Source organism: Hemiscyllium ocellatum, chromosome 15 (assembly GCF_020745735.1).
Source record: "Hemiscyllium ocellatum isolate sHemOce1 chromosome 15, sHemOce1.pat.X.cur, whole genome shotgun sequence".
Lineage (NCBI taxonomy): Eukaryota > Metazoa > Chordata > Chondrichthyes > Orectolobiformes > Hemiscylliidae > Hemiscyllium > Hemiscyllium ocellatum.
The window spans coordinates 56,756,367-56,900,545 of NC_083415.1; the positions used below are offsets into that span (position 1 = coordinate 56,756,367).

The 144,179-nt window shown below is 43.1% G+C and overlaps 1 protein-coding gene and 1 non-coding gene across 3 annotated transcripts; both read left to right on the forward strand.

Annotated features, from left to right (window-relative positions):
• The first annotated feature begins 29,607 nt into the window (after positions 1–29,607).
• hm13 (histocompatibility (minor) 13) lies at positions 29,608–105,021 on the forward strand. 2 transcript variants are annotated; one of them, XM_060836149.1, is made up of 13 exons: positions 29,608–29,876; positions 39,698–39,796; positions 39,918–40,000; positions 49,769–49,857; positions 54,373–54,458; positions 56,239–56,364; positions 57,837–57,894; positions 66,764–66,847; positions 74,994–75,030; positions 75,735–75,837; positions 77,213–77,298; positions 95,907–96,086; positions 103,125–103,198. In XM_060836149.1, exons 1-12 carry the CDS (start codon positions 29,682–29,684, stop codon positions 96,052–96,054), a joined length of 1,194 nt encoding a protein of 397 aa, XP_060692132.1. In that variant the 5' UTR covers positions 29,608–29,681; the 3' UTR covers positions 96,055–96,086; positions 103,125–103,198. The 2 variants fall into 2 exon arrangements, with proteins under 2 accessions (XP_060692132.1, XP_060692133.1); XM_060836150.1 differs by lacking the exon at positions 95,907–96,086 and having other exon boundaries at positions 103,125–105,021.
• A 37,104-nt stretch (positions 105,022–142,125) lies between these two features.
• Positions 142,126–142,198, forward strand: trnam-cau (transfer RNA methionine (anticodon CAU)). Its single transcript has one exon. It is a non-coding gene; the product is annotated as a tRNA-Met (tRNA).
• Positions 142,199–144,179: the final 1,981 nt, after the last annotated feature.

A 144,179-nucleotide genomic window follows, 5' to 3' on the forward strand; every position in this document is an offset into this window, starting at 1 on the left:
CCATCCCAGCTACCTTCCCCCCAGCTCCAACCCACCCTCCTACTTACCTCTCAGCCTCCTTCCCCCCTCCACATTGCTGATGAAGGGCTTATGCCGAAAACATTGATTCTCCTGCTTCTCAGGTGCTGCCTGCCCTGTTGTGCTTTTCCAGCACCACACTCTTTGACTCTAATAAATACTGGCACAGTCAAACCAATCTTTGTTCATAGAATTAGATTACATTCCCTATAGTATGGAAACAAGCCCTTCGGCCCAACAAGTCCAACCTCCAAAGAGTAACCCACCCAGACCCATTCCCCTACCCTACATTTACTCCTGACTAATACATCTTACACCATGGGCAATTTACCCGACCTGCACATCTTTGGATTGTGGGAGGAAACCGGAGCAACCCCACACAGACATGGGGAGAATGTGCAAACTCCACACAGAGAGTCACCCAAGGTGGAACTTGAACTTGGGTCTCTGGCGCTGTGAGGCAGCAGTGCTAGCTACTGAGCCATCATGTTGATATTCCTGCCCTTCCCAGTATCAGCTGAGTGAACTTCCACTGCACTCTCTCAATGGAAAGTATGTTTTTTCTTAGATAGGGCAATCAAACCTGCAAGAGAAAGTGAGGACTGCAGATGCTAGAGAACAGAGTTGAAGATGTGGCGCTGAAAAAGCACAGCCAACCAGGCAGCATCTAAGGAGCAGGAGAATCGATGTTTTGATCAGGAATTCCTGATGAGGGGCTTATGCTCGAAATGTCAATTGTCCTGATCCTCGGATTCTGCCTGACCAGCTGTGCTTTTCCAGCACCACACTTTTCAATCAAAACTGCTTACGATAATCCAGATCAGGTCTCACCAAACCCCTGTATAACTGTGATAAGATGTTCCGACTTCAGAACTCAAATCCACTTCTAATGAAGGCTAACATACCATTTGCCTCCTAAATGCTTCCTGCATCTGCCTGTCGACTTTCATTGACTGGTGTACAAAAATTCCAGATTCCCTTTGTGTATCCACATTTCCCAATATATCAGCATTTAAATAATACTCCTCCTTTCTGTTCACATTTAACCATGTTGTACTGCATCTGCCGTGATCTTGTCTATTCACTCTAAGTGTGTCAATCACTTTGAAGCCTCCTTGCATTCTCCTCAGAACTCAATCCCACCCAATTTCATGTAAGCAACAAAGGTTGACATGTTACATTTGGTTCCCTCATCCAGGTAATTTATATAACATGAATTATGTAGAGTGAATAGCTAGAGCTCAAGCACTGATTCTTGTGGTACCCTGCAAGTTACTGCCTGCCATTCAGTAAAAAACATTAATCCCCAATCTGTTTCCTGCCTGTCAACCAATTCTCGATCTGTGCTAATATATAACTCTCTATCCTGTGCATCCTTTTACGAGGAAACTTATCAAAAGTTTTCTGAAAATTAGATATGCCATAGCCACTGCTTCTATCCTACTAGTTATATTCTCAGAATACACCACTAGACTTTCTAAGCATGCTTTGCCTTCCAAAAACTGATGTTGGCTTTGTCCAATCCCATTAATGCTTTCCAGATATTCTGTCATCACATCTTCTGTGATAGACTCCAGCATTTCCCCATGACTGATGTTAGGCCAACAGGTCTATAATTCTCTGTTTCCTCTATCCCACCCATTTTAAATTTTGGGTTTATATCTTCCACCTTCCAATTTGTAGGAACTGCTCCTGAGCCTGTTCAAGTTTGGAAGATGACCATCAAAGGATCCAATATTACTAGGGTCTCTTCTTTCTTGTATCCTGGGATGTAGATTATTAGATCATGGTGTTTTGTCCACCCCATTAATGTCCCCAGCAAAACTTTCATCCTAATACTGACTTCCTTCAAGTCTGCCTCTCACTAGATCTTTGGTTGCCTGAAACGTTTGGAAGTTTATTTGTGCCCTTTTAAGTGAAGACAGAAGCAAAGTCAGAGATGGCCCCAAAGGCTGGGATAAATTCAGAATCCAGCAAGGAGGATTATAAAGGTAATAAAAAGAGAGAAAGTAAAGCTACAAAGACAAACTAACGAGAAATATGAAAACTGACAATATGAGCTTCTTCAAACATAGAAAAAGAAAGAAAGAGGTCAAATTGAACAAAGGCTGCTTAGAAAATGAATCTAGGGAGATAGTTATGGGGACCAAGGAAACATGCATCCGAGCATTGTAAAACTTTACAAATATTGCAAATATACACTCCATTTGGCCCTTCTGACCTATCAACCCATAACTTTAAAATCTAATTGGTATCCTCTGAATTTGTAGGATGTTATAATGGAAACTTAGAAAAAGTGTGAGAAAAAAAGAGTCCAGAACATTTAAGATCTGCAACTTTATCTTGAAAAATTAGAAATACAGACAAAACCTATGCACCTGTCTGCAGCTTTCCCTAAACTCATGATTAAAAATCCCATGACACCAGGTTATATTCCAACAAGTTTACTTGGATATACAAGCTTTCGGAGCTCTGTTCCTTTGTCAGGTAGCTAGCGGAGTAGGATCATACTCTTGATGTCACACCACCATTGCTGTCAGTGCTGGTAGGCCTCATGATCCACACCTTATTACTCTCCTAATTAGTGCGAGGCGTTGAGACTTAACTTCCTGCAGTAAGCTTAATTAAAGCTTGACTTTTCAATCTATGTCCCGAATTTCCCCTTACACTCAAATTCCCACTTACTCACTCTCTCTGTCTCCCTCCAATGAAGTCTCTCTTACTCTGACCATTACTTTCTCTCAGATGTCCATAAATGGTGCACAAAAAAGAAATTGCTCAGATTGTCTGTGTTGGCATAAGAAAAGTATTTCAAACTGACAACAGGAAGAAAATTATAGACTTTTACAGGACTTAAGGAAATATTTCCACTCCTATTTTTACTGCTGAGAGACAAGAAGACATACCACAGAATCATAGAGTTAGACAGCATAGAAACAGACCTTTCAATTCAACACCTCCATGCCAACTAGACATCCTAACCTAATCTAGTCCCATTTCCCAGCACTTGGCCCATATCCCTCTAATTCATTATACCCATCCAGATGCCTTTTAAATGTAGTAATTGTACCAGTCTTCCCCACTTCTTCTGGCAGTTCATTCCATACACGCACCATCCTCTGCATGAAAATGTTGCCACTTAGGTCCCTTTTAAACCTTTCCCTTCTCACTCTGAACCTATGCCTCTAGTTCTGGACTCACCCAGCACAGGGAAAAGACTTTGTCTATTTACCCTATCCATGCCCCGCATGATTTTAAAAATCTCTACAAGATCACCCCTCAGCCTCCAACACTCCAGGGAAAACAGCCCCAGCCTGTTCAACCTCTCCCTAAAATGCAAACCCTCCAACCCTGGAAACATCCTTGTAAATCTTTTCTTCACCCTTTCAAGTTTAAAACCATCTTTGTGATAGGAGGGAGACCAGAATTGATCGCAGTATTCTATAAGTGGCTTTACCAATGTTGTGTCCAGCTGCAACATGCACTGACCAATGAAGGCAAGCGTGCCAAACACCTTCTGTACAACCCTGTCCACCCGTGACTCCACTTTCAAGGAACTATGCAACCACACCCTGAGTTCGACAACAGTCCCCAGGGCCCTACCATTAACTATATAAGATCTGTTCTGATTTAAATGTAAAGTTTGCCAGGAAAACCAAATATTGCAAACAAGAATGAGCAATATAACTTACTTCACCTTGTTGATGAATCTCTAAATGAATTTGTTCATACAGCAAACAGCACAATGAACAAATTTTTACAGCAGATTTGACTTTGATATCAGATGGGGTAAAAACAATGACTGCAGATGCTGGAAACCAGATTCTGGATTAGTGGTGCTGGAAGACCACAGCAGTTCAGGCAGCATCCAAGGAGCAGCGAAATCGACGTTTTGGGCAAAAGGAATGATATCAGATGATCAACCAATGAAAGCTCAACAGCAACATTTCAATCCTTTTGCTTTCAAAGAAGAAGTTTCAGTTCCTGCGATAGAGGTAGAAATAAGAAAGCAGTAATCCTCCAGTTATTCGACTGATGTGATTTGACTTACTGTTGTCACGTGTATCTAAGTACAGTGAAAAGTTTAGTGTTGCGAGCAGTACAGGCAGGTCACAGCAAACAGGACATACAGACTGTAGGGTGCTTATACAGAGCGAGGCATATAAGGTTAGCACTGCACAGGCAGCATACAAAAGCAAGATTAGATTTGAAATTAGAGAGGTCCGTGCAGCAGTCTGATTAAAGCAAGGAGGAAACTGTTCTTGAACCTTTTGGTGCATGTGTTTGAGCTTCTGTATCTTCCACCTGATGGAAGAGGTTGGAAGAGAGTATTACCAGGGTGGGAGGGGTCTTTGATGATGTTGGTAGCCTTTCCGCAGCAACAAGAAATGTTGATGGAGTCCATGGATGGGAGATTGGCTTAGAATCATAGAGATGTACAGCATGGAAACAGACCCTTTGTTCCAACTTGTCCATGACAATCAGATATCCCAACCCAATCTAGTCCCTTTTGCCAGCATCTGGCCCATATCCCTCCAAACGCTTCCTATTCATATACCCATTCAGATGCCTTTTAAATGTCGCAATTGTACCAGCCTCCACCACTTCCTCCAGCAGCTCATTCCATACACGTACCATCCTCTGTGTGAAAAAGTTGCCCCTTAGATCTCTTTTATATCTTTCCCCTCTCACCCTAAACCTATGCCCTCTATTTCTGGACTCCTCCATCCCAGGGAAAAGACATTATCCTATCCATGCCCCTCATGTTTTTACAAACCTCTATAAGGTCACCCCTCAGCCTTTGATGCTCCAGGGAAAACAGCCCCAGCCTATTCAGCCTCTCCCTACAGCTCAAATCCTCCAACCCCGGCAACATCCTTGTAAAATTTTTCAGAACCCTTTCAAGTTTCACAATATCCTTCCGATATGAAGGAGACTAGAACTATTCCAAAAGTGGTCTAACCAATGTCCTGTACAGCCGCAACATGACCTTCCAACTCATGTACTAATGCTCTGACGAATAAAGGCCAGCATACCAACACCTTCTTCACTATCCTATCTACCTGTGACTCCACTTTCCAGGAGCTATGAACCTGCACTCCAAGGTCTCTTTGTTCAGCAACACTCCCCAGGACCTTATCATTAAGTATATAAGACCTGCTCTGATTTGCTTTTCCAAAATGCAGCACCTCACATTTATCTAAATTAAACTCCATCTGCCATTCCTCAGCCCATTGGCCCATCTGATCAAGATCGCATTGTTCTCTGAGGTAGCCTTCTTCACTATCCACTGCACCTCCAATTTTGGTGTTATCTGAAAACTTACTAACTATACCTCCTATGTTCACATCCAAATCATTTATATAAGTGACGAAAAGTAGTGGACCCAGCACCAATCCTTGTGGCACTCCAATGGTCACAGGCCTCCAGTCTGAAAAACAACCCTCCACCACCACCCTCTGCCTTCTACCTTTGAGCCAGTTCTGTATCCAAATGGCTGGTTATCCCTCTATTCCATGAGATCTAACCTTGCTAACCAGTCTCCCATGGGGAACCTTGTCGAACGCCTTACTGGAGTCCATATAGATTGCATTCCTCCGTGATAGTCTGAGCTGTGTTCACAACTTTCTGTAGTTAGTTCTGGTCCTCAGCAGAACAGTTACCACACCAAACCATTATGCATCCCAATAGAACGCTTTCTATGGTGCATCTGTAAAAGTCGGTGAATGTCCGTGTGGATACCCTGAATTTGCTAAGCCTCCTGAGGAAGAGGAGGCGTTGTTGTGCCTTCTTCACCGTCGCATCTACATGGGAGGAACAGGAAAGATTATTGTCGAGAGCACAGCCGGTCAGGCAGCATCCAAGGAGCAGGACAGTCACATTTCGGGCATAAGCTCTTCATCAGGAATGTTTATTGGTTATTGTCATTCCTTGGAACTTGACGCTTTCTAACCTCTCCACCTCAGCTCTGTTGATGCACGTAGGGGTGTTTTCCTCCTTTCCTCCTTTCTTCCTGAAGTTCTTTTGTTTCACTGACATTGAGGGAGTGGTTATCATTGCATCATGACACCAAGCACTTTATCTCCTTCCTGTACTCTGACATGTCATTGTTTGATGTCGGCCTACAAAGGTGGTGCCGTGAGCAAACATGTAGAAATTTGGCCACACTGTTGTGGGTGTACAGTAGGGGGTTGAGTACGTATCCTTGCAGTGTTGAGGATTACCATGAAGGAGATGCAGTTGTTTATCTTCACTGATTGCAATCTGTGGGTCAGGAAGTTGAGGATCCAGTTGCAGAGAGTGGAGCTGAGACCTAGTTTTCGGAGTTTTAAGATTAGTCTGGAGGGGATTATGGTGTTGAAAGTGTAGTTAATGAGTAGGAGCCTGATGCAGGTGTCCTTGTTATCCAGATGTTCCAGGGATGAGTGTACGGCTGGGGAAATGGTGTTCCGCTGTGGACTTGTTTCGCTGGTAGGCAAATTGCAGGAGATCGAGGCAGGCTGGGAGGCTAGAGTTGATGTGGGCCAAGACCAACCTCTCGAAGGGGTCTGAACCAGGAAGACTTTCACTGAGGGGAATTAAGACTATCAATCTTCTCAACAATCTTCTCAATCTTCAATACACGGGTATCAGCGGATTGCGATTAAAGACTTGCTTGAACAAAATGGAGACGTGATGCATGTGAATTACTGAAGCCAGAACAATGCCAATTTAATCAGGGCACAGTTAAGAATAAATTTCCTGGTCTGAAAGAACATTCCCTGTTGACCTCTCATCACCAACACACTGAAAGTTTCGCACTGTTTGAGTGACGTCAGGATATATGAAAAAACCTTTCGTATTGTGATTCATGACTGCACTGGTCAGAAATTGAAAGTCTGATCTCTTATGCCCAGGTACAGGGTCAAACACAGTCTCAGTTCACTGAAAGGAAGCATCCCGGATAGTCAGGACTGTTGCAGTGCTGCAATGGTCAGCCAGCATTGACTTTTATGCTGCACTCCTGGACTTGAACCCATTGAGTGAGCCACAAACAAACAGTGAGAATGCTGGAGAAACTCAGCAGGACTGGCAGCATCTGTGAAGCGAGAAACAGACTTTTATATTTGAGTTTGGTATGACTCTTCAGTGTCTGCTGTATTTTGCCTTGATGAAAGCGAGTCATAACCGACACTTAGGATGGAAGCTGCATCCACCAGTAAAAACAGGCAGGTTTGTTGGTTTTAATATCATTAAGCTGTTAAGAGTCATAGAGATGTACAGCACAGAAATAAAGCCTTCGGTCCAACCCGTCCATGCCGACCAGATATCCCAAAACAATCTAGTCCCACCTGCCAGCACCCGACCCCTATCCCTCCAAACCCTTCCTATTCATATACCCATCCAGATGCTTTTTAAATGTTGCAATTGTACCAGCCTCCATCACTTCCTCTGGCAGCTCATTCCATACATGAACCACCCTCTGCGTGAAAACGTTGCCCCTTAGGTCTGTTTTATATCTTTCCCCTCTCACCTTAAACCTATGCCCTCTAGTTGTATGACACTTGATGTCTTCACAGCTTTACCATATCTCAGCATGAGCCATTGCTTTCAAGAGAAGAAAGGCAATATCTGAGGGTTGGGAAGTTAATAAAGAAAGTTTCTATTTTATTCCAATTTTGCATCGACAAAGTGCATCTCATTTGTGTAAAATCTGATGGCCTGTCTCAATGCTTCAAGAACTAGAAAAGCAGTTGAGTTCTTTTTTCTGTGGTTGGAGATCAGAATTGAAGTTTACAGAAGGTAATGCTGCAGTGACCCTCTGAGTTCAGAGGCAGTACTGCACGTTATGAGTCGAAGTAAGTTTGGAGGAATGCCTCAGTGCAGCAGAAGTTTTGTTCTACTTCCAAACATATTACAGACAGTCCCTGGGTTGCAAACAGGTTCTGTTCTTAAGTCTGTTTGCAAGTTAATTTGTAGGGGCAAGTCAGAACACAACACCAGACAATGTAAAGGAGCAATTCTGAAGTACAAGATATATTTGTATATTGGATCTTTGGCATTATCAGTTCCTAAGTATGGGTGCTCGTAAATTGAATGTTTATAACTTGGGGACTCCCACATAGCTTTCATTTAAAACTGCTGGAGCCATTAGAATCCCAGTATTGGCTCATATGATGATTGGGATTTTTCCAGCAGAATTTTATTTTTTTTTCAGTCAGGTCATGTGAGAGAGGTGTGAAGACTCTCAGAGTGTGCACCATGAGCCCTGTTGAAAAGTATTGCAGAGTGTTTTCAAGAGAACTGTTGAAAAAGTATTAGAATCAAAATGAAAGCTAAGGGGGCTGTTTAATGTCAAAAAGGGTTTAAATAGATAATTAATATATTTAAAAAACTGTTTCCAAGTGTCAATCAACAGAAGACGCCACAGAACATGATGGGACCAGGAAGAGGTCACTTGGCCCCTTATATAGGATCATGGCTAATTTGATGGTTTCCTCAAATTCAATTTTTATCTGTCTCCCATCTCCCAAATTAATTTACCCTTGTATAAATAAATAATTTGCCTGTCACAGCCTTAAATGCATTCAATAATTCAGTCTCCCCTGCTTCAGGGGAGGTAGGGTGGGGGGCTGGAGGGGAAGGGGGGCTGGGGAAATGGGTGTGCACAATGTGGCAGTGTATTAAAGTTTCAAAGATTAACCATTTCCAAAGTAGAGTCATACTGGACTCAAAAACATTAACTCCTGTTTTTTTCTCCACAGATGCTACCAGATCTGCTGAGTTTCTCCAGTACTTTCTGCTTTATTTCAGATCAGCAGCATCCTCAGTATTTTAGTTTTTATGCAAACGAATGGTTCTGGTAATTGAAAGTCAGTCATCGCAGCTCCAGGACATAACAGCAGGATCTTCTCAGGGTAGTGTTCAAGGCGCAACCATCTTCAGCTGCTTTGTCAATGACTTTCCCTTGATCATAAGGTCAGAAGTAGATGTGTTAGCTGGTGATTGCACAATGCTCACCACCATTCACAACACCATTGATACTAAAGTAGTCCATTGGCAAGCTTGGGCTGGTAAGTGACAAGTAACTATCGCACTACACAAGTGCTAGTCCATGACCATACCCAACAATAGAGAATCTAAACATCACCTCTTGATGTTCGATGGTATTATCATCAATAAATCCCGCCCTATCACCATCCATTGGCCAGAAATGGTGCTGGATTAGACATATAAATACTGTAGGTCAGAGGCTAGGTCAAAGGCTAGGAATTCTATGTGTGTAACTCACCTTCCGCATTCCCAATCCCTCTACATCATCTACAAGGTGCAAGTCAGGAATGAAATACTCCCCAATTTCCTGGAGGGGTACAGTTCTAACAACACTCATGAAGCTTGATACCATCTAAGACAATGCAGACTGCTTAATTGGCACTCCATCCACTACCTTCAACATTCACTGCCTTCATCACTGACACAGTTTGGCAGAAGTGTGTATATCCTCACAAAGGTTCCTACAATAGCACCTTGCAAACCTGTAACCTCTTTTAGTTAGGACAAAAGCAGCTAATGCAAAGAAACACCACAACTTACAAGAGCCCCTCCAATCCCGCACCATCTTGACTTGGAACTACATTACTGTTCCTTCAATGTTGTTGCATTAAAAATCTGGAACACCTTTCCTGAAAGTACTGCAAGAGTCCCTACACCTCAAGGACATCAGCAGTTCAAGAAGGCAATTCATCACCACCTTCTCCAGGGCAATTAGGAACGGCCAACAAGTGCTGGCCTAGCCAGTGACACCCACATCCAATGAACAAGTTTCAATAAGTGCTGAGTGGTGCTAGGTGGTCTGAATCTTCTCAAAACAAGGTGGCACAAGGTTCTCGCCAGCTCTCCACACAGCACTGAGACTCCAAGATTCTGACCTTTGAACAATATAGTCCCCACCCTTTTAAAAAATATTCTTTCATAGGATACTGGTATTGACGGCCAGACCAGAATTTGTTGCCCATCCTCTAATTGATCTTGAGGTGGTGATGGTGAGCTGCCTGCATGAAATACCGATTGTAGGGACACCAACATTGATACAAGGAGAAAAGTTCCAAAATTTAGGCTCAAAATAAGTGAAAGATAACACGATGCATCATAACAAATATCAGGATTTTTGTGCAAAGTGAAAAGAGATAATAAATATAGCTTAAGTCGTGGAGCTTAATAATAATAAATTGAAGCGTTTCAATATCAGTATCAAAAGAAATAGAAGGTTCTGTTGGAAGGGATGGAGAATGCTCATGTGTGGTATAAGAGTTGTCATAGTGGATAACTTTAACTTCCTCAACATTGACTGGGACTTCCTTTGAGTAAGAGGTTTAGAAAGAGCAGGATTTGTAAAGTGCATCCATGAGGGTTTCTTGAAACAGTGAGTGGATAGTGCAACTAAAGGAGGGGCCATACTGGACCTTGTACTGGTTAATGGGCCTGGTCAGGTGACCGACCTTTTAGTGGGAGAGCACTTTGGAAACAGTGATCACAACTCCTTAAGTCTTAAGATAGCTATTACCAAGGATAAGTCAGGACCTTACAGGAAGGTACTAAATTGGGGGAAGGCAAATTATGTCATTATTGGGCAGGGAGTGTAAACTGGGAGGAGCTGTTATCAGGCAAGTTCACATTTGACATGTGGGAATAGTTTAAACACTTGCTGATGAGGGTTTTAGACCAGCATATTACAGTAAGAAGGAAGGACAAGGATGGCAAGGTAAGGGACCTTTGGATGATGAGGGAGGTTGTGAATTTAGTCAAAAGGAAAAAAAGAAGCATATGTGAGGTTTAGGAAGCTAAAGTCAGACAGGGCCCATGAGGAGAATAAGGAAAGCAGGAAATACTCAAGCAGGGAATTAGGATAACAAGAAGGAGCCATGAAATGACCTTGGCCAGTAGGGTTAAAGAGAATCCCAAGGCATTCTGTAGATACATTTAAAGCAAGAGGATGATTAGGGGAAGGGTAGGACCACTCAAGGATAAAGAAGGGACCTTATGCTTGGAGAGAGACAATATGGGGGAGATCCTAAATGAGTACTTTGTATCAATATCCACCCAGGAGAAGGATATGGAGGATAGTGAAATTACTGTGCAGCATGCTAATGTGCTAGGGCATTTTTGAGATCAAGAAAGAAGTGGTGTTGGATCTCTTGTAGAGCATTAAGGTAGATGAGTCCCCAGGTCTCAATGATATCTACCCCCGGTTATTGAGAGGAGAGGAGATTGTTGGGGCTTTGACCAAGGTCTTTGTATCCTTGCTAGCCACTGGAGAGATTCTGGAGGACTGGGGAGTAGCTAATGTTGTTCCTCTTTCGAGAAGGGAAATAGGGATAATCCAGGAAACTATAGACCGATGAGTCTCATATCGGTGATTGAGAAGCTATTAGAAAGAATTCATAGGGATAGAATTTATGCATATTTAGAAAAGCATGGCATAATTAGGGACAGTCAGCATAGCTTTGTGTAGGGAAGGTCATGTCTTATGAACTTGATTGAATTTTTTGAGGAGGTGGTGAAGGTGAACAATGAGGATAGAGCAGGGGTGTTCTTTAATGAATTTTAGTAAGACTTTTAACAATGTCCCTTATGGTAGGCTCATCCAAAAGATTAAGATGTGTGGGATCCGTGGAGACTTGGCAGCATGGATTCAGAATTGGCTTGCCCATAGAAGACAGAGGGTTCTGGTGGAAGGGTGTGTTTCAGGCTGGAGGTCCATGACTAGTGATGTTCCACAGGGATCCATACTGGGATCTCTGCTGTTTGTGATGTATATAGAAATGACTTGGATGAAATTGTAGACGAGTGGGTGAGTAAGTTTGCAGACGATACAAAGATTGGTGGAGTTGCGGATAGTGTAGAAGGTTGTCAAAGGATACAATGGGATACAAATCAGTTGCATAAATGGGTGGAGAAATGGGAGATGCTGTTTAGTCTGTGTGTGAGGTGCTGCACTTTGTGAGGTCAAATGTTAAGGAAGCGTATACAGTTAGTGGCAGGACTCTGAACAGCATTGGTATGCAGAGGGATCTTGGGGTTCAAGTCCATAGTTGCCTGAAAGTGGCCACAGAAGTAGATAAGGTGGTAAAAAAGGCATATGGCATGCTTGCCTTTATTGATCAGGGAATTGAGTACAAGAGTCAGGATGTCGTTTGCAGCTTTATAAGACTTTAGTTAGGCTGCACTTAAAATAGTGCATCCAATTCTGGTTGCCACATTACAGGAGGGAAGTTAGAGAGGGTGCTGAAGAGGTTTACCAGAATGCTGCTTGCATTAGAGGTTATGAGCTAGCAGGAGAGGTTAAAAAAAACCTCAGGTTGTTCTCTCTTGAGCGCTGGATATGAGGGGAGACTTGACAGAAGTCTATCAAATTATGAGATGCACAGATAGAGTTGACAGTTAGAATTTTTTTCCCAGAGTTGAGATGTCTAAAACTTGGGGAACATGCATTGAAGGTGAGAGGGGAGGAAGTTCTAAGGAGATGTGAAGGGTAAGTTTTTCTACATAGAGTGTGGTAGGAGTATGGAACGTGCTGTCTGGGGTGGTGGTGGTGGAGGCAGGTATGATAAGGGCATTTAAGGGATTTTTAGATAAGCATATGAATATGCAAGGAATGGAGGGATATGGACCAAAGGCAGGCAGAAGGGATTAGTTTCATTTGGTAAAAACAATGACTGCAGATGCTGGAAACCAGATTCTGGATTAGTGGTGCTGGAAGAGCACAGCAGTTCAGGCAGCATCCAAGGAGCAGCAAAATCGACGTTTCGGGCAAAAGCCCTTCATCAAAACAACAATGTGAGCTGAAGGGCCTGTTCCTGTGCACTACTGTTCTATGTTCTAAGTACTGGTATGGACTAAATGGTGTGTTTTGTTAATCCTACGTAACACTATGTAAACTCTTGCACTGGGACTTGACAAATGGTCTTCCACTGCAGAGGTAAGAGTGGTTAACCCAGGAGGCAACCTGACACAAAAAAACAGGTCTTGAGGTTTTCGATGAGTCTGATGTACCTCCCTGAAAGCATATAAACTGCATTTTGGTGTTATGATGTGGAGTTGCCGGTGTACAAAATTAAAAATCACACAACACCAGGTTATAGTCCAACAGGTTTATTTGGAAGCACTAGCTTTTGGACAGCTACCTGATGAAGGAGCTGTGCTCCGAAAGCTACTGCTTCGAAATAAACCTGTTAGACTATAGCCTGGTGTTGTGTGATTTTAATTTTGTTTTTTTACAGTATTTGTTATCTTTTATATTTCTAATTAATCCTATAATATTGTGAGAATTACTGCTGTGATGTGTACAGACTCCCTGCTGTAAACTTCAATTGATGATAAAGCATGATGATGACAGAACATAACTGCAGCAAATACATTCTACTAGCAATATGAAAGAAAACAGATGTAGTTATTTTACAACACTTGAGCTGAAGAATGTTTTTACTTGAGAACAGAATGTAAACACAAAACAGTGTTTCCAAATACTGTAAAATTACAAAACAAGTGATGACATAGGAATTGCTAAATGAATGAAGATCAGTATCCATTTTGTTTGCCTGCTGTTTTCATGGTAATTGAAGTACACAGAGTGAATGGAGCTATTGACATTGTCTGAGCAACTCTCACCACAGACCACTGCGGTACCTGAGGCTTTCTGTAATATTGCTCACCATGAATTATTTGCTGACATCTTTACCCATTTTTTGGGTAGAGATATGCTTGGCCCATTTGGTTCAGTGTGGTTGAAGAAATGAAAAGGGGTGTTTATCTTCAATAAGATGTAGATATTGACAGAGGGTCAGTTAGACTCGAAACGTCAGCTCTTTTCCCTCCTTACAGGTACAGCCAGACCTGCTGAGATTTTCCAGCATTTTCTCTTTTAGTTTCAGATTCCAGCATCCGCAGTAATTTGCTTTTATCCAGTATTTAACCCACTGCCACCTCTCTTCCAGGAATGCCTACCCTGAAGAAGTACTGCTCTTCTCTCCGACAGCTTTGACAAAGGGTCAGTTAGACTCGCAACGTCAGCTCTTTTCTCTCCTTACAGATGCTGCCAGACCTGCTGAGATTTTCCAGCATTTTCTCTTTGAGTGTAGGTATTGCATGTTCACAGCTAAATATAAATTACACTGATGATAGACAGTGTTACAGAGGCTATGAGGAGGACCTGGATGGTGGGTCTTACACTTGCGAGATTCTAAGATATTCTCCCACCAGGTCTACAAACATCATCAGATTAGATGGTGCTTAAGGCACTCTTCAGTACTAACCCATTCAGACACTTACACTCTTATATATCATCTCCCTCTTAGGACTTTTCTCTTAAAACTAATGTTATACATGTTTTTCTTTTTATTCATTCATGGAATGAGGGCATCATTAGCCATGCCAGTAATTATTGTCCATCCCTAATTGTCCAGAGAACAGTTAAGAGTCAATCACATTGATGTAGGCCAGACCAGATGAGGATGGCATTTTCCTTCTCTAAAAGACATTACTGAACCAGATGAGTTTTTCAACAATTGGCATAATTAGACTCTTAATTCCAAATTTTCTTTCATTGAATTCAAATCCCATCATCTGCTGTGGTGGGATCCAAACCCAGGTCCCCAACACATTACCTAGGTCTCTGGATTAATAGCCCAACAATAATACCACGAGACCATCACCTCCCCAATTATTTGAGTATATAATTACACTTTCCACTTCCCCATTACCTGCCCGCCACTATCCAAGTTTCTGACTTCAAATTTAGGTGGTCTGGAGGTTTCCCTAGTCTCCCAGAAAGTATTTTCTTTGAGGCTTGGAAGATTGGTTTACTCTGTGTTGGAAATTGTTGAGTTTGTTTTCTGTTCCTGGCAGTGTGAGGACTAAATTCCCTTGAGACTGGACAACCTTTAATCTCCTTTGTGAAAAATATTTTGTCCTGCTGAAACAGGAAATTACTCCAACATCTGGAGGACCTTTAATCTCATGTCTCTCTTTCATGGAGGATGATTGCCATGTTGAAACGGGTAATTTCTTTTATTCAGTATCCTAGATCTCCGAACCAGGCGATTCTTTCTTGACCATATCCTGAATCTCTGGGCGTCAGTCATTCCTTCTCAGTCGTGGCAGCACATCTTCAACATGTTGGCAGATTTTTGATCTTATTCTTATATTAAATCTGTCTTGACATGTGTGGACTCTTTACTTAAAGTTGCTGATTTGCTTGGACATTTTTATGCAGTCTCAGTGACTGTGGAATTCAGTCTCAGTGACTGAAACCACCATGTTTATCTCCTCCTTTCGGCTATTTGAAGATTGCCTCTTACTTGGCATGATCTCCATCACTGTTCCTGAGGGTTCTTCCAGGAAAACGAAATTCTATATTGAACTTGCATCTTCTGATACACATCAAACTTACAAACTATCGCAATAATTTGTTCCCCAAGCTGTTACCGCAGTTGAAGACGCATCAGTGAATTGAAGTGGGCTATCTGGTTGCTAGTGTTTCCTGACAAACCTTGCTAATCTTTACCATGTGAAATCACTTTTGTCTTGATTGCAGTGGCAAACATTTCTGCCAGTGCAATCGTGTTGCATATTTCCATCTTGCTGACAGTATAAAACAAAATTCTTACGCCAACAAAGCTAATCATTCTGTATTCATGGTTCTGACATGAGTATAGGGAACACGATGATATCTATTTCCATTTGTCCTTTGACGGGTTGTTCCTTTAGCAAATGTCCCTTGACCTGTTGTTCCATTACATGATGTTCCTGGTTTTTTTCACTGAAGCCAGTTTGACTCCTTCCACTATTTGAAGATTGAGTCAAGACATGTATTCATACTCAAGAGTGAGAATTCTTGATTGTGGAGTATGTATAAGTTTTATGTTATCTGATATCTTTGTACTGGAGAATTGTTTGTAGCATACCTTTAATCTTAAGTAGTGTATCTCCTGGACCATGGAATTATGTGTGAACTGATGCAGAAAAAACATAGTGACATTATATCAATGTTGAAATTAGTGAGATGCCCCATTGATATAAGTATTCTTTTGCCAAAACACTAGATCAGAATCACTTATTTATAGAGATGTACAGCATGGAAACAGACACTTCAGTCTAACCTGTCCATGCCGACCAGATATCCCAACCCAATCTAGTCCCACCCGCCAGCACCCAGTCCATATCCCTCCAAACCCTTCCTATTCATATACCCATCCAAATGCCTCTTAAATGTTGCAATTGTACCAGCCTCCACCACATCCTCTGGCAGCACATTCCATACATGTATCACCCTCTGTGTGAAAAAGTTGCCCCTTAGGTCTCTTTTATATCTTTCCCCTCTCACCCTACATCTATGCCCTCTAGTTCTGGACTCCCTGACCCCAGGGAAAAGACTTTGCCTATTTACTCTGTCTATGCCCCTCATAACTTTGTAAACCTCTGTAAGGTCTTCCCTCAGCCTCCGACACTCCTGGGAAAACAGCCCCAGCCTGTTCAGCCTCTCCCTATAGCTCAAATCCTCCAACCCTGGCAACATCCTTGTAAATCTTTTCTGAACCCTTTCAAGTTTCACAACATCTTTCCGATAGGGAGGAGACCAGAATTGCACGCAATATTCAAACAGTATTTCCCTGAGAAATCATTTAGACATTTCTATCATACACTCTTTGAGCTCATTAGCCTCTTTGTTTGAGTAGCTATATGACTTATTGCTTTACTGTGACTGTAAATTATGTTGGCAAAGTTTCTGAAAGTAATGTATTTTGTTAAAAATAAAGATTCTTTTTAATAGCTGGGCACTGCCCTTGCAATTTCCTTGCTCCACAGAGTTTACAAAGATAATTAGCATCTAGTTGTAGACATTTTCTAATCAATCTGTAACAGGTGGGATTTGAACCCAGATCTCCTGACTCAGAGCTAGGAACACAGTTACTGCACCACAAAGGTTCAACACAGCTGGTGTCTATTGCATGCACTGTGCTGATTTGTCACATGTATCACATCATCAACAGTGCTCTATGTTTTGGAGTCAGTTATCCAGTAAGAAAACAGACCCTCAGTTCAACTCATACAAACCGATCTGATATCCCAGTCTGGCCTAGTCCCACTTGCTAGCATTTGGCCCATACCCCTCTACCCCCTTCCTATTCATGTACATGTCCGAATGCTTTCTAAATCTTGTAGGTGTGCTAGCCTCCACCACTTCCTCTAGCAGCTCATTCTATACACGCACCACCTCTGCGTGATAAAATTACCTCTTAGGTCCCTTCTAAATCTTTCCCGTCTCACCTTAAACCTATGAAGTCTAGTGTTAAATTCCCCTATCTGAGAAAAAGACCTTGGCTATTCACCCTATCAGTGCCTCTCATCATTTTATAAACTCTATAAGGTAACCCCTCAGCCTGTATCTGTTGTGGTTTTGAATTTTAAGCACTCATTAGATTCTGGTGTCTCCTCTGATAAATTGATCTTCTTGATGATGATCAGTCTTTGCTGCCTCTGGACTTCAGCTGCACTCAGCAGCTGCGTGGCTTTCTTCAGAGTCAAATTTACCTTTGATTGTCATGAGTTGAAGAAGAATAATGAACAATTCCAAAATAATTCTGTTTCTTATGAACCCTGAATTTAAATCATCATTGACAAATTTCTCTACTAATATGTATTAATGAAATGATCAAGGTTTTCACTGGATACTGAACACTTTTGAAATCTCATTCTTCAAAGAATTTTATTTGTTCAGATGCTAAAGTAATTGTCAAAGTCTTTCAGTACTTCTTCAAAAGTATTTATTGTTTTTTTTTCCACCTTGGCAAACTACAACATAAAGATTCGCACTATCGATTGTATTTAGAAGTGCACTAGGAGAAAGTGAGGACTGCAGATGCTGGAAATCAGAGCTGAAAAATGTGGTGCTGGAAAAGCCCAGCAGGTCAGGCAGCATCAAAGGAGCAGGAGAATCAACATATGTCCTTCTTCAGGAATGAGGAGGGTGTGCCAAGCAGGCTAAGATAAAAGGTAGGGAGGAGGGACTTTGGGAGAGGTGTTGGGAATGCGATAGGTGGAAGGAGGTTAAGGTGAAGGTGATAGGCCGGAGAGGGAGTGGGGGGATGGAGAGGTCGGGAAGAAGATTGCAGGTCAAGAAGGCAGTGTTGAGTCCAAGGGTTGGGACTGAGATAAGGTGGGTGGAGGGGAAATGAGAAAGCTGGAGAAATCTGCATTCATCCCTTGTGGTTGGAAGGTTCCTAGGCAGAAGATGAGGCGCTCTTCCTCCAGGCATTGTGTTGCCATGATCTGGCGATGGAGGAGGCCAAGGACCTGCATGTCCTTGGGAGAGTGGGAAGGGGAGTTAAAACGTTTAGCCACGGGGCGGTTGGGTTAGTTTGTGCAAATGTCTCAGAGGTGTTCTCTGAAATGTTCCGCAAGGAGGCGGCCTGTTTCCCCGATGTAGAGGAGGCCACATCGGGTGCAGCGGATGCAATAGATGATGTGTGTGGAGGTACAGGTGAATTTGTGGCGGATTTGGAAGTGTCCCTTGGGGCCTTGGAGGGAAGTGAGGGGGGAGGTATGGGCGCAAGTTTTGCATTTCTTGCGGTTGCAGGGGAAGGTGCTGGTAATGGTGCCGGTTGGTGGGGGGTGTGGACCTAATGAGGGAGTCGAGGAGGGAGTGGTCTTTCCGGAACGCTGATAGGGGAGGGAGAGAAATATATCCTTGGTGGCGGGGTCTGTTTGGAGGTGGCGGAAATGACGGAGGATGATATGACGTATCTGGAGGTTGGTGGGATGTAGGTGGGGACCAGTGGGGTTCTGTCCTGGTGGCGATTGGAGGGGCGGGGTTCAAGGGCGGAGGAGCGGGAAGTACAGGAGATGCAGTGGAGAGCATCGTCGATCACGTCTGAGGGGAAATTGCAGCCTTTGAAGAAGGAGGCCAGCTGGGTTGTTTGGTATTGGAATTGGTCCTCCTGGGAGCAGATGCAGCGGGGGTGAAGGAATTGGGAATATGGGATGGCATTTTTACAGAGGGCAGGGTGGGAGCAGGTGTATTCTAGGTAGCTATGGGAGTCAGTCAGTTTATAGTAAACATCCGTGTTGAGTCGGTCATCCGAGGTAGAAATGGAGAGGTCTAGGAAGGGGAGGGAGGAGTCTGAGATGGTCCAGGTAAATTTGAGGTCGCAGTGAAGGTGACTGTTCCACATATCCGTTGAAGAGACAGGCATAGCTGGGGCCCATGCAGGTGCCCATGGCTACTCCTTTGGTTTGGAGGAACTGGGAGGATTGGATCCATCGATGACTGTATCGGCGCTACCTCTTGCTCCCACGAGGAGGTTGAACAGTTCATCCACTTTACTAACACCCCATCCCAACCTCAAATTTATCTGGACCATCTCAGACTCCTCCCTCCCCTTCCTAGACCTCTCCATTTCTACTTCCCACTACTCCTCTACTTCCCGCTCCTCCGCCCTTGAACCCCGCCCCTCCAATCGCCACCAGGACAGAACCCCACTGGTCCTCACCTACCACCCCACCAACCTCCAGATACATCGTATCATCCATCGTCATTTCCACCACCTCCAAACAGACCCCACCACCAAGGATATATTTCCCTCGCCTCCCCTATCAGCGTTCTGGAAAGACCACTCCCTCCTCGACTCCCTCGTCAGGTCCACACCCCCCTCCAACCCAACCTCCACTTCCAGCACCTTCCCCTGCAACCGCAAGAAATGCAAAACTTGCACCCATACCTCCCCCTCACCTCCATCCAAGGCCCCCAGGGATCCTTCCATATCCATCACAAATTCACCTGCACCTCCACACACATCATTTACTGCATCCGCTGCACCCGATGTGGTCTCCTCTACATTTGGGAGACGTGCTGCCTCTTTGCAGAACGTTTCAGAGAATATCTCTGGGACAAAACCAACCCAACCGCCCCGTAGCTGAACACTTTCAATCCCTCTCCCACTCTGCAAAGGACATGCAGGGCTTTGGCCTCCTTCATCGCCAGACCATGGCAATACGACACCTGGGGGAAAAGCACCTCATCTTCCACCTAGGAACCCTCTAACCACAAGGGGTGAATGCAGATTTCTCCAGCTTTCTCATTTCCCCTCCCCCACCTTATCTCAGTCCTAACCCTCGGACTCAGCACCGCCTTCTTGACCTGCAATCTTCTTCCTGACCTCTCCACCCCCACCCCCTCTCCGGCCTATCACTCTCACCTTAACCTCCTTCCACCTATTGCATTCCCAATGCCCCTCCCCCAAGTCCCTCCTCCCTACCTTTTATCTTAGCCTGCTTGGCACACCCTCCTCATTCCTGAAAAAGGGCTTATTCCTGAAACGTCGATTCTCCTGCTCCTTTGATGCTGCCTGACCTGCTGCACTTTTTCAGCAACACATTTTTCAGTTTAGAAGTTACCTTGTTCAGCTTCTGATTCAGCTATTCTGTATCTTAAGAATTGTTTTCTCCAAGATTTCTAACTCTGATTTATTTGGCCCATCTTTGAAATTAAAACTTCTTAGAAATATTATTTCTGATGCCATTTCTTCTTAATATGATTACTTATTTCCTTTGCTTAAAGAAATTTAGTTTTGCAGCAAAATTTTTGATTCTGCAGTTGCTGGAGGGTTTTCCTGTACTTTCCTTGTCAAAATGGTAGGGCTCTGTGCAGTGTAGCCAAACAAAGAGACCTAGGGTGCAGGTGCATTGTTCCTTGAAGGTGGAATCACAGGTGGACAGAGTGGTGAAGAAGGCTTTTGACATGCCTGCTTTCATTGGTTAGAACATTAAGTACGTGAGTTAAGACATTATGTTACGGCTGTACAGGACATTGGTGAGGCCACTTTTAAGAATACTATATTTAATTCTGGCCTCCCTTCTATAGGAAGGAAGTTGTTAAAATTGAGAGGGTGGAGAAAAGATTTATTAGGATATTGCCAGGTTAGACAGATAGGCTGAATAGGCTGTTATTTTCCCTTGAGCATCAGAGGCTTGGAGAGGTTTATAAAATCATGAGGAGCATGGATAGGATGAATAGACCAGCTTTTTTCTCGCCAGGGCAGGGGAGTCCAAAACTAGAGGCCGTAGGTTTAAGGTGAGAGGGGAAAGATTCAAAAAGGATCTGAAGAGTAACTTTTACATGCAGAGGATGGTGCATGTATGGAATGAGCTGCCAGAGGTAGTGGTAGGGGTGGGTACAGTTACAACATTTAAAAGTCACCTGGATGGTTATATGAATAGGAAGGGTTTAGAGGGATGTGGGCCAAGTGCTGGTAAGTGGGACTAGGTCAGATTGGAATGTCTGGTTGACATGGACAAGTTGGACTGAAGGGTCTGTTTTCATGCCATATGACTCTATGATTCTATAAAATGAATATCGCCTTTTGCGATATTACAGCTAATGGTAATAATGGAAAAGCTGGATTCCAGCAGGAACCCTGGCTTGCTGGACTTTTTTTTGCAGTTGGTTAACACAATCATTAATCACAGAAACATATGCACACACAGATTACCAGAAGAAATAAACAAACAAAGCAATTGAAGACTTATTAAGATCCTATCAGAAATAACAACACAAATTTTCAACTTGCTTCCCAACATCACCCATTACTGAGACTTAATCCCACAAAAACATACTTCCAATCTCAGCCTTTTAAAATATTTACGTTACTGATTTGCCCAAGTTTCTTTTTCTTGTGCTATGAGACAATTTTATGATTCCTTGCCAAGTCTGCTTGCATGAACCTTTCAAATTCTGACGGTCGAAGCCTTCTTAATTCTATCAACTCAGATCTTTCAATTTAAACTCTCCAGGCTTGAAAGTTTCACAGACTAGAAAACACTTCTGTAGAGGTGTGTGGTTACCTGAACGGATTTGATTCCACTGTAAGGGGTGTTGGGGATAATCTGCTATCGGGGTACCTACATTGGGGCTAGGGAGGGGAGCACCATTATTAAAGCAGACACTGTCAGGTACCAGCTAAAACACAGCCATGTAAAGTAAACCCAGCCACTGCAGGACTGACTGCCTGAGGCCACATTCCTTGGGGATTAGAACATGTCCGTCAGCTTCAGATCATCCTGTTACAATCTCATTATTAATAAAGGAAACCGGTAACTATCGGATAGTGTAAATCACACCGATACTACACTTGATTGATAAAGTACTTGCTAATGCCTCCGCTGACGTCAAACTCATTCGGGTCCTGTGTTAAATGATAATACCTGTATATTCAACTATGGAGAACTATTGTGAACGCCCAGACAGCCAGACGCATGGCAATGAGGAAACCCTTCCAAACAATAAACTTTTAAATCACAAGATCGGAAACTGCTGAACCCAGGATGTCTACCCATTGTTCAGCACAGCAGGAGCTGGACAGGTATCTCGGGGCAGCCAATAGAGACACTAATCCCTTCACAGACAGGTGAACCGACCAATGAGAGAACCGAACGAGGGGAACCTGACCGGGAACTCGAGGAAGCGCGAAGTATAACTGCTCCAGGTCCGTAGAGGAAGAGAGAACGCCTTCTCCAACGAATTGCATGCCTTTGAATTCGTTGTATAGTTTGCCAGTCTTGATTCTGTAATAAACGGTGTTTTTGCTCCAAACTCTAGCCGGTGTGATCTCTCCTTCCAAAGAACACGTGGAGACGAGACCCTACGGGTCCGTCCCAACAGGGGAAAGTATTCTACATTCTGAACTAAACTCTGAGTTTTTCTGAAGTAAATTATTGAACCTTCTGTTCTGAAGTCAAAACTAAACTCACAGTTCTGACAAAGGGTCACTGGACTTGAAACATTACTTGTGTTTCTTTCTCTACAGGTGCTACCTGACCTGTTGAGTTTCTCCAGCACTTTCTGCTTTTATTTCAGATTTCCACCAACCACAATTCTTTGTTTTGTAAAAACTAAATTAATTGTCTTAATGAGTTTACTTTGCTTGTCATAAAACCAACAGTAGAAACATTTTATCCATTAATATTCCAGGGGTTCTTCCAGGCACTTGCCTGCAATTACATACTTTCATGGAACAGATACATTTAGGTTACTGTCCTAATGACTTTCAGATCTGAAAACCCATCTGCCTCTATGTTTAAATCCAAATCAAAATATACAATACATTTTTAGTCCAAGCAAATAAAATGGAAGATTTCCATCTTTTCTTTTGATGAATCCCACTGTTTACAGCCTAACTCAATGATTCCAGTTTCGTTAATGGCTTTACTCAATGAATTGTGTTCCATGCAAAATTAAGAACTGTGCCCATTTTAATTAAGGATTCTTCTGACTGATTTTCACCTGGGGCTCCAACAGTCCTCTCCAAATGTTATAAATTTTGCATGTGCGATTCCCACCATCTGCAGTTTCAGTAAATGTTTTGGGGATTTGATGGCCTAATGGTATTATTGTCAGCTTATTAATCCAGTCACTCAGGAAATGTGCTGTGGAACCAGGTTCAATCAGAAATCTTGAATTAAGAGTCTAATGATGACCATGAAACACAGAAGATAGGAGCAGGAGTAGACCATTCACTTGCTCTGCATTCAAAATGATGATGACTGATCATTGAGCTCAATGTCCAAATTCCACCCTCCCCCCATATCCCTTCATCACTTTAGCCACAAGAGCAAATTCTACCACCTTCTTGAAAAGACATAATGCTTTGGCCTCAACTACTTTCTCTGACAGTGATTTCCACAAACTCTGGGTGAAAAAACTTCTTCTGATCACAGTCTGAAAAATTCACCCCTTATGCTTAAACTATGACCCCGGTTCTGCATTCCCCCACCAGCAGGGACATTCTTCCTGCATCTAACCTTTCTAGTGGTGTTGGTATTTTATAGATTTCCATGAGATTCCCCTCTCATTTGAGGCAGCACGGTGGCTCAGTGGTTACTACTGCTACATCACAGTGCCATGGATCTGGGTTTAACTCCACCCTCGGATAACTATTTGTGTGGAGGTTGCATGTTCTCCCCATGGCTGCATGGGTTTCCTCCGGGTGCTTCGGATTCCTCCCACAGTCCAAAGATGTGCAGGTTTGGTGGATTGGCCATTCTAAATTACCCATAGTATCCAGAGATATGTGCGTTAGGTGTGTTAGCCATGGGAAATGGAAAGTTACAGGGATGGTTGGGGTAGTGTGCTCTTTGGAGAGCTGGTGTGGAGTCAAATGGCCTATTTCTACACTGAGGGTTTCTATAAATACAATCCTCATCAATTTAATCTCTTCTCATACGCCAGTCAAGATGTTTCCAACTTTTCACCATTTAACTTGTTTTGTTGTTTCATGGGTCACAGGGATTGCTGGTGTTTGTTGTCATGACTGCCCTAGCACTGAGTGATTTACTTAGCCATTTCAAAAGTCACTTCGGTGTCAACCACATTGCTGTTCACCTAGAGTCACAGGTACGTAAGAAAGGCAGATTCCCTTCCTTAAAGAACATTAATGAACCAGATGGATTTTTATAACCATAATATATTTCAAAAAAACACTTTATTCATAAAATTATTTGGAACTCTATACAATTGGTCATGCCATTCCTGAAGAAGGGCTCATGCCCGAAACGTCAATTCTCCTGCTCCTTGAATGCTGCCTGACCTGCTGCGCTTTTCCAGCAACACATTTTCAGCTCATGCCATTCTTGTGCACACATTACATTGCTTTACATACAGACATCTAAGTTTATTTTTCCTATATACAGGTCTGTACATTTACCATCCAGCTCTTCTGCTGAGGCATCAGCAGAGTCCAAATGACTGGGTGGGCTCCCTGTTCTTCTTAGGCAGGCAGATGCTATACAGTTGTCTTTCCCCACTGCACCTTGGCGGCAGCTGCCCCAAGCTTCAGCGCATCCCTCAACACGTAGTCCTGGACCTTGGAAGGTGCCAGTCTGCAACACTCAGTCGGGGTCAACTCCTTCAGCTGGAAGATCAACAGGTTTCAGACCGCCCAAAGAGCATCTTTCACCGAGTTGATGATCCTCCAGGCACAGTTGCTGTTCGTCTCGGTGTGCGTCTCGGGGAATAGGCCGTAGAGCACGGAGTCCCGCGTCATAGCGCTGCTCGGGTGCTTGGGATGAACCTCAAACGAACATGACTGCAATTCTCTCTAGACTTCTTCTGCATAGGCACATTCTTATAATCATCTGTGATAACTGCCATGGTTATCATCACTTAGATTAACTTCTGAAATAACTACACGAAGGCTGGTATCCTGTCACTAAGTCACCCTTTATTTACTTGTGCACAGTACATGACACTGACCCAGCTAGCGCAGAGCCAGCTCCTACAGTGAGCAGACCCTGTGACACTCCTGCTTATATCTGTCAGCCAGGACTCCCTGCTTGGACCAGGGTAACAGCCCCAATCAGGGAACTCATATTCTAATGAGGTCCACCTGCTGACCTTTTACAATCACCACAGCTTCATATTCCAGATTTATTATCTGAATTCAAATTTCCCCAGCTGACAAGGTGGAATTTGTACGCATATACTCAGAACATTAGCCTGGGCCTCAAGATTACAAATCCAGTGATATTACTGCTATCCCATTAAATGAAATTTAAGATTTTATTGAATTTACCAACTACTCCAGTAAGAAATGGCTGTCGGTGAAAAAACCATTTGGTTCACTCATGTTCTACAGAAACGAATCTCTGCCGTTCTTATCTAGTCTGACCCACATGAGAGTCCAGACCCAGAGCAATCTAGTTGACTTTTAACTGCATTCTGGGCAATTAGGTATGGGCAATAAATGATTCCAACATTCTGTAAATGAATAAAAAAAACATATGCTGGTCCAGCTGGCAAATCCCAGATCCTCTGAATTAACAAAATAAATTATTTCCACCTTCACTGAAATTTTTTATAATGGATCTCGTAACTTGCACCTTCTGTTTGCTTACACTTTGAATATAACCCTTTATTACTATGATTCTGGCTTTGTAATGTGTCTAGGTCTGCAAACTTGGTTTGAATTACTTCGGTGGCTACTGATTATCCTTACTGTAGGTGTGCTTCATCGTGTTGCTTGCTTTAGCAGTGATATTTGGTCTAAGCTGGAGGTACATTCCAGCTGATCCAGTCTGTAATACTGTGCTCATGTAAAAACATAAAATGCTGGGGAAACTCAACAGGGCTGGCAGCATCTGTGGAGAGTAAAACAGAATTAATGTTTCAAGTCCAAGGACTATTCTTTGGATTCTGCACCAGTTTTAATGTCTCACCTTATCCTTCAGGGATTTTAACTCTATTCAAAGAGCTCCAATGCCCATGTATTCTCCAGCTGAACCCCAATTCAAGATCACTCTACAAATTATTTGCACCCTGTGTAATCTGCAAATGCCGTGCAGACTAATACTCCAGCTTCCAAGATGTTTCTAACATACCTGCTGCAGTGTTTGTCTTACCAGAGGGGAAAGTGTTTTATTTCTGACTATAGATTTGGCCTTGTTGAATATTGCCATAAGGTTTTCTTCTGTAACATTGTCCAGCTCTTTCTGCTGACTGTCTTCATAAGCAGGACACTTAAAGGTGACTTGTCAGACCTCTACTGCTGTCAGCACGTGGCATGAGGCAGTTAAATAGAATCTGCACCGCTGCTCATCATGTCATATGAGCAAACTTCACCATACACCACCATGTTATACACTTTTTGCACTGCTGCTCACCATGGGTAGGCTTGTCGACACACCTCTCTTTCAGGTAGAGACCTACAAGGTCACATATCCTGATGGAGTAGAGGAAAATCACTTGGTGTCTAAAATTGCTACTCCAGGTGCTGAACGGCCAGCTCCTGTCCCTATTTTTACAGGAGCAGGAGCAGGGTGGAGAGGCAGAACGGCCACCTCCTGTCCCTATTTCTGACAGGAGCAGGAGCAGGGTGGAGGGGCAGAGTGGCCACCTCCTGTCCCTATTTCTGACAGGAGCAGGGTGGAGGGGCTGAGCAGCCTTCTCCTGTCCCGACCCATCTCGAACTAGATATCGTTGATTGTATGTTAGTGACTAAGTTCCACTGATGGGATACAAACAATAGAGACTATGAGGAGGATCTGGATGGTAAATCTTACTGCTTTGAGATCCTAAGCTGTTCTTGCACCAAGTCTGCAGAATACAGAATTGGACATAGCACTTGGGGCTCAAGGCATCAAAGGATATGAGGGATAAGCAGGGACAGGTTACTGACTAGGATGATCAGCCATGATAATAGTGAATGACAGAGCAGGCATGGGACGCTGACAAACCTACTCCTGTTCCTATTCATGATTGTACAGTGGGCTCCAGGGGGCCGAGCTACCTATTCCTTATGGTGAAGCAGGCTTGAGGACCTGAATGACCTATTTCTGCTGGGATGAATGAATTTCTTCTGTCATTGTTTTATATAGTGGAGCAAGGCTCGAGGCGGGGTGAATGGTCTCCTCTTCTCCTTACATCAGATAGCAGCATGCTTGAGGGGCTGAACGGTATTCTCCTGTCCCTCTTTTTTTAAACAGAAGTAGGCTTGAGTGGGTAAATGACCTCCTCCTTTCCTTATAACCATTCATCTTAAAGGAACAGTTTTGAGGGGTTGAATGGCCTCCTTCTGTCCCTATTATAGAAGCATGCCTCCTCCTGTCCTTATTTCATACAGGAGCAGGCTCAATGGGGCTGAATCGCCTCCTCTCTCCAAATCAAGATGTACAGCACAGAAAGAGACCCTTCGGTTCACTTCATCGATGCTGACTGGATATCCTAAATTAATCCTGTCCCACGCGGGAGTCCTCCCGCTTTCTCTCGGGGATCTGGGATGGAGGATGCTGCACACAGCAGCCCCCTGCAACCGCAGATTGAGGTGGTTCACGAACTCCCAGCCCAACTGCTTGTTCTGTGGTGCTGCAAAGTCCATGGACCATGTACATATGGGGTGTGGTCGGTTGCACTCCCTTTTTAGTTTTCTAGAGAACCTTCTCCTTTGCTTTCGACGGCACTTCGGTCCCACGCTCCCGATCTTTGGGCACCCAGAGCGGAGGGGTGAAGGGAGTTCAGAGGATCTCCTCATGGATCTGCTCCTGGGCCTGGCCGAACTGGCCATAAACAGATGCAGGCAGCGGGCCACAGAGGGGGTCACTATGGCCAATTGCCTGGCCCTCTTTCATGGCTACGTCCGAGCCCTGGTGTCCTTGGAGAAGGAGCACGCAGTGTCTATCAAACACCCTCGAGCTGTTCAGGGAGATGTGGCACCTCAGCGAGTGGAGTGCTTTATTTCTCCCTCCAATTCTATTCTGATTTAATCCCTGCCTTCTCCGTCACTTTTTTGATCACCCACTCTTGCCCTTTGATGAGAAGGGCACTGCCTGTCACTGACCACCGTCGTGTTTCCTTTCTTCCTGTTGGTGGAAATTGAATAAAGATTTGTACACGTGTTGTCTTTCACTGTGCCTCACACCTGCACACACACGACATGGGTGCTGGGGAAAATATAAGCACTACGCAGTTAGGTGGTGGTGTGGGAGTAAAGTTTTAAGGGAAAGCAAAGAAAAAAATCTTGTTCCATTTGCTAGCCCTTGTCCCATATGCCCCTAAACCCTTCCTATTCATATATATTTCGAGATGACTTTTAAATGTTGTCATTGTACCAGCCTCCTCGACTTCCTCTGACAGCTTGTTCCTGTCCCTATTTCTACAGGAGCAGGCTCAAAGGGCTGAGCAGCCTCCCATTTTTTATGGGAGCAGGTGGAGGGGCTGAGCGGTCTTGATTGGATTCCCTACAGTGTGGAAACAGGCCCTTCGGCCCAACCAGTCCACACCGACCCAATGAATAAACCATCCAAACCCATTTCCCGAACATTATGGATCATTTGACATGACCAATTCACCTGAGCTGCATATCTTTGGACTGTGGGAGAAAACTGGAGCACTTGGAGGAAACTGACGCAGACATGGGGAGAACGTGCAAACTCTACACAGACAATCACCTGAGGCTGGAATCGAATCTGGGACTCTGGTGCTATGAGACAGCAGTGCTAACCACTGAGCCACCGTGTTCTCCCAGCTCTTTTCCTTACAGATCCAGGAGTGGGTAGAGAGGCTGAGCGATCTCCTCCTGTCCCTATTTCTTAATGAACAGGAGCGGGGTGGATGGGCTGAGTGGCCTCCACATCCCTATTTCTGACAGGAACAGGAGCGGGGTGGATGGGCTGAGCGGCCTCCTCCTCTCCCTATGACTTACAGGAACAGGAGCGGGGTGGATGGGCTGAGCGGCCTCCTCCTCTCCCTGTGACGTACAGGAACAGGAGCGGGGTGGATGGGCTGAACGGCCTCCTCCTCTCCCTATGACATACAGGAACAGGAGCGGGGTGGATGGGCTGAGCGGCCTCCTCCTCTCCCTATGACTTACAGGAACAGGAGCGGGGTGGATGGGCTGAGCGGCCTCCTCCTCTCCCTGTGACTTACAGGAACAGGAGCGGGGTGGATGGGCTGAGCGGCCTCCTCCTCTCCCTTGCACCTTGCGGTCTCCTGGCCAGTTGCTATGGTGATTCGGCCGGTTGCTGTGACGATGACGGTTTCCGGTGCCCTCCCGCCCGTTGGGTGACGTCACGTCCGCCGCCGGCCGCTAAGGAAACGTGGCCTTTTCCTCAGGCTCTGGACAAGGGGGAGGGGGAGAAACATGGCGGAGATGGAGAGCCCGCTGCCCGCCGACAACACCACCCTGAACGACACCGAAACCATCGCCGCCAACGCCACCGCCCGGTTCGTGGCGACTCCCGAAGGCTCGGCGGTGGCCTACGGCAGCCTGGTGCTGATGGCGCTGCTGCCCATCTTCTTCGGGGCCCTGCGCTCTGTCAGCTGTGCCAAGTCTAAGGTAAGTTAGTGGGGCGGCTGGGCTCAGGCTGGGCTGGACAGGTACCACCAGGCCCATCCTCCTCCCTCTAATCCATCCATCCCAGGCGGGCCGAGGTTTTCTCCTGTTCCTCCCAAAAAACAAACTGAGCCACAGTCAGCTCACAAAGAGCCAGGTCTCCAACCCAAACAAATACTGTCTACACACAGACACACAGACACAGATACAGACACACAGACACAGATACAGACACACAGACACAGATACAGACACACAGACACACACACAGACACAGATACAGACACACAGACAGACAGAGACACAGATACAGACACACAGACACACACACACAGACACAGATACAGACAGACAGAGACACAGATACAGACACACAGACACACACACACAGACACAGATACAGACAGACAGAGACACAGATACAGACACACAGACACACACACACAGACACAGATACAGACACACAGACAGACAGAGACACAGATACAGACACACAGACACACACACAGACACAGATACAGACACACACACACAGACACAGATACAGACACACAGACAGACAGAGACACAGATACAGACACACAGACACACACACACAGACACAGATACAGACACACAGACAGACAGAGACACAGATACAGACACACAGACACACACACACAGACACAGATACAGACACACAGACACAGATACAGACACACAGACACAGATACAGACACACAGACACACACACAGACACAGACACACACACAGATACACACAGACACAGACACACACAGACACACACACACACACACACACAGACACAGATACACACACAGATACACAGACACACAGACAGACACATGGCTGGAGAAACTCTGCAGGTCTTTCATCATCAACATTTAAGAGGCATTTGGATGGGTACATGAACAGGAAGGGTTTGGAGGCATATGGGCCGGGTGCTGGCAGGTGGGATTAGATTGGGTTGGGATATGTGTTCAGCATGAACAAGTTGGACCGAAGGGTCTGTTTCCATGCTGCATATCTCTATGACTCTCTCTATGACTCTATCTGCGAAGACAGAAACAGAGTTAACTCTTCAAGTCCACTGACTGAAGAAGGGTCACCGGAACTGAAAGGTTAACTCATATTTTCTCTTGGCAGAAGCTCCCAGACCTAACTTGACCTATATGCTTCTCTTCAAATGGTGTAATGTTTTATTTGGATGCCTGTATGTTTGTACTTTTAGTGATACTTCCAGGGGGAATGGCACAGCAGCTGAAAAAAAACCAGCTTGGGGAAAAAGGAATCACATTTTCAATGCACTGTTCACAAATACAGGATGTACTTCTCGAGTATATCCTTTGGTTTCATGCAAGTTACCTATGCCTTTGTCACTGTTTAAACTGTTTGCTTGTGTGTGTTGGATATCTATACACTTGGTTAGGTTGTTTTATATATTAGAAGGCATTAGAGAGGATACAGGAGAGTTCAAGGGAAGTAACCTAGTTAGGAATCCAATCATGAAGATATTGTGGAGAAGCAGGGGCTGCTCTCAAAGAAGAGGAGAATATAATGATGTCAGATGTTGAGAATTGAGATCTGGTTGGATTAGATTAGGGAGGAACTGTTCCTATTGACAAAAATATTAAGAACTGAAGGACACATACAAGGAGAAAATGAGGACTGCAGTTGCTAGAGATCAGAGTCAAAAAGTGTGGTGCTGGTAAAGCACAGCCGTTCAGGCAGCATCCGAGAATCAGGAGAGTCAACATTTTGACCATAAGCTCTTCGTAAGGAGTGGGTGGGGTGGCCCAAGGGTGCTGAGAGATAAATGGGAGAGGGTGTGGGGCTGGGGGTAAGGTAGCTGGGAATGCGATAGGTAGATGGTGGGGATGGTGGTGATTGGTCAGAGTAAGGGTGGAGTGGATAGGTGGGAACGAAGATGGACAGGTTGGACAGTTCAAGAGGGTGGTGTTGGTTTGGGGGAGGAGAGATCAGGAAACTGGTGAAATTGACATTGATCCCATGTAGTTGGAGGGTCCCAAGGTGGAAGATGAATTCTTCTTCCAGTCGTCAGGTGGCTAGAATTTGGTGGTGGAGGTAGCCCAGGACTTGCATGTCAAAATGCTTCTGTAAAAATGTTATCCCTTACTTCTGATTTCTCCACCTCTGCCGCATCTGCTCCTTGGAGGACCAATTCCCCTCCAGAACAACCCAGATTGTCTCCTACTTCAATGATCGCAATTGCCCCTCCCATATTGTCAACAATGCCCACCAGTGCATCTCCTCCACTTCTCGCAACTTTGCCCTTGAACCCCACCCTCTAATTGCAACAAGGACAAAACCTCCCTGGTCCTCACCTTCCACCCCACCAATCTCTGGATATAGCGTATCATCCTCTGCCATTTCCGTTAACTACAGTCAGCCCTCACCACCAGAGATATACTTCTCTCCCCACTCCTTTAAGCATTCTGCAGAGACCATTCCCTCCGTGATTCCCTTGTTAGGACCATCACCAACCCACCCTTCACTGCCACCTTGCCACCATATAACCTGCACCCACACCACCTTTCTCACCTCCATCAAAGGCCCCAAAGGATTCTTGCACCTGCAGCAGAATTTTCCTGCACCTGCAAACACCTGATGTACTGTGTGCCTCTCGATGTGGTCTCCTCTACACTGGGGAGACAGAATGTTAGTTTGCAGAACGTTTCAGAGAGCATCTCTGGGAGACATGCACTAATCAACCCCACTGCCCTATGGCCAAAAACCCTATCAAGGACATAAAAGTCCTGGGCCAATTCCACTGCCAAATTCTAGCCACCCAACAACTGGAGGAAGAACGCCTCCTCTTCCACCTTGGGACTGTGCAACCACACTGGATCAATATTGATATTCACCAGTTTCCTGATCTCCACATCCCCTACTTTATCCCAGATTCAGCACTCCAAATCAGCACCGTCCTTTTAAAATGTCCTACGTGTCTGTCTTCCTTCTCAGCCTATCAGCATCCCTTCTTCCCTTCCCCCCCCCCCCCCCCCCCCCCCCCCCCCCCCCCCCCATACAAGGTGACTTTGGTAACAGGTAACTATGACGTTAGGAAAATCTTTTATTTATCTGGTGAGTGGGTGCAATCTGAAATTCACTGCCGAAAGATGTGGTGGAGGCAGATTTTATCACAGCTTTCAAAAGAGAACTGGACAGTTAGTTGAGGAGGAAACGTTTGGTGGTGACGGAAATAAAGTGGAAGAGTGGAAGAAATGATTTGCTGTTGCAGAGAACCAGCACAGTTATGACAGCCCAAACGTCCTCACTCTCTGTTTTAATCATTCTGTTGATTCTGTGTATCTTTGATAGTAAGATGACGGGATAGGTGAACAACATCTGCAGTCCTCACTCTTGCCTAATTGAAAGAATATGACCATTTATATGATAGCTTTCCAAGCACATGTTTCTGGTCATCCAAAGTGTAGTTGCTGTTGTAGTCATTAATGAAGTGGAGGATCATGAATATCATGCATTGAAGCTTGAAGTTCTAGTGAATCTTTATAAATTGCTCACGAAAACAGATATTGCTGGAAAAACCTTGTCGGTCTGGCAGCATCTGTGAAGAGAAAACATAGATAAAGTTTCAGATCCTGTGACCATTCTTCAGAACTTTATAAATTGCAAGTTTGATCCCAGTAAAGTTGTTCTCTCCTTCTGGGCAATGCTTTGAAGAGCATGCAGAAGGGATTTGCTTAAATGGTTCCAGGAATTTTAATTGGATAAACAAGAAAAACTGAGGTTATTTACTCTTCCTGGAGCAGGGACAACTTGAGAGCAGATTGGATGGATGTGTTTAAAATTGACCAAAGTTTAGATTAAATTGAGAGACTGCTTCCAATGTGTGAAGGATCAGAGGGTACAAATATGAGGTGGTTGCCTAAAGGACTGGAAATTACACAAGCAAATGTTTTGATATACTGTGATTGATTCCAAGTGCACTGTCTAATGTGTGGTAGGAACAGATTATGTTTTGGTCTTCAAAAGCAAATTGCAAGAGGAAGCATTTCAGATACAAGGGGAAGAATGGAAATGCGGGTTGAGCTAGTTGGGGTTTTTAGCTGCCTCCTGTGATGTGCTATTCTCATCCTATATCTACTTCATCTCTCCTGTCTTTGAACAGTATGTCTTACCATGTCTCTTATTGTATTATCCATCTTCGGAAATTTTATGTGCTACTCAATTAAAGGAAAGTTGAGGATATACTTAATAATCAAATAGGTGACATCAGGTGAGATGCTAACCTATTAAGCACCATTTGATTGTTCTCAGAATTGATAGATATTTAGTGTTAGATTTTAAGGCGATACATTTGAGATTTGTTCTCATAACCAGTTCAAAGAAAGTATTGTGCACTGTTTGGTACAATCAATCCAGCCCATTGCAACTTTGTAAGGCATCCTAATTAGACTTTCTCTCCTGTTCTTTCTCCATAGCTCTGCAAATTTACAGCCCTGAAAGTATGTCTGATTCCCTTTGGAATTCACTATTAAATCTGCTATCACTAGGGATGGCTGCAGTGAATTCCTGACCATAACTTACTGCATAAGAAGAGGTGTTTTCATCTCCTCTTTTTAATCAACTATCTTTCCATAAAGCATAGCTGCAAGGTGTAATATCCTGATGTTTGACTTTATTTTTAAGGTCCTCTTTAGCTGTTTCTCTCCCTTTACTGAGACTAGATTAGCATTCCTGCACAAATTGCCAATGGTGCAGGCTTGGCTTTGTGGTCTTGATGTGGCTACACCCATGTTGTTAATAGAGTGGGAGTTTGTGGATTTTGATCCTGTGACAATGAAGGAACAGCAAAAAAATTCCAAGTTAGGATGGTTTGTGGCCTGGATGGAACTTGCAAGTAGAGGTGTTCTTGTGCATCTGCTGCTCTTGTTTATCCAGGTGATACAGGTTGTGGGTTTGGAAGGAGCTGTGGAGGAGCATTAGCTGCAATACTGCTTGGTAAAGATCAACGAGGTAAAAACAATGACTGCAAATGCTGGAAACCAGATTTTGGATCAGTGGTGCTGGAAGAGCACAGCAGTTCAGGCAGCATCCAATGAGCAGCGAAATCGACGTTTCGGGCAAAAGCCTCCTGATGAAGGACTTTTGCCCGAAACGTCGATTTCGCTGCTCGTTGGATGCTGCCTGAACTGCTGTGCTCTTCCAGCACCACTGACCCAGAATGCAATACTACTTGTGTGTAGTGCACAGCATTGGTGGATGAGCTGCTGATAAAGTGGACTGCTCTGTTCTGGATGGTTTCAAGTGTTTAGGTGTTATTTGAGCTGCATTCATCCAGCCAAGTAGTGTATTCTGTTGAACTCCTAACTTGTCCTTTGTAGATGGTGGGCATGCACTGTTAAGAGTCAGAAGGTTACTTTCCATTAAATTCCCAACTCTGATCTACTTTTGTAGCCACAGAATGTATATGGCTGGTTCCAGTTCATTTTCTCATGAATGTTAGTGGAGGAGTTGATTATTGTAGTACTGTTCAATGTTAAGGGCAGGTGGTAGACTATTGCTTGTTGGAAGTGGTCTCTGTGTGGCACTTGCATCATGTAAATATTTCTTCCCACTTATAAATCCAAATTTTGATATTGTCAGGGTTTTGCTATGTATGCAAGCTGGCTGCTTCATTTTGTCAGGAATTGGAAATGGTGCTGTACATGGTGGAATCAAACATCTTTACGTCTGACTTGATAATGGAGGAAAGATCATCACTGAAGTCACTGCAGATGCTTAGACCTCAAGCTGTTGAAAAAGCTCTTGCAGTGATGTTCTGTGTTGAAGATGACTGGACTCCTAAATCCTCTTCCTGTTTCCAGAAAAGTTTTGTCCTGTGAATTTCGATTTTCATAGAATCATAATAGAATCCCTACAGTGTGGAAATAGGCCATTCGACCCATCAAGTCCACATCAACCCCCCGAAGAGCAACCAATCTAGACCCACCCCCTACCTTATCCCTGTAACCTTGCATTTTTCTTGGCTGATCCACCTAGCCTGCACATTCCTGGACACTATGGGCAATTTAGCATGGCTGATCTGCCTAACCTGCACATCTTTGGACTGTGGGAGGAAATTGGTGAACCCAGAGGAAACCCATGCAGACATGGGGAGAGCATGCAAACTCCATACAGACAGTCATTCGAGGTTAGAATTGAACCCAGGTCTCTGGTGCAGTGAGGCAGCACTGCTAGCCACTGAGCCACCGTGCCACTTAGGGTCTTGATGCTACACTTGGTTAAATGCTGCCCTGATGTCAGAGGTAATTACTCTTGCCATTCCTGTAGAATTTGGCTCTTTGTAATAAGGTCAGATGGTGGCTGGTCCTGGAGGAACCCAAATGGAGTGTTGGTGCAAAGGTTAAGTGACTCTCTCGATAGAACTGTGGGCAACCTACCCCTCACTTTGCTGATGATTGAGAGTAGATCGATGGCACAGTAATTGGATGGATTGAATTTGTCCTGCATTTTATGTATAGGAAGATCTCAAGTCATTAGGGAATGTAGTCTAATTTTCTGCCTTGTCTCCTCAATACCAACTTGGAAGGTACAACTGGAACAACTTGGTTAGGTTTACAGTGAATTGGGGAGCACAAGTCTTTTGTACTGCCACCAGCTGTGATCAGAGCCCATAGTCTTTGCTATATTTAGTGTGCCTAACTATTTCTTGGTCTTGTGGATTGAATTGCTGGTGTTGTCTGGCTTCTGTAATCTCAAGAGGAGGCTATACTGACTCATCAACTGAGCATGTCTACCTGAAGATGGTTTTAAGTACTTAGACCTTTTCTTTTTTACTGATCTGGTGGCTGTGCTAACATTAAGGATCAGGATAGTCCAAAAGTCTCCAGCATCCTTATTTAATTCTAATCCTCCATTCACAACTGATTGCAGATCCTTGTGATTGGTTGTGGGAGTGCTGACCTTTGTGCTTCTTTCTCTTTCATGCATTGAGTGCTGTGTTTTTGCTTCAGGCTATCACCTCTTGGAGATATGTGATGCTGCTCCTGGCATCCCCTCCTATGCACTTCATTGAACCATCATCGATCTCCTAATTTATTAGTAATGACAGAGTGGAAGAAAAACCTTTCCAAGAAGTTGAATACAGTTCCACTGTGCACATCATGTGTATCCAGTATTTATTGAGCTGCTGGATCTGTTGTGAATCCAACCTTTCTAGTGTAAGACAAATATCGTGCAACACAATGGATTGTGTCCTCAATGTGTTGGTGGGATTTTGTTTCTTCAGGGAACGTTGATGGTCACGCATATCAGTGTAGTCATGGAAAGATCCAAATGCAATGAGTTACTTGCTGAGACTGTGCTCAAGTAGATTTTTATCTGACTACTGGCTGCAGCTGAAAGTTCAAGATTAAGTGGTGCTGGAAAAGCACAGCTGGTCAGGCACATCTGAGGAGCAGGAAAATCGACATTTCAGGCAGGAGGCCTTCAGGTGCCAACTGTCTTTCAAGGCTCAGTCTGTGTGGCGTTAACAACTTGTAGTGCCTGTGAAAGGCCTTAGAATATGTTTGAAACCATTTAACCATTATAAACTTACTCTTGTTTTTTATGATTCTGTTGAAGACAGAAGTAGATATAGCTCTTGTGCTTAAAGTGATCAATGGGCATGGAGGGGAAGAGGGTGGTGAAGGGCATTATTAAGGTATTGAGCTCAGTGATCAGCCTTGAGGGGTCTAATGGCCTACTCTCTCTTCTATTTTTCTATGTAAAACATGACATGCAGGTCAGTAAGGAGTATTTACTCAATTTTTAAGGAGTGTCTTGAGGACGAAAGTAAGATTGAGGGGGGATTCTAGAGCTTGGGACTTAAGCCACTCAAGATTTAGTATCAGTGAGTGAGTGACTGATAGACCAGATATTTCGGATGATGGTGGGACTGATTTAAGACGAGAGGTGGTGAAGGAAGAGACCATGTTGAGATTTGAAAAGAGGTGTGAGAATTTTGCAATCCAAACAACTTCTTGGCTTGTGCAATCGAACTAGTATGGGTGATATTGCAAATTAAATCACCAAAATTCCAGAGGCACAAGCTGCACTGCTTTGGATGACCTCCAGTTTGAGGGTAGGATTTGGAAGCCCAGCCAGCAGTACGTTGGAATAGTCAATCCAATTAAAACAAAGGGCATTCTATTCTCCTGTTACAAGTATTTTCAGTATGATAGCACCAGTTCTTCCAAGTGTTGCTTAATGTGGAATTGCATGATTCATCAGTTGAAGTAGCATGTTTGGTGATGATCAACAAGGGTTTTTGACTTTTTGGTGAAATGCTATGAGACTTGAGGGGTGTCCGTAATCAGTGTTCGAAACTCCCAAGGCACGTCCATGTCTGGGTCTGTCCTGCCAAGGCACATGATGTATCCAGGGAAGGTACTGGTGAAGTCGGGAGTGTTGGCAGGAAGGTCTGACTCTAAATGTGGTTTATTTTTTTGCTTGATTAGTCTGTTTTCCTAATTTTGGCATGTCCTTGGATGGTAAGGAATTTGCAGCTGGATGTGTGCCTTTAACATGATCAATGCCAGAGTCAGTGTCAGGTCATACTTCCAATTCTTTCTTAGACTCTTTGTTTTGTAGCTCTTGTTGCAACTGAATGATTTGTCAGATCATTTGAGAAGACCATGTGTGAAATTCAAGTCTCACACCCAATCCAGTAAGTCCACTCGGTTTCCATCTGACAATATAGTTAACTACAGATTGCTTTATGAGGAGCGATTATGTCAAATAGATCTGTGTTCTCTCTAGTTCAGAAGTGATCTCACTGAAATAAATTATCAGTTTCCCTGGTTAGAGAATGACCCTGCAGAATATAGTAAAATTGGGATAAGATGACAGCCATTTGGGATTAAGATGAGGATGCATTACTGCATTGTTACTAAACTTTGAAATTCTCAATTCCAAGCAGGTTGGGTGCTCTGTTGTTGGCTTTATGGTTGCCAGATTTTTAATGGAAAAAGATAACTAAATTATGTGCAGTAAACTTGTTTTCCTTGGGTTTAGTTTTGAAATAAATTTGACCAGTTCCTAATTTCTGTATATTCTTTTACTAGTTTAGGTGTGCCTCACACATCTTGTTGCCACAGTAAGCCAGTGATTGATGTGTCGCACCTTGAATTTGCTCACTGTATTTCAAAAGAAAGTGAGCAATGACAAGGTCCTAGCATCTCGAGTCCACTTTGAGTTTAATTATTTGAGATAAAACTGACGTAATTGTCCCTACTGTATCACTGCAGATGGAATTATGAAAATATACTTTTAGTAGTAGAGATGAGTGACTGGAAAAATTCAGACCTTCGTCCTTACTAGTACCTTTATTCATTTAATTTGATAATTTTTCTGAAGACTAAGGCAGCAAACAAATTCCTTGATCGTTAATTAGTTGTGAAAGACTTGAGTGTTACATATAATGAGGATTTTTTTCGCTGTTTTCTGTGGAGTTCTAGCACTTGCATGTGTAAAACCTTGGCATCCCAATTACCTAGGATTGGATAAATGATACCTGGCACTTTTTTTTCTCTCACTGTCTTTTCCATGTTGTAAACACAGTGGGTTTGAGATAATTTGCTTGGCTGGAGTTAAATGCTTTCCATAAATGGGTGTTGTTATTTTAAGCCTATCAAGATAAAAATGAAACCTCTTTGGTGATGAAGGAAAATGTATTTTGCTTCAGCTTAATTTGCCTTTAGTTAAAATATTTATAAAAATAAATTCTGACCTGAACATCTATTAAATATTTAACCTGATCTTGAACGAATTGTATAACCATTTTCTTTTTATTGCAGAATTCCTCTGATATGCCAGAGACCATTACAAGTCGAGATGCAGCCAGGTTCCCCATCATTGCCAGCTGCACACTGTTTGGCCTTTATCTATTTTTCAAAGTAAGTATATTTGTCATATTGTCCCTCAATTTAAGTGCTTAGTCTTGATTTCCATTATCCTTTGCCTTACCAACAGCACTACACTAAGTACTAAACTAACTGCAGCATTTTCTGCTTTCAGATATTTTCTCAAGAATATATCAACCTGCTGCTGTCCATGTATTTTTTCATACTGGGTATATTGGCTTTGTCTCACACTTTAAGGTATGTGGTCTCAGTCCTGTGGAGGAAAAGTGAATCATTTGCTGTGCAGCAAATGTTTATGGTTTGTTGTGTGTGCAACATAACAGTTTAACTCTATGCTTCAATAAAGAGCTCTGGTTGATTTAGTTGACTGGCATTTTAGAGAGGAAATGTTTTCTTATCCTGGGTTCATGGGAAGGAGAGGGGAATGAGGTGGGCAAAGAATGCCAGGGCCCCTTCTAACTTGCTGTCTGAGAGTTGACTTTTATTGTCTAATAGTGTGGTGCCAACTAGAGCTCTTAAAATAGAGTTGTTCAGTGTTGGGAGATGTTTTCAAGTATGTAGAATCATACGGAAAATGAGAGGTTGTTTGGCCCATCAAGTTCGTACTGTCATAACTGCACTAAATCTAGCACTTGTGGGGGATACGTATCTTTCATTTTTACTTGTATTTTTTTAAGGAAGCTCCAGTTAAGTAGAAGCTGAATGTAAAGTGAAGGTGTATAGGTAAAATAGAAAGAAAATGAACTCTCCCTGTTTCTGAGGAAGCAAAAACAAAGTGAAAATTAAGAATCCATACTCCTAGCAAACTGAACATCTTTGAAACATATATAAGAGAACACCAATATGTCCAACATGGGTTTTCAATTGCCAAGTACTGACTAGCTAAAGAAAGCAAGCTAACAGGCTAGATTAGAGGTTGCTGCAGTATTTTGTTATTTGAAAATAACAATCGATCAATGCCCATTTAAGCTGAGTTGAGCAGCTTCCGCAGATGTCTGCTTTTTGTGGGATAGTCTATGTCCGTGGAACCCATTGAGTGCTGCTATTGGCTAGGGATCACGAGCTCCAAGAAGGAGAGTAGCTGAAGTTACACTTGAGAAAGCTGAGTGGATTGCTGAACTAATTCATGGGGTGGCTCAGTGGTTGGCACTGCTGCCTCACAGTGCCAGGGACCTGAGTTCGATTCCAGCCTCTGGTGACTGTCTGTGTGGAGTTTGCACATTCTTCCCGTGTCTGTGTGGGTTTCCTCCAGGTTCTCCCGTTTCCTCCCACAGTCCAAAGTTGTGCAGGTTAGGTGAGTTGGCCACGCTAAATTGCTCATAGTGTTCAGGGATGTGTAGGTTAGGTACATTAGTCAGGGATAAATGTAGGGGAATGAGTTTGGGTCGGATACTCTTCGGAGGATCGGTGTGCACTTGTTAGGCCAAAAGCCAGTTTCTACACTGTGGGGATTCTAATCTATTGTAAAGGATTGCCTTGATTCTATCTGTCATTTAAAGCATGGTTTATAGTTTAGATTTGACGAGAGTTTACTTGTCAATTTACGTATACTACATGTTTATTCTAGATGTTAAAGTTCAGGATTGATAGTATTTGGTGTTTGCTTTGATTCTGCTACAGTTTAAAAATAATTAAACTGAGGAAATTCGTGGCTTGTTTCTTCAGAAAATACTCGTGATTTCATGTATTTTTTAAAACGTGACTGGATTCCCCCAAGATTGTAACACAGCCCTCTCAAACTGGGAGAAATTTAGAACTCTGCTTGGCAAACAGTATTTGATCTATTAATTTTAAATGTCCAGAAGTTAGTATTGGGTGGCAACATTTTGAAAAATTAACTGCACAATGCCAACAGGGATGTTAAATACATCTGACTGAAACTTTGGAAAATTATGGTCCAGAAACTTGAAAATGTGCTTTTAATAAAATTAGAGGTAGAAAAAGGGACACACAAGTTTAAGGCAATCAGAAATTTTGAACTGAAGTGAAATCTGACTTTGCACCTACTCCTAGTAAGCTGATTGGCGAAAACTGATACCTGGGCCTTAAAACAAAAGTCAATTTTCAGAAAAACATTCCACCCTCGTAACTGCAACATACTTTTATCAGATTTTTTTTTCCCTCTTCCCAGTAAGGTAACTTGAACTGATATATGATTCTTTGGAAATTAGTGACCCTCCAAAGTGGCTTTCTTCAGGTATGACCTGAGACAGTGAATCTCTGGTTATTCATCCATTGCAGGGATTTGCTTTAAGTCACAGCAGAGCCTGACTTTTCACTGCTTTAAGAGGACCTTCCAGATAAAGCACTAGGTCATCAGCAGAAGGGTTGTCTTTGCTTTGTCAAGGCTGATTTAAACTAATTGTGCCTGTACTGTCACCCCAGCCTCAACTGGATAACTCAGCACAGAATGGAGTTGCACTGAAATATTCTGAATTTTTTAGTACCATTATACATGCGCATTTACCCAGTAAATGTTGGGTTGATTTTTTTTACTTGGTTTGTCTATTTTGTGAATTCTGCAATGATGGTGTTAGACTGACCGTCTTTGCAAAAGAGAACTTTAAGATTGGTTTCTTTTGCGAGTTTAAGGGTGATGTGTGTCCAGGTTCAGCACTTCCTTCCCAAAGGATTCTGTTTGAAAACAACTACTTGGCACGTGCAGTGTTACTCACTCTCTAAGTAATCTCAAAACACTCCATTCTGTTTGAAAGATGTATACCCTTGTTCACACCAAGTCGAACTATGGAAAACTAATGCTTCTCATATAGAATAATTAAGTTGTAATTGATACTATATCAGAATATAACTTCCTTGTAATCAACAGCACATAAATTTTCAAGAAATCTGAAGTAATATTCTCATGAGTGAATTGATGAATGGAGTGCTATAAATAATTGAGACAATCACAATAATCAACACAACTGCTCAGTATGAGTGTCTGAAAGATGTACTACTTGGCAAAGATGGTTACTTGATTTTTTTTTCCACAATGTTCTGTGCTTGATTAAACATCTCCCAGAACTCTCCTCCTCTGTATTGATATTTCATTATACTGCATACTTTTTGCCTGCGCAGTTCCTTTTGGCATTACTACATGGAGAACAATGCACTTAATTTCACTTCCTTTTTTTATCAATTTCTGATCCCCTTCACTAATTTATACTTGTTACCTCACATAATTTCTCACTTCTCAGACCTGCCCAGTAAGCACCTTTCCTTTTACTGTCCAGTACTTACAGGACTTTTTAAAAGCAAGGTTGACAAACAGAACTGCATGAAGTAATTATAAAATTTGCTTGCCTTTTGCTGTGCACTATTGCACTAAATCCCTTGTCCTATTAGACAACTAGCAATTGTATCATGTTTGACCTTTGTAACTGTGTTGTAGATAGTTACTCTGTTTGTCTATCATCTAATTGTATGGAGGGATAGGCTAAAGGGGCTGAATGACTTGCTCTTGTTTCTCTCTTCTCTCATTTAAGCCAATTGGCTGCCTCTTTCTTTTTCTTCAATATCTCCACCTATTTCCGAGAAGGAATTCAGAGACATTGCTATGCATTGTAAATTTAAGCACTGTTGTTTTTGGGTTCGCTATATTCCTGTTTTGAGGAAATTGCTTCATCCTAATCTTCGATGAATGCATATCTAAAATGTTTAAATACTTCAACAAAGACCTCTGCACTTTCAGGTACATGAGCAGCTGTGTGATTTTGTCTTGAGTATTTATTTGCAATGACACTTGATAAAATGTCTTGTAAAGGGTTATTACAGAAGGTAACTGCTTGTGTTGTTCAGGGTGATATATTAGCATGGATAGTGGATTGACAAGCTAACGTGAAACTGTCAGAATAACTGGGACATTCTCAGGTTAAGAAATTGTAACTATTGGAGTGTCATAGAGAACAGTTTTCAAACTTCAGATTATTTAAGATATATTTCAGTTGCTTGACTTTTGTAGCCAAATTTACCAATAATACCAAGATGGTTTGGAAGGCAGACTGTGAGGAGGTTAAAAGGAAGATAGATTGGTTAAGTGTGTGAGTAAAATGTGTCTCATGGGAAAATTCAAGGTTTTCTGCTTTGGTAGGAAGAATAGAAAGGTCAAATATTATATATTTTGAGACATTGTAGAATGCTGAAATCAGAAGATCGGAGTTTCCTGGTAAATGCACCATCAAGGGTACAGTAATACACTGTAGTTAATTACAAAGGTAAATTAAATGTTGGTATTTGTTATAATGGAGAATGGACTGTAAAATTAAGGAGCACTTGCTACAACAATGTAGGGCATTGATGCAACTGCACCTGGAATATTGTGTACAGTTTGATCTCCTTAAAGAAGCTTACATTTGCATTGTAACTGTTCAAATAAGATTCACTTGGCACATCCCTGGATGAAGGGTTTGAGTTGTGAGATCAGGTTCACTGGGTTCAACCTGTACTGTCTTGGTTTTGGAGAATGCAAGGTGATCTTATTGAAGCATTTAAGGTCTGAGGGAGCCTGACAGGGTGGTTCCTTTGTTCAAGGAAGGTAGGAGGTACAAGCCAGGTAATCACAGACCAGTTAGTCTGGCATCAGTGGTAGGGAAATTTATTGGGAAATTTGTGAAGAATGGGATTAATCAATACTTGGAAAGGCAGAAACTGATCAGGGATTTAAAAAAAAAACCAAAAGAACTGCAGATGATGGCAAAACTTAGCAACCTGGCAGCATCTGTGGAGAGAAATCAAAGTTAATATTCTTGGCCCAGTGGCCTTCCTCAGAACACTGATCAGCTGTAGTTAGCATGTATATTCCAAAAGTTTAGAGCCAAAGTAAGTGGCAAACTGGATTCAAACTTGGCTTACAAACAGGGGGCAAAGGTTTTGGTGTTGATTGAGAGTTGTTTTTGTAATTGGAAGCTGGTGAGCAGTGGTGTAGATCAGGGTTTGGTGCTGGGACCTTTGCTGTTTGTTATGTACATTTAATGACTTGGATGTGAATATAGAAGGGAAACTTTGTAAGCATGAAAATTGATGGTCTTATTTAAGACCAGGACTGTACGGCTAAATGCCTGTTGATCAGCTGGTAAATTGGACAGGGTAGCGGCAAACGGAATTTAATCCTGATAACTATGAGGTGATGCATTTTGAGAGGTCTAATAGTGGATGGGTATGGTCCTTCAGGAGGACTTAAGAATAAAGGTACCTTGAAGTATGTAGATCCTTAAAGCTGTTAGCACAGGTGGACAGGATGGTGAAGAATGCATGCTGGCATAAGAATATAGCAAGGCTTTATAAAATACTGGCTATTCAACAGATGGAATACTATATGCAGTAATGGTCACACACTATCAGAAGATGTTATTGCACTGGAGAGAGTGAAAAGGAGATAGCAACATCCTAGGCAAAGGCTGAAAAGTCTCAGTTACTGGAGATGCTGGATAGTATGGGTTTGTTTTCCTGGAGGGGTGGGATCTGATTGCGGTGTACCACATTATGAGAGACATAGCCAGAGTAGATTGTGAGAATCTTTTCCCCAAAGTAGACTCCTCTGAGACCAGTTAGCAAAGTTTAAGATGAAGACTAGGTGGTTTAAAGGGGACCTGAGGAAAATGTTTTTCACCCAGAGTGGTAGAGGCAGGTATTCTTGCAACATTGAAGAAACATGTGGATGAGCACTCAAAGTGCTAGGGCATGGTAGGCTATGGATCAAGTGCAGGTAAATTGAATTAGTGTAGTTTGGTGGTTGGCATAGACATGGTGGGTCGAAGGCCCCTTTTCTATGCTGTGAACCTCTGACTCTATCATGACTGCTGAGAGGATGTTTCCTCTCATGGGGATTCTTAAAGCGAGACAGTATAGTTCAAAAATTAGGTGTCTCCAATTTAAGACTGAGATGAGTAGTTTCTGCTGTTTGTTATTTTAGTCTTTGGAGTTCTCTACCGTAGTGAAAATTGGAGACTGGGTCATTGCCTAACATGGCTTTGAATATGCTGGTCGTTCTGCTATAATGCGTGTTTCATTAACACGAATTCACTGTGTTGTGATTGACAAATTTGGAATATTGTTTCTAAAGTGTGGACCTTTAAAATGTGTTGGCTGTAACAAAATTACATCACCAATACTTTAAACGCTGTTTGTAAAGTGTGATTTTTCTATAATGTGGGGCTGCACAAGAGTGCAACTGTGAGGTTACAGAAGAGCTACCTGTATTCAGAGTTTTGATTCCTCAAGGAATTGAAGGTAATGGGGATCTGACAGCAGAGTGGAGTTAAGGTCGCAGTCAGGTTATCAATGTTCTTAGAGAATGGCATTAAAAAGTGTGGCGCTGGAAAAGCACAGGTCAGGTAGCATCTGAGGAGCAGGAGAGTCAACGTCTCGAACTTAAGCTCTTCATCAGGAATGGTGGCGGGGCAAGGGTGCTGAAAGATAAATATGTGGGTGAGTTGGGGGTGGGGTGAAGGTAGCGAGGAAGGTGATAGGTGGATGCAGGTGGGGGTGATAGTGATAGGTTGGAGCAGAGTGTGGAGTGGTTAGGTCGGAAGGAAGATGGACAGCTGGGAGAAGTTCAAGAGAGAATGCCGAATTATAGGGTTGGATCTGGGATAAGGTTGGGGGAAGGGACGATGAGGAAACTGGTGCAGTTGACATTGATGCTGTGAGATTGGAGGGTCCCCAGGCAGAAGATAAGACGTTATTCCTCTAGGCGTTGGGTGGCTAGGAATCGGCAGTGGAGGCCCAGGGCTTGCATATCCTTGGTGAAGTGGGAGGGGGAGTTGAAATAGTGGGGTCATTTGCTGAGTGTTTGGAGGTATTCTCTGAAACGTTAGAGAATGGGATTGGCTTTGTGTGCCAGTATATTGTCTTCTATTTTTATTTATGATCTTATCTTTTAGTACTTGAAGTGTGAAGCAGGTGAAGTGACAAACGTTTGATAAAGGACAAGCTAATCTGAAAAGAAATATGTAAAATGTTTAGCTTCTGACATTTTTGGCATTGAGATGAGATTGCTGCTAATGGAAAGTAATTTTCAAGACCAAACCATGCACCGCATTTTGTTGTTCCAAATACAGTGAGGAAAAACAAAGGAGAAGAGAAAATTATCTGAGTTGATCCTCTGTCCTGTCGTTGTAACATTTCCTGGGTTCTTTGCTGGTTTCAGGCCCCTGAACTTGGTTCATAGCATGTTTGCCTCCGAATCATCAAGTTGTAAGATCTCAAGGCGAAAATGAAGATGAAGGGCTCCAGCCCGAATCGTTGATCTTCCTGGTCCTCGGATGCTGCCTGACCTGCTGTGCTTTTCCAGCACCACACTAATCTTGACTGTAAGATCTCAACTCCCACATTAAGCCCATGCTCCATAGCCAGATTCTTGTTGCAAGCTAGAAGGAGTAAACAAGGAACAAGAGTTGGCCCTTTGCTCTGCCATTCAAAAACTCAGTTCAGCCATGATGTTAAACCTCAACTCTGCATTTGTGCATATCCCTGATAATTGTTCATCCCCTTGGTCATCAAGAATCTATCTACCTCTACCTTAAAAATATTTAAAGATTCTGCATCCATTGCCTTTTGAGGAAGGAAATTCCACAGATTCCAAACCCCCTCAAGAATTATTTTCTCATCTGTATCTTAAATGGACAACCCGATTTCTAGATTCTCCCACATCCACTAAGTTCCCTCAGAGTCGTCTTTCTTTCTCTTCTAAACGCCAGAGGATACAGATCTAGCCTGTCAAGCCTTTCCTCATTAGGTAATTGACTCATTCTCCGTTTTAGTCTAATAAAACTTACTGCTTCCAACATATTAATATCCTTCCATAAGTATGGTGTTAGTACTGTACTCCGAAGTGTTCCCACCAACATCCTGTGTAGCTGAAGCGTAATCTCCCTATTCGTGCGTTCAGTTCCCCTTGCAATAAAACATTGCATTCTATCAGAAGGCTCAAAGAAAACAGTGGTATTCTGTAATAGTTTCAAGTCAGGCCCTATTCTTCTATTAAACATGTGTAAAAGATCCCATGTCCATATTTGAAGAATAAAGTTTTGTTGGTGTCCTGAGCAGGATTAAGGCTTCACAGTCTTCCACCAAAATTCACTGCCATTTATCTCAATTGGTGGTTAAGAGCACATGGCTGAAAATTAACAGTTGTATTTGCTTAACCAGTGACTGCACTTCAAAAATAATTCTTAACCATTGTTTTGCACAAAGCTTTCTGTCCTTTATCCTTATACTCTGGATTAAAGACTGATGACGTGAACTTACAAACATGGAGCAAATCAATCTTTTTCCTGTTAAAGTACTTTGACCGACACAGGTTTGATACCTCAAGCATTCTGAAACATCATAGGAATAAGTGTAGGCATTCAGCCCCTCACACCTGCACTGCCATTCAGTGAGATCATGGCTGATCTGTGCCCTAACCTTTGGCCTATATCTATCAATACAATTGCTTAAAAATTAAAATCTCACAATACCAGGTTATAGTCCAACAGGTTTATTTGGAAGCTCTAGCCTTCAGAGTGGTGCTCCTAGCTTTGGAGTGATAATGGAAGAGAGTTTGTCAGTCTCCCTGGAGTTTCTGGGAGGGAAGAAAATTTGATCACTTAATGTAATCTGAGAATGAACAAGTCCTGAGAGATGTGTGGCCAATGTCTCACTAGTTTATACCCTTTGATTCAGTTCAGCGGATACTGAACCTTTGAAGGAGATGGCAATGACTCTATCAATTTACTTTGAAAGGGAGGCTTTTATTCATACCATCTGCAGAGAAACCTTGATTATCTGAAGGAGACGGACAGGCACTATTTCGTTCGGATAATTGATTATTTGGTTAATTGATTTCCTCTGGGGCTCGGAGCTTTCTGTGAAGTGTGCTCCCTGATCAGGAGATGAGGCAGCAGCACACTATGCGCGAGCCCCCCAACCATGCCCACCCCCAAACACCATCTGCCTCCCGCCTGCCCCACCCTGCCCGCTGGTCTGCTCCCAACCAATCCCTCCCTTGGCTGCTGGACTGGGCACCAGTCAGGCTGGTGCTGCCTTTGTGGGGACATGCGCACACACACAACCTTTTACTGCAACATTTTGACAGGTTCAACCTCTGCCCTATACAGGACAACAGAGAGAGAGAGGGCGGGAGGTCAGTAATTTGGAGATGTGCCTGAATTGTCCAGGAACGTTCTCGGCAGTATTTCAGTGAGCTGAGTTCGTTTTTAATCATTGAATCTGTAAACAAAAGAAGCGATCAGGGCTGAAACACCTCTTTGTAATGTCTCTTATCGCGACCTCTGGATGTCCTTCGGATAATCCGATATTCGAGGTTCCTGTGTATTTCCTTTTTTGTCAATTTCTCTCTCCCTGCACAGGCAAACCTCAACTAGATAAACTATTTATTGCACTTGGCAGCTGAGTTCATATATTTCTAATGAGACATCACGACAATTGAGCATTTTGCAGGAGCAATCGTGGGTTTGAATTTCACTTGCTTTCTCCTGTTCCAAACCTGGCTTGTTGAGACTAACTGGTGGTAGTTTTGTAAAGCAACTCTAGACACTAACTCGAGGAACCCTCAGGCTTCCACTTACTGAGCATGGTTGTTTTGTGGTCTGTACAGCTATGAAATCACTAAGGTATCAAGGATTGGTCCTACTTGCATCTTCCTAACAAGTCTAGTGTAGTTGGCACAAACTGGTAATGTTGAACATGCATTCCCAGCTACATTATGCAGATATGAGTATTTTGCTGAATGGTGACTTGGTTTCAGACCAGAAGGAGGGTGGTCTCTCAGCTATTGTTGTATATCTCTTCATAGTTGTATGTGAGACCAGCATTGATTGATGGTTTGGAAACGTGCCTTCTTCCCAGTGCAGTCAGGGCTGGCCACAAAGTGTTTAACATTTGAAAAGGAATTTATCTTGTGCCATATTCTAGTTTTCATAGATATGATTAATCTTCAGTCATTAATGTTCAAATAGAACTCTTAAAATCTTGCTCAATAAATTATACTTCTTTTTGTTTCAGTCCAACTATGAATAAAATTATTCCTACCAATTTACCAAACAAACAGTATCAGTTGCTGTTCACTCAGGGAACAGGGGAGACAAAGGAAGGTAAGTAGAATGCCTTTTTGCTGTGGTAATTTTTTATAAAATAACCTCTCATTTTCAAGGAATTTCAATGTAGAGAAGTGTCTTATGCATACTGCTGTGCTCCACTGTTATAGAACCTTTCGGCCCTTGGTGATCGTATTGACTTGAGGATGAAAGATTGTCAATCACCTTGAATTCAGGGGTTCTTTCTTGGGCTGTTGTGAATGTGTTCTTTCCCTTTAAAATATAGACTATTGTTATACTACAACAAACGCAGGGTACTTTGTAACTTGTCTGTTTCGGTTTTGTGAACTTGCCATCCATATTTAATCTAGAGCATTTTAAATGGAATATGGTTTTGTGCACAGCTTCCCCTAGGTGTTATCTGGTCATAGAACTGTACAGCACAGAAGCAGACCCTTCAGTCCAACTTGTCTATGCCGACCATATATCCTAAATAAATCTAGTTCCATTTGGTAGTATTTGGCCCATTTCCTTCTAAACCCTTCCTGTTCATGTACCCATCCGCATACTTTTAAATGTTGTGATTGTATAAGCCTTCACTACTTCCTGTGGTGGCTCATTCCATCTAGCAGCACTCTCAGCGTGATGCAGCAGCATTTTTATCTTTTGCTGTGTAGTAGATTGACAAAGGGAAAGAGCTGGCATACCTGAGTGTGCTTTTGCATTTAAATTGTTTATATCTTTTCTGCCTTTTTTGCCCATAACTGCTGAGGTATCAAAGGACTGCATACCAAATCAGTACTTGAGAGAACCTGCATAGTGAGTGATGGCAGGTTAGTCAACCAGAGACTGTCCCAGCTAAAGCTGTTCATATTTCCTACACCTGTACATTTGTAGGGGTGAAAATAGGATTGTGACACTGGTGAAGCTGCATTAACACTGGAGCAAATAGCTCCTCCTTCTGGGTTTTTGACTTAATGGCACAGGATATAATCTATATGTCTAAATCAGGCTGGTGTTGACTTAAAGGGAGTGATGTTTCCACCCACAGTGCTGTTTGAGTGTACTTTGGTCTACAAGGGTTGCAGCAACTCAGCACTGTGTACTCGACATTTGGGTACTGGGTTAGCCAGCAACACCCACATAAATGAATTTCTTTTTTAAATGAGAGGTTCTGACCGAGGGATGTAATGTCAAAGGGATCTGGGTAAGTCACTGCACTAATTGTTCATCTTGCAGCAATAGTGTGCTGATCATAGTGGGGGTGGCTATTGAATTAGCTTGTTGAAACAAATATCAAGTAAACTGCTGTGCTCTGAACGTTGACTGATGGATGTTGCTGACAATGAGACTGGCTAGTCTTATTGCTTGTACTCGGAAATTTCTGCAAATGGGCATTAGTAAGGAGAAGCTTGCAGAGTTAACCAGTTTGAGGTTAAAATCTTCTGGTGTGATGGCTCAGTAAAGCGATTGAATCTGATTTTCATCTTAAACTTTGAAGGACATAGTGTGATTGATATAATATAGGAATAAAATCCTGGAAAAACTTGTTTTAAACAGAATCAGTTGGATTTTTATGATTATCTAAAAGCATGCACATTTGTTTTTCTGTTGTTAGTTGTTACAGCTATTGAAGTGACAGTGGCAGCTTTCGTGATTCAGGTTTGAGCTCAATAACTCTGGGTACCTGAAATCGTAGACTCCAACAAACAAGAGGAACTGGATAGCAGTGACCGATAACAACAGCTGACCGCTTTCTTTTTCCCTCCATTCCAATCCAGGGATGTTCAAGACCCTATTGCGAAAATTATCTAACCAGGTGCAGGTTAGAAATCTGATCATGTAGGTGCTGGGAGCATGAATGCTACAAAGGGGAGCCTGGGTTGTATTAAATTCCATCAAATCTTATTTGAGATTTGTAATGGTCTTTCAGCAGGAATTTATGATCATGCTGTCTTGGGATAGTCACCTCAATCTTTCCGATCCAATTTTCAAATACCTAGGAGTGATGCAAGCAAATCCAGAATGAGAGAGTGATGCTTTTTTAATTCTGAGACTGACTTCCGTTGGAGGCAATAAGTATGAAAATTGGCTCAAGGCATGTGTTTTCTAAACCAGTGCTTTTGAGCAAATGAAACACCAGATGTCAGAGCAGGTATAGACATTCAACCCATTGAATCTGCTCTACCATTCAATCATGGCTGATGTGTTTCTCAACCCCATTCTCCTGCCTTCTCCTCATTGTCCTTGATTCCTTTATTAATCAAGAACCTATCATCTATCTCTGTCTTAAATACACTCGGTGACTTGGGCTGCACAGCCCCCTGCGCAATGAATTCCACAGAGTAACCATCCTCTGGCTGAAGAAATTCCTCCTGATCTCAGTCTAAAAGGATTGTCCCTTCACTCCAGGCTAGAATCAGACTCTGGTGCTAGTCTCTCCCACTAATGGAAACGTCGTCTTCATGTCCACTCAATCCAAGCCTTTCTGTGTTGTGTACATTTGAATCGGATAGTCCCTCATCCTTCTCAACTCCATCGAGTACAGACACAAGATTTTTCGACTCTTCATATGACAAGCCCTTCATTCCCGGGATCTTTCTTGTGAACCTCCTCTGTATCCTCTCCAGTATCATCCTGCCTTCGAATCGGGGCCCAAAACTGCTCTCACCATTCCAAATGCAGTCTGATCAGAGCTTTATATTGTCTCAGCTGTATGTTTCTGTCCTTGTATTCTAGCTTTTTTGAAATTAATGCTAACATTGCATTTGTCTTCCAAATTGCCAACTGAGCCTGCAAGTTTAGTTTAAAAGAATCCTGAACTAGGACTCGTAGGTCCCTTTGTGCTTCAGATTTCCGAAGCCCTTCTCCATTTAGAAAATAGTTAACGTCTCAATTCTTTGTATCAAAAGGCATAGCATCCTACTTTACCAAGTTTGTATTTTGTCTGGCACTTTTTTGCCCTCTCTCTTAGCTTGTCCAAGTCCTTTTGCATCCTCCCTACCACATCAATGCTTTCTGACCCTCCACCTACCTTGGTGTTATCTGCAAACTTAGCAACAGTACCCTCAGTTCCTTCATCCAGATCATTAATGTACAATGTAAATAGTTCTGGTTTCAACACTGACCCCTGTGGAACTCCATTAGTTACTGACTGCCATCCTGAAAAAGCACCCTTTATTCCCACTCTCTGCCAGTCAGTCAATCCCCTATCCAAGACAGTACTTTGCCTAATGCCATGGGCTGTTAACTTATTTTAGAAGCCTCCAGTGTGCCACGTTATGAAAGGCCCTCTGGATACCCAAATGGATCACAGCCACTGGCTCTCCTTTGTCTAACTTTCTCGGTATCGCCTCCAAAAAAATTATAACATTTGTCAGGCTTCACCTTGACCAGGCCATGCCAACTCAGCCCTATTTTACCATGTACTTCAAATTACACTGCAATCTTGTTGTGGTTCTGTTCGCCGAGCTGGAAGTTTTTGTTGCAAACGTTTCGTCCCCTGGCTAGGCGACATCATCAGTGCTTTGGAGCCTCCTGCGAAGCGCTTCTTTGATGTTTTTTCCGGTATTTATAGTGGTCTGTCCTTGCCGCTTCCGGGTGTCAGTTTCAGCTGTCCGCTGTAGTGGTTGGTATATTGGGTCCAGGTCGATGTGTTTGTTGATGGAGTTTGTGGATGAATGCCATGCCTCTAGGAATTCCCTGGCTGTTCTCTGTCTGGCTTGCCCTATGATAGTAGTGTTTTCCCAGTCGAATTCATGTTGCTTGTTGTCTGTGTGTGTGGCTACTAGGGATAACTGGTCGTGTCGTTTCGTGGCTAGTTGATGTTCATGTATGCGGATTGTTAGCTGTCTTCCTGTTTGTCCTATATAGTGTTTTGTGCAGTCCTTGCATGGTATTTTGTACACTACATTAGTTTTGCTCATGTTGGGTATCGGGTCCTTCGTTCTAGTGAGTTGTTGTCTGAGCGTGGCTGTTGGTTTGTGTGCCGTTATGAGTCCTAAAGGTCGCAGTAGTCTGGCTGTCAGTCCAGAAACGCTCCTGATGTATGCAATCTTGGCCTTAATAATGGATTCTCAAATCTTAACAAATGACCAAAGCCAGGCTAACTGGCCAGTAGTTTCCTGCATCCTGCCTGCTTTCCTTTTATTGGGTGTTAGATTAAACCTTTTTCAATCCTCTGGCCCCTCTCTCTGCCTCCAGTGATTCCTCAAAGATCGCCACTTATGCCTCTACAATCTGCTGTACTATCTCCTTCAGCTGCATTTGAACAATTATTTAAATTGCAGTTGCTAAGAAAAAGTTAGAATAAGACTTTAGAATTATTGCCCTGATATCCTGAGCTGAAGATGATGCATTGACAATTTTTCTGCCAGTGTGCTGTAAAAACTGGTCTGTTTTGATAATACTGAAAACATTCAATTATTTAGAGGATGATTTTGGAGCCTTTGAACCATTATATATAAAACATTTAAAAACATATTATAGCAGAGCTGGATGACCTGATGAACAGCAATTAAAGAAAATGTAAACACTTGATTTAACCAGGATGTATTTGTTATATTTTCTTAGAAATTGTCAACTATGAGTTTGACACAAAAGATCTCGTGTGCTTGGCTTTCAGCAGTGTGATTGGAGTCTGGTATTTGCTGAAAAAGGTAAGAATAGTTCAGAACTGTGTACAGGTAACCAGGTGCTACCACATGAATGTTTCAAGTTAATCCTTATCAAGGGCACTGTCCTAATGGGTCAGACAAGTATATGCAATAGTTGTTGAAAAGCAGACCAAGAGATCATGTTTAGACCGTAATTGGTCTTGAATCCCTAAGATAGACATTATTGAAATTATTGATCAGGCTATCCGCTTGTGTCTGTGATTGTTCTCGGTAATTAGGCCATCCTTGTTCAGCCACCAAGAGAAACCGAAGACTCGCACCACCACCACCCCAGGCGCAATGTCATTTTTGGTCTTTGCTTATCTGAATGTCACCTTCACTTATTGTCTCATTCACAGTTATTAATTGCTGCACAGTATATTTTCCCTTTGTTGCTTCCCCTCTCCTAATCAAATAGTTGCTGACATTATCTGTCAGGACTGTAGCATAAAAATTAGCTACTTGGGCTTTGCATTGTAGGCATGCCCATGAGATTATAGTTGCTATATGTGCCTGCACCTTTGGGATAGAGAGATTGCCGGGAGATTTATCTCTATATAGATCCTATTAGATAGGATTAGGGAGTGAACTAAGTAAAGTAGGCTGTTAACATGCATCAAACTAGGTTTTTGGGTCATTTGGTAATATCTAATGCAAATCTCAATGCCATTATTGCTAATTGCTCTCTTTATTACTGTAACTGCCTGGGGAGTAGCATGTAGAAAATTGGTATTGTGCCGAATCAGATAAAATGATATAACCAGGATGTGAATGTTTAAAGGTACATGATGAACATGACTATAGGTCCTTAATGGTGAGAAAATTAAATGTATTATGCATTTGGCATTAGATTCTGTATACTCTGTTAGATTGTAGTTGAACTTGAAAATTTAGCAGAAAACAATTGCCGGGTATCCATTCTGAGCTGCTTACAACTGGTGATTGCTTGTAATTAATGTTGAATTTTAACATTTTTTTTGTTCAACTAAAGTGATCATAAAATATCCAAAGAGCAGTTCAAGCTTTTAACTGGTCTAATCAGAAGAAATAGAGTTTCATCAGTTTTGAACTTAGGCAGGTGGTGGGGCCAGAGGTGTTTTAAAAAAAAATATAATAGCTCCACAATTGATGCATGAATTGACATTTAGATGCAACATTCAATTTTGGAATGAAAAATGTGAATAAAACAGCATAAAATCCCATTCTAACATTCATTGTTCATTGAAAACGCTAGGTATAAAAAAAGCTGAGTTTGCTTCAATAAAATATCTGTCGAATTTAATGTGTCATTCTGCTGTAGTAGCACTGCTCCACAGATGGGACTGAGATATATATGTCTAACATGTTAAGCCAAGCCACAGCCCAGGATTTGATAGCCATTGAATATGGCAATGCACTGCATGGTCTGGAACTGTTTTATACCTATTTTAACTTGCCAAGTCAGGCACAGGGTGTATTGTTGGATATGTATGCAAGCACAGCTAGCTAACTTACTAAAAGTGTTAGCCTTTTACACTTTTTCCAAAGCTGCGGTTGTATTAAATCTTGATGCCACTAGTGCAGCAAATATGCTATGGTAATTGTACCAAGTATTTTTGTACTGAAGACTTTCAACTGTGCTGGAGTATAACCTGACTGGCAGTGTTTGGGTTAATATTAAAGCATGCCATAGTACGAATTTGAATAAATTGAGGGGGAAAAAAGAATCAGAAGTTTGGTTCAGGTAGTGCGTTGTGATTGTCAATGTCTTTTTCTCTAATGCTTCATTGGCATTTTGTTTCAGCATTGGATTGCCAACAATCTGTTTGGATTAGCATTTGCTCTTAATGGTGTTGAACTCCTGCACCTTAACAATGTCAGTACAGGCTGTATTCTCCTCGGTGGACTTTTTATCTATGATGTATTCTGGGTAAGTGGTTTCTCTTTTGTGTCTATTTGATATTTTTCTACATCTTTCTTGACCCGAATACACGTGGCTTGCTCCTTCACTTCGGCTTGTTTGAATGATGATTGCAAGTGAAAGGAAAACTTTGCTAAATGTATGGAAATTTGGCCGTTAGTGTTGAGTCCCACGTTGAGCATAAATATTCATAGACTCCTTGGATTGAAAGCCCTGTTTTGTTTGCTGTAAATTTTATTTACAATTTGCATTTCACTTGAATGTGAATTGGATTTAACATTTGTACTGGATTTAACCATCTGAATTTGCAATATGACTCTTTGGAGCCACTCTACCAATTAGTTCAGTACAATTCATACAGAATTATGTGTATTTCTGAGAGGGAGGATTTATTCATTCCGCTCTGTGAGAGGGCAAACGAACATCTTGCAGGACAATATTTAAATGTACAAGTGTATAATTCCACAGAGGTCCGTATCCCGTCACCAAATTACCATTTACTTACAAATGGAGAGTCCTTGAGGCTGAGCCAGCTCTGACTGGACAGAACCTCTGACACACCACTTCATATCTGTCGGCTAGGGCTTCCTGATTAGACCACGTTAACATCCACAGTTAGAGCAGTCATATTCTGTGATGTCCACCTGGCTGACCTTGTTACAATCACTACAAACATAGGAGACATGTTTATTAAGTTTGTCGATGACACCACAATTGCTATAGTTGACAGTGAAGAAGATTATCTAAGAGAACATTGGGATCTTACTCAACTGGGCCGAGGAATGTCAGGTAGCATTTAATTGAGATAAATTTGAGGCATTACCTTTTCGTAAGACAAACCAGGGCACGACTAACACAGTAAATTGGAGGGCCCTGGGGAGTGTCGTTGAACAGAGCTTTGGGCTGTAGTTACGTTATTCCTCAAAAGTGGCGCCACAGGTAGACAAGCTGGTGAACAAAGCATTTGCCATGCTTGCTGTCATCTCTGAGCATTGGATGCACATGCTGTGACATCATGCTTCAGCTGTATGGTAAGGTCACATGTTGGAGTACTGCATATAATTCTCATCACCCTGCTATAGGAAGGATGCATAGACGACTTTTTTCCTTGGATTGTAGGAGGCTAAGACGTGATCTGAGAGAGGTTTATAAAATTGAGGGGCATTGATAAGATGAATAGCCAAGGTCTTTTCCCCAGGGTAGGGAATGTTTGCGAGTCGTGTTATTTTAGTATTGCATCCTAGTTGCAGATTAAAAATGTATTTTCTATATTGCAATGTTTAATATTCATTTTTACTTCAAATAAGAATGAAAACTAACCCTTAGAATCACAATGTTAGTTGTTTCTCTTTTTGATCTTGATTGTCCGTTAACTCTTTATCAGGTAGGGCTACAATATTTTGGTCCTTGGGAGTTCTTTCGGTTTAAATTCTCTTAAACCAGATGCTTAAACTTGAACAGCTTTTTTTTCCTTTTTATAGGTGTTTGGCACAAATGTCATGGTAACTGTTGCCAAGTCGTTTGAAGCGCCAATTAAGTGTAAGTACTTTTAGCAACTGTACAAAATGGATAACCACATCCAAAAGTTTAGGTTTCTAATGTTATTGTTTCTCTTCAAATCTGACATGAAGTTTTGAAATATTTAATGAACTGGTTTAAAAATCTGTATTTAGTTTAACTCATGTAAAAATGAAAGTAGAGAAAGAAATCTTCCAACATTTGTTAATTTTATGAAAAGCTACAAGAGATAACCTAATGAATTATCATGGAAGTACTAATGTGCTTGTTTCCCATGTTATCTGGCTGATTATTGAGTTGCATTAATGAGGATTGAGTGCTCAAATCACTCTGCATTGTCAATGATTATTTGTACCAGGATTCTACATTAATTCCAACCCCTGTTTTCTACTAAAAAGGTGAACAAGGATTGCAAAGTGAGACAGGTTTATGTCCATAAGACATAGGAGTGGAAGTAAGGCCATTCGGCCCATCGAGTCCACTCCGCCATTCAATCATGGCTGATGGGCATTTCAACTCCACTTACCAGCATTCTCCTCGTAGCCCTTAATTCCTCGTGACATGTCCTATAGGTGAAGCAAAGCTAGTTTCTGTCTTTGTTTTGAATAAGCCAATCTCTGGGCTCATTGACTGCAGCTAGAGAGCATCCAAAGGCAAAGTAAGGAGGAACTTCAACCCAAGTCCTTCTGACCAATTGTTAGCTAATAACTCTGTTGGGAGAGTGCTTTTGAATTACAGCTGGAGAGAAGATTAGGTTTAGCTGTGTGATTGTCTGAAAATGTGTTGCTGGAAAAGCCCAGCAGGTCAGGCAGCATCCAAGGAACTGGAAATTCGACGTTTCGGGCATAAGCCCTTCATCAGGAATCCTGATGTAGGGCTTATGCGCGAAACGTCGAATTTCCTGTTCCTTGGATGCTGCCTGACCTGCTGGGCTTTTCCAGCAACACATTTTCTGCTCTGATCTCCAGCATCTGCAGACCTCATTTTTTTTTTCCCTGTGATTGTCTGCCAAGCCCCTCTATACTGATGCATGAAAAGTTGCTCGGAGTAATTTGTTCTTCATTAATGACAAGTGAGCGTTCATTATTAATGTTTAACTAACCTGGAGACAGTGGAGGTGAGCTGCTGCATTAAACCACTTGTAGTCCATGTGGTGAAGGTAGCATCGCATAAGAACAGGAATCCACCATTCAGCCTGCTGACTTTGTTCCACCATTCGAGATGATTACAGCTGATCATCCACTTTCAATATTTTTTTCTTCTTGTACCCTTTACCATCATTTGATTTTTAGAAATCTCTCCATCTCTAATTTAAACATACGCAATGTCCATAGTTTTCACTGCCCTCTGGGGTGGAGAATTCCAAGGATTCTCAGCACTTGGAGGAAAATGTTTCTCCTCATCCTGGTCCCAAGTGCCTTCCTCCTAATTTGTGTTCGACTGTCCAGTCAGAAAATATCTAGGCTGCATCTACCCTGTCTACCCCTTTTAATTATTTTCTAAAATTTAATGAAGTCACCTCTCTTAAAATTCTAGACTCTACAGGGTCAGATTACCCAAATTTTGTTCACAGGACAGTCCCACTAAGTCCAGGAAGTAGTCTGGTGAACCTTTATTTTGGTACCCTAAGTGGGACCTCAAGATGGAGGAGAGTTAGGTCATCCACTTGGCATCTTAGTCACTTCAGCCTTCTCCCTCTCTTTTGACCTCTCTGCCATTGCTACCTCATGTATGGATCTACCCTTTGTTGTATCTTAGATTCCTTGTCCTCCTTGGTTAACCCTAGTTAGTCTGCCAACTTGATAGTAATAGTGACTTTCAAAGCCAAGCTTGGACTCAAAAGCCACCTGAGAGCCCATAAATGGATCAGCGGAACGAAGACCGTCATCCTCGACCTCGAGGGATAGCCATGACCAGCAACTGACCGAGTGAATAAAAAATTGTATTAGGCCATGAAATTACAGATCTGTTAATAACCCGTGGTCTCTCAAAAATTCATTACTTGAGCTTCTAAATATGTTCTGAATCTGATCCCATTTAATACACATTATCATCACCGACATTGGCATCAGCGTCCAACACATTGGAGCTGTCCTCAGCCTTTTTTGCTTATGTTCTTTAATGGGCTATGGGTGTCATTGCAACATTTATTTCCAATCTGTTTTTGTCATAGAGTTGTACATTACGAAAAAGCCCCTGTGGTCCAACTCATTCATGCCAACCAGATATCGTAAATTAATCTCTTCCCGTTTCCAGCATTTGGCCTATTTCCCTCTAAACCCTTCCTGTTCATATGCCCATCCAGATGCCTTTTAAATGTTGTAATTGCACCAGTCTCCACCACCTCTTCTGGTAGCTCATTCCATATGAACAGCACCCTCTGGTGAAAAAGTTGCCCCTTAGGTCCTTTCTAAATCTTTCCCTTCTCACCATAAAGCTATGCCCTATAGTTTTGGACTGCTCAACTCTAGGGAAATAACCATGGATTCTTCACCCTATCTGTACCCTTCATGATTTTATGACCCTCTATAAGGTCACCCCCCAGCCTTCGACACTCCAGGGAAAATAGCCCCAGCCCATTCAGCCCCTCCGAGTAGCTCAAACCCTCCAACCTTGGCAACATCCTTGGTCATGCCTGACATATTTGCTAGAATTCTTGGAGAATGTAATGAGCAGGTTAGACCAAGGAGAGCCAATGGATGTTATCTACCTGGACTTCAAGGAGGCCTTTAACAAGATGCCACACAGGAGGCTGCTGAGTAAGATAAGGAACCATGGTGCTGACATGAATTGAAGATTGGCTGTTTGGCAGAAAGTAGAGAATGAAGATAAAAGGGTCTTTCTCAGGTTGGCAGCCAGTGACAAGTGGTGTTCCACAAGGGTCAGTGTTGGGACCACAACCTTTCACTTTATACATGAATGGTCTAGATGAAGGAACTGAGGGCATTCTGGCTAAGTTTGCAGATGATACAAAGATAGGTAGAGGGGCAGATAGCTCTGAGGAGGTGGGGAGGCTGCAGAAGGTTTTGGATAGGTTTGGAGAGTGGTCACTGAAGTGGCAGATGGAATACAACATGGAAAAGTGAGGTCATGCACTTTGGTAAGAAAATAGAAGTGTGGACTATTTTCTAAATGGGTAAGAAATTCAGACTTCTGAAGTGCAAAGAGACTAGGGAGTTCTGGTCCAAGATTCTCTCGAGGTAAACTTGCAGGTTGCATCAGTAGTTAGGACGGCAAATGCAATGATGGCATTTATTTTGAGAGGATATGAATATAAAAGCAGGGATGTATTTCTGAGGCTGTATAAGACTCTGGTCAGGCCACATTGGCGCAGTTCTGACCCCCGTATCTCACGAAGGATGTACTGGCCCTGGAATGTCTTCAGAGGAGATTCGCAAGAATGGGTTTATAATCGATGGAGTTTAGAAGGATGAGGGTTGGATCTAAATGAAACTTACAGAATTCTGAGTATCTTGGACAGAGTGGATTTTGGGAAGATGTTTCCATTGGTAGGAGAGACTAGGACCTGAGGGCACAGTCATAGAGTAAAGGGAAGACCTCTTAGAATGGAGACAAGGAGAAACTTCTTCAGCCAGAGAGTGGGGAATCTGTGGAATTCGCTGCCATAGAAGATTGTTAAGTTCCTGATTGTCAAGGGTTTCGGAGAAAAAGCGGGCAAATGCAATTGAGAAACTTGTCAGCCATGATTGAATGACCTAAGCAGACTTAAGAGACTGAATTGCCTAATTTCTGCTTTATCTTATGGTCTTCAATCTTTTTCTGAATTCTTTCAAGTTTCACAACGTCTTTTCTGAATTGCATAAAGTATTCCAAAAGTGGCCTAATCAATGTCCTGGACGGCCACAATATGATCTCCCAAATCCCATTTTGATGTGTGGTTGTTCGATACAACTGAGTGACTTGCCAACTATTTCAGAGGGCAGTACTGTGTTATAGACCAGGCCAGATCCCTCAAAACATTTCAAGAAAAGTGGCCCAGAACCTAACTTTGCTAGTTGTTTTAAGCAGGTGTGAAGTGGATATTGCAGGAGTAATGTAGCTGGCCCAACCACTGAGTTTAGAACAAAACAGAATTTTATTTGCGACATTACCGAATGAAACACCAAAAGAGAGCAGGATGTAGAATAACTTAACCTATCCAAAAACTGAACAGGTTATCCTAATTTAATGATGCTGTACCAAATACTTGCAACAATCCCCTTTGCAAAAAAAAAGGAAAAATCCAACACCGGTTCTTCGAGGAGAGAGAGAGAGAGGTGGCAGAGAGATTCAGCATGGACCACCTTTTCTGTAGCTGTTTCTTGGACCAGCAGCCTCTAAACTGATTGCTTTCAGTGAACAATCAGACCAAATTAAACCAGAGAAAAGCTGAGCTGGGAGTACTGGTCACTCCCCTTTCATTGTACAAGAATTTGTTTTTAGAAACTTGAAAGCATTCTCAAGTAGTTAAACCCAGATCTTTAGGAATCCCTGTTTTTGACCCCACTGGCAAAAAAAAAAGCCAAGGACAGCATAACCTTGTTAAAGAGCTGCATTGTTACAAATGCAAGTGGCATCAGAAGTGCTAAGATTATAATTGCTTTCAAAAGAGGATAAGAACATTTATTTTGGAAAAGAAAAGCTGATTGGGGAAATCAGTACAAACATTTTGGTGTTGTCCTTTTAGCTGGTACACAATCAATCAGATTATTCATGTGCAAGAAATACTTGCATTTATATAGTGCCTTTCACGACTACCAACCATCCCAGTGTGTTCAAACAATTAAATACTTCTGAAGTATAATCGCTGTTGCAGAAAGTTTGGCAAGTAATTTATAAACCACAGTCTGAGCTGTTTCTCGTGTCAATTGAGGGATTCATTTTGGGTTCTGATGGGGCAGTGGTACTCTGAATTGTGGTTCAGGATCCCCTGGTCCACAGGTAGAAACCATAAAATGATACAACACAGAGGAGAGCCATTTGGCCCATCTTGTCCATGTTGACAGACACATGGGTGCCCTTTGTAATCCCCTGTTCCTGCACACGGCCGCTAGCCCTGCAGCTTATAGCACTTAGGGTGCAGGTACTTGGTGAAAGAGTTTAGCGTCTCTGCCTTCACCACCAACTCAGATTGTGAATTCCAGATGCTCATCACCCATGTGTGTCATGATATATCTGAACAGGTTAATAAGAAAATCTCTAGCCAGGTTAGGTATCCTCCTCATAGTAATACTGTTGGTATTATTACATCCACATGAAGGACAGATAAGGCCTCCGATAAATTAATCATCTGAAGGACAGCAGCATGTTCAGTGCCATGCTGAAGTGTCATTCAGGGTCTTGCTCAAGTCCTGGAGTGGGACTTCAAGTCACAGCCTGCTGGCTCACGTGAATGTGCTACCAGTTGATCTACAGATGACACTTATGAAGTGATCAATTAGTTTTATGGAATCTTTTGATGAATGGGATTAATGTATTACCTATGGTATGTTTCTAATAGTATCAATCACCATCTGGCAATGAATTCTAACACACCACTGCAAAGTAGTTTCTAAATTGGTTTTCAGAGCAACATTATCAAAGCTGCACAACATACACCCTGTAGAGGGAGCTGTGCCACACTGGAATCAATATGGTTCAACTTAATATTTGCCAGATTCTTCTCTTCCTGGATTTAAAATTTACTACTATGCTGTATTTCACTGAAGTAATCAGGTTTGCCCAAAACGCTAAATGGAATTTTGGAGAGGTTAAAAGAAATGTGGCTGTTATAAAAAAAAATTAGGTGCACTTGATGTCAGCTTGTTTATAATAAATGACATTGTACTTGTAGCTACTTCTGTCTCAAATTATTGCAGCTCGTCAGCTGGTAAAAGCACCACTTGTGGTGCAGGGAAAATATCTACCTTTGGCACTTTTTCTGGCCCATAGACTTGCTCCACAGCTAGAAGTGTTGTACTCCTGTCAACAGGTATGTAGGTGACTATGGCAAAAGTGGACTGAAGGCACACTCTTGGTATAGAAAGTTCTGTGCTTGAGGAATTGGGCTTTTTTTAAAATTGAATTTGGGTGATTAAGATATTTTCTAATCAATCTTTACAGAGATGTTACTACACAACTTTGGAACAGGTGCAACTTGAGCCCAACCTCCTGGCCCAGAGGTAGTGACATTACAGCTGCACCTGAACATTTAGTTTCCCTATTCATAGCTTGTTTGAAGTGTACAATTCTGTAGCATATGTAAAATTCAATTATGTTAGCCATTATGAATCTGGTCTTTCTGTAAATTTAACCCTTATGTTGAAATTTCTCACTGCCTAATTTGATATAATCTGCAGTCTTTCGAAATTGAGGGCAGATTGTCAGAACATAGTGGCAACAACTTAGCGTATTTTTAAGGTAACAAAATGTTCAGGTTGTAAGTATGCTTGCTGAGCTGGTAGGTTTGTTCTCCGACATCTCGTTACCATGCTAGGTCACATCATCAGTGAGCCTCTGTTGAAGCACTGGTGTTCTGACCTGCTTACTATTTGAGTGTGGGCCTGTTAAGGTGGGTGACATAATTTCCGGTTCTTTTTCTCAAAGGTTGGTACATGGAGACTAAGTCAGTCTATTTATTGATAGAGCTCTGGTTTGAATGCTGAAATGTTCCTGTGACTGGGCAACATTATAGAACAAACTGCATTACTATGGTTGGAAGATTGGATGGCTGCAGGAGATTAGAGATTGTGAGGAATGAGACCATGGAAGGAGTGGCAAACAGTCAAGAGAAATTTAAAATCTAGGATTTGTTGATGTTGATACGATGAATTGGCAGAATCTAACAGTGGCAATTTTGTTTTTCTGATGTAGGGCAGCTTTGCAATTGACATTTTTTTAAAAGACAAAAAAAGAACAGATAAAGTGCATTGGAATTGACAATATAAGGGACTGGTTTATAGACAAACTACAAAAATAAGCCCTTAAGTAGCTGCAATTCATACCTGGATCAGGGCACTATTATTTTGCATTTTTCAACCCTCATAGTTTCTCAGTGGGGATGTGTGCAGGGGTATATAATAATTGTAATGACTATTGATTTAAATTTTCATTTTGAATTTGGCATACTCCAAGCTTTTAAAATGTGATTTATGTAATTATAGTAAACTGCTTTAAGATTAAGGGCCTTAGTGGCTTTATTAGAAGCCCCTGTCTCTCCTACTTCCTCTAAAAGCAAAGGAGAGTTTATAAACAGATATTTTGTTTTTGATCAATTTGTCTGGGCTGGTAGCCTGCTGCTTACCAATACAGCTGCAAGAGGGCAGAAATAGAAACTGTCAGCAAAATGCCTGTTATTACTCTAGCTGGTGGTTGGATTCCAGATGGCCTGTGGTTGGGCAGTATCACTGTGCACAGCGCGAACTGGAATGAGATTGTCAAAAACAAACATTCCTGTTGTAGGCTGCAGGATACCCCAGCTGCTCAGTATTTATACAGTCTGGCACAAGAATGTACATAGCATACTGTGAAAGTTTGTTCCTTAATGATAGAGTTTCTATCCCTTCCTCCTCGCCCTCCACAACATTATTACCAAACTTCTCAGTGGCTCAGCTAAAGGCACTGACTTGTGGTTTGGGTGTTATCCGCAGGCACCTATAGCCCTTCACTAACTCGCCTACGCTGGCGATTCTTCTTTGTTTAATGGCAATGGTGAGTATTGGCAGGCTGTTTGTTTGTGATGAGGGTGGGGGAGAGAATCATCTGAGTATGTCATCCAGTACTTGCCTGACCTCCATTTCTAGCAGGATCGCTCAATAGTCTATGGGAGAAAATGGTCAGACTTTCCCAGTGTCAACTGTAGCTCAGATGGTAACAATACCACCTCGAGTCCTACAGTATGGAAACAGACTCTTCGGTAAACCATGTTCACAAACTAAACTAGGCCCAGCTGCCTGCGTTTGGCTCTTATCCCTCCAAACCATCCAAATATCTTTTAAACATTGTAAAGTACTTGCATCCACCACTTTCTCTAGCAGTTCATTCCATATGAACCAGTGTTTTTTAAAAAAAGAAGTTTCCCCTCATCTTTTTAAAACTTTCTCCTCTCTCATTAAAAATATGACCCCTAGTTTTGAACTCCCCCACCCCAGGGAAAAAGACTTATATTATTCACTTTTTCTACATCCATCATGATTTTATAATCCTCAATGAAGGATTAATTTTATAATCCTCCCTGACCATCCTTTACTCCAGTGAAAATAAGTTCCAGCTTTTCCAGTCTTTTTTTGAATCTCTCAAACCCTCCATTTCTAGCAGGATCTTGCTGCCTATTCCCCTCAACTAAAATATTCAGATTGACCAAAAATGAATGCTTAGGAGTGGACAAATACTGAGAGGACACAGGCTGTGAATGAATATGGACAAGTTTACTGAGTGGGCAAAAATTTGGCAGAAGGAAGATAATGTGAGCAAGAGTGAATCATTTAGCTTGGCCTCTTTTACATGTCCTCGGTTTAGGGCACACAAATAAAGGCTGATGCTTCTGTCTAGTCATGAGGGTGATGTTGTTCTGTTTTCTTTTAAATCTGTGGCATTTAACTAAAGCCCCATCTGTCTTCAGGTGGATGTAAAAGATCCCATGGCAGCAGCTTCTAAGAAGAGCAGGGGAGTTAGCCCTCCATGAGCATCACAAGGCAATGCATTTATCTGGCTGTTATCACATTGTTGGTGGAAACTTGGATGCTGAAGTTGGTTGTTCCCCTTCAAATGAGTTCATTTAATTGGCTGGAAGGCATTTTCCAGTAGCTGTCATTGTAGGTTCCCCTCCCAACACCCAAGCTGAAAGGTAGATGGAAAGTTTGTCTTTTCCTTCTGGATTTCATTTTCTGATTTTTTTTTTCTCTCTTCTTAGTGGTTTTCCCTCAAGATCTTCTGGAGAAAGGACTTGCAGCCAATAATTTTGCAATGCTTGGCTTGGGTGATATTGTCATTCCAGGTAAGAGTGTTCTCCCTGACTGAAAATTCAGTATGTCTCCTACTTTGAAACTGTTTCTCCATCTGACCGGCATCTCCAAATCCATCTGACTGGTCAACTTCCAGAGTCATGCCTCTCTCCATTTTAATCTGTGACCCTGAATGTTTTGTTTCTGCAGCAAGCTCCAAGCTTTTCTTGGAAGTCTGGTTGAAGATTTGTAGCTCGGGTGTCCGTTGTTGTGGTTCTGTTCGCCGAGCTGGAAAGCTAATATTAGAATTTGGATATTGATGCCAAGTGCCACAGTTACAACTCTGAATCTGATTGCCAATTTGACTTGAGTATTAAAGCAAAAGGTGTGAGACCTTGTTCAAACTTGCAATGCTTGCTATTAGTCCCATCGGGTATAATATGGCTCCTGTCCGATGCAAAACAGGATTCAAATAATACATGAACCTATTGACATTGTAAAGGCTGACAGCTGAACTGATGGATGAGGAAAGATTGAACAGGTTGGGGTCTTTTCTTATTCCTCTAGCAGAGTGAGGTTTTTAAGATTAAAGGAATCTGACTAAGTAGACACAGATGTCAAAATATTTATAGTTTTGGGGAAGAAACTTTATCTGAAGAGTGGCTAGAACGTGGAAAGAGGTGTTATTGATGCATTAAAAGCGAGGCTAAGTAAGTCACAAGGGAGAAAGGAATAAAAGGTTACGCTGGAATAACTGAGTGAAAAGGGGGTTCAAGTAAGAATATGAACCAGTTAGGCAGAATCACTGTGTCCACCATGCATTCTGTGATTTTTCCACTTCCTAGTCTGAAGAATTATACGTGTGAAAGTTGGAATGTGCTGCATGCGTATGAGCTCTTAATGTTCTTGTATGAGAGGAAGTGGACCAGCTGGAATTTTTATGATAATAGTATCATGATGACTAACACTGAGACTGACTTTCAATTCCAGATTTCATTAGTTCATACCAGTTACAGTGATGAGATTCGGTTCAATAGTTGGGAGTGATGTAAGTGATGGCACGTGCATGAGGTCTGAAGCTCACCTTGGGATCAGCTACAACCCCAAGATTGTAAAAAGGACTGGCTTAATCTGAGTGTTGGCAGGGCAAGGGATGGAGTGTGCATTTAGGGAATGGAGTTGAGAGAGTGGACTAAAAATGTCATTGTTCGAATAAGCTGCAGGCATGTATTTCTCCTTTGTGTGATACGTTATTGTGATCTGTTTCCACATGTTTCACAACTTGCTGCCAAAAAACATCATTTGTTGTGATTTGAGTTAATTAAAGTAATTGGCTGTCTGTATTTAACCTTGAACTTGAATCATTCACTGTCTTGTTTCTGGAGAGAGGTTGCTTCTGATTACTCACTGATTATCTGCAAATCTGTGCAGATGCAAATGAGCGAAAAACAAGCTGCTGTTCAAGAGGTGCTGTTCCAACCATAGGTAATTGTTGCAACAAAAACCTTGTCAGGGAATTGGAGAATTATTTGCATACTGCCAGACTGTTATCATGGCTAAGGGAGAAAGATAACTAATTAAAACAAAAATATTCCCACTAAATAGCAAGATCTACTTTTTATGTTCTCTTGCCCTGCCCAAGCCATTGCTCTGCCTCATCATTACGGCATTTGTACTCAACTGTCTTGACGGATTCTGTTATGGCCAGTTTTAACTATTGGAGCCACACAGAGTGTATTGTTTCTCATTTCCTTGTGACAGTTCCCCTATCCAGGCTGATTCAGTCATGGATTCTGCAACAGGATACTGGGGTATATTCTGAAGAATGTAAGATTTGCAGTTAAGGAATTGTTGAAACTGTTCAATTCAACTTTGATGAATTGTATTGTCATCCTTCAGTGATACCATCCCCTTGGCAAAGTGGATGTTGTCCTTTTGACCATTGTCTAGTCAGTTAGCCTAGGTGCCTTCAAAAAAAACATTACATTTTATGATTGTCAGCATACTATTAGATCTCAAGGATATTCCAACCACATGTCCTTTTATCTGATGGATTTACCTTTGGGTATCAATGGGTGAGCTGTTGAAATGCTGCTACTTGACTTGCAATCGAGGATTTTGCTAGCAGGGAGTGGAGTTTGCTCAGTTGGTTCAAGGAGGTCACATTTGAGCATTACTTTCATCCAACTGATCCTACAACACTCACCCTATCATCTGGCCATGAAAGTCTATTACAATTGACTTTATCTGATCTCACTGTTCTGGAATTTTGTTTGATGTGTGAGGATATTTCAGATTGATAGTAAAATGAAATTAGAATGTCTCTTTGGCCTAGCTACTTTGAGTGGAATAAATTGATCACTTGGGCCATTTGTGGATATTACTCCCCTCCCCAAGTCACCTTTTGAGAAGGTGATGGTAAGCTTCCGGATCATACTACAGTTTAGTTCCCGTGCCATTCGGGAGGAGTTCCGGTATTTTAAACCAGCCACACTGAAGGAATGGCCATCTGTTTCCCAGACAGTCAGTTGAGTGGTTTGGAGAGTAACTTGCAGATAATGTTCCTATGCATCTGCTGGACTTCCCTTTCTAGATTGTAGTGGTCATTGCCTTGAAAGGTGCTATCTATGGATCCTTGGCAAATTACTTCAATGCATATTGTAGATGGAATGCTCTGCTATTGTGCCAGTTGTGGAGGGAGTGAATATGGTGCTATCAAATGGGCTAATTTACCTTGAAAGGTACTGAGCTTCCTAATTGTTGGAGCTGCATTTGAAGTGGCAAGTATTCTATCACATTCCTAACTTGGCACTTTGTGGGTGTAGGTTTGCTTGCGAGCTGGAAGGTTCATTTTCAGATGTTTTGTTACCATACTGGGTAACATCATCAGTGAGCCTCTGGATGAAGCTTTGTTACTTTTGTAGTTAGTGGACAGGCATTGGGAAGTCAGGAGGTAAGTTACTTGCTATAGGATTCCTGACCTCTGACCTGCTCTTGTCGTTAGTGTTTATATGGCTAGTCTAGTTCTGTTTCTGGTCAATGGTAACCCTCAAGACATTGTTATTGGGGTATTCAGTGATGGTAATGCCATTGAAGGACAGGATGATTGCTAGATTCTCTCTTTTGTTGGACATGAGCATTGCCTGCTACTTGTTTGTCATGAATGCTACTTGTCAGCCCAAACCTGGATATTTCGCAGGTCTTGCTGCATTTGGACTTTGCTTCAATATCTGAGGAATTGTAAATGGTGCTGAACATTGTTGATCAACTGTGAGCACCCCCACTTCAGACCTTTATAATAAAGGAGAGGTCACTGATTAAACAGCTGAAAATGGTTGGGCCTGGGAGATTGCTCTGCAGAGATACCCTGCAACTTGATATGACTGCCATCCACAACCACAGCAACCTTACTTTGTACCAGGCATAATCAGCAGAATGTTTTCATCCCTGATTCTTGTTGACACCAGTTGTGTGAGAGCTACTTGATGTCACCCTGTGTCAAATGCAACTTTGATATCAAGAACAGTCGCTCTCCTCTCACCCTGGAATTCAGTTCTTTTGTTCATGTTTGAACTCAGGCTATAGTGAGGTCAGGAGTCAAGTGATTCGGGCAATACCCAAACTCTCTGTCAGTGAGCAGATTATTGCTATGTAGGTGCTGCTTGATAGCACTGAGTGAAGAGAAGTAGGAAGTGAAAACCTTGAGGTTTAATTGTTTCTGTTGACAGCTGTTGTTTCTAATTTCCACCAATGTACTATTGAGAAAAAAAATGCAAGGTCATCAGATTTGCAGATGATAGAACATAGCACATCTCAGGAATGGGCCCTTCAGCCCATGATATTGTGCTGAACATGACGCCAAATTAAGTTAATCCTTTCTGCCTGCCTTTAGTCCATATTCCTCAGTTCTATTGCATTTTCGTGTGCTTATCTAAAAGTCTTGTAAAGGTCTCTACCGTATCTGCCTCCACCACCACCCATGGCAGCATGTTCCAGGCTCCTATCACTCTGTGTAAAATAAAAACTTGCCCCTAACATCTCCTTTGAACTTTCCCCTCTCACCTTAAATGCATGCCCCCTAATGTTAGACATTTCAACTCTGGGAAGATGATTCTGACCATCAACCCTGTCTATACATCTCACAAGTTGATTGATTTCTATTAAGTCTCCCGTCTGCCTACACCACTCCACAGAAAGCAATCCAAGTTTTTCTATCCTTATAGCTCATACCGTCTAATCTTTGCACCCCCTGCAAGGCCTCCACAACCTTCTGTGGCGCCCAGAATTGAACACAATACTATAAATGTGGCCTAACCAAAGTCTGATACAGTTGCAACATGACATCTTAATTCTTGTACTCAATTCCCCGACGAGTGAAAGCTAGCGTGCAGTATGCCGCCTTTACCACCCTATCTACTTATGTGATAAACTGGAAATGCAACAGAAACTGAGGAAGCATTGTGATTTGGACAAATGTGCAAGTGGGAGAAATAATTGCTAGTTAAATTTCATCTAAATAATCATAGAACATAGAACAATACAGCACAGAACAGGCCCTTAATCATGCAATACTTAAAAAGAAATGAAGTGGATAACTACTTTATTGAAGTAGCTAAGAGTCGAGATGATATAAGACTTCATGGCTGTTTCTATTTGCTCTGTGCTGATAAACATGTAAGAACAGCGTGGATTTGTTGGAGACTAATTATGAATTTATTTGGGAATACATGTAGTACCACACCGGAATGGCCATTATTCAAGTCCAAAAAGTGAATACATAATGGAACTTGCAGCATTGTTTCATGTCAAAGACTGTGGTGCTGGAAAAGCACAGCCAGTCAGGCAGCATCTGAGGGGCAGTAGAGTCAACGTTTCGGGCATGAGCCCTTCATCAGGCATCTCATGTACAGAGGCTCTTTCTTGTGTTCTTTCACAGGATGTGGGTGTCCCTGGGAGATTATTTATTGCCCTCGACAGAGATGGTGCGACACCTTCACTGCAGCCCATGAGGTGCAGTTACATGATGGTGGGGAGTATGCTGCAGGAGTTTGACCCAATGACAGAGGGACAATGGTGATGTTCCACATTAAAATGGTGTGTGGGGCCTGGAACAATATCTGGCTTATGGTGATTCCGTGATCTGTTACCTTTCTCAGTGGAGGAGGATGTGTGTTTGGAAAGTGCCATGAAGGGAAGTTTTGAGTTGCTGTGTTGCATTTTCTAGAAAGTGCCAACAATGTGTACTGTGTAACTAATGGAGAGAATCAATATTAAAGGTTTTGGATAGGGCGCTATTCAAGCAGGCTGCTTTGCCATACAAAGCGTCAAGCTTCTTTTAATGTTGCTGGAACTACACCCATTCAGACAAGTGGAGAATATTCCATTCCACCTCTGTCTCTGTTTTGTTCCAAGAACATTCAAGAAGCTCTGACATAGAAGGTAAAGCAGACCACTTGATGGGCGCCCTATCCATCAAGTTCCTCATTCATTCCCTCAACCATGAGTACAGTGGCAGCAGTTTGTGCTATCTTCTAGATGCACTTCAATAACTCACCAAGATTTTTTTGACAACACCTTCCAAACCCACGACCTCTCCCAGCTAAAAGGGCGATGACAGCAGGTACATGTGTATGCCACCACCAGCTATAGGTTCTCCTCCAAGCCACATGCATCCTTACTTGCAACTGGAGCCGTTCTTTCACTATTGCTGGAACAGCTACTTGTGAATAACACACCTCACTGTAGGTGTAACAACTCCAGTAGTTCCAGAAGCAATAGGGATTGACAGTAAAATGCTAGCTTCGCCAGCGATACCAAATCAGGGAGTGAAGATTTTTAAATGGCCAGTTTCTAGCCGATGCTAAGCCTCAGGATGCTGATATTGGGGGATTTGGAGATGGTAATGCCATTGAATATCAGGAAGTGATTGTTAAATTCTCTGAGCTGTGGTCATTGCCTATCGCTTCTGTAGCATTACTGTTGCTTTCTATTTCTCAGCCAACATCAGCTGCTGTCACGCATGAACTTTGCGTGCTTCAGTGGCTGAAGAGTTTTTCTGAGACTCCTTGATATAACACTACATTTAAGTCTGGCTTTGACACCAAGGGCAGTTACTTACCTCCCGTCACCTCTCAACTTTACCTCTATTAGGTCCTGGGGTGTAATGAGTTGAGGTTCTATTGGAACTCAACCTGCTCATTGGTATTCAGTTTATCACTGTGTATGGGCTACTCGATAGGACTGATGATGGCATCTTCCTTCACTTTGTTGATCGCAAATATTATGGGATGTAATTTGCCAAATTATCTTTGTCCTACATTTTGTGTATAGGATATATCTGGGCAGCGTTCCACATTACTGATAGATGCCAAAGTTGTGGTTGCACTGAAACAGCTCGACGAAGGGGCACGGCTCATTCTGGAGCACACACCCTCACAGTGCTAATGTTGCAATGTTGTCAGGGCCCATTGTTTTTTGCAGCATTCAATGCCTTCAACCTTTCTTGTTATCATGTGGAGAGTCAAATTGTCTGTAGGCTATAATCTGTGATGCTGGGGATTATGGGAGGAGGCAAACTTGAATCATCTGCATAGCACTTCTGGCTGAAGGTGATTGGTTGTAAATGGTTAAGCGTTGTCATTTTTGAAATGTTGGGCTCCTGAATCCTGGAGAATTGGGATATTGTGGAGGTACCTCCATTGTTGGCTGTTTTGATTGTCCTCCAATTTGTGGATGTAACAGAATTGTCGAACTTAAATGTGGTAGGTTGGTAACAGTATTGAGTGCTTCTGCTGTTTGTTGTGCAAGTAGTCCCTATTGTTGACGTATGAAGCATCAGTTTGCTATGTCAGAGCATCTAGCTTCTCCTGGCATGCCCCCTGCACCCTTTGTTGAGCCTGGGTTGTTCCCCTGGCACGATGGTGACAGTAGAGTGGAAGGATATACTGTGTCATGAAGTTACAGATTGTGAGTGAATACAATTCTGCTCGTGGCTGCCCAATTTTGTATTGTTGTATACGTTTGAAATGTGTTCCATGTAACATGGTGGTAGTGATTATTGGATAATACAAATTTAACATGATCTGGGTGCCAGAAATATCCCAAGGTGAAATTAATCGACTTTAGAGTGACTGAATTCAATGAAATAATGATAAAGTTGATACTAAAGATCAGGGTTGTTAGTGGATCAGTGGCTTTTGAAGAGTTACTTGAAAGGGAAGAATTTGCTGTTGTATGGGGGAGTGGGACTAAATGCATAGGTCTTTCTAAGAGTTAACACAGGTATAGAGGACTTTGAGATCTGTGTGCTCTCCAATTATTTACCAGGTATTTCTTAATAGAATAGCTACTTAAAACATGGAATACTTCTCTACTCAGTACAATGGAGATTAAAATCATAGACTCAGTTATATAAAGAAGGGTGATCTTTTAAGTTCTGAAAAACTTAATTATTATCTTGTGTTCAACAGTAGCACTGTGAGCCATAGGAAAACAATTTGTAATTCCATTGGGGCCACAGTAGTACATTATTATTGAACTGGAGTGTGGGGCTGGGAAAATGATCCCATTTTTCTTCCTTTGAGCATAGATTAGATTAGGTTAGATTACTTAGTGTGGAAACAGGCCCTTCGGTCCAACAAGTCCACACCAACCTGCTGAAACGCTACCCACCATTTCCCTACATTTACCCCTTTACCTAACACTACAGGCAATTTAACATGGCCAATTCACTTGACCTGCACATCTTTGGACTGTTTGTCCAGTGATTCCTGTGGAGGTGATGAGGGTGCATTGGTTGCTGGGGAAATTGTTTGAAATATCCTCTATAGTTGTATGTCTAATGCTAACCCTCGCTATCTCAGCTCAAGGATGAAGAATTACCTTTTGCCGGAGGTAGCTGAAAGCTTCTATAACTCGTTGAGGTCAAATGTGTCACCAAATTTGCAAAACGTCGAGCCCAAGGAAAATTATATGTCTAACTGACTTCAAACCCAATTGTTGGAGATAAAGGGATGCTGCTTTAGCCACTTGAACACCCATATATCTCTGAAGTAATTTACATATTCAAGTTGGTGGAGATGGCTTAGGTATTTGGTGACCTTCAGTGTAAAGTTCTTTCCAAGATTAAAGTTACCTCTAATCACATCTCCATTCTATTTTGTGAGCGGAAACTAATTCTGTTTCTTTTCCTAACCTTAGGTATCTTCATTGCTCTTCTACTTCGTTTTGATGTGAGGTAAGCTGTTAAAGTGCATGAATAAACAGAATTGAATATGGTCAGAATCGCCCTCTCTTCACAAGGGAAGATTTCTGCCCTATAATTGAATTAATATTGGATTTTCAGTTTGTTAATCCTCATAAAACTGAACCCCACGATCAGTTACCATAAATGTAAAGTAATGGAACTGGAAAGAGAGAGTTTAGGTTTAAAGGAAGATATTTACAGCTTAAAGGAGGTAGATATTGCCAAAAGTAGTAATGTTTTTACTGTAACTAGAAAGAAACTGAGAGTTAGCAAGTTCTTGTGTGTATGGCTAATCATCTAGCCTACACATCCCTGTACACTGCAGGCGATCTTGCATGGCCAATCCACCCAACCTGCATATCTTTGGACTATGGGAAGAAACTGGACCACCTGGCAGAGAAGCACTCAGACGTGGAGAGAACTTGCAAACTCCATACTGACAGTCACCCAAGATTACAATCGAATCTGGGTATCTGGCAGTGGTAACCACTGTACTACCCTAAATTTGTAAATGTGACTTATTCTTTATTTCATTCTTACAGGCTGCCAACTAGTTTGATGAGAATTTTGTACTGAAATTGAGACTAATTGTGTCTTGTCAGATCAAAATTCTGCCAAGTATAATCGGTATAATTTGCAGGATTTGCTAAGCTGATGTTTTTTTTATCGCCGCTCTCTTGTCCCTTCTGGCCTAGTTTGAAGAAGAACAGCCGGACGTACTTCTACACTAGCTTCTTCGCTTATGTCTTTGGTCTTGGACTTACCATTTATGTAATGCACACTTTCAAGCATGCTCAGGTGAGATGTGCTTAATGGCCTTCGGTTTTAAAGCTTTTAATTCTAGTTGCATTAACTCAGTTGTTTGCGATTTTTGCATCCTGTGTTCTTTGCTGCATTGTTAACTTAACTTCGACTTTTATTGTCATCCTATGACATATCACTAACACATCCTGTCAAGTGTGTCACTACTGATCTTATTTTCTACCTGAAACCACCTACTCTGTCTCAAGTTGTCAGTCTTCCTCAGGCCATGTTATTGGATGAAGTGTAGACATTGAGAGAACTGTATTTCAGTTTGGATTCGTGTTTAGCACTTCACATCTTTCGCTCTTTGTTCACAATCATCATTCTAGGTTCAGCATTTATAACAGCAAATAGGGATTTTATTCCTTGCCATTGCTTCCTTCCACATTACTTGTTATTAGATATTCAGGTGAGCCTATAAGTTTTTTTTAGGTATATCGATACTGCAAAGCAGCATTTAAAACATGTACTAAGATGTTACTGAGACGAGAGGGTTTGAGCTTTAAGCCGAGGCTGGATGGACTGACTTTCCCTGGACCGTTGGAGCTGAGGACCTTTTGAGGTTTATTAAACCATGAGGGGCATAAATAAGGTGAATAACAAGATTTTTTACCCCAGGGTAGGGGAGTCCAAAGCTAGAGGGGATAGATTAAAGGTGAGGAGGAAAAGATTTATAGGGACCTGAGGGGCCTTTTTCTTGCAGAGGGTGGCGCATATATGGAACAAATTGCCAGAGGAAGTGATGGAGGCTGGTACAACTATAAAGACATTTGGACAGGTGCATGGATAGGCAAAGTTTCGAAGGAAATGGGTCAAACGTGGACAAATGGACTAATGCAGTTTAGGAAACCTGGTTGGCACAGATGAGTTGTGCTGAAGTGTCTGTTCCTGTGTTGTGTGCCTCTATCTTGACAAAAATAGGAGGCATATATTGGGGGACGGGGGGATTTTTTTTTCCCCAGTACGTATTTGCCACCGAGAACTTGTCTAAGAATTTATTGGGATAAATTGACTTTGCGGGTCTCTGACAAAATAGAGAGTTTTATTTTTGTTCGAGAAACAGCATCACATTGACCCAAACCCATTTAACTTCTCGAAGGTAGCCACAGCAAGGAATGAAATCTCCAGCATCAATAAATGCTGTGCAATTCTGTTTTGCAAGGCCTGCTTTCCAGGAAAGTGAACTGCTCTCACTGCGAAATGTGATTGAATCCAAATTGACTTGCAAATATTTGTGCAAACCAAGTCTTATTATGCAATAGCGTAAACCTCACTAAAGAGTACTCTATTCTGTATATGTTGCTATTTGGCTTAAACTATGGATGTCGAGGATGTAAAAATTTCTTTCGTTCTTGCTTTTAATTGTCAGCCTGCTCTACTGTACCTGGTACCTGCCTGCATTGGATTCCCAGTTACTGTTGCTCTGGTTAAGGGAGAACTTACTGAAATGTTCAGGTAAGAGCTTGCACATTGTACTGTAGTAGCTGAGGAATGCAGCGCACACACAATGTTTGGCTGGGGTGTACTCAATGGCCACACGTATTTTTCTGTGCGGTTCTGTATTCTCTTGAACAAAACTACTTGGTCGGTTTTGATTTCTATGTGACACAACATTTTGGTATTGTATATATACAAGGCACACTTGTGTCCTATGCAAATTGAAAGCTTATTTCTGTTTTACTAAAATCATGTTTCACTTTCATTTCTGGAGGATTACCTGGAATTTTATCACAGATATAGAGAATATTAAGAATTTCGGAACCATGTAACTGCAAATTTTAATACATATTTGAATTCGCCACTCCCTGTGGAACTTTACTTGAATTCCCTTAACGTTTTGCATGCTTCCAAGTGACTATCCTCTATGTAAAGGCAAATAATTTACAAACTGACATGACAGCATTATGGCAAAATGAGTTTCATTTAAATCACTTTATTTATGGAGCCTTTGCCAAAATATTATCCTGTCATGATATTGATCAGCTCAGTTAGCTAAATGGCTGCCGTGCCTGGTGGCAAATAAAGTCAATTACACAGATTCTGTGTCCCTGACTAGCTGTGGTAGTTCATGGAGTCCTGACTCTTCACCCTACCCCTTGCATGTGGAGTGGTTACTTCAAACTGTAAATAACTAATTGTCTCGAATGAGGAGATATGCCAATGATCCTTTGGACTATGGCTCTTTATGTCCTGTACAGCATATCCTCTGAGACAATCTTGTATTATAAAGCAGATACTTCTGATGGACATTTATATCACAGAAGGAGACCATTGGACTCATTGTGTTATTACAGCAAATATCAGGCCAGGTGGTTGCTTTTGGTAAATCTGAAGTCACGTGCATCATATCTCTGACACGCTGGTATCTGTGGGACGGTCTGGTTTGCACAGTTTAACAGGGCATACCTCAGTACAGAGAATCCTCGATTATCCAAAGGACACAAGTGGGGAGTATTTTGGTTAATGGAATTCTAGATAATTGAATGCCGAATAACACAATTTAGCTGAGCATCGGAACCTTGCTATCTTGCCAGATAATCCGATATTCTGTAACTGAATTCCGGGAAATCGAGGTTCCTCAGTATATCAAGCATTGGAATAAAGTCATATGACGCTGAAGTTAATAATTTGACTTCTCCAACAGTCCAGTGAACCATGTGCAGTTGCTGAGGTATTGCCTAAATAAACTAATGTTGCTGCTTCATATTGAAGTTTTAGGTTTTTAACATAATGACAGGAATGGCCTGAGCCCCTCTGGAGCTGTGAGGCTGGGTTGGAGACATCCGGGTCCCACTCTCAATCCTTTTCTACTTAAAATGTGCACAAGGGTGCTGGATGAAGGTTGAATCAGGCATAAATAGGATCCCCTCTTCAGTCATTCAGTCAAGTGGCGAACCAATGAATACTGAACCTGTTTCAGGCCATTTAAGGGACAGTTCAAAGGGGATATGCAGAACTTTGCCACTCGTCACTAATGAGGATTAATATTCATAATTGTGCAGAAGGGAGGATAGGTGGCACTGGTCAGTGATTGTCACTGCTACAGTTTTGAAACCTTCCTAGTGCAGTGTTGATGTGTTTGCAGCTTCTTTATTCAATCATTTCACCTCTGGCCTTGTCATTTGAGAAGTTGACTAAAGGGTACTAATCTCTGCATTGAGGGTACCTATTTAATTTTGTTTATTAAAATTATTCGGGTGGGTTGTGTTTGAGGGAGACAAGTACATTACGAAGTGCAGCATTGATTAAGGTATCAACCCCAGTGTCTTGTCTAGAGGACCTAGACATTCATTCATTGAGTTTTCTTTCAATTTTTGTACAGCCAACAGAATAAATGTGTTGGTCTGTGAAGTTACTGAGGAGATGTTATCTCTTTGTTTACCAGATTGGCAAACCTAACAGTGCCAATCTGATAGTGGAGAGAGGGGAGAAATGCTCCTACTTTAAGCATGCTGAATTATTTTTCTTCCTCTGTTTAGGGATGTTGTTGGGCAAAATCACACTGAAAGCATGCTGAATTACTCTTACTTTTGTCCATCAAATGCCATCCAGTTAGCTCGCATTGATTTATTTCCCTACCATCAGAGACAGCGAGGCTCTGTTGTCTTAAAAATAAAATAACAAGGACGTGTGCATGTATAAAACCATTTAGAGTCATAGAGATGTACAGCATGGAAACAGACCCTTCAGTCCAACCCGTCCATGCTGACCAGATATCCCAACCCAATCTAGTCCCTACTGCCAGCACCCGGCCCATATCCCTCCAAACCTTTCCTATTCATATACCCACCCAAATGCCTCTTAAATGTTGCAATTGTACCAGCCTCCAACACATCCTCTGGCAGCTTATTCCATACACATACCACCCTCTGCGTGAAAACGTTGCCCCGTAGGTCTCATTTATATCTTTCCCCTCTCGCCCTAAACATATGCCCTCTAGTTCTGGACCCCACCACCCCAGGGAAAAGACTTTGTCTATTTACCCTATCCATGCCCCTCATAATTTTGTAAACCTCTATAAGGTCACCCCTCAGCTTCCAACGCTCCAGGGAAAACAGCCCCAGCCTGTTCAGCCTCTCCCTATAGCTCAAATCGTCCAATCCTGGCAACATCCTTGTAAATCTTTTCTGAACCCTTTCAAGTTTCGCAGCATCTTTCCGATAGGAAGGAGACCAGAATTGCACACAATATTCCAAAAGTGGCCTAATCAATGTCATGTACAGCCACAACATGACCTCCCAACTCCTGTACTCAATACTCCGACCAATAAAGGAAAGCATATCAAACTCCTTCTTCACTATCCTATCTACCTGTGACTCCACTTTCAAGGAGCTATGAACCTGCACTTCAAGGTCTCTTTGTTCAGCAACACATTCTAAGACCTTACCATTGTGTATAAGTCCTGCTAAGATTTGCTTTCCCAAAATGCAGCACCTTGCATTTATCTGAATTAAACTCCATCTGCTACTTCTCAGCCCATTGGCCCATCTGGTCAAGATCCTGTTGTAATCTGAGGTAACCCTCTTCGCTGTCCACTACACCTTCAATTTTGGTGTCATCTGCAAACTTTCAAACTGTATCTCTTATGCTCGCATCCAAATCATTTATCTAAATGATAAAAAATAGAGGACCCAGCACCGATCCTTGTGGCACTCCACTGGTCACAGGCCTCCAGTCTTAAAAATCAACCCTCCACCACCACCCTCTGTCTTCTACCTTTGAGCCAGTTCTGTATCCAAATGGCTAGTTCTCCCTGTATTCCATGAGATCTGACCTTGCTGACCAGTCTCCCATGGGGATCTTTGTCGAACACCTTACTGAGATCTATCTAGATCACACCTAGCACTCAGTCCTCATCAATCCTCTTTATTACTTCTTCAAAAAACTCAATCAAGTTTGTGAGACATGATTTCCCACGCACAAAGCCATGTTGACTATCCCTAATCAGTCCTTGCCTTTCCAAATATATATACATTTAATGATTGCTAGTGAATTTTCTGCATGCATGGCACTTGAAACACTGAGAACAAGCAACATTTCTAAAATGCTAAATTCTTAAGATTAAAATGGTTAGATTTCAGCCTGCGTTTGTGAGATCAAAGCAGAGGAGTACTTTCTACTCAAATTGCTTGCTGTATGTCTTTCTCAACTTATAATGGTTCCAAAAATACAGGCTGCTTGTACTGAAATATCATCAAATTTGTTGCCTTGCAGAGCTCACCACAGACTCTGTGTCCAGCCGCTAGTGTTTTTCTGCAATAATGCTTTTTCTGAGATTAGACTCCTCCTGACTAGCTCTCAAGCCAGTATGAAGTTGTAAGAAGCAGAATCAGTGGCAGGTCTCCGTGTGGCCACGAATTTAATGCTTCAATTCAGGTACCATATTTTTGTGCTTTTTTAAAAAAAAAACAGATGGAAAACATTTAGAATAGAAAATACTCTTTTCTATTTGTCTTTGCCGTAGACTTTCCTTCCCCTTTCAATACGCTGTTAATGATGTGCATTGCCATGGAGTTTGCCATTCCAGTGTACTGTAACAGGGTCTTAAAATTTTTCTCAAAGCTCCAAAGTGTATATTTAATTTCCTAATCATGTAATTCCTCAAATGTGCACGTGCATACATGGGTTGTGCATGCACCCTGCGTTACTCAATGTTTTGAGTCATTCTGTGTATGCCCTGACGGTTTGGGAGGCAGGAGAGGAGTGTGGAGTATTTGAGCTTCCAAGAACCTAAGAGAGCTTGAATGTGCCATTTGAAGCCATGAGGCTGCTTTACCATTCAGTAGGGTCATGGCTAATCTGATTGTGACATCAGTTTCACTTTCCTGCCTGCCCCTGTGACCTTTGACTCTGTTGATCAAATCTCTCGCATTGAATAACATGTCTGTCTATAGAAGAGAATTCCATAGAGTAATGACCCTTGGAAGAAAATCCTCTGTCTTTGACCTGGTTTTATTTTAAAACTGTGCCCCTCGTCCTGTAATCCCCAGGTGAGAAAACATCCTCTCAGAATCCACCCTGTCAAGCCCACACTCAATCTTGTGTTTCAAGATAAATATCTCTCATTCTTCAAATCTTAAATATAGACTCACTCTGCTCCACATCATCCCTCCTTGGGAAAGATAACCAAATCTGTACGCATTACTCTAGGTGAAGTCTCACTAATGCTCTGTACGGTCGTAGCAAGACTTCCCTACTTAAGCCCTTTTGCAATAAAGGGCAAGATTCCATTTACCTTCCTGAGTGTTTGCTGTACCTGCATTCTGACTTTGTGATTCATTACAAGTGACACTGGTTGTGTTGAACATTGAAATCTGTTGCCATCAGCCCCAAAACGTCTTGTAAATCAGTCTCTCTCTCTCCTCACTCACTCACTCACTCACTCACACAAACACACACACACACAGTGCTGCCCACTATGTGCAGAATTAGCAGGTGTTTTTGTGGTGTACAGTTTACATAGGAACATGACGTGCCTGAGTCTGCTCCACCTTCCTATCTAATGGCCGATTATCCACCTCATTGCTATTGTCATTAATCAAGGGAGTGATATTGTCATTAATCAAGAGGGGGTCAATTCAGAACAGAAATGCGGCACGGTGGTACAGTGGTTAGCACTGCTGCCTCACAGCGCCAGGGACCTGGGTTCAATTCCCGCCTCGGGCGACTGACTGTGTGGAGTTTGCACGTTCTCCCCGTGTCTGCGTGGGTTTCCTCCGGGTGCTCTGGTTTCCTCCCACAGTCCAAAGATGTGCGGGTCAGGTCAATGGGCCATGCTAAATTGCCCGTAGTGTTAGGTAAGGGGTATATGTAGGGGTATGGGTGGGTTGCGGGTTGGTGTGGACTTGTTGGGCCTGTTTCCACACTGTAAGTAATCTAATCTAATCTAATCATTTCTTCAGCCAGAGAGTAGTGGGCCTGTGGAATTCATTGCCACAGGATGCAGTGGAGGCTGGGACGCTAAATGTCTTCAAGGCAGAAATTGATAGATTCTTGTTGTGTTGAGGAATTAAGGGCTACGGGGAGAACGCTGGTAATTGGAGTTGAAATGCCCATCAGCCATGATTGAATGGAGAGTGGACTCGATGGGCCGAATGGCCTTACTTCCACTTCTATGTCTTATGGTCTTAATCCAAAAACTGTCATTCTCTGTCTTGGATATACTCAACAACTGAGTTTCCACAGCTCTATGAATTAAAGAATTCCAATGATTCCCCACCCTCTGAGTGAAGAGGTTCCTCTTCATCTCAGCCTTTTAAATGGCTTGCCCTTATTCAGAGATTCTCTCCTGGCTCTAGAATCCACAGCTAGGGGAAAGGTCTTTCCTGAATCCATTCTGTCTGCCCCTTTCAAAATTTAAATTTGAGATCAAATCTCTCATTCTTTGAAATAAGGAATAGAAAAATCGAGAATTGTTATGGAACAGAAGACAGTCATTTGGCCTACTGTTTCTCCTCAATCCTTCCTAGAAGGGGCAGTCCCACCACCCCATAAACCATCAGTCTGCTAAATATCTGCTGCACTCCTTCCGTAGAAAACATATCCTTCCTTAGACAAGTGGACCAGAGCTGCATATTGTACTCCAGGTGTGGTCTCACCAGTGTTTTATATGATTTAAGCAAGACGTCTTTGCTTCTGTATGCAAATCCTTATAGGATAACGGTTAACATACTGTTTACCTTTTAAATTGTTCGCTGAACCTGCATGCTAGCTTCTCAGAACAAGGACAGCTGGGCCCTTCAGATTTGAGCACTTTCCAATCTCTCGCCATTTAAAAAGGATTTTGTAGCTTTGTCTCTCCTCCCAACGTCGATAACCTTTCACTTGTCCACATTTCATTCCATCTGTCATGTGTTTTGCCCACTCAACCTGTCTAAACCCTTTTGAAGTCTCTTTGCATCCTCCTCACTCTAATTGTCACCAAGTTTTGTATCGTCTGCAAACTTGGAAGAATTATAGTTGGTCCCTATGTTTAAGTCACTGATACAAATTGTGAACAGGTCGGGCCCATGCGCTGATCTTTGCAGTTCCCAACTGTCACAACCTTTGAAAGTGACCCATATATTTCTAGACTTCTTTTCCACCTATTAACCAATGCGCTGGTCAGTTAGTGCAGTTGCCTGGACGGCTGGTTTGCAATTCAGTGACGCCAATAGCACAGATGCAATTCCCGCACTGGCTGAGGTCATCATGAAGAATGCACCTTCTCAACTTCGCTGTTCGCCTAAGATCTAGTGACCCGCGAGTTAAACTCAACACCTGTCATCTGTAATGAGAGCAGTCCCATGGTCCTCTGGGGCCAAGGCAGTTTACCTTTATCAACCAATCCCCATTCAACACTAGTGTAATACCTCAATTTTATATGCTTTGATTGCTTTCTAACCTCCTGAGTGGGACTGTATCAAAAATCTTCTGCAAATTCAAATGTACCAAATCCACTGGTTCTGCCTTCCTTGCACTGCTAGTAACTCCTCAAAAATAATGCTCAGGTTTGTCAAATTTCCACTTCATAAATGCATGTTAACTCTGTTAGAATTTTGAAAGATGATCAACAATGTATCCACTACTTCAATAGCCGTCTCTTCAAGCGCACTAATATAAGGTCAGCAAGTCCGAGGATCTGTCTAGTTTCAGCCCCATTGATTTCTCCAATGTTACTTGTTAATATTAATTTTTCAGTTCTCCACTCTTGCTAGACTCTTAATTATGTCAGGAAGACTGATTGCATCTTCCTCTGAAGACAGGTGCAAAGTACTAATTTAGTTTCTCTGTAATTTCTCTCTTCCCTTTTATAAATTGTCTTATTTCTGCCTTTAATTGATCCATATTTGTTTTGCCAATTTGCTCGTCTTATGTACCTATGAAAGCATTTACCTTTTTTCCTTGTATCTTGCTATTTTATATTCAAGTTCTACGCTTTTATCAGTTTCTTGTCTTCCCTGTTGAGATCAAATTCTTTCAATCCTCAAGGAACTTTTTTGGCAATATTTAAAGAAGTTTATGAATTTATCTTTAACTTTGTTTGTTAGCCATGGCACGCTCATGTTTCCTAATGGGTATTTTTACCTTTTAAAGTAATGTATATTTTCAAAAACAAAACATTTGTTCTTTAAAAACCAGCCATTGCCTATCTGTCTTCAAACCTTTTAATGTATCTTTCCAGTCCGTTACAACGAACGTCGTCCTCATGCCTTTATAACTGCCCTTGTTTCGATTAAAGATGTTTCAGTTTGAAGCACATCTTTTAAAGGAACATTCTATCACACAATGATCACCATTCTCTAAAAGTTCATTTGCAGCAAGATTATTAATTAACATTGTCATTACATAATGCTGGTTCTAAAATAACCTCTGCCTTGTTTGGTTCTGAAGCATTTGCTTCTGAAAACTCTTGCAACCACATGCCAGGAACACACACTCCACAGCATTGGTGCTCATTAGACTTGCCCATTGTAAATTCAAATCACCTATGATTTCCTTTCCCCTTTTTCCGTGTACCTTCTTTTTTCTGATCTATATAGTGTCCTACTGTTTGGCAGCCTATAAATTCAGGTTTGCTGCTCCTTGTTGTTTCTTAGCTCCAGCCAAACAGATTCCACATCCTGTTTATCTGGTCAGAGATCCCCTCTCACTAATACACTGATCCTGTCCCTAATTATCAGTAGCATCCCACCTCCTTTTCCTTTCTGTCAATGTCTGCTGAATGTCAGATATTCTTAATATAATGTTCCTAGTCTTGGTAATTAAATCCTACCCTTTTACTTCTAGTGCTATCATTTCATTTGTCTTCATGGGCATGCTTTGTACCAGCAGATCAGGTGTTAAAATTCTCCTGTTTTAATGCTTTCCATAATTCGACCCAGATTAATTCAAGGTTTTGATTTAAAACTTCCAGTATTTTCTTTCAGTTCTATTTGAATTTTCTCTTGAGATACCATCCCCTGATGAACATATTTAAACCCTCACCAAAAGTGCTAGCAAATCTCCCTGCAAAGATATTAGTCCCAGTTATACAATCATACAGCATAGAAGGAGCCCTTTGACCCATCGAGTCAGTCCTGCCAAAATTACACTAAACCTACACTTGTTCCACGTTTCAGCACTAGGTCCACAGTTTTGAATGTTAGACATTTCTGCAAAAGTGTAATCCACCCTCTTTGTACAGATCCCAGTGCCCCAGAAATTTAAAGCTAACTCTCCTGAATCATTTTACCAACCGTTTGTTCATTTGCTCAATCTTTCCATTTCTGTACATAGTAGCAAGTCGTACTGGGAGCAATCGTGCCATTACTGCCTCCTTTTCAACCTTTTTACCAAGGACCTTATCCCATCTTTCAATCAATGTCAATTATGCCAAAATGGACCTCTGACTCCTTACCCTTCCCAAAAGAATATCCTGAAGTTGGTCAGTGACATTGCCTTGTTGGTGTGCCACCCTGGAGTGGTCATATCTATGGCTAAAGGAACCATGTTTCCCCCTCTTTCGGAATCGCAGTCTCTCCTCTCCCATCCCCAGATTTATGTAGCTGGGCCACTTGTGGTGGCATGAGCTTCCCCTTTCTACATGTCTCTGAACTTGGGGCCATGGCAGTAACTAAAGTGGAAAACCAGTTGGTGAGTGTAATGGACTTGATGGATTCTGCTCTACCAGCCTGGACTTTCTAGACAGCTAAGCATTACACGACACCAGGTTATAGTCCAGCAAGTTTATTTGGAGGCACTAGCTTTCAGAGTGCACCTGATGGAGGAGCAGAGCTCTGAAAGCTAGTGCCTCTAAATAAGCCTACTGGACTATAACTTGGTATTGTGATTTTTAACGTCGTACACCCCAGTCTAACACCAGCACCTCCAAATCATTTCTAGACAGCGTAATTCCCTCTCTGCCTGCCTAATGTTAATCTGCTTATAGCAGGAAGTTTGACCATGTAGATGCCAAATAAGGTTTTCCACAATCTAGATGCCAGAATCCTCTGAGTCATATTGCTGACACATACAGTTACTGCTTTGTGTGAATGAAGATCACTTTTGTGAGCTGCTGGTGCCTTTTGGAATTATATTCCAATGAGTCAGTGCCACAGTGGGGGAAAGAAGTAACACGATTTAAAAAGCACTTGTTACTCCGAAGGGACGATCATTCTCTGGGTGAATCTGTAAGAGTCTAACTTAATGTGAAAGGCCACAACAGCAAAGAATTCCTCAGCTTGTTGGTCATTAGTACTCAGTAGGCCAGCTGCATGGAAAAATTTGTAGTCTTGTGTTCCCAGGGAATCGAGGCGCGCTAATGCCAAATGAGCACCTGCTTGTTGCTTTGATTTTTAATTAATCCAGAGACTCTGTTGCACACTGAATGCGACCATGTTCTGATCCTATAGTGAACACCTGAAATTCAGCCTACAGCTGTTTGCAGATGAAAAACAAGGAGGCATTTTTTTGTTTTGGTTCTCAAACTGCATTGCAACAGCTGAGCAAAATGTTTTTTTTGCGTTCGAAGAGAGAAATTGAAATCACAGGGTTTATAGGAGAGCAGGGACCTACATCAACAACCAAGACATTCTCACAATCATGGTTTAAAAATGAGAACCAAGTAGTTTGCTTGCATTCAGTTCTGAATTTTAATATGGATTGGTTGGTAATTTTTAGCTAACTTGAGAAATCATCTTATTCACTCTATCTTTGATTCACATACAGTGTGTCTACACTGCTTTTGCATCCTGATCATTTTGAGATTTGTTGATAATATCCATATTCCAAACTCAGCATGGTTTGCCAACTTGGCCAGCCTGTTGGAACAGGTGGCTGTGGGCTGTGTAACTTTTGAATAACTGTGTCTGTCTTGTCTAACTTGAGTATCTTAGGTTTGCTTTAATCCCTCAAACACAGGAACATTATTTGGTTCAACTATTTTAATTTTTATTTTTTAAAACTGGCTTATTTTCATCATCCCTCCCCCAATCAGAGCCAGTTGATGGATTTTAATTTTCTTCCGCTACCCTATGTGGAACTATAATGTGAGTGTTCATTGTTCTTTTTTCTTCCTCTTAAATCTGCTGTTCACAATTTTGAACTCGTGTACCACTGTTATACTGTTGGTTATTATTAACTGTACCCTTTGCTGATACCCCTCGGTAACTTGAGCGGCTCAGAATTTTTTCCTCCCATTGCCTTTCAAGGCACTTTTTTGCAAGTCTGAGACCTTGAACCAAGACTGTGTTAGGTCACTTGCACAGTCATACAAGAGCTTCTGGTGATATTTGAAGAAGATCCATGGAGTGTCAGGGCAGCCCTGGCCAGCTTTTATCCCTCAACCAACATCACCAAAATATAACTGATTATTTGTCACTGTCTTGTTTTGAGACTGGACTGTATCCATGTTGACATTCCCCATAAATGTAGCTAATTGTCAAACAGGTTTTGGGCTATGAAATATTTTGAAATGTGTTGAGATCTTGAAAAGCAAGAAACTAATGTAAGTTTTTTGTTGTTTCTTTTGTTGGATGGGAGTGTTTTGATATGGTATCCTCAAAAGTTCTTTTTTAAATTGGCGTAACCTAATTTATTTGCATGTCTTTGTGGAGTTTGCTCCGTAAAGTGGGACATGGCAAGAAATTAGTATGTTTCTTGATGTTCAGTAATACAGGGGTAGGGATTCATTTTAATTTGCTGATTTCTTAATAAATTGAAGACTTGAGTCTAAGCATTTGACTATCAAGTGGTTAAACTCACCTTGCTTCTTGAAGCGTTAAGTCATTCTTGACAGAAGATTGTTGGGCAGCTGCGTTGTCTGATCTCAGCAAAAGCATTAACTGAGACGTTAAAATTAACTCTGGGTATGTGAGGGAAAAAAAACAGCCAAAGTTCCCAATTGTAGTTGCTATCCAGTGACTTATTGCACATTCATAGTACATTAGCTGGAATAATCTTCATAATCACTTTGTAACTTTGCTTAATATAAAGAAGGACCCATGAAATCAAACTGCAGCAATAGTTAGTATCTACTGGAAAATGCAAAAGAGAAATGCCAAAATATGCTTCTACATTTAAAAGCTCCTTTTGATATTTGGGCTGTTAAGCAAATTGTATATGGTACTTAGCTTTGTAAATGGGTCATTGAATATTTAACAAGTCACAGTAAGCCTTTCCAAATCCCTGGTTAGAACTCAGCTGGAGGGTTGTTTATAATATTGGGTGCCATGCTTTTGGAAGCACATTAGGCCTTCGGGAATGGCAGACAAACTGGTTTGTGATTGTGGCTGAGTTGATTTGGATTGAGACTTTACGAAATCTGAGATTGTTGACCTTAGCGCAAATAAACCAAGAATTTTAATCAAGCAATGGGGGGTGAAACTGTTCCCCCTGAGCAGAAGGTCTGTTGCCTGCGGTCAGATTTCCAAAAGTTGACAAAAGAACTTAAGAGGAATTGAAGAGGTTTTTTTTTGCTTGTGTTAAATTCTGGAGCATGGCACCTGAGGATGGTAGGAGTTGATCTATATGAGCGATGCTGTATAAATGTAAGCTTGACTCTGTTATTCTCTGTTGCCACACTTCTTCACACAAACCTTTTGTCTGTCTCCAATCAGGTTTTTGGCATTGCACAGCAAGTCCCTGTATATGTTAACCTTTGTTACTGCACTGATCCTGCTTGTTTTGTGATACTTCAGGGAGGTCAGTTATTTTATGCAGAAATGTTTTGTGTAGTGACCTGGATGGGACCAGAGAACTGGTTTTCTTTTTTCTTACATATTTTGTCCTAGTATCTGAAGAGTTGACTCTTGAGTGCAGTATTCAGATTTTGTGCCCAGATGGACACTTTACACATCAGCCGAGGTGCAGATAGAACAGTGATTTTTTTTTTAACTTGGAGAGCCATGTGGCCATGCCCTTGTCTGTTCAATCCCAGCAACACCCGCACTTGCCAACAAAAGTTTGAGTCGTCAACAGTCAGCAACTTGGTAAGCCTTTTATCGGCTTAACCCACTAGTTAGAGCTCTGCAGAATTGCGGAAATCTACTGTTTGAACTCTCTGATAAACCATCTGATAAAGCATTGCAGTAACTCTGATTGAAAGACCATGATTTCTAATATTTTCTTGGAGTTAGAGAGCAGAAATTTGAAGTGAAGCAATGTACTGAAAAATTGTACAATCACCCAACTTTACTTTAGCAATTTTATGCGTATCTGGAAACACTTTTATATAGGTGAGTTTTCCCTACCATTGAATGACTGATCCATTCTCTTAGGTTGTTGGATATCTTGCTATCTTCTCCACAGAGTAGATAGGAATAGAAGGAAAAGCTGGTCATCCAGGTGCAGTACCCAGTCTGAGTTTCCAGTAGGTTTATACTGGATAAATTGAGACTGATCGACTTTCTTTGTACATGTGAAGACTCAATATTGGTGAATTCCGTTTTAATAAAGCTGGGGCTCCTTATTGTGTTTCACCTCTCTATTTTCCCAATAAAAGACTATTAACATGTTTTCGCGCGCACACAGGCTGAGGAAATGTGTTCTATCACACGTTTTCAAAGAGCAGAATGATACATAGTGAAAAGGTGTAAAGTGCTCATGGAACGTAAGCTGAAAGATGAGGGTTTTTCCTTTTGTCTTTGCTGAATGTAATTCTTCTTCAGCTGAAATGTGTTGATGCATACGAAGGTACAGACACTACCTTGGGGGAGGCGATAGTATAGTGGTGTTATCACTGAACTGTTAATCTAGAGACCCAGATAATATTCTGGAGACCCGGCTTTGAATCCTGCCATGGCAGATGGTGGAATTTGAATCTAGTAAAAATCTGGAACGACGAGTCTACTTGTCGCTTGTTGGAAAAACCCATCTGGTTCACTACACTTCGAACATAGAACAATACAGCACAGAACAGGCCCTTCGGCCCATGATGTTGTGCCAAACATTTGTCCTAGCTTAAGCACCTATCCAATTGCTGCTTAAAGGTCACCAATGATTCTGACTCTGCCACTCCCACAAGCAGTGCATTCCATGCCCCCATCACTCTCTGGGTAAAGAACCTACCCCTGACATCCCCCCTATACCTTCCACCCTTCACCTTAAATTTATGTCCCCTTGTAATAATCTGTTGTACCCGGGGAAAAAGTCTCTGACTATCTACTCTATCTATTCCCCTGATCATCTTATAAACCTCTATCAAGTCACCCCTCATCCTTCATCGTTCCAATGAGAAAAGGCCTAGCACTCTCAACCTATCCTCGTACGACCTATTCTCCATTCCAGGCAACATCCTGGTAAATCTCTGCTGCACCCTCTCCAAAGCTTCCATATCTTTCCTAAAATGAGGCGACCAGAACTGCACACACTACTCCAACTGTGGCCTTACCAAGGTCCTATACAGCTGCAACATCACCTCACGACTCTTGAATTCAATCCCTCTGTTAATGAACGCTAATACACCATAGGCCTTCTTACAAGCTCTATCCACCTGAGTGGCAACTTTCAAAGATCTATGAACATAGACCCCAAGATCCCTCTGCTCCTCCACCTTACTAAGAACCCTACCGTTAACCCTGTATTCCGCATTCTTATTTGTCCTTCCAAAATACTTGACAGGGTTGAACTCTATCTGCCACTCCTCAGCCCAGATCTGCATCATATCTAAGTCCCTTTGCAGTCGACAACAGCCCTCCTCACTATCCACAACTCCACCAATCTTCGTATCGTCTGCAAATTTACTGACCCATCCTTCGACTCCCTCTTCCAAGTCATTAATAAAAATTACCAACAGCAGAGGACCTAGAACTGATTTCTGCGGAACTCCACTTGTAACTGGGCTCCAGGCTGAATATTTACCATCTACCACCACTCTCTGACTTCATCCTTTGCTCTACCCTCATCCACATACTTGGTCACCTCCTCAAAGAATTCAATAAGACTTGTACGGCAAGACCTACTCCTCACAAATCCGTGCTGGCTGTCCCTAATCAAGCAGTGTCTTTCCAGATACTCTCAAATCCTATCCCTCAGTACCCTTGCCATTATTTTGCCTACCACCGAAGTAAGACTAACTGGCCTGTAATTCTAGGGGTTATCCCTATTCCCTTTTGTGAACAGGGACACAACATTCGCCACTCTCCAGTCCCCTGGCACCGCCCCCATTGACAGTGAAGAGGAAAAGATCATTGCCAACGGTTCTGCAATTTTCTCTCTTGCTTCCCACATAATCCTAGGATATATCCCGTCAGGCCCGGGGGACTTGTCTATCCCCAAGTTTTTCAAAATGCCCAACACATCTTCCTTCCTAACAAGTATCTCCTGTAGCTTACCAGTCCGTTTCATACGGTCCCTCTCATTTGTAAATACTGAAGAAAAGTACTCATTCAAGACCTCTCCTATCTCTTCTGACTCAATACATAGTCTCCCACTGCTGTCCTTGATCGGACCTACCCTCGTTCTCGTCATTCTCATGTTTCACACATACGCATAAAAGGCCTTGGGGTTATCCTTGATTCTACCTGCCAATGATTTTTCATGCCCTCTCTTAGCTCTCCTAATCTCTTTCGTCAATTCCCTCCTGGCTATCCTGTATCTCTCCAACGTTCTGTCTGAACCTCGTTTCCTCAACCTTATGGAAGCCTCCTTCCTCCTCCTCACAAGACATTCAACTTCCCTCGTCAACCAAGGTTCCCTCACACGACCATCTCTTTCCTGCCTGACAGGTACATACATATCATGGACACGTCATATCTGTTCCTTGAAAAAGTTCCACATTTCAACGACATCCTTCCCCGACAGCCTATGCTCCCAGTTAATGCTCCTCAGATCCTGTCTTGCAGCATCGTATTTTCCCTTCCCCCAATTGTAAAACCTGCCCTGTTGCACGCACCTATCTCTCTCTATAACCAAGGTGAAAGTCACAGACTTGTGGTCACCATCACCAAAATGCTCACCCACTAACAAGCCCATCACTTGTCCCGGTTCATTACCAAATACCAAATCCAATATGGCCTCCCCTCTGGTCGGACAATCTACATACTGAGTTAGAAAAGCTTCCTAGACACACTGCACAAACACCACCCCGTCCAATCTACTTGATCTAAAGAGCTTCCAGTCAATATTTGGGAAGTTGAAATCGCCCATGACTACTACCCTGTGGCTTCTGCACCTTTCCAAAATCTGTTTCTCCACATCTCTGCTGCTATTGGGGGGCCTATAGTAAACACCCAACAAGGTGACTGCTCCTTTCCTATTTCTGACTTCAGCCCATACTACCTCCAAAGGCAGATCCCCCTCGAACTGCCTTTCTGCAGCCCCCCACCCAAATCTTACTGAAACATCTGTAACCAGGAACCTCCAACAACCATTCCTGTCCCTCTTCTATCCACATTTCCGTGATGGCCACAACATCGTAGTCCCAAGTACCGATCCACGCCTTAAGTTCACCCACATTATTTCTGATACTCCTTGCGTTGAAGTATGCACACGTGAACCCATCTCTGTGTCCGCAAGTATTCCCTGTCAGTGCTACCTTCTCCACAGCCTCCCTACATTCTTGGACATCCTGAAAAACAGCTAACCTACTTGCTGGACTATAAGTCCGGATCCCATCCCGCTGCCAAATTAGTTTAAACTCCCCTGAAGAGTGCTAGCAAACCTACCCCCCAGGATATTGGTGCCCTTCTGGTTCAGGTGCAACCCGTCCTGCTTGTACAGGTCCCCCTTCCCCAGAATGCAGTCCAATTGTCCACATACCTGAAGCCCTCCCTCCTACACCATCCTTGCAACCACGTGTTCAACTGCCCCCCTCCCTATTCCTTGCCTCACTGTCACGTGGCACCGGCAACAACCCAGAGATGACGACTCTGTCCATCCTAGCTTTTAGCTTCCAGCCTAACTCCCTGAGCTCCTGAATGACCTCCCCACCCCTCTTCCTACCTATGTTGTTGGTGCCAATGTGCACCATGACTTCTGGCTGCACACCCTCCCCCTTAAGGATTCTGAAGACACGGTCCAAGACGTCTCGGACCCTGGCACCCAGAAGGCAACAAACCATCCGAGAGTCTCGCCCATGTCCACAGAACCGCCTGTCTGTCCCTCTAACTATAGAGTCTCCCATAACTAGCGCTCTCCTCCTCTCCCCCTTTCCCTTCTGGGCGTCAGAGCCGGACCTCGTGCCAGAGACCCGGTCACTGCAGCTTACCCCTGCTAGGCCGAGCCCCCCAACAGTATGCAAAGTGGTATACATATTGTTGAGGGGAACGACCACAGGGGATCCCTGCACCTCCTTCCTCCCCTTCCCACCTCTGTTACCCAGCTACCTCTGTTCTCTGGCGTAACTTAGGGAAAGAAATTATTATCCTTATGTGGTTTGGCTTAGATCTGACTTCAGACCCACAACAGTGTGGTTGACTTTCAGCAGCTATCTGGGCAATTAGAGTCATAGAGATGTACAACACGGAAACAGAGCCTTCTGTCCAACCTGTCCATGCCGACCAAATATCCCAACCCAATCTAGTCCCACCTGCCAGCATCCGGCTCATATCCCTCCAAACTCTTCCTATTCATATACCCCTCCAGATGCCTCTTAAATGTTGCAAATGTACCAGCCTCCACTACATCCTCTGGCAGCTCATTCCATACACGCATCACCCTCTGCATGAAAAAGTTGCCCTCAGGTGTCTCATGTCTTTCCCCTCTCACCCTAAACCTATGCCCTCCAGTTCTGAACTCCCCGACCCCAGGGAAAAGATTTTGCCTATTTACCCTATTCATGCCTCTCATAATTTTGTAAATCTCTATAAGGTCACCTCTCAGCCTCTGACGCTTCAGGAAAAACAGCCCCAGCCTGTTCAGCCTCTCCCTGTAGCTCAAATCCTCCAACCCTGGCAACATCTTTGTAAACCTTTTCTGAACCCTTTCAAGTTTCACAATATCTTTCCGATGGGGAGGAGACCAGAATTGCACACAATATTCCAAGAGTGGCCTAACTAATGTCCTGTACAGCTGCAAATGACCTCCCAACTCCTGTACTCAATACTCTGACCAATAAAGGAAAGCATACCAAATGCCGCCTTCACTACCCTATCTACCTGTGACTCCGCTTTCAAGGAGCTATGAACCTGCACTCCAAGGTCTCTCTGTTCAGCAACACTCCCTAGGACCTTACCATTAAGTGTATAAGTCCTGTTAATGGAGAGAGGCAATAAATGCTGGCCTAGCCAGTGATGCTCACATCCTGTGAATAAATGTAAAAACTACATTCCCTTTGCTTTCTCTAGACAGCTGATTTTTCCTATTTGTATGACCTGAACTTGACTCTTCACCCTGGGAGGTTTCATTTATTGAGCTTAATGCTGGCTGCAAAAATGCGCTTGAGGGTTGTTAAATAATGTTGCAACCAGGATCAGAAACTTCAGCCCTTGTTTCCTCTCTTGTCAAATTGCAAAACTTCTACAATTTATTGTTACAGATCAGAAAGTTTTGATGGTAGATCTATCCCCTACCACCAATTAGTTAACTCAGTGGTGCAACGTGTGAGTCAGAAGACTCCAGGATTTGGGACTAGTCAGAAACAGACTTAGTTTTCAAGTGCATTCTGTAACTGATGTCTCATTGACTTGTTGCATGGGTCTGTGTGGCTATTATGCTTTCACCGTACTTTTCCCCAGTCAATAGCAAATTGACATTCAGAGAAAGCCTTTCTATCATCCTGGTGACTGGACAAAAAAGGGAATGAAGGGTAGTCTTTTGCTTATTTTATTTGTTCACCATTCCAATTAAAAGTTCAACATTTTGATTTCCAGGGTAGCAACTTCAGTTAATAAATCCAATCGTGTATGCATGGCTGTCCTAAACCAGACAAGTAGGTTTTGAAACCTTCTCAGAACGAGATTCCTTCCAAATATTATACTTGGTTCTAAATTTATAAAGGAATTCTGAATGCCATGGTTTGTATTAATGGGAGTTCTGAAATTTCTTCGCATTTGCTTTTTTAAAAAAGTTTGTTTTGTGCACTCTCTTTCTTAATAAAAGTTCCTTTTATTTGTTCTCTTCTTCCCCTATCCCTCTTTCTTTTTCACTTTCTGTTACTCAATCAGCTACGAGTCTTCAGCTGAGATCATGCCACACACGCCAAGACTCACCCACTTCCCCACTGTCTCGGGCTCCCCTGCGAGTCTGGTCAACTCTATGCAGCAAAAGCCCAACTCCCCCCGCCGAAGGCGGACGAACCCGAGCCCCATGTAGTCATGTGACCAGGCTTGTGGAGCCATCAACAGGTCAGGTACACCGACGTCTTGCCATGCTTTGCCTGTGTATTATTTCCAGCATGTTGCTGCAGAGCAAGCTTGTTTAACTTCTGTGTTTGTTTCCTTTCTCCTTGTGCATAGTTTCAATTTTAAAGAAGTGTTTCTCATTGAAGGTTGACCTGTTTAATGCATTAATGAGCAGCTTCAAATGCATGCCCTTAACATGACCCTGAGCAAAGCTTAGCTGCTGTACTTGTGGGATGTGTGTCACAATTGCTAATTCTTCAGCATGGCCATCTCTGTGCATCCATTATGCTGGATGGCTTTATTTCAGTATTCACTCCAGTACTTCACAAGCACATCATTAAAGTGAAAGAGCATACAGCCCCCATGAGCTCTGTTGTTTCACAAAGACAGAAATAGCTGGAGAAACGAAGCAGGTGTGGCAGCATCTGTGGAGAGAAGACAGTGTCAACAATTCAAGCAGTGACTCTTCTTCAGAACTGATTGTGGCTAGTGTTATGGACCAGGCCATTAGTCAGAGGAAATGGGTCTGGGTGGGTTACTCTCCGGAGAGTCGGTGTGGACTTATTAGCCCGAAAGGCCTGTTTCCACACTGTAGGGAATCTAATCTAATCTAGGCCAGACCCCAGTCAAAACATTTCGAGAAGATAGCCCAGACCCTGACTTTTCTAGTTGCTTTGAGTAGGTGTAACCATGTGCTTGACCACAGTATCAAGAAGCCTTTTTTCCCCAGACACGTTCCTTTTTCCTTCACAGCGTCTGTTCCATAGATGTTGGATTTGATCTTCAGCGGATGGAAAATCACTTAATCATCAGACTCCATAATTGCACTTTTGATGATGCACCTTATTAATGGCAATGAGCAACTTGCATGTTGGTGCTTGAGCTGTCCTGTAATAGAGTGAGAGATATTACAGCACAGAAGCTACTCCATCAATTTACATAGAGCAGTACAATAGTCCCATTCCCCTGCTGTATCCTATAATGCTATAAATTTATTTCCTTGAAGTGCCTATCCAACTTGAAATTATTGTTTGCTGCTAACACTCTGGTGCAGAAAGTTTTTTAAGTCTCCCAAGAGTGTTTCTTGTTTGGAAAAAATAGACTGATGACCAGTTTAATCCTTTTGAGCCAATACCAGGAGGTGAGGAAGTGAAACCAAAACAGAAGCCGCTGGAAAAGCTCAGCAGGTCTGGCAGCATCAGTGAAGACAAATCCCGGTTAACGTTTCTGGTCTGGTTCTGAGGAAGGGTCACCGGATCCAAAATGTTAACCCTGATTTCTCTTCAACTGCCAGACCTGCTGAGCTTTTCTAACGGTTTCTGTTTTTGTTTCTGATTTACAGCATTCTCTCTCCTTTTTTGGTTTTTATTTGGTAAGTGAAACCTGCTCCACGTATTTAACCCCAGTTTGAAGGTTGTGATTGAGACCCTAGCTGCGTATGGAATTGAACATAGAAGTTGTTCTCAATAAAAACGAAGTGCTGGAAATTCTCAACAGGTTGGGCAGCAGGAGATCATCAGATATAACATAAGCAGGCCATTTGATCCTTTAAGGTGCCAGGCCATTTGACAAGATCATAGCTGCTGTAATTGTGATCTTCGCTCCACTCTCCTGTGTCCCTTGTTCATCAAAATATATCTAACTCAGGCTTGAACATATTCAGTCAGCCAGCTTCCACTCCTCTCTATCGCGTCTCTGCTGGGCAAAGCAGTTAACATTTCTGGTGAAAGCATTAACTCTTTCTTTGACAGTGAATGCTGCCTGACTATCGAGTGTTTGCAGTATTTTCTGCTTCTATTTGAGATTTCTAGTGCCTGCTGTACTTTTTTTTAAAATGAAATTTGTTCTGTGATTTTAATGTCCCACCAAGAGTGACTAATTCCGCACGCTCCGGCAGATCTTCCATTTAACTGGACTTTGTACATTTATCACCTTGAAGTGATTTTATGTTAAGTTTGAATGACTAATTTTTGAATTTTCAAATGAATGCAAAGTGAAATAGTGAAGCAGAAGTGTTGTATTTGAGGGACACTCGAGTTTTTAGATTAGATTAGATTAATTACAGTGTGGAGACAGGCCCTTCGGCCCAACAAGTCCACACTGACCCGCCGAAGCGCAACCCACCCAGACCCATTTCCCTTCACCTAACACTACGAACAATTTAGCATGGCCAATTCACCTAACCTGCACATTTTTGGACTGTGGGAGGAAACCGGAGGAAACCCACGCAGACACAGGGAGAATGTGCAAACTCCACACAGTCAGTCACCTGAGACAGGAATTGAACCCATGTTAACAACTGTGCTGCCACCGTGCCGCCCCTAAATTATAGACTTGGTTCATAGGGTTTACAGGGCTTTCTGTAAATGTGAACAGAAATGCCGAGATCTAATCTGCTTCACCATTTGATCATGGCTGATGTGTTTCTCATCCCCATTTTTCTGCCTTAGAATCACAGAATCCCTACAATGTAGTAACAGGCCCTTCAGCCCAACAAGTCCACACCGACCCTTTGAAAAATAGCCCACCCACACCCATAATCTTTGATCCCTTTACTAATCGAGAACCTATCTATCTCTGTCTTAAATGCACTCAATGCCTTGGCCTCCACTGCCCTCTGCAGCAATGAATCCCACAGATTAACCACATTCTGGCTGAAGAAAGTCCTCCTCATCTCAGTTTTAAAAGGGTGACCCCTTCACTATGAGGCTGTGCCCTCAGATCCTCATCTCTCCCACTACTGGAATCATCTTCTCCACATCCACTTTATCCAGGCCTCTCCGTATTCTCTAACTTTCAACCAGATTCCCCTCCCACTTCTAAACTCCATCGAGTACAGACCCAGAGCCCTCAACTGCACCTCATTTCTTGTGGTCATTCCTGGGGTCATTCTTGTAAACCTCATCTGGACTCCCTCCAAGGTCAGCACCTCCTACCTTCGATATAGGGTCCAGTACTGCTCTTAATATCCCAAATGCAGTCTCAACCGAGCCTTGTACAGCTTTAGTTGTATATCTCTACTGTTGTATTTTAGCCCCCTCAAAATTAATGCCAGCATTGGATTGCCTTTTGAAATGCCTATTGAACCTTCATGTTCACCTTTTGTGCTTCAAATTTCTGAAGTTTTTCCCTGTTTAGAAAATAGTCTGTACCTCTTCTACCTAAAATGCATAACCTTATACTTTCCTGCACTATATTCCATCTGTCACTCTTTGCCCACTCTCATTCGTCTGTCCAAGTCATTCTGCAGCCTCCTCACTTCCTTAACACTACCTGGCCCTCCATCTATCTTATGTCATCTGCAAATGTGACAACAATGTCCTTAGTTCCTTCCTCCAGATTGTTAAACATGAGTAGTTCTGGCCCCAACACTAATTCCCGTAAAACTCCTCTCGTCACAATCTGACATCCTGAAAAAGACCCCTTTGTCACCAATCTACCTTCTGCCAGTCAGTCAATCCTGTGTCTGTGCCAGGACCGAACAGCTGTTAGTTTATTTAGTGCCTCCGTAGCACCTTGTCAAAGGCCCTCTGGAAATCCAAATAGATCTTTGTCTAACTTTCTTATAACCTTCTCAACGAATACTAGCAGATTTCATAGAATCAGAGGATCCCAACAGTGTGGAAGCAGACCATTCAGTCTGTCCAATCCACATCAACCCTCTGAAGAGCATCCCACCCAGACCAATCCCTCAAGCTTTTCCCTGTACTTCCCATGGCTGATCCACCTAGCCTACACATCCCTGGAATCTCTGGGCAATTTAGCATGGCCAATCCACCTAGTCTGCATGTCTCTCAATTGTGGGAGGAAACTAGGAGAAAATGAGGTCTGCAGATGCTGGAGATCAGAATCGAGTGTGTGGTGCTGGAAAAGCACAGCAGATCAGGCAGCATATAATTCTGCAAGCACAAATTCACCCCACAAACTTGCGTGGGTGGGGATGTGGTTATGAGTGTCTGAGAGAGTGTGTATGTGAGTGTAAAGGGGTATTGGTCTGTGAGAGGGTGTGTGTGGGAGTGTATGTGTACACTCCCCCACACACCCTCTCACAGACTTACACCCCTTAACACTATCTCTCACTGCAGCCCCTTCTGTCGGTTCTGTATCTTGACCATAAACACTCATTCCTCATTGCTGCTATCAGTCCTGATTTTGAAGTTTCAACTCTAAAAGATGTTTTTTTTTGCTGTTTGCATCTCACAAGCACAATTTTGTATAGTTATTCTTTCCCACATCAGTACTTTCTTCCATTAATAATCTTGCTTTAATATCCACCTTTGGGGTCATCTCTTTGCTTTTTCCTGTTTTACTTCATTCAAATTTTCAGTTGTGATGGTATCTCATTACATTATTCATATGTGCCTAAAGCAGTTAACACACACATTGTCTACACCATTAAATTGCCTTGAGCTAAAACCTAACTCAATGCAAAGAAAAAGTAGTCTAGCCCCAAGTCATTAGGCATCAAGTGATATCAGTTACCGTTGAGAAGTTAACACCACTGTGATACTTCTAGCCCAAAAGGAAAAGCTGTGAATGTTAGTTGAAATGCAACTGCGGGAAGTGGTGAATGTGCAGTAAGATTCATTAGCAATTCAAGTGGTTATCAATAGCAGGTTAGTATGAGAGGCGGGAGCTGAAATTGAAATGGTCTGTCTTTTTCAGTTGCCGAATGATGTATTTTCAGCACTTTTCTATTGCCTGTAGCTGTGTTTTAATATAGTCTTTGTTAACCTTTTTTCCTAGGAAAAGGCTGTTTATAACATCAAACTCTTTGTGGTTTATCCTAGAGGTTCAGAACAGTGTAAATTTAAGGTTTGCATGATTGCCAGGTAATAGTAATCTTCTCATTGTAACTTGGCATTGTCTTTAAGTGAAACCAATAGCCTTTATGTGGATAGTTTACCTTGGGCAGTCAGCAAACCACTAACTGGTCCTGTCATTGAGTATCAAAGGAACCCCATCTCTTTGTTTATACTTCCCACCATTGGCTTATTGAACTTGTAACCAGTCTGCTCACTACATCACTTGCTGCGCTGAGAGGGGAATGAAAAGCCCATTCCATGTGCTGTTAGTGCGCAGCCCTCTCAGCTGTGCTATGGAAGTAGAATTGACTGAAGCAACTCAAACTGTACAACGGCAAAGAGAAGTCGGTATAATGGAGCAAAAGAATGTTTGGTGAGATGTAAGTTCCTTTTCCGCAGCATATTGTGGTCTGGAATACACTGCTAAAAGGCTTTGTGGAAGCTGTTTATAAGTATACTTAAATGGCAGTCGATAAACATTAGAAGGAGATGATTCCCAAGGTATGAGGAATGACATTGACTAGTTAGTTTTTCCTAACACAGTGAGCTAACTGGGCTCCTTGTCTGCTGTACTATATAACTCAACGAAAGATAAGTGAGAGAGTGCTTCTTGGATGAGGGGGTTGGTGAAGATTTAAAAATCCTTCTTCTGAAGGAGTTCAAACAGCACTTACCATTGCTACCATCATCCAAGTCCCATAGACAGCATTAAGATAGCTTCAAGTACTCTGTTTGATGATCTTTGAGGGCTAGCCAGTAGCAGAACACTAGAGGGAACTTCCCTCTTCTGCTGTGAAAAGCACTTCTGCAACTGTTGGAAAGATATAATCTCAACTTCCCCATATCCTATCTCTCCTACACCTGTTGCTAAATTGTCCCCTGCAGAAAAATTGACAGCTGCACTTGTAATTTGCCTTTTTAAAATCAAATGTATCTCCACCTTAGAGTTCAAAGCTGGAGATCGTAAACATTGTACTTGCCAAACCTTTTCCCCATCGTGACCCCTTTTTTAATGCTTTTAAAATTGTCCACCAATTGTGGGTGGAATAGTTGTGAAAGGGGCGGTGGCAAGAGAGAGTCAGTTCGCACTGTTTAGAAACTCTGAACTTTGCACAATTGATCTTTGTTGGAGAAAGTGAGGACTGCAGATGCTGGAGAGTCGAGTTGTAAAGTGTGTCGCTAGAAAAACGCAGCAGGACAGGCAGCATCCAAGGAGCAGGAGAGTCGACATTTTGGGCATATGAAGGGCTTATGCCCAAGACATCTGACTGTCCTGCTCCTCGGATGCCACCCGACCTGCTGTGCTTTTCCCAATGACACACTTCAACAGTTTGACCTCCAACAGCCATAACTAATTAGTAAACAATAAATCCAAAACCAGAATTTAGTAGAAACTTATTTACTCCAAGATTATGATTAAAAGATCCACAGTCGAACTGAAGGGTAGTAGAGGTGTTTGGTATTGATGTCTTTAAGAAGAAAGTGGCTAATACCTAACAGGAAAAAATAGATATGTTTGCAGGTGAAGTGGAGGAGGTTTGTGAAGATTGTTGATAGTAACACTGTTCAGTTGGGCTGAATAGCCAGATTCTGAGGTGAACTCCAATTGAACATTGGAGGAGGCTTAATTGATCTTATCTCCTTCCATTTCTCCTAAAGGGCACATTTGTATCCTGGAAACCAGAAATGAAGAGTCATCTAGACTTGAAACATTAGCTTGCTCTCCACGGATGCTGCCTGACCTGCTGTGATTTCCAGCATTTCTTGTTTTCAGCATAGGTTCCAGCATCTGCAATAACTTGCTCTGCATTCGTAGCTTGTTCCCCTCCTGAGCCTGGGGCTGCTGAGACATGTACATTGAACTAGTTTGGTAATGTGGAATACTGACCAGAGATCAAATCCTCAGCCTCCGGCCTTAAAACCCTCAATGAGAAGAGTGTTTTTCTTTCTCTTTTGTTTTTAATAATATCATTTGTTTTGGCCATCATTGTTATTCTCTGCAGATTCAATTCTTGATATGTTATTCAGGGCAGCTGGTTATAAAGCACAAGGTGAAGTGTTTCATCAGACAAGACAGAGATAGGAGGATCACGCTGCATCAGTTATTTTAATTCCTGGAAGCCAGCGCTGTAAAGGATATTGGGGAAAATGACAGCATTTCACCTTCTATCTACCAGCATTTTGATTTGGATAAATCTTCCAGACGCATTTAACTTCTATTTTGTTTCAAACGTAGGTATGAAGAAAAAACTGCCCTGTGTGACAAAGAGCCTTTGGATGAAGCCACAGACAATTTGAAAGAAAGCAAGAAGGAACAGTAACTGGAGAGGCCATGGATCAATCAATTTTTTTTTTAAAGTCTCCACTCCGAACTGCCTGCTTTGTGTTCAATTTGTGCAGATACCATATTGTACTGACATGGTCATGTGTGTCTTGCGTCCCTGGCAACTCATGGGGAAACAAAAGTATTTTATTACATCATGCTAGAGTGCTAGTTATTCAGTTCTTCTTGTGTTTTCTATGAATGTGCCAACTAATTTGTTTTTAAAGAGAAAAAAATAACCTGAGGGGTTGCACCAGTGCCTATCTGTATTTTTTAATTTATTTTGAATGGATTAAATTGATCATGACTTTTTGAATTCAAAGGTGCCAGCATTTTGTTTTGTTTTACAAATAAATGCAGAAAACTGAAGTTTTTAAACAGCTGTACACTAGTCCATGTTGTAAGATGTGTATTTTAAGGGAAAAAAATACCTCAGCTGTTGTTTTTTATGTGACTGCTTTGGCTCATTGTGTGTTTTTAAAAGTGAATTTGGGGTTTACATACACCGCTTTTTTCAACAATTCGGTGACAAATGACAAATTTATAGCGCATTAAGTGTGCACACAGAATACCCATTTGGGCTGTTTAATTAGACAATGATGGGGGATGAAGTGCTTATACATACTATAGTTTTATAGGTAAGCTAAATGCTGGAACTGCTTTTTTTTGTTTAAACTAATGGACAATCTTAATTTTTTTTCTGCATTTGTTTTGCAAACAAAAGATGATCTGAGCCCCCGTTTTACAGTGGCAGCAGATGAGATACACAGATTGTTAATGGCAACTTAAAAGAAATATTCTTTGTAGCTTTGATTCAAACAAGCAGCACAGATATCAACTGATATGAATATATATGTACTAGCCAATAATGTGTTGTCTGTCTGACTGTGGCTGATATAATGTAAGCTTTCACCATGGGGTTAAAGCAAACATGTAAGTTTGCTGACTGTATGTGTTAATATCATGTCTGGAGAAGTGTTTGTGGCTTATAGAAAGCCAGGGTCTGATGCAGTGCATGTAGCAGTCATATTTTATTTTGCATTTTGAGTTCTGTTTTTCTTTTCCACAGGAAGGCACTGACTGATCCCTCCTGTGCCTTGCTCAAGTGAGTTAACCATGTATGCTCCTGAACGGTGCATGTTGTGACTGGTGGACGAGGGGTGAAGGGTTTGGCATCAGAGTCTGTCTGACCCCTACTCTCTCTTGATAGCCATCTGTTCCAACTCAGGCACTCATGCATTGATCAGCATTGCAATGCTTTTGTCAATTGGAATGGGAGCTAAAAAAAAAATCCTAGAATATAAGTTGTTTTCAATCTGCAAAACCCTTCTTTCCTGATCTGTACATCTGTCTCTCTCGACATAACAGAGGCGTATCTTTAATTCAGTGAACTGTTGGAAAAATTTGTAATCTTTCCTGGACAGCCTACACAAAGTCTCCACTGCTGCCACCATATGTATCAAGGTAATTTAGAACGAATCTTGCTGGTAGTTTTCTCCATTTAGGGATAAGCTTTATGAATGTTTCTCTCTTTCCTTCTCTTCCCCCACCCCTCTCTGTTTTAACCTCTGCTTTTCTTCAAGGTTCTGCTAGTTTATCTATGTCCATTCACACTCACTTTGCCTACAGAGGGAGCACAACTCAGGACCTCTGACAATAACATCTGCTTGGATGCTTCCCTGCCCAGTGGGACTTTGGTTAAATAAGGACACCTTGCAGTGTCACAGGGATTTTGTTTACCTGTCCATGATTTTGTTTACCCTTTCCTCCTCCTCCTCCTCCTCCTCCTCCTCCTCTCGTTCCCCCCCCCCCCCCCCCCCCCCCCCCCCCCCCCCCCCCCCGCCCGCCCGCCCGCCCGCCCGGTGCAGAACTCTGTGCTTGGAGGTCCAAGTTGAGCTTTAGAACTTGGAATGGACCCCCAGGTAGAGTAGAAACATCAGCATTTAAAGGATGATATATTGTGGTGTGAGACAGAGCAAAAGGCTTTGCTGAGTGAATGAGGTAAGATGATCTGAAAAACCTTCCTCATCAACACTTCATCTTTGTAGGTGTTTTACTCCCAACACCCCACAGTAAATCAGCACTGGTATGTTTCCATAGATCGAGCAGGCCATTGCTGTATCATAAATGCAGCATCACTAGCTTTTAGGAGTTTGTTCTGTAACAAGAGACTATTGACAGCTGTCACTATGTTTGTATTTGTGATGGATGCTCTATGTTAGAGTTCATATCACATAATTTCAAAACCCATGCCTGATTCCCTTTTGTTTTCCCACTTTTAAATGTTTGGGTTTTGGGAATCCAGGAGGACTGGGAGTCTTTTGGGTGGACGGGAAATCCTGGAGATGGTTTAGGCAAGACAGGGTAGATCAATGGATGGTGCCCTATTTTTAAATATTTTCTGAAAATAACTACTGAGCTTTGACTTCTCATATTTCTTATCTTTTATCCCAGTCTACAAAAGTGGCTAATGGTGTCTCTGAAAATCACTTGTGAAAATTATAATAGATCATTCCAGATGGTGTGATCAGCCCCTGCTAAATTTTCTAGCTCATGATAAAATCTTAAGGTTAAGCTCATGGTCTATTTTAATATCGACTATTTACAAGTAACCATATTTTATTTTAAACATTCAAATTGTTCAACATTTGTTCTGAGTAGGAGACTTCCAATGAAGCAGTATCCTTTCTGAAAACCCATGTCTCTACTTGCTCAGTGTTCACGTATGTAATTGCAATGTAATAACACTGACTTAGACTTTGAAAAGTCTGCTCAGTGCTAAATTTAGGTACTGGGCAGTAACCTGGCCTCACCCTCACTCTCCTGGCTTAAGTTATCAATCCAGTGGAAGTGTGGGAAACATCACTCTGACTGCAGTACTAGGTGCTTGTGTGAAACTATGGAAGAATACTGGATGGAAATTTCACTCGGCATCTTACTGCACAGCATCTGATCAGAGTCTGCTTCATTCTAATATTGGGAGCTCTGTATTTCTTGCCCGAGTGCTAACACCTTTCCTTGATGAGCACAATGTTTTTAAAGTAAAGTGTATGTAATCTCGACTCCTATCAGTTCTGTAGCTGATTAAGGGCTGTTGATGGAGGAGATCTTATAGGTGTGAGAAGGGTATACTGGGGATTTTTTGTTGTGTATTTAGTTGAAAGTTGATTTTAAAAAGGCAAATTAATTATCACATTTGAAGCTCCTCAATCTGCTTGATGTCATTTGGATACTCTTCAATTTATTGGAGAAGGGACTTTCTCTACCCTCCCTTTGTTCTTATCCTAATCAGTGGGTTAGTTATTACATGTATTTTAGACTCCGCTATCTTTCTCTGGATTGGAAGTTAGGTGTGGTTAAAATTTTTTTAAAAACACCATTCTGTTTCTAACAAGGGGGTTTAATTTTTTTTAAATGTTTCTGAACTTTGTTCTCATTCTGGAATCTGTCCTTCCTTTCCCTCCCTGGCTTTTTCATTATTGTAGTAAGACGTGCTTCTCTTGTGAGAAGCTGTGATCCATTTGCAATAAATTGTGGCGTGCACCACCATCAATATGCATTAAACCTTGCTGCCGTCTCATTAATTGCTATTAGTACAATCTGAGTTCATGTGAGAGAGGTTTCTCGAAAGAAAATACTTGTTTAATCGGTTTAACTCTGTCTCGGGGCAGGATTGATGAAGGCGTTGTTTATTTCATGTAAGTTGCATCTGTGCTCTTTTTATTTGTAGATCTCAACTGGGGTGACTTTGCTGTTGACTTCACTGCCTGCAGCTGGGGTATTTCCCAACAAAAAATACATCAAATACTGATTGGGATTAACATCCCTGATGGAAAGCTTAAATGCTTCCTAATCTCTCCTTTCTTTGTTAATGTACAAAATTCTTATTCCTTATCATTTAGCAGGTTCTGTACACATTCCTTTTCTTGGAATGTCTTTTTAGATTTATGTAGACTTTTTACAACCTCTAATTAGAAAGCAATTGGGGAATCCAATTTGGGAAATGTAGCAGCAATTTTGAGCATGTCAAAGTCCCACAGACTGCTCTATGGTAACACAGCAGGTCAGGCAGCGTCCAAGGAGCAGGAGAGTCAACATTTTGGGCTCTTTATTTTAAGGAAACGTAAACAAAATATGGATGATGTGCCTTATACAGTCTTTATTATTTAAATGATAACATATCTTCCACACTACGTGATCTTCTCCAGTTGTCCCTGAGAGGTATGATTAGATTCCCCACAGTGTGGAAACAGGCCCTTTGGCCCAACTAGTCCACACCAACCCTCTGAAGAGTAACCCAACCAGACTCATTCCCCCTGACTATTTAGCATGGCCAATTCACCTAACCTGCACATCTTTGAACTGTGGGAGGAAACCGGAGCACCTGGAGGAAACCCACGCCGACACAGGGAGAATGTGCAAATTCCACACAGTAGCTCAAGGCTGGAATCCAACCCGGGTCTCTGGCGCTGTGAGGCAGCAGTGCTAGCCACTGTGCCGCCCTTCCTGAGACATCGACTCTCCCGCTCCTTGGATGTTGCCTGACCAGCTGTGCTTTTCCAGCACCACACTTGACTGATCTCCAGCATCTGCAGTCCTCACTTTTTCCTGCTGTATAATGTTTGGATGAATGCTAGGAACTTCAGGAAAAACCCTCTTGCCCTCCAAAGTGAAGTATCCCAATGGATCACTCATATCCACCTGGAAACTGCTGGGGCTCTCGTTTAGTATCGCATTCTAACGAGTGTGCCGAAGTGTAAGGGATATGTCTTGACCTTAGGTTCAAAAGTGAGTTTACCGCCAGTAAAGACTGGCTGCTGGCACCCTGGAATCCAGTTGTTGCTACTAAAACAATCCTGTTTTTTTTAAGATTCTTCATGACCTTCCTCTGTCATATCTCACAATCACCTTCATCATTTATCCCCCGTGTTATTGAACAATGTTCTTCTAACATTTAAGTAACCTTTTCCTTTTGTAACTTTCAGTAGTGAAGCCTTTCGCAATCTTCCTTTTACTTTTGCATTCCCTTTTTAACGAGGTCCACCACTTTTTTGCACAAAACCTTTATCCTTCTTCAAAACCACCTTTGACCAAGCCTTTAGTTCTTTCCTAACGTTAAGACTGTCTTCCTAACACCTCATTGAGGCACCTTGGGTGATTTTCCTCTATTGATAGCACTACATAAATGTCAATTGTTGACTGCTATCAGAGCTAAACTCGGACTATAGATCAAAGTTGTTCTCTTGTGCTGCGGAGCTCAGACATGGTATTTTGTCAACTGAGCCACCAGGGGGCAATCCTTGAGCATTTTGAGGGATGAAATAACAGACTTGGTTTGAGAATCAGTTCACAAATTCTATACCTTTTCAGTATGTTTGTCCTTTGCAGAATTTTGAGGACCAACATTTAAAATTCCATACCATCAACACTACATATGCAACAACTTCTTTAAAATGAGCTAAGGAGCTTCAAGGCCAAATGAACTACTTCTCATTTAGAGCATTTATTTTATTCTGAAGCATGCCTTTCCATTGTTCTCTCTCCTGTTTAAGTCTCCACCGTCCACAAGGTGAGTGTATGCACAGTTGCCAGGCCTCAGTTGTAAACAAGACATAGAGTTAGAAACCCCATGCTTGAGACCACAGGGTGCGCCAGTGCACTGCTGACTCAAAGTTATGCAGCATGGAAACAAACTATCTGTGCCGACCAGATATGCCAATCTAACTTCACCCTATTTGCCAGCATTTGGTCCGTGTCTGTTGAAACCCTTTCTAGGCATGTACCCAACTGTAGCCTTTTAAATTGTGTAATTGTGCCCACTTGCTTTGGCAGTTTGTTCTGTACACTCAGCACCCTCTGTATGGAAAAGGTTGCCCCTCAGGTCCCTATTAAATCTTTCCCCTATCACCTTAAACCTGTGCTCTCCAGGTTTCGACCCGTATCCTGACAAAAAGACCTTTTGGTTCATTGTTTTATAAACCTCTATAGGGTCACCTCTCAGCCTCTGACAGACCAGGTGCCTTCCCTTACTGGTAACGTTGATCTGTGGCCCTATTTGTCCATTCAAATAGAAATATGAAGATGCTTCACGGGGCAGGGGCAGGGGGTGTTTCCTCGTTGTGGACCAACAAAGCCATTTGTTTCTCTCCTTGCTGTTTGGGAGCTCTGGCTAGGCTCAAACTGACTACTATGGAACCAAGGTGACTCACTGACCATCTACACCCAGGACGTGTGATCCACTATCCTCTCCCAGAAGTGAGCCTTTTATCCTGAGTCAGGAGCTGTTTTGTTCCAGATTTCTTCTGCCTGTTGACTGTTTCTGCACGTGTGTCTGTTGTGGGGCATGTTGGTGGTTTGGGTAAGTGTAGGCACCCAGACGATTGGATCTGAACTAGCAGAAGCTGGGCTGGTCACCCTCCAAAGCATTCTGCTCACAAGCTCTCTCCCTAACCCCCTCACTCTACCCCTGAATGTGGTGCGAATCTCTTCCCAGAGTTGGAATACCGTATTGGTGGTGGAGCACCCCAGGACATCCAGAGAACATGGTGTATTTATTTAGGTTGTTCTTTTTAAAAACCTTTTACCAGACTGGGGACAGTCCTAAATCCTGCCTTGTGGAGGGACTTAATGCCAGCAATCCAGCTGATTTTTTTTATTTATAGAGCCAAGGATTGTTCCTTTCGCCAATCCCTGGTTTGCACCACACTCCCCATGAAAACCCCCCTTTCCCCCAAACCGCAGGTACCTTCCCCTCCAGTCAGAAAGGATGCAAAACCTGCCAGCATACCACTCCTTTCACCTCCATCCAAGGCCCCAACCTGTCCTTCCAGGTGAGACAGAGGTTAACCTGTCTCTTCTCCATCTAGTTTATTGCATTAGGTGCTCCCTATGTCTTTTCTACATTGGGGAAATCAAACGTAAACCTATGAATGGTTCGCTGAGCATCGCAGCTGGGCCTGCAGGGGCCAATCTGGCCGCCCACTCACTGTCCATTTCAATTCCTTGCCTCATACCCTTTCTGACATGGCCATCCTTGGCCTCCTCCATTGCCAGAGTGAATCCAACCGCAAATTGGAGGAACAACACCTGCACATGCTCCCCGTGTCTGTGTGGGTTTCCTCTGGGTGCTCCGGTTTCCTCCCACAGTCCAAAAATGTGCAGGTCAGGTGAATTGGCCATGCTAAATTGCCCATAGTGTTAAGTAAAGGGGTAAATGTAGGGGAATGGGTGGGTTGCACTTCGGCAGGTCAGTGTGGACTGGTTGGGCCGAAGGGCCTGTTTCCACACTGTAAGTAATCTAATCTAATCTAAACATTTTGGGCAGCACAGTGGTGCAGTGGTTAGCACTGCTGCTTCACAGCGCCAGAGACCCGGGTTCATTTCCCGACTCAGGCAACTGACTGTGTGGAGTTTGCACATTCTCCCCGTGTCTGCATGGGTTTCCTCCTGGTGCTCCGGTTTCCTCCCTCAGGTCAGGGGTCAGGTGAATTGGCCATGCTAAATTGCCTGTAGTGTTAGGTAAAGGGGTAAACGTAGGGGTATGGATGGGTTGCGCTTCGGCGGGTCGGAGTGGACTTGTTGGGCTGAAAGGCCTGTTTCCACACTGTAAGTAATCTAATCTAACACCTCAACTTCCACCTGGGCAGCCTGCAGCCTGGAGGATTCAACATTGAGTTCCCCAATTTCAAATAACTCCTCGCTATTGCCCAACTCCCTTGTCAGCCTCTTCCCCCTCATTACATTTCTCTGAGCAACGCTTCCTTCCAGCTACTAACTGGATTCATTCCTCTTACCCTCGACCTGTCTTCACCTATTCTACTTCGTCACCCCCTGCCACCCCCTTTATCTGCAGCTCCCACACACCCACCCCCAGTCCTGAAGAAGGGTTACACCCGAAACATTGACTTCTCCACCTCCTGACGCTGCCGGGCTTGCTGTGTTATCCCAACCTCCTTGTCTGCCTTGGATTCCCGCATCTGCAGTTTTTTTAATCTCTAACTAAGGAGGGTAGTTGAAGCAGGGCACTTCACAACCTTTTTTAAAAATACTTTAATAAACCACATGAAATAACAGTTAAAACTATGGGCCTAGTGCTGGATAGCACAGTAGGCAATGTATTTTTGGCAGACTGGATGGACAAAATTACTTGTCTTTTTGATTCCAACAGGGGTGGCACAGTGGCTCAGTGGTTAACACTGCTGCCTCACAGCGCTAGGGACCCGGGTTAACTTCCCACCTCAGGCAACTGTCCATGTGGAATTTGCACATTCTCCCCATGTCTGCGTGTGTTTCCTCTGGGTGCTCCAGTTTCCCCCCACAGTCCAAACATGTGCAGGTTAGGTGAATTGGCCAAGCTAAATTGCCCCGATGTTAGGTGCATTAGTTAGGGGTAAATATAGGGTAGGGGAATGAGTCTTGTTGGGTCACTATTCAGAGGGTCAGTGTGGACTTGGCCTGAAGGGCCTGTTCCATACTGTAGATAATCCAATCTAATCTGAAATGTGGATTTTAATTAATTATTCACTAGAGGGAGCTATTGAGCTACAAAATAAAAATCAGTCCAGTTTCCCTTATTCCCAGGGAGTGCAAAAAAATCATCCATTTGGACTGACCAAGCATTACACCAAATCATTCAGTCCTCAGGAAAAGGAATCTTTCATGCAATTTAGATGTACAGCACAGAAATAGACCCTTCCGTCCCAACCCGTCCATGCCGACCTGATATCCCAACCCAATCTAGTCCCACCTGCCAGCACCCAATCCATATCTCTCCAAACCCTTCCTATTCATATACCCATCCAGATCTCTTTTAAATGTTGCAATTCAAATTGTGAACATTTCCTTTAAAAGTAATCTCCATGATTTATTGTGAAAATGAACAATGCCCATCTCTGTCTTAGTAAGTTAGAACAAGTGGAGGTTCTGATTCAGTTGTTTGTAATGAGTATTACGCACTGGCAGTTTCTAAGCTTGCTTTTGAAAAGGGTTGTATTAAGTAAAAGCATTTTAACAGAAGGGATTTTTTTGCTCAGTCACGGCATTAACCAAATTGTACTGTTTTCCAACAAGTTTGTTTCTTTTAGGAGATCTGTGATGTACTGGCAATCCGGTTCACGTAATATATGAAAAGGCTTCAGTAACAACATCAAGGGCTCTTGTGACACAGTGGCAGTGTCCCTACCTCAGAGCCAGGAAGCCCAGGTTCAAGACACACCTATTCCAAAGGTGTGTTTATAACATCTCTGAACAGGTTGGTTAGGAAATATAATCCTAATGGTCATGCTGAGAGAGTGGGATTGTCTCCATTGTGACAAAGGTTAGTTAGGCAATTTCAACTAAAATTTAAGGTCTTGAATTGGAAAGGTGATTTCCTCAAAGTTGGTCATAAGAATCCGAAAGGCATTAAGAGAATTTTCTTCACGCAGAAATTTAAATGCTTTGCCATGGGCAAAGTTTTTTAAAAATCATACAATGCCAAGTTATAGTCCAAAAGGTTTAATTGGAAGTATTAGCTTTCAGAGCACTGCTCCTTCATTGGGTGGTTGAACCTAATGAACCATCTGATGAAAGAGCAGTGCTCCAATTAAACCAATTGGAGTTTAACCTGGTGTTGTATGATTTTTAACTTTGTACACTCCAGTCCCACATCGGCATCTCCAAATCATTGTCACAGGCAGTTATTGAAGTCATGTGCATATTTTAAGGGAAAAATTGAAGCTTTTGACATTGAAGTATCCAGCCTATGGGAAGCAGGCCCAAGGATCTCAGAATGGTTACAGCATATAAGGAGATCATTTGATCCATTATGTCTGTGTCTGCTGTCCACATTTGCAATGCACTTAAAGCTGTTAGTTTGCTGTCTCCCCTTACCCCTTCACTGTTTTCCTTTACAAAGTCAAAAATCTCACAACACCAGATTATAGTCCAACAGGTTTACAGGTATTTGAAACCACAAGCTTTCGGAACCCCCTGCTCCTTCCTAACTACCTGATGAAGGAGCAGTCCTCCAAAAGTGCCCCTTTGGCACAGTAGTTAGCACTGCTGCCTCACAGCACCAGAGACCCAGGTTCAATTCCTGCCTTAGGCGACTGTGTGGAGTTTGCACATTCTCCCCGTGTCTGTGTGGGTTACCTCTGGGTGCTCCAGTTTCCTCCCACAGTCCAAAAACATGCAGTTTAGGTGAATTGGCCATGGGAAATTGCCCGTAGTGTTAGGTGAAGGGATAAATGGGTGGGTTGCTCTTTGGAGGGTCAGTGTGGACTTGTTGGGCCGAAGGGCCTGTTTCTATTTTTAAAAAGCTTTCAAATAAACATGTTGGACCATAACCAAGTGTCGTGTGATTTTTGACCTTGTCCACCTCAATCCAAACACTCATCTCGTTCAACTCAATCCAACACGTCCATGCTGACCAGATATCCTAACCAAATCTAGACTCATTTGCCAGCACCCCGCCCATATCCCTCCAAACCCTTCCTATTCATATACCCATCCAGATGCCTTTTAAGTATTATTGTACCAGCCTTCACTCTCACCCGCAAACCTCACACTCCTTCACCACTTCCTTTGGCAGCTCATTCCGTACACTTGCCATATTCAACTTGAAATAGTTGCCCCTTAGGTCCAGAGAGCAATTATCAGAAATTTTCCATTGAGCCTTCTAGTAGACTGCAGTAATTACGCACACATATACATTAAGGATTACAGTAAGAGATAGGAGGCCATCAAAAAGAAGAGATGCATTACTAATTTAAAGTATTTTATTGATGTTGGTTGAAGAATAAATATTTGATAGGCGGACACTTGGAGATGTCTGCAGCTCTTCTCTGCATTGAGCAGTAAGATCTTTTACCTGAGAACATGGAGGATAGCAGTTTAGCATCCGAGTTGACTGTGTACCTCTTCTGTGGTACTGTATGAGAGCAAAAGTGCTGATGTGGAACTTTGGACCCATCACTCTGATTCTGGTAAAAATTGTTAGCTTGAAGCTATGACTGTCTGGGATATTGGATGTAGAGATGAAAAGAAAATGAAGTATATATTAGGATATAAAAGTAAGGAAGTGTTGTTCCAATTATATAATCTGAAATATTGTGTCCAGTGTTGGTCTCCTTAATGAAGGAAGGACGTGTCTCTGGAGGCAGTTCATAGTAGGTTCAACAGTTTGATTGCAAGGATGACAGGTTGAGTAGCCTGGGCTTGTGCTTGCTGGAGTTCAGAAGAATGAGCGAGGGATATAAAATGCTAAAGGGGACCAATAAGTGGATGTTGAACAGATGTCTTGAATAAGACAACATTGATGCAGAGTGAGAGGAGGGAAGTTCAACCTGAGATGAGGCGAAACTACTTAGAGTCGTAGAGATGTGCAGCATGGAAACAAACCCATCGGTGCAACCCGTCCATGCCGACCAGATATCCCAACCCAATCTAGTCCCACCTGCCAGCACCCAGCCTGTGAATCTGTGGAACTCAATGCAATGGAGGCAGAATCAATCAACAGATTCAAGAAAGAAATAGATCTGTTTCTGATGAAAAACAGGATAAAGGGTAATGGGGAGCACGCAGACAGGAGAGTGGGGTTGAGACTAGGATTGGATCTGCTGTGATCAAGTTAGATGGTGGAGTGGGCTCAAAGGGCTGTATTGCTGACTCCTGTTCCTAATTCCTATGTTCCTTAGCAGCCTTAATGGACAGGATGTGGAGTTTGAAATCATCTGAGTTAAGGAAGCTGCTACAAGGGTTCAGCCATAAGGAATGATTTGGCAGTGAAAACAGACACACTGATTAGACCAAGTCTTCATGTCTTACTGGTGCATGGTCAGTCTGATAGAATTTCTGAAGAAGGGTTTTACCCAAAGTGTTGACTACTTTACCTCCTGGCTTGCTGTGTTCTTCCTCCTCCTCCTCGTCTACTTGAGCCTCCTCCTCGTCTACTTTGGACTCCAGCATCTGTAGTGTTTTTTTTTGTCTCTGTTAGAGTTAAGGCAGGGCTGAGAGACATGGTGAGGGTTAGATCAGTATTTATAGAGGGAAGCTGATGTTATTACACATCGTTCTGGTATAACGTGGGGTTCGTTAATGCAAATTCGCTTGAATCCAATTGACAAATTGGGGACTCTGTTTCTAAAGCGTGAACTTTAAGTCACGTTGCAGCCAACATTTTAAAAGTTAAAATCACACAATATCAGGTTATAGTCCAATAGGTTTGTTTGGAAGCGCTGCTCCTTCATCAGGTGGTTGTAGGAGGGAAAAGCTAGTGCTTCTGGTGTTGTGTGATTTTTAACTTTGTACACCCCAGTCCACATCATAACGTGATTGCATTGCCAACACTTTAAGCACTGTTTCTAAAACACCGGTTTTCTAGAATGCGAGGTTACATAAGAACGCAACCATCACGTTATGGAAGAGCTAACTGTATTGTGAATGATGATCCAACCTGAAGATGCAAAGCCCTGGTATCTCTGCAGCTGACTGAGATGGGGTGGGGGAAGAGAAACTGTTCCTGAGCATGCACATGGCTGCATCGACACGAGGGAGGAGGAGCCAATGGACAACCAAAGAGAGGTGTCAGAGGTGGATGTGCCCAACGACAGACCAATGCAGGAGGAATAAAACAGTCAGCTCACTGAGGGCTGAGTCAGTGTATATTTTTCACTTTGGCCAGGCTTTCAGTCCAAGCCATGAGAGTAAGAGTTGAACTGAAAAGTTTTAAACAGGGAGCTTCTAGAGGGAGTAGGCATACAGTCGAGCATTTCGGGGAGATTATGTCAAGCCTTGGGGTACAGTCATCCTGATTGAGCCTGGTGTCACTTTCTGGTAAATATTTAATGGATCGGAGATGGAAGGTGGTGGAGTAATGGTAATGTCATTGAGCTAGTAAGTGAGAGACCTAGGCTGGTAATTCAATGAATGAATCTGGAGTTAAAAGTCTTTGTCAGGGTTAAAAATCACACAACACCAGGTTGTAATCCAATAACTTTGTTTGGAAACATGAGCTTTAGAGCACTGTTCCTTCATCAGGTAGCTGTGGAGCAGGATCATAAGACAGAATTTATAGCAAAAGGTCACAGTGTTATGCATGAAACTGATTGTCCAATATGTCCTATCATTGCATGCATGACATTGTGATATTTTCCTATAAATTCTGTCTTATGGTCCTGCTCCACAGTTACCTGACGAAGGAGTAGCACTCAGAAAGCTCGTGCTTCCAAACAAAGCTATTGGACTCTAACCTGGTGTTGTGTGATTTTTAACTTTATCCACCCCAGTCCAACACCGGGACCTCTGCACTTTGTCAGGGTGACTGTGAAACCATCTTCAATTATTGTAAAAACCCATCTGGTTCTCCAATGTACGTTAGGAAAGGAAATCTGCCGTCCTTACCCAGGCTGGTCCGCGTGTGACTCCAGACCTATGGGAATGTTGATTTTTAACTGTGCTCTGAAAAGAATCTAGCAAACTACTCATTTCAAAAGTAATTGGGGATAGGCAAGAAATTGCAGGCTTTATCTGAAATGTCCTCATTCCATGAAAGAATGAACAAAGTCGATTAGTAATGTTTCCTGCCCTTTTTCAAAGGAGATATTACATTTTATTTTTGTCATCTGTTAATACTGCAGAAACAGGGAATGTTTAACTTCACCTCCACCTTCTCCTACCTTTATCAGGTAAATGAGATGTCGATCACTAAGCTCCCACTTCTGTTTTCTCTCGTCATCTTTTTCATAAGCAGCTTCTTTTAAATTCACCTCCAAATAAACGTTACTTCACCATTCCTAACCATTCCCCAGTTTGGCTCCAACTCCACATTCCCTGCACACTTTGAAACTCTTTAATTGGGCTGTTATCTTTCCGAATGGGGCAAGTTGTTTAGTTACAACATGCTCTGTTTCCTCACTCTTTTGATGATAGTTACGGAAGGTCAACTTTCTCATTAAGCTCTGCTGTAGAATGACAATGAAAGAAAACTTGCATTTCAAGGCATGGAGTCACAGATACAGACACTTCAGTCTAACTTGTCCATGCCGATCAGATATCCTAACCTAATCTAGTCCCATTTGGCAGCACTTGGCCCACATCCTTCCAAACCCTTCGTATTCATATACCCATTCAGATACCTTTAAATGTTGTAATTGTACCAGCCTCTACCATTTCCTCTGGCAGCTCATTCCATACACGCTCCACACTTTGTGTGAAAAAGTGGCCTCCATTATATCTTTGAGTAAAAAATGAGGTCTGCAGATGCTGGAGATCACAGCTGCAAATGTGTTGCTGGTCAAAGCACAGCAGGCCAGGCAGCATCTCAGGAATAGAGAATTCGACGTTTCGAGCATAAGCCCTTCATCAGGAAATGGGCTTATGCTCGAAACGTCGAATTCTCTATTCCTGAGATGCTGCCTGGCCTGCTGTGCTTTGACCAGCAACACATTTGCATCCATTATATCTTTCCCCTCTCACCCTAAACTTATGCTCTCAGTTCTGGACTCCCTCACCTCAGGGAGTCTATTTATCCTATCCATGCCCCTCATGATTTTATGAATCTCTATAAAGTCACCCCTCAATCTCCGATGCTCCAGGAAAAACAGTCTTCTAGAGCACTCTTCCCAATCATTTTGCAGCCAATCAGCTGCTTTTGGAGTCGTAAACACGTAGCGTAGGAAGCACAGCATTGACTTTGCACAAAGCAAGCTCCTACATCCAACAACGTGATGAAGTTGCATTATTTATACATTCACAGGATACGGGCATCACTGGGTAGGCTATCCATAAATCTCCTTGAGAGGTGGTAGTAAGCTGCCTTTTTTGAATCACTGTAGTCCATTCGGTGTGGATGGTATCAAGCCTCTCAAGTGTTGTTACCTATTCAGGCAAATGGGGAGTATTCCATCACTTTCTTGGCTTGTACCTTGTAGATGTGGGCAGGCTTTAGAAAGTCAGGAAGGTGAGGTACTTGCCACAGGATTCCTAGTCTGACCTGGTCTTGTAGCCGCTATATTACTAGGGCACATCCAGTTGATATTCTGGATAGTAGTAATGCCCAGGATGATGTTAGTGCAGAATTTGGCAATGGTAGCACCATTCAATGTCATGGAGCGATGGTTACATTCTCTGTGGTTGGAGATTGTCATTGCTTTTGCACTTGGGTGGTATGACACTCCTCATTCCAAATCCAGATGTCTTGCTGGTTCAGTATTTGAGGAGTTGCGAATAGTTTTGGATGTAGGTTTGCTCGCTGGGCTGGAAGGTTCATTTCCAGATGTTTCGTTACCCGACCAGGTAACCTCTTCAGTGGGCCTCAGGCAAAGCACTGCTGAAAATTCCTGCTTTCTATTTATATGTTTGGTTTTCTTTGGGTTGATGATGTTATTTCCTGTGGTGAAGTCATTTCCTGTTCTTTTTCTCAGGGGGTGGTAGATGGGGTCTAACTCGATGTGTTTGTTGATAGAGTTCCAGTTGGAATGCCATGCTTCCAGGAATTCTCATGTCTTTTGTTTGGCTTGTCCTAGGATGGATGTGTTGTCCCAGTCAAAGTGGTGTCCTTCCTCATCCATATGTGAGGATACTAGTGAGAGAGGGTCATGTCTTTTTGTGGCTAGTTGGTGTTCATGTATCCTGGTGGCTAGTTTTCTGCCTGTTTTTCCAATGTAATATTTGTTACAGTTCTTGCATGGTACTTTGTAAATGACATTAGTTTTGCTCACTCTGTATCGGGTCTTTCAAGTTCATTAGCTGCTGTTTGTGAATGCTACCATGGGTTTGTGAGCTACCATGATGCCAAGGGGTCTGAGTAGTGTGGCAGTCATTTCCGATGTGTCTTTGATGTAGGGGAGAGTGGTTAGGGTTTCTGGATGTGTTTTGTCTCCTTGTTTGGGTTTGTTTCTGAGAAATTGGCGGACTGAACATTGTGGAGAAAGTGAGGACTGCAAACATCTGCGAACATCCCCACTTCTAATCTTCTGATGAAGGGAATGTCATTGATGAAGTAGCTGAAGGTGGTTTGACTTGGTCACTACCCTGAGGAACTCCTGCAGTGGTGCCCTGGAGCTGAGATGACCAACCTCCAACAGCCACAACCATCTTCCTTTGGGCCAGATGTGACTCCAACTGAGGCAGATTGTTTAATCCATCAGCAGGGCTGTTGGAGTGGAAAAACCCCTGTTCTTTGAAATGGTGTTGGTAAGACCTTTTTATATTCCTGAGATGACCACTTAACGTAACTGAGAGTTACTCTACCTACAACCAAACAGCAGTATCTGTTGCCAGGTCAACGTTAAAGTGATTTCATTGCATGACGGCCTCATTACCATGTCCCATGACAATGGCTATTTAAGTAAAGTACATTGGGAACTGAATGATGAGATGAGTTGGCATGATGTGCTTTCATCCCTATGACTTGGGTTTGAATCCAAAGTTTGGACAAAATAGTTTTCTAATTAATGTTGTAGAGCAATTACAGCACAGGCAGAGACCACTCACCCCATTGTGCCTGTGTTAGTCCTCCAAAGGATGGTTTCACCGAGTACTGTGCCCCCTAACTTAATGTCCCAGCCCTGCAACTGCTTCCTTTTCGTATAAGAAGTGAATTCTCTTTCGCAGGCTTCAGCTGACCCTATCTTGATCACGTTCTTGTACCTTCCAGACACTAACCACTCACTGTGTGGGAATGTTCTCCCTTGACGATGTTCTAGTACATTCCAGACCATGTTCTAGTACATTCCATACCCTAACCGCTCACTGTGTGGGAATGTTCTCCCTTGACCATGTTTTAGTACATGCCAGATCCTAACCTCTCACTGTGTGGGAATCTTCTCCCTTGACCATGTTCTAGTACATTCCAGACCATGTTCTAGTACATTCCATACCCTAACCGCTCACTGTGTGGGAATGTTCTCCCTTGACCATGTTTTAGTACATGCCAGATCCTAACCTCTCACTGTGTGGGAATGTTCTCCCTTGACCATGTTCTAGTACATTCCAGACCATGTTCTAGTACATTCCATACCCTAACCTCTCACTGTGTGGGAATCTTCTCCCTTGACCATGTTCTAGTACATTCCAGACCATGTTCTAGTACATTCCATACCCTAACCTCTCACTGTGTGGGAATGTTCTCCCTTGACCATGTTCTAGTACATTGCAGACCATGTTCTAGTACATTCCATACCCTAACCGCTCACTGTGTGGGAATGTTCTCCCTTGACCATGTTCTAGTACATTCCAGACCATGTTCTAGTACATTCCATACCCTAACCGCTCACTGTGTGGGAATGTTCTCCCTTGTGTTGCCATTGCTCCTGCCAATTTCATGAATTTCATTTCTACTAATGAAGCAATGATCAATACAAAGCAAACATTTGTAACAACACTGGCCACTGAGATGGATGGGACTGGTTATTGCCAGGGGAAGAGAGAGCTGCCTTTTGAGTTAGGGATTGAGACAAAGCATTATGCAGAATTTCAAAGGCAGATGTATAGATGACTGTATACACGGAATGAACACTGGCACTGGTTATCACACAGTATAGACAGCTATATCCACATGGTGTACACTGCGACCTATTGTACAATGTAGACTGTATGCACTGTGAGCACTAGCATTGGTTATTGTGTAGTATAAATGGTTGTATGCAAGGTTAATACACCCAGCGAACTCTGGGGAAATTGTCCATTCCCAAGTACTTTTAAAATACTGCGTTCAGTCCTGGCCTCCTTGCTTTAGGAAAAAAAAAGTGTTATTAAACTTGAATGGGTGCAGAAAGATTTACAGGGATGTTGTCAGGGTTTAGAGGGTTTGAGCTATAGGGGGAGGCTGAATAGGCTGGGGCAGTTTTCCCTGGAGCGTCGGAGGCTGAGGAGTGACCTTTTTGCGGCTTATAAAATCATGAGGGGCATGGATAGGGTAAATAGACAAGGTCTTTTTCCCAGAGTAGGGGAGCCCAAAATTAGAGAGCATAGGTTCAGGGTGAGAGAGGAGAGATATAAAAGGGACCTAAGAGGCAACTTTTCCATGCAGAGGGTGGTGCGTGTATGGAATGAGCAGCCAGTGGAAGTGGTGGAGTCTGGTACAATTACAACATTTAAAAGGCATCTGGATGGGTATATAGAATAGGGTTTGCCACTCTGTTCCTGTTTTTCTTTAAACATTCGTACTAAGCTCCACATTTCTAGCTGGGATATTCACTTTAATTCCGACATGTCGCCAAGCCCAGTGGGGAGGTGGGTTTGGTGCCAGTGGAGATCGGGCATGGCCAAGTTGATGGGAAAGAGTGGCCGTGGGACCTGATCCCAGGATTTTCTTGGGATGGGTGTCTGATCAGTGGGAATGGTTGCTCGGTTGGGGGAGTGTAATAGGGAGTGTAGTTGAGGATGGGTTAGTGATGAGAGACAGAAGGTCACCTTAATAGTTATCCTGAGTTTTGAGAAGATTTGTAGTTCAGGTTGAGGTTCTGGAAGTAAACGAATCTCATGAAATAATCCATGTGTTAGAGAAGGTTTTTAATTGTCTGACCTCTCTTGGGTAATAATTAATGGAGAATAATCGAAGCATGTCATAGACTCCCTGAAGGCTTTCCTCAAGAAATCAACAGAGAGAGAAACTGACTAGAAGGAAGCTTCTGTATGAAAGGACATGATTCTTGGAGAGCACCCATTGACAGGAGAAAGAAATACCAGGTGTATATGTGCCTGTAGGATTGGGCTCATCATTCCAAGATGGCATTCCAAGATACTGTCTGTGCCCCGGAGCCTGTCCACTCCAGGTCGGTATTATCCTTCTCTCTCTTTCCTTTTCAACTTCTTTTTCTTCACCTTCTTGTCAGCAGTGGAGGAGGCTGGGGGTCAGACTCTGGCCGTGAGACAGTGGATGCCGCACTGGCTCCTGGTGGTGGTGTGTCTGAATCAGGGCTCTCAGTGATGTTGGAGATGCAGAGGCTGTGGAGCCAGAGATTCCTGGAGCATCGGCTGGACCCAGAACAGGGACTCATTGCAGCCTGGAAACTGAAACAATGCCTCTACTTTCTCAGGAGGCAAAGGAAATCCAGCCCGCCCACAAGAAATCTTACCAACTTTTGTGGATGCACCACAGAAAGCATCCCATCCAAATGTATCACAGCTTGGGAGGGAAACTGCCTCTCCCAACACCAGAAGAAACTACAAAGAGTTGTGAACACAGCCCAGTTGATCCGCAAACTAGCCTCCCATCCATTGACGCCATCTATACTTCCTGCTGCCTCGGGATAGCGGTTGTGCTGTGGTCTGTCTCACAGTCGGTACTGCAGGGTACGGTGTGTAGTGGTCTGTCTCACAGTCGATACGGCAGTGTACGGTGTGTAGCGGTCTGTCTCACAGTCGGTACGGGGTGTAGCGGTCTGTCTCAGTCGGTACGGCAGTGTATGGTGTGTAGCGGTCTGTCTCTCAGTCGGTACTGCAGGGTATAGTGTTAGCAGTCTGTCTCACAGTCGGTACTGCAGGGTACGGTGTGTAGCAGTCTGTCTCACAGTCGGTACGGCAGGGTATGGTGTGTAGCAGTCTGTCTCACAGTCGGTACGGCAGGGTATGGTGTGTAGCAGTCTGTCTCTCAGTCGGTACTGCAGGGTATAGTGTTAGCAGTCTGTCTCACAGTCGGTACTGCAGGGTACAGTGTGTAGCAGTCTGTCTCACAGTCGGTACGGCAGGGTATGGTGTGTAGCAGTCTGTCTCACAGTCGGTACGGCAGGGTATGGTGTGTAGCAGTCTGTCTCACAGTCGGTACTGCAGGGTACAGTGTATAGCAATCTGTCTCACGGTCGGTACGGTGTGTAGCGGTCTGTCTCACAGTCGATAAGGCAGGGTACGGTGTGTAGCGGTCTGTCTCACAGTCGGTACTGCAGGGTACAGTGTATAGCAATCTGTCTCACGGTCGGTACGGTGTGTAGCGGTCTGTCTCACAGTCGATAAGGCAGGGTACGGTGTGTAGCGGTCTGTCTCACAGTCGGTACTGCAGGGTACGGTGTGTAGCAGTCTGTCTCACAGTCGGTACGGCAGGGTATGGTGTGTAGCAGTCTGTCTCACAGTCGGTACGGCAGGGTATGGTGTGTAGCAGTCTGTCTCTCAGTCGGTACTGCAGGGTATAGTGTTAGCAGTCTGTCTCACAGTCGGTACTGCAGGGTACAGTGTGTAGCAGTCTGTCTCACAGTCGGTACGGCAGGGTATGGTGTGTAGCAGTCTGTCTCACAGTCGGTACGGCAGGGTATGGTGTGTAGCAGTCTGTCTCACAGTCGGTACTGCAGGGTACAGTGTATAGCAATCTGTCTCACGGTCGGTACGGTGTGTAGCGGTCTGTCTCACAGTCGATAAGGCAGGGTACGGTGTGTAGCGGTCTGTCTCACAGTCGGTACGGCAGGGTACAGTGTGTAGCAGTCTGTCTCACAGTCGGTACTGCAGGGTACAGTGTGTAGCAGTCTGTCTCTCAGTCGGTACGGTGTGTAGCGGTCTGTTTCACAGTCGGTACGGCAGGGTATGGTGTGTAGCGGTCTGTCTCAGTCGGTACTGCAGGGTACAGTGTGTAGCAGTCTGTCTCACGGTCGGTACGGTGTGTAGCGGTCTGTCTCACAGTTGATAAGGCAGGGTACGGTGTGTAGCGGTCTGTCTCACAGTCGGTACGGCAGGGTACGGTGTGTTGCCGTCTGTCTCAGTCGGTACGGTGTGTAGCGGTCTGTCTCACAGTCGGTACGGCAGGGTACGGTGTGTAGCGGTCTGTCTCGCAGTCGGTACTGCAGGCTACGGTGTGTAGCGGTCTGTCTCACAGTCGGTACTGCAGGGTACGGTGTGTAGCGGTCTGTCTCACAGTCGGTACGGCAGGGTACGGTGTGTAGCGGTCTGTCTCACAGTCGGTACGGCAGGGTACGGTGTGTTGCGGTCTGGCTCAGTCGGTACAGCAGGATACGGTGTGTAGCGGTCTGTCTCACAGTCGGTACGGCAGGGTACGGTGTGTTGCGGTCTGTCTCAGTCGGTACAGCAGGGTATGGTGTGTTGCAGTCTGTCTCAGTCGGTACGGCAGGGTACGGTGTGTAGCGGTCTGTCTCACAGTCGGTACAGCAGGGTATGGTGTGTTGCGGTCTGTCTCAGTCGGTACGGCAGGGTACGGTGTGTAGCGGTCTGTCTCACAGTCGGTACAGCAGGGTATGGTGTGTTGCGGTCTGTCTCAGTCGGTACGGCAGGGTACGGTGTGTAGCGGTCTGTCTCATAGTCGGTACATCTTTAAGCATAATGCTCATCACCACATCATCACAAGTGACTTCAGTTCATCAAAGATCTCAGTGTCTAACTTACCTCCCCCATCACTTCAAACATGACAATCTACTTGAAGAGTGTTCCTCCGTTGTGACCTAAGGTTAGCCCAGATACTTATGCGCCTGAGGAATTTTTTTACCTAATGGTTGTAAGAAAGTTGGATCCTTCAATACAATGAGGTCCACAATCAGTCTCTTCTTTTACAAGAGTTAACAAACATTGCCCACATCAGCTTTACCTCCATGTTAAACGCTGAAAAGCACAGCAGCATCCGAGATTCAGAGCCTAATAGTGAAGTGAGGAAATTTAGAAATACGTCAAGGCTAAAACTGTAAAGTGAGCTGAAATGACAGAGAGCTGTGAGGTTGGAGGAGCTCGCCGAGGTATGAAGGGGGAAGGGATGTACGGGGTGAGATTTTTCAGTTTGAGGTATTGCCAGATTGGGAGCCATGGTAGATTCGTGAAAAGCAGAGCAGATAGGGGATTGAGTTATCAGGAGGGAGGGATGGGTTGAGGACAAACAATAAAAGCCTCAGATTTCATAATTTGATTTAAAAGCGATTTAATACGAAGTTTGATTTAAAAGTGCGTACCTCCAAGGTTTCAACCTCAGTGCTACAGCGGGCGCACAGAGAGGGGAGCCGGGAGGTAAGCGGAGACCAGTTTAAATTAATGTTTTTCTTTTCGCAGTCTGTGTTTTTTTTTGTTTTTGGTTGTTTTTGTTTTCTTTTTTCAACCAGGAGCGGGAACCCGGAAGTCGTCAACAGAGGCTTCTGGGAAGGTAAGAAGTTTGAGTGGAGAAGGAACCCGAGACACTACCCGTGTAGTGTCTCCCACCCTCCCTCCTCCTCTAACCTAAAGAATAGTCTCAGTCAGCTGACCAGATAAGCTACTTAGTATTCTTGTTTTGGAGACTAAGTGTAGAGTTATGGCAGCGCAGGCAGTGGGATGTTCCTCCTGCAGGATGTTTGAGGTTAGGGGTGACCACCGATTCTCCTGCCGACTTCACCTGCAGGAAGTGCAGCCAGCTCCAGCTCTTCACAGACTGCATTAGGGAACTGGAACTAGAATTGGATGAACTGAGGGTTATTCGAGAGGCTGAGAGGGTGATAGATAGAAGCTACAGGGACATAGTTACGCCAGAGAACAGAGGTAGCTGGGTAACAGTTAGAGGTGGGAAGGGGAGGCAGCAGGTGGTGCAGGGATCCCCTGTGGTCCTTCCCCTCAACAATATGTATACCACTTTAGATACTGTTGGGGGGGACGGCCTAGCAGGGGTAGGCTGCAGTGACCGGGTCTCTGGCACGAGGTTCAGCTCTGAGGCCCAGAAGGGAAAGGGGGAGAGGTGGAGAGCGCTAGTTATGGGAGACTCTATAGTTAGAGGGACAGACAGGCGGTTCTGTGGACATGGGCGAGACTTTCAGATGGTTTGTTGCCTCCCGGGTGCCAGGGTCCGAGACGTCTCTGACCATGTCTTCAGAATCCTTAAGGGGGAGGGTGTGCAGCCAGAAGTCGTGGTGCACATTGGCACCAACGACATAGGTAGGAAGAGGGGTGGGGAGGTCATTCAGGAGCTCAGGGAGTTAGGCTGGAAGCTAAAAGCTAGGATGGACAGATTCGTCATCGCTGGGTTGTTGCCGGTGCCACGTGACAGTGAGGCAAGGAATGGGGAAGAGAGTACAGATGAACACGTGGCTGCAAGGATGGTGTAGGAGGGAGGGCTTCAGGTATTTGGACAATTGGTCTGCATTCTGGGGAAGGGGGACCTGTACAAGCAGGATGGGTTGCACCTGAACCAGAAGGGCACCAATATCCTGGGGGGTAGGTTTGCTAGCACTCTTCAGGGGGGTTTAAACTAATTTGCCAGGGGGATGGGATCCGGACTTGTAGTCCAGCAAGTAGGTTAGCTGTTTTTCAGGATGTCCAAGAATGTAGGGAGGCTGTGGAGAAGGAAGCACTGACAGGGAATACTTGCAGACACAGAGATGGGCTCAAGTGTGTATACTTCAACGCAAGGAGTATCAGAAATAAGGTGGGTGAACTTAAGGCGTGGATCGGTACTTGGGACTACGATGTTGTGGCCATCATGGAAACATGGATAGAAGAGGGACAGGAATGGTTGTTAGAGGTTCCTGGTTACAGATGTTTCAGTAAGATTAGAGGGGGTGGCAAAAAAGGAGGAGGGGTGGCATTGCTAATGAGAAATGGTATAATGGCTGCAGAAAGGCAGTTCTAGGAGGATCTGCCTTTGGAGGTAGTATGGGCTGAAGTCAGAAATAGGAAAGGAGCAGTCACCTTGTTGGGTGTTTACTATAGGCCCCCCAATAGCAGCAGAGATGTGGAGAAACAGATTTTGGAAAGGTGCAGAAGCCACAGGGTCGTAGTCATGGGCGATTTCAACTTCCCAAATATTGATTGGAAGCTCTTTAGATCAAGTAGATTGGACGGGGCGGTGTTTGTGCAGTGTGTCCAGGAAGCTTTTCTAACTCAGTATGTAGATTGTCCGACCAGAGGGGAGGCCATATTGGATTTGGTACTTGGTAACGAACTGGGACAAGTGATGGGCTTGTTAGTAGGTGAGCATTTTGGCGATGGTGACCACAATTCTGTGACTTTCACCTTGGTTATGGAGACAGATAGGTGCGTGCAACAGGGTAGGTTTTACAATTGGGCGGGGGGGAAATACGATGCTGCAAGACAGGATCTGAGGAGCATTAACTGGGAGCATAGGCTGTCAGGGAAGGATGTCGTTGAAATGTGGAACTTTTTCAAGGAACAGATATGACGTGTCCTTGATATGTATGTACCTGACAGGCAGGAAAGAGATGGTCGTGTGTGGGAACCTTGGTTGACGTGGGAGGTTGAATGTCTTGTGAGGAGGAAGAAGGAGGCTTACATAAGGTTGAGGAAACAAGGTTCAGACAGAGCGTTGGTGGGTTACAGGATAGCCAGGAGGGAGCTGAAGAAAGGGATTAGGAGAGCTAAGAGAGGGCATGAAAAATCTTTGGCGGGTAGGATCAAGAATAACCCCAAGGCCTTTTATGCGTATGTAAGAAACATGAGAATGACGAGAACGAGGGTAGGTCTGATCAAGGACAGTAGTGGGAGACTGTGTATTGAGTCAGAAAAGATAGGAGAGGTCTTGAATGAGTACTTTTCTTCAGTATTTACAAATGAGAGGGACCGTATGAAACGGACTGGTAAGCTACAGGAGATACTTGTTAGGAAGGAAGATATGTTGGGCGTTTTGAAAAACTAGAGGATAGACAAGTCCCCCGGGCCTGACGGGATATATCCTAGGATTATGTGGGAAGTAAGAGAGAAAATTGCAGAACTGATGGCAATGATCTTTTCGTCTTCACTGTCAATGGGGGTGGTGCTAGGGGACTGGAGAGTGGCGAATGTTGTGCCCCTGTTCAAAAAAGGGAATAGGGATAACCCCAGGAATTACAGGCCAGTTAGTCTTACTTCGGTGGTAGGCAAAGTAATGGAAAGGGTACTGAGGGATAGGATTTATGAGTATCTGGAAAGACACTGCTTGATTAGGGACAGCCAGCACGGATTTGTGAGGGGTAGGTCTTACAAGTCTTATTGAATTCTTTGAGGAGGTGAACAAGCATGTGATGAGGGTAGAGCAATGGATGTAGTGTACATGGATTTTAGTAAGGCATTTGATAAGGTTCCTCATGGTAGGCTTATGCGGACAGTCAGGAAGCATGGGATAGTGGGAAGTTTGGCCAGTTGGATAGAGAACTGGCTAACCGGTCAAAGTCAGAGAGTGGTGGTAGATGGTAAATATTCAGCCTAGAGCCCAGTTACAAGTGGCGTTCCGCAGGGATCAGTTCCGGGTCCTCCGCTGTTGGTAATTTTTATTAATGACTTGGAAGAGGGAGCCGAAGGGTGGGTCAGTAAATTTGCAGACGATACGAAGATTGGTGGAGTTGTGGATAGTGAGGAGGGCTGTTGTCGACTGCAAAGGGATTTGGATATGATGCAGAGCTGGGCTGTGGAGTGGCAGATGGAGTTCAACCCTGTCAAGTGTGAGGTTGTCCATTTTGGAAGGACAAATAAGAATGCGGAATACAGGGTTAATGGTAGGGTTCTTAGTAAGGTGGAAGAGCAGAGGGCTCTTGATTGAAAATTGCCACTCACATGGATAGAGCTTGTAAGAAGGCCTATGGTGTATTAGCGTTCATTAGCAGAGGGATTGAATTCAAGAGTCGTGAGGTGATGTTGCAGCTGTATCGGACCTTAGTACTCCAACTGTGGCCTTTCTGTGTGCAGTTCTGGTCGCCTCATTTTAGGAAAGATTATGGAAGCTTTGGAGAGGGTGCAGAGGAGATTTACCAGGCTGTTGCCTGGAATGGAGAATAGGTCGTACGAGGATAGGTTGAGAGTGCTAGGCCTTTTCTCATTGGAACGGCGAAGGATGAGGGGTGACTTGATAGAGGTTTATAAGATGATCAAGGGAATAGATAGAGTAGACAGTCAGAGACTTTTTCCCTGGGTACAACAGTGTTACAAGGGGACATAAATTTAAGGTGAAGGGTGGAAGGTATAGGGGTAGGTTCTTTACCCAGAGAGTGGTGGGGGCATGGAATGCGCTGCCTGTGGGAGTGTCAGATTCAAAATCATTGGTGACCTTTAAGCGGCAATTGGATAGGTACATGGATAGGTGCTTAAGCTAGGACAAATGTTCGGCAAACATCGTGGGCCGAAGGGCCTGTTCTGTGCTGTATTGTTCTATGTTCTATTTCAGAGGGAGAACCGGCTTTGTCTCTTGGCAAGCCCTTTAGCTCAAATCTGATCCTGGCGCAGGCCTGAGAAAAATGGTGCATTGCTGTCAATGATTTACAGTAAACAGTGTAACAGGGTCAGCTCAATGTCCTGCTACCACTAAGATATACAATTCCTCTCAAGCACACAGACAGAAGAAAGAAAATTGTAGAACAGTTAAAATAACTTGTCAATCCTGACAGGGCTGAGGTATAATCCTTCTCTGAAAGAATGCTGATTGACACACTTCCTTTTTAATTGGATATTTTCCTTAACAAATCCAGCACTGGAGCAGGTGGGACTCGAACCCAGATCGCCTGGCTCAGAGGGAGGGACACTGCCACTGAATCACAGGCCCTCCTGCTTGCTTTTTGATATTCTTTTATCGGAATGGATGATGCACTCAGTCCTTGCAAATACTCAATGGATTCATTAGGAATCACCTGATCTATATCATCTCTCGTTTAATTCTCCCCCACAACTGGAACCATCTTTACTGCATCTACCCTATCGAAACCTGAAAAACTTGTATCAAGTCACCCCTTAGACTCTTTCCTTTTGAAACCTGTCGAAGCAGCCCCGCTAGTTATAATTATTCAACTCTTTTACGTGTCTTATTACCTCAGCAGTGGCTGCATGGTGGCTCAGTAGGCAGCACTGCTGCCTCACAATGTCAGAGACCTGGGTTCAATTCCCGCCTTGGGCAACTGTCTGTCCGGGTTTTCTCCGGGTGCTCCGGTTTCCTCCCACATTCCAAAGATGTCCAGGCCAGGTGAATTGGCCCCGCTAAGTTGTCCCATAGCATTAGTCAGGGTGGAGGAATGGGTTTGGGTGGGTTACTCTGAGGAGGGTCGGTGTGGACATGTTGGGCCGAAGGGCCTGTTTCCACACTGTAGGGAATCTAATCTAGTCAAAGTGAAAAGGAAGGACTTGCATTTCTGTGGCACCTTTTGTGACCTCACAACCTTTGAAACCATTTTCCAGCCAGTTGGAATGTAGTCAGTGCCCCAATATATTGGAACCTGCTGTGGCGTTGTCATTGAAGGGAGATGTTGGAGCTATGAGACTAATAAACCAGAGTTTGGTTAATGTGCTAGAGAGGTAGAATCATAGAATCTAGGTCATAGAGTCATAGAGATGTACAGCATGGAACCATAACCTTCAGTCCAACCCGTCCATGCCGATCAGATATCCCAACCCAATCTAGTCCCACCTGCCAACACTCTGCCCATATCCCTCCAAACTCTTCCTATTCATATCCCCATCCAGATGCCTTTTAAGTGTTGCAATTGTACAAGCCTCCACCATTTCCTCTGGCAGCTCATTCCATACATGCACCACCCTCTGCATGAAAAAGTCGCCCCTCAGGTCTCACTTAAATCTTTCCCCTCTCACCCTGAACCTATGCCCTCTCATTCTGGACTCCCCATCCAGGGAAAAGACTTTGTCTATTTACCCTATCCATGCCCCTCATAATTTTATAAACCTCTATAAGGTCACCCTTCAGCCTCCGACGCTCCAGGGAAAACAGCCCCAGTTTGTTCAGTTTCTCCCTATAGCTTGATTGCCTCCACAGCAGCTGATGGAATTTAAATTCAATGAATAAACTTTTATCATAAACACTATCAATTATTGTAAAAACCCTAATGCCGTTTCGGGAAGGAAATCTGCTCTCCTCCCTCGATCAGACCTAGAGTCATATAGTACAGAAACAGACCCCCTCCACCCTGTCCATGCCAACTGTAATCCCAAACTGAACCAGTCCCACATACTTGCACTTGGCCCATAACCCTCCAACATTTCCTAGTCATGTACTTATCCAATTGTATTTTAAATAGTGTAACTGTACCCACATCCACCACTTCCTCTGGCATTTCATTCCACACATGAACGACACTCTGTGTTTAAAAAAAGGGCCCCCCCCCAATGCTATTTTTAAAATCTTTCTCCTCTCACTTTGAAAACATGCCCCCTAGTCTTGAAATCTCCCACCCTTGGGAAAATGACGCCTGCCAGTTACCTTATCTATACCCCTCATGATTTTATAAACCTCTGTCATGTAAATCTCAACCTCCTAAGCTCTTAACCTCTCCATGTAACTCAAAGCTTCTATTTCCAGTAATATCCTGGTAAATCTCTCCTGAACCCTCTCCAGCTCATTAATATCCTTCCTCTAACAGGGCGACCAGAACTGGACACAGTACTCCAAGCCGACGTGTGATTGCAGCCCTATAGCGATGGGGTGGTTCCCAGCTCCCCTTCGAAATGGCCAGGCAAACCATTCAATTGTTGTCAAGGTGGATGCTCGCTGCTGTTTTCTGGAGGGCAATCAGGGACAGGCATTAAATGCCAAGCCTTGGCAGAGATGCCCCCCATCCTGTAAATGAAGTTTTAAAAAAAGAATAGGAATGTGTGCAGAATAGTCTGTCCCACCTCCCCAGTCCACCACAGCTCTGCCTGAATGTTGAAACTATGTTAGGGTCTCCCCAGTGGAACGCCGAATGGGAGTGCACTGGGCAGAGCAAGATTTGAGGATGCCAGTGTCACATCTGCACGCCAGCTTCCCTTATGGTGTCAGAACAGTCAGCTGAACAGCTGCGATATGTGTTTCAGCTCGGACAGATTCCAACATCCCAACTTCACCGCTCACCCTGGAATTGAATCAAATCCCCTCAGGATATTGGCAGGGAAAAGAAACTTTGCTCAGTCCAAAACAAAAAAGCTTATTTTTAAATCAATTATCTTCTGGCGCCAGTCAGTGACACATAGGCAAGCGAGAGAGAATGAAGTGATGTAGTTGGGGGGTGGGGGGGGGGGGGGGGGAGCGATTGCTAGTTAGTCCACCTGAAGTTTCCCCTCGAGTGTAAATGATTGAGAGGATGAGCTAATCAGGGTGCGCCGAATATTAAATAAGGATCAGTGGATGAGAAGGAAGGGAAACCATTTTCTCCGAAGTGAGGAGCCGAAACGGAAGGCTTGTAATCTTAACATCAGAGCCTAGCCCGTTAGGAATTAATCAAGACGGAGATTAAAAAAAAAGTGGAAATCCAGCATTTTCTGAAAGGCCATATTGAGGATATTTGGAGCATTCGAGTTGACAGACTTTTCTGAGAAGAGGGTTTTGTGTTTTTACAGAACAGAGAATTCCCTCCCCCCACCCCACCCCATATTGGATCGATATGGAGCATATGTTCAATTAACTTGGAAATTTCAGATGGGTTCACTTCATTGATCATTTACAGTTCCACTTAAAATCATGGAGTCATAGAGCTGTACAGAATGGAAACAAACTATTCAGTCCAACTCGTCCATACTAACCAGATATCCGAAATTAAACTAGTCCCATTTGCCAGCCCTTGGCCCATGTCCCTCTAAACACTTCTAATTCGTATACCCATTCAGATGCTTTTTAAATGCTGTAATTGTACCAGAGTTCACCACTTCCTCTGGCAGTTCATTCCATACACGTACCACCCTCTGTGTGAAAAAGTTGCCCCTTAGGTCTCTTTTATATCTTTCCCCCCTCACCCTAAAGCTATGCCCTCTCGTTCTGGACTCCCCCACCCCAGGGAAAAGACTTTGCCTACTTACCCTATCCATGCCTCTCATGATTTTATAAACCTCTATGAGGTCACCCCCCCCATCCTCCAACGCTCCAGGGTAAACAGCCCCAGCGCATTCAGCCTCTCCCTGTAGCTCAAATCCTCCAACACTGGCAACATCTTTGTAAATCTTTTCTGAACACTTTCAAGTTTCACAACATCCTTCTGATAAGAGGGAGACCAGCATTGCACATAATATTCCAAAAAGTGGCCTAGCCGATGTTCTGCACAGCCGGAACATGGCCTCCCAACCCAGTTCTCAATACTCTGACCAATAAAGGAAAGCATACCAAACGCCACCTTCACTATCCTATCTACCTGCGACTCTACTTTCAAGGAGCTATGAACCTGCACTCCAAGGTCTCTTATGTACTACAGTGTAGCTGCAGCCTTGACTCCTCATGGACCCAACCTTGTCTATAGTTCCTGGACATACTCAGCATTTCAAGCATCAGTGTGATTCCTGGGGTGGCAGGGCGGACACATGAAGAGTAATTGGATCAGCTAGGAGTATATTTACCAGGGTTTAGAAGACTCATGGAAGCCCATAAAACGCTAACGGGTTTTGACAAGGTAAAAGCAAGAAGGGTGTTCCTGATGATTGGTGAGTCCAGACCCAGACGTCACAGTCTAAGGTTTACAGGGTAGGACAGTGATAAGGAGAAATGTCTTCACCCAGAGAGTGGGGAGCCTGTGGAAATCTCTGCCATGGTTGAGGCCCAAGTATTAAATGTTTTGAAGAAGGAGTTTGATATAGTTCTTTGGGTTAAAGGGGTCATAGGTAATGGGGAGGCAGCAGGAACAGGCAACTGAGTTGGATGATCAGCTGTGATCATATTGAAAGGCATAGCAGACTCAAAGGGCCGAACGGCCTATTCCTACTTCTGTTTTCCGGTTTCTATTAACACAGAGGGATGGAACAATACCAGTAAATAGGTACGGGTCACTGTGATTTATCTAACTACTGTAACAGGCTCTGAATTGTCTTTGTTAAGAGCGTGGTGCTGGAAAAGCACAGCTGATCAGGCAGCATCCGAGGAACAGGAAAACCAACGTTTCAGGCAAAAGCCCTTCATCGGGGATGTTCAGGAATTCCTGATTTTTGCCTGAAATGTTGATTTTCCTGTTCCTCAGATGCTGCCTGACCTGCTGTGCTTTTCCAGCACCACGCTCTTGACTCTAATCTCTAGCATCTGCAGTCCTCACTTTTGCCTGGACCGAATGGTCTATGCCTGTTCCCAAATCAGGCTTTTCCTTAAACTAAAGCAAGTTTCCAGGACCAAAGCTTGCTGTTGAACTCAATGTTCAATGTTGCGAGACTCCTTCAAATTCTCACATTCTACTCTCAGCGTCGGCGTGGGCTAACTATGGAAAAACCAAAGCAAAGAAATGTGGATGCTGACAGCCTGAGACAAAAACTGCAATTGGTAGAGAAACTCAGCAGCTCTGGCAGCATCTGTGGGGAGAGAGAGAAAGCAAAGTTCATGTTTTGGGTCCAGTGACCTCCTTTAGCTCAGAAAATGTGGTGTATATATTGATGCACAGAGAAGATTCACTAGGACCTCCCCTGGTGTGGAAGGATTGTGTAATGAGTAAAGATTAACCAGGTTATGACTCTACTCATTGCAGTTTAGAAGAATGGGAGGCAATCCCATTGAAACATATTGGATTCTTAAGGGGCTTGACAGGGTCAATGCTGAGAGGATGTTTCCCTCTTGGGAGAGTCTAGGACCAGAGGACATCATCTCTGAATAAATTTCAGACTGAGATGAGGAGGAATTTCTTCTCTTCAGAGAGTTGTGTCTTTGGAACTCCTTGTCACACAGAGCTATGGGGCAAGGTCCTGGAGAATATTTAACGTTGAGTTAGGTAGATTCCTGATCACTCAGGGAAATCAAGGATTTAGGAGAAAGGGCAGGAAAGTGGACGTGAGGAATGTTGGATCAGCCATGATCCTACTGAATGGCAAAGCAGGCTTGTGGGGCTGAATGGCCTACTGCTGTTCCTATTTCTCACGGTCTTATGGACAGGGGCATTCGGGGAAGAGGGGTGAGCAGATTGGTAGATAGGTAATGACTTTTGACTAGGGTTCATACTCCATAATGGTAGGTGGTGAAATTTTAATTCAATCACAATCTGGAATAAGAAGCTAGCTAAGGGTGACAATGTCATCGCAATCAATTGCCATTAAAACCCATCTGTTTCTGAAATGTCCTTTAGGAAAGGAAACTGCTGTCCTTACCTGGTCTGATCCGCATGTGACTCCAGACCTACTCCAACTCTAAACTGCCCTCTGGGCAATTAGGGACGGCATTAAGTATTGTCCTAACCAGTGATGCCTATGTCCCATGAATAAATAAAAAATGAACAAAGTAATTGTGAAACTTGAAAGGGTTCAAAAAAGATTTACAAGGATGTTGACTGTGTTGGAGGATTTGAGCTTTAGGGAGAGGCTGAACAGGTTGGGGCTGTTTTCCCTGGAGCATTGGAGGCTGAGGGGTGACCTTATAGACATTTATAAAATCTGAGGGGCATGGAGAGGGTGAATAGCCATGGTCTTTTTCACAGGGTAGTGTAGTCCAAAACAAGACAGCATGGGTTTAAGGAGAGAGGGGAAAGATTTATAAGGAACCTAAGGGGCAATGTTTTCACACAGAGGGTGGTATGGGTATAGAATGAGCTGCCAGAGGAAGTGGTGGAGACTGGTACAGTTGCAACATTTAAAAAGCATCTGGATGGGTACATGAATAGGAAGGGTTTAGAGGGATACAGGCCAAGTGCTGGCAAATGGGACTAGATTAGATTAGGATTCTGGTTGGTATGGGCGAGTTGGACTGAAGGATCTGTTTCTGTGCTGTGCATCTCTGTGACTCTATGACTGCATAATTGACCGTCCATTGCCATTACCATATCAGGAAATCTGCTTGTGCACAACGGCTATTCACCTGAGAAACCGTCACACATCAAACCTGGCTGAGAAGCACGCCCTGAAGCTGTGATATTCTTTCTTCATGCTCAGTCTAAGCTGGCTGTGATAAGTGCCATCACAGAGACATCGAAAGAATCCATTTGGCCCCTCGAGGGCTGTTCAAGCATTCGAGTAAATCAGTGCATTCAGCTGAAGAGAGAATTAAAATAAAAGTAACATTGGGGAAATATTCAAGCTATCGCACTTCAAAGAACCTCATTGTATTTGTGATTTGGAGATGCCGGTGTTGGACTGGGGTGTACAAAGTTAAAAATCATACAACACCAGGTTATAGTCCAACAGGTTTAATTGGAAGCACACTAGCTTTCTGAGTGACGCTCCTTCATCAGGGGATAGTGGAGGACTCGATCGTAACACAGAATTTAAAGTAAAACTTTGCAGTGTGATGTAACTGAAATCATACATTGAAAAATTGATTGTCTGTTAAGCCTTTCATCTGTTAGAATACAGTGATAGTTTCACTGTATTCTAACAGATGAAAGGCTTAACAGATAATCAATTTTTCAATGTATAATTTCAGTTACATCACACTGTAAATTTTTTCTATAAATTCTGTGTTACGATCGAGTCCTCCACTATCCCCTGATGAAGGAGCGTCACTCAGAAAGCTAGTGTGCTTCCAATTAAACCTGTTGGACCATAACCTGGTGTTGTGTGATTTTTACCATTGTATTTGAAATGCTTTGAAAAGTTTCTGAGTTGTGATAACATGCTATATATCTTGCAGGTATGTTTGCTTTATCTTACTGTTTCAAATTCTACTTTATAGAGTATTAAGATATCTTTCTTTCTCATTATCTTATATTTAAATTTCATTTGTTGTAGGGTCTTACTTACAGAAAGGAAAATACTTTTGATGTCTCACTCAGCAGGAGCTGAGTGGAAATGTTGAGTATGTACAGTGTCCATTTACAGCTAAGGAGGGGACACTGAGTTACAAGTGTTAGCTTGACTCAGAGACCGTCCTCTGCCTCCATCTGTGTTCAAGCACCATTTGACCATGCAACCAGGTCAAATTCCTCATTGTATTCCACACCCAGGCTCCTGCCAATTCACAGAGGTTGGGGATTCTGCTGCATGTGACTTACCTCCAGGCTCCCCCAAAGCCTTTCCTCCATCTCTCGGGCACATGGAGGGACTGTCTAATGAGGAGAGGTTGAGTAGGTTGGTTCTGCACTCACTGGAGTTTAGGAGAAAGAGAGGGGACCTTACTGAAACGCACAAGGTTCTTAGGGGACTTGGCAGGATAGAAGTCGAAAGGTTGATTCCCCTCATGGCAGAGTCCAGGACCAGAGGGTATAATTCAGAATAACAGATCGCACATTAAGACAGAGATGAGGAGGAGGGCAGTGGATCTGAAATTCTTTCCCACAGTGGGCAGGTGAGTCTCGGGTCATTAAGTATATTCAAGGCTGAGACAGACAGATTTTTTTAACCAGGAAGGAAATCAAGGAAAAATGCAGCGAGTGGAGTTGAGGATTATCAGATCGCCATGATCTCGCTGAATGGCAGAGTAGATTCAATGGGCTGAATGGCCTTCTTTTGGTTTCTGTGTCTTTTCGTCTAAGTCATGAGTGTGATAGAATATTCCCCTCATCCAGGAAGAACCAATCTGCTGGATAGGGACCTCACCCACCAACGACACATAGCAGCAGTAACTACCACAGGATGTGCTGCAGCAACTCACCAGGGCTCCTGCTACAACACCTTGTAGCTCCACGTCCTCTCCCAGGCGCTGACAGATACCACCACCACCAGTACGTTCTCTTCCAAACCTCCACCTCATCCCGATTTGGCGCCATCTTTCCAATCCTTCACTGTGGCTGGGTCAAAGTCCTGGAATCACAATGCGTCCTGGTGTCCCTACACCACAGGGACTGCAGTGATTCAAGAAAACAGACCACCATCACTTTCTCCATGATAACTAGAAATGGCAGTAAATGCTGGCCTAGCCCACAATGCCCAATGTTTTAATTTGAAAAATATACTTTATTTGTAAAAGTATCCTTATATACATAGTAACTGAAGCAGTTTGGTTCTGTACAGTAGTGTATGAAGAAACAAACAATATTGGAGTTTCACTCTATCCGACAAACAAACCAAAGGCATCTCTTACTTGTACAAGATGACCATGTCTCGTGACTGAATGAATAAAATTAATTCTGCTCCCTATTTTGTTGCTCAGTCTTCGCTGGATGCAAATTGTCTACCACATTTGTTACATTGACAGTAACTGTGTTTCAACAATATTTTATTGACAGTAACTGTGTTTCAACAATACTTTTATTGCTCATAAAGTGCTTTGGGATGTCTAGCTTTTCTTATTCAAAAGGAGTCCTGGTTATTAATCACATACCTATACAGCTTGGTACAAGATTGAGTGCAGCTAGAAACATCCACTTTGAGATCAGAGCTCAGTTCCAATTATTTTGCTGCTCCTTGGATGCTGTCTGAACTGCTGTGCTCTTCCAGCACCACTAATCCAGAATCCAATTATAGATGATTGTCATTGAAAGGAAAACTGTGTGATTATGACCCTGGACTAATTCCTCTGAGTGGCTGGCCTGTAATGTGTAAGTCTGAGGGTGACTAAATCTGGGTCACTCTGACTGAGGGGGTTCTCCCTCACTCGGAAACTTACCATCCCCTCACTTGACATTGATAAACCTATCTGTATTCCCTAACAGTGTTGAGGAAGGGAGGGGATGGATCGTTAGTGAAGGTTAGGAGTCTGTCTGAAAGATTTCAGCACGCACTACACAACTGCTCAAAAGTGGCGTGAGGAAATAACTTATCGAGGGTGAAGATTGATGGAACATAGTAGTTTATTATCTCTGTTGGTCCTTGATAATCCTGTCTGATGTGGCCTTGAGACGGTTCCAGTGGCAGAGTGCTGTCTTTGACTCTACGTAGTTCATGGGTTTTTCCTCTGACACTTACCAATCATCTTTTCCAGGAGTCTTTCTAATCAACCTGATAACAGCTTCTTTCACAACTTTTGTTCACTATTTCTGTTACTGAAGCTTTTCCTTTAAGTTGTATGCTATGTGCTTCCAATTAGTAATTCTGTATTGGACTACAACGAGTTGAAGCTTGGTTTTGACACAGAGGTTGGGGTGGGTAACACTGTGATCCCGTTGAGGTTCACCGAGCATGAATTTTTTGCAACTTTCCTCTGTTGCAGGATTGAGCTGAGCTGGTCCAGTGCTGTTGGCTGGTGGACAGTACCCCCTCAGCAGTGTGTCTTATAGCTGGCTTGCTCCTCTTTGCACTAATACACATAAGGAGTCACACATAAAACCAGGAAGGAAGAAAGCCTTTAGCATAAAAGGCCTTCAGATGTAGAAAGGGGGGAGAGAGAGAGATCATGGAGGGACTAGAAGGACCTCAATGCAGACTCTTAGAAGATACCGAGACCATTGCTCATGGAGGTCAGTGCCCACATTCTGGTCCCTGGCAGCAGAGTGACATAAAGCATTGGGTTAAGGCCAGTGAGTGTATGTTCAGAGGATAACATCCCAACCTTCATATTGCTCAATGCATGCTACCCCAATACTCTTCATCAGTAGTTGCCATAGCACCCAAGACTCAGACCCAGCATTTACATGGTGCATCTCACACCTTTTTTTATTATTCACTTGTGAGGCATGGATGTCGTTGGCTGGCTGGCTGGCATTTATTACCTGCCCCTAGTTGCTCTTGAACTGAGTGACTAGATTTTCTTATTCAAACTGAGTGCTGGTTATTAATCACATATTCATATGGCTTGGTAAAAGATTGAGTGCAGTTCGAATCACCCACATTGAGATCAGAGCTCAGTTCCAGTTATAAATGATTGTCATCAAAAGGCAAACTATGTGTGATTATAACCTTGGACTAGTTCCTCTGAGTGGCTAGCCTGTAATGTGTAAGTCTGATGGTGACTAAGTCTGGGTAAATCTGACTGAGGGGGTTCTCCCTCACTCGAAAACTGACCATCCCTTCACCTGACATTGATAAATCTACCTGTATTCCCTGGCAGTGTTGAGGAAGGGAGGGGATGGATTGTTAGCGAAAGTTAAGAGTCTACATTGCTGTGGGTCTGCAGTCACATTTAGGATGAGAGATTTCCTTCCCTGAAAGGCATCAGTGAACCAGATGGGCTTCCCCATGGCCATCGGCAATGGTTTCACTTTCATCATTAATTTCTTAATTCCAATATTTTTAAAAATTGAATTCAAATTCCATCTGTCCTGGTGGGATTCCACCCCAGGGCCCCAGAACATGAGCTTACACTCTGGATTAATAATCCAGCACTAGTACCACTAGGCCATCGCCTCCCCCCAAGATGCCAGCCTCATACCCACTTCATGATGTTTCTTCATGCCTCTAGCTATTTGCCTGTGGTGGACATGTCATCCGAACAAAGTCCAACACAACCAGAGATATTCTGCCTTCGCTCTTACAGGATGAGGTGACAGACAGGAACAGAGAGCAGAGCAGAACCAGCCATGAATAAGGACCCAGCCTCTCCCAAGCTCTGGAAATAAGGGTGGCACGCATCTTGGCAGTTGGCATCAGTGACAGCGTCCACATTGACAGTCCCCCTACTTCCATATGTCCCTCTCAACTCCCTGCTCAGCCTCATTTATTTATGTGGCTTGAGGTTACCAGCCAATGGGGGCATCTCTGACACTTGCTTGGCATGCTTTGCAACCCTTCCCAGTCTGGGGCTCTGCGTTGATGCTGTCAAGAGAGGCTAGAAGCATGGTGCAGTTAAAGGTCCCAAATGTCAATGTCTTCCTGGTCCACACACACACACACACACACACACAGTTTTGAGTTCTCCCTAATAGTGCTCCCTTCATTTGGGAATGTGGATAATTTCTATAAATTGCATAGAGCAAAGTTGCCATTAATGTTTTCATTTTACGTTGCTGCAATTTACATTACTCATCCACCTAGCCCCTTCCCACAAGGATTTAGCCAATTAGCTTGGCCCAAATCCTCCTCTGTTTTACTTGAGTTAACCATTTGGAAGTCTGGTGCCACCCAAGTTATCCGCTTAGTTTGTAGTTTCATAATAGTATTTAAACGTGGGAGGAGGTGGCATTATTATACTGACATCTGCAGCATTCTGTCTAGCTTATGACAATAATTACACGTACTCCTCATCACACTCATGACAGGTAAATCCATAACTCCCAAGCTTACGGAGTTGCCAAACTATTTAAAAAGGTGGGGTCATATTAGCAGGTTAGTTTTCAACACCTTTACCTTAGGCTCTTTTTGGGTTCATCGAGAATCCCATTCTAGAGAGCTCAGCTCACAATCTAGGCTGGCTCTCCCAGTGCAATGCTAAAGGTATGTTGTGTTGTTAGATGAAATATTATACTGAGGTCCTGTCTGTCCTGTCAGGCAGAGGTGAGAGATCCCACGGCACTCCAGCAGGGCAATTCTCCCTGGAATTCTGACTGATATTTACCCCTTGACTTACATTACATTACTGAAGAAACATGATCTGACTTTTTATTGCATTGCTGTGTGCAGAAACTTGCTAATCATGTTTCTTACATTAGAATAAACTTCAAGAGTGTGTTTTATTAAAAATAGTTGCCACAGATGTTGGATACCTGAGATAAAACCAGAACCGGCAGCACTTGTGGAGAGTGAAACAGAGTTAAAGTTTTTAGTTGACATTTTTTTTCGGTTCATACTGGATTCAAAATGTTTACTCTATGTCTCTCTCCATTGTACTGCCAGACCTGCTGAATATTTCCAAAACTTACTCTTTTTTTAATTCAAAAGTACTTTGTTTTGACTGTAATGAGTTTACAATATGCTAAAAAGGTCATGAAAAGTGCTATACAAATGCAACTTATTCCTTTTAAGGCTGTGGACATCATTAGTTAACAGGCAGTGACCCTCAGGTTAAACCACCATCAGTGTCTCTTTCTAATGAGAGAACAATCCTGTAGTTCTCTGGGACTTTAGCGTTTTTACCTTGAGACCATAAATCCATAAAATATGGGAGAGAATTAAGCCATTTGGCCCATCAAGTATGCTCCGCCGTTTGATCATTGTTGATATGTTTCTCAACTCCATTCTCCTGCCTTCTCCAGTTACCCTTGCTCTCCTTATTAATCAGGACCCTATCTATCTCTGTCTTAAAGACACTCAATGACTTGGTCTCCACAGCTTGCTGAGGCAATGAGTTCCACAGATTCACCACCCTCTGGCTGAAAATTCCTCCCCATCTCAGTTCTAAAGGGCCATCCCTTCAATCTGAGGCTGTGCGCTGGCCTTCTTAGCGCAGTAGGCAGAGCGTCAGTCTCATAATCTGAAGGTTCTGAGTTCAATCCTCAGAGAAGGCAAGTCAATGGCCTTTGCCGCCCTCGGGAGCTAGTCTCTCTTACTAGTGGAAACATTAGATTAGATTAGATCGCTAACAGTGTGGAAACAGGTCCTTCGGCCCATCAAGTCCACACCGACCCTCTGAAGAGCAACCTACCCAGACCCATTCCCCTACATTTACCCCTTAACTAACACTACTGGCAATTTAGCATGGCCAGTTCACCGGACCTGCACATTTTTGGACTGTGGGAGGAAACCCACGCAGACACGGGGAGAATGTACAAACTCCACATAGACAGTTGCCTGAGGCGGGAATTGAACCTGGATCTCTGGCGCTGTGAGTCAGCATCTTTTCCTCATCCACTCTATCTCCTCAGTATTCTGTACATTTCAATCAGATTCCCCCCTCATCCTTCTAAACTCCATCAAGTACAAACCCAGAGTCCACAACCTCTCCTCACATGACAAAGCCTTAATTTCCTGGACCATTCTTGTAAATCTCCTCTGGACCCTCTCCAACGCCAGCATATCCTTCCTTCGATATGGGCCCCAAAACTGCTCACAATATTCCAAATGCAGTCTGTCCAAAGCCTTATACAGCCTCAGCTGGATATCTTTGCTTTTGTTTTCTAGTCCTTTTGCAATTAATGCTAACGTTGCATTTACCTTCCTAACTGAACCTGCATGTTAACCTTGAGGGAATACTGAACTAGGACTCCCAAGTCCCTTTGTGCTTCAGATTTCTGAATCTTGTTCCCATTTAGAAGATAGTCTGGGTCGTCATTCTTCCTACAAAGTGCATAACCTCATACTTTCCTCCGTTGTATTCCATCTGCCACTTCTTTGCCTGCTCCCTCAGCCTGTCCAGGTCCCCTGCAACCTTCCCACTTCCTCAATGCTTTCTGTCCGTCTACCCATCCCTGTGTCATCTCCAAATTTAGCAACAATGCCCTCAGTTCCTTTGTCCAGATTGCTAATGTATAATGCTTACCATATCTATACCAACCATAATGCCATTCTAAACAAATCCTATCTGCCTGCAACATGATCCATATCCTTCTATTCCCTGCCTGCTCATGTGCCTGTCTAAATGCCTCTTAAACATTGTTATCATTCCATCACCTCCCCTGGCAGTGCGTTCTAGGCGCCTACCACCCTCTGTGTAATAAACCTGCCTCACACATCACCTTAAAAATTTCCCATTCTCACCTTAATCGTTGGTATTTGTCAGTTCCAGCCTTGGAAAGACACTGACTATCCATAATTTTATATAATTCGATCAGGTTGCACCCCCCCCCCCCCAAGCCTCCGATGATCCAGTGAAAACCATCCATGTTTGTCCAACCTTTCCCTATAGTTAATACACTCAATCCAGGCAGCATCCTGGCAAATCTCTTCTGCACCCTCTTCAAAGCTGAAAAAGTTGCCCCTTAGGTCTCTTTTATATCTTTCCCCTCTCACCCTAAACCTATGCCCTTTAGTTCTGGACTCCCCCACCCCAGAGAAAAGACTTTGTCTATTTATCCTATCCATGCCCCTTATAATTTTGTAAACCTCTATAAGGTCACCCCTCAGCCTCTGACACTCCAGGGAAAACAGCCCCAGCCTGTTTCCCTATAGCTCAATCTTCCAACCCTGGCAACATCCTTGTAAATCTTTTCTGAACCCTTTCAAATTTCACAACATCTTTCCGATGGGGAGGAGACCAGAATTGCGCACAATATTCCAACAGTGGCCTAACCAATGCCCTCTACAGCTGCAACATGACTTCCCAGCTCCTGTACTCAATATTCTGACCAATAAAGGAAAGCATACCAAATGCCTTCTTCACTATCCTATCTATCTGCGACTCCACTTTAAAGGAGCTATGAACCTACACTCCAAGCATTTTGCCATTTCTAGATATATAACACCAGGGAACTGGGAAACAGATTTCAGTCCCTTAAACTTTGGATGTTTCATGATTAGAGTGGTGCTGGAAAAGCACAGCAGGTCAGGCAG

Coding starts and splice junctions, on each gene's coding strand:
- hm13 (XM_060836149.1), top strand. CDS start 29,682: ATGGCGGAGATGGAGAGCCCGCTGCCCGCCGACAACACCACCCTGAAC. Junction 29,877..39,697: donor TCAGCTGTGCCAAGTCTAAG/GTAAGTTAGTGG, acceptor TTTTTATTGCAG/AATTCCTCTGATATGCCAGA. Junction 57,895..66,763: donor GTTTGAAGCGCCAATTAAGT/GTAAGTACTTTT, acceptor CTCTCTTCTTAG/TGGTTTTCCCTCAAGATCTT.